General features: G+C 35.8%; 1 long non-coding RNA gene and 1 other non-coding gene across 3 annotated transcripts; both read right to left on the bottom strand.

The window, feature by feature from the left end:
- Positions 1–54932: 54932 nt before the first annotated feature.
- Positions 54933–123259, bottom strand: LOC134738522 (uncharacterized). 2 transcript variants are annotated; one of them, XR_010124258.1, is made up of 5 exons: positions 123169–123259; positions 114863–114890; positions 107465–107575; positions 58411–58534; positions 54933–55287 (listed from the first exon to the last, which is right to left on the bottom strand). It is a non-coding gene; the product is annotated as an uncharacterized LOC134738522 (long non-coding RNA). The 2 variants fall into 2 exon arrangements; XR_010124259.1 differs by lacking the exon at positions 114863–114890 and adding an exon at positions 91694–91772.
- LOC129023360 (U6 spliceosomal RNA) lies at positions 73646–73757 on the bottom strand. The gene has a single exon (XR_008496783.1). It is a non-coding gene; the product is annotated as a U6 spliceosomal RNA (small nuclear RNA).
- Positions 123260–144179: the final 20920 nt, after the last annotated feature.

Raw genomic sequence — 144179 nt, 5'->3', positions numbered from 1 at the left:
TTCTAGATAAATAAAAAGACAGAAATTACAGTATTTCCATAAAATTACACTGGCTGTATCTACCTCTTCTGCTTCCCCTTTCATCTCTTCAACTTCTTCCACCTCTGACACCCCTGAATCAAAACCAACCCCTTCTTTTTCTCCACCTTTTCCTTAACCTACTCAATGTCAAGATGATGAGGATGAAGACCTTTATAATGATCTACTTCCATTTAATGAATAGTAAGTCAATTTTCTCCTCCTTATGATTTTCTTAATAACATGTTCTTTCCTCTACCATACCTTATTTTAAGAATACAGTATATAATACACATAATGTACAAAATGTGTTAATCAACTGTTTATGTTGTCAATAAGGCTTTTGGTCAACAGTAAGCTGCTAGTAGTTTTGAGGGAGTCAAAAGTTATATGCAGCTTTTCTACTTCACATGGAGTTGGCACCTCTAATTCCTGCATTGTCCAAGGCTCAACTGTATGACCATCTGTGGGGTGTGTATGTGCTTGTGCCTTTGTAAGCATTTTCTTTTGTGAGCATGTATAAGTAAAGTACAAGTAAAACTAATAACACTGAATGCCTCCAAGAAGAGAAATGGGTGGATGGAAAACAAGGATGGGAGTAAGATATGTAATAACTTTTAGCCTTTTTAAATATTGTAGGAGATGAGTATGTTAACTACTAAAAAGTGAACATAAGCACAATAAAATATGGAAACGTATTTCAGTGCACCTAACTTTGGAAAATTTTAAAGTTATTTGCTCTGCGATTAAAAGACGCTAAATGTAAATCCCACAACAGCAGGACCATTGCCCTACTTTTTTCTTTATTCACACAGGGAAGCTTGCCTAATGACTAATTGGGAGTTTACCTCAATTAACCACATGTATGGGAGGTCTGACTCTTTATATTATTGTACCACAACCAAGGCACTATCTTTTAATTGTACAGTCAATTTTACGTCTACTTCTAATGCCGATAATATTTACCACACTATGAGTTAGGAATCACTCCAGACTTGGAAATACAAAACCATTCCATGAACCTGACAGTGAAAACATTTTTCTTGCTTTCCACCACTTTCTTTCTTCAATTTTATCCCTTCACTTTTATATGAAGAATCTTTCATTAATGACTTATCCTCAAATGCAAAAGCATGCTGAAGTCACTCGTATTCTAAAAATCACCCTTCCATCTAGACACTCACTCATTAATTTGAAAACTTTTAAAAAGAGAAATCTATACTTGCTATCTATACAATTTCCTTCCTTTTTCTATAAAATCAACTTCACTCTAACACCAACTCTGATATTGTTGCAAAAATTGCTGGTTCTAAAGATCAACTTGTTCTCTTTTAACTCCTCTGCAACTTTTAATGTAGCTTGTCCACTCCTTCTGAAATCTCCTTTCTTTCTTTGGGTCTGCACTCCACGCTGAATTCTCCTTAAGATTCTGCCTAGACTGTCTCAACATTTCGCCTGTTTTTTCTTTCTTCTTGCCTCTTAACTATTCATAGTTCCCAAATTCCATATTTTCACCTTTCCTTTCCTAACTCTACAAATCTCTCTGAGTGAACTTTTCTACCCTATAGATTTTACTAATGTATGCATTAAGGTTACTCATCACCTATAGACTTATATGTTATACAAACTCCCGGAGCGTTCTAGTGAAAATTCTCTCATATGGTACTAACTTATCCAAATGTGCTTTTCTCCTATTTCATTACCATTCAAACTGATTAATCAAATTCTGACTCTTCTACCTCCCAAATGTCTTTTTAAACTATTTTTCCTCTCCTAACTCCCCAGCTGTTGCCTAAGTTCAGAATCTTTTAATCTGTTACCTAAACAGTGACCACATATAAATTGGAATACATAGCTTTTAATCAAATCTAAATGGACTTCCCACTTTGCCATTTCTAGCTTTCCCACTATGCCTTTCATTTTCTCAGCAAATATAGCTTTCATGTACACAATTTCATTTTGTTACTTCATTTCATTAAAACTTTTATTATCTCTTCACAGCAGAAGGCTTAAGTTCAAGTGGCTGAAATATGTATACAAAACCTTCCATAATCTGATTCCAGATTATCCTACTTATATTTTTTGCTATTTCTTTTTAAGATCCTTCTTCTCACTGATGTTTTAGATATTTACCCAATATGCCACTTCCATTCCAGACTTCATGGCTTTGCACCAAAGAGCTTTTCCTCCAGCCACGTACTTCTCCATTTTTTCCTGATCAATGAAATATCACTCAAACTACCAAACTGAGCCCAATTACCATACCCTTTAAAGGCTATTTCTGACTTCTATAAGAATTGTTACGCTTATCTTTATTGTACATAATTTATTAGAATATCTATATATTTATAAAAATTAGATTATTTATTGCATTATAAAATTATTTCTGATCCATGTTGTTTACTTCTCATACTGCAAAACAAATTCTTCCAGGAATCTGGTCTGTATTTCAGTTATCTTACAGTCCCAATGGATAGCTTATTGCTAGACCCATAAATACCCTCTATGATGTTTAGTTAATGAAAAAATTAAAAGATTTAATAATATTAGAAAAATGCTTTATATTTTCTCAATAATTTTATGTATTATTTCAATTGATTTAATTAATAACTTTGTGAAACTTTATCTCCATTTTACAAATGGGAATATCAAGGCATGCAAATGTTCAATTGTTTCATATTGTTCATACCAGTAGGCTAGGTTATGCAAATCAACACTCATGCTGAAAAATAAAATCTAAAAATAATGAATGAAAATTTTAATAAAACACTTCTAATTTTATAAAGGATGACAAAACAGGAAACAATTGTTAGAGGCCAAGTAAAAGGAAAAATAAAACAGAGAGGTAACAAACTTGTCAGTGATCTACCCTTAAGAGAAATTAGCACCTTTATGTTGACAGTCTTTGAAGCTTTAATTATAAAAAAAAAAAGAAACAACTCAAATCAGGTGGATCAAGGGGCAAGTTCTCACAGCAGACCATGCCCATAAAAATGAGATACCAAGTGGCTGCTCTCACAGGATCAGAGTAAGTCAGAAGAAAAAAAGCCCGTGTGAAATTACTGTCTGGTGTTAATCTCCTGCATATATTGCCTGATTCTAATCCAGTAGAGATCATCCAGGGAATTTCAGTCTTTGAACTTGTTTTAAGGTAATCTTGTTAAATCATGGGCCTGTTGCCCAAACTAGAAAAACGCAGTTCTCTCTTAAATAATATATATCCAATATAGTTCTGAAATAAATAATTTGTACTTGCAGTTATATTTGTATTAGTAGTTATATATAGCTATTAAAGTATAATATCCAGCACATAGTCAAAGATAGCTATAAGGAAAAGAAAATTGAGGTACAAGATTAAGACCTAACAAAATTGGCTGGACACAGTGGCTCATGCCTGTAATCCCAGCACTTTGGGAGGCTGAGGTGGGTGGATCACCTGAGGTCAGGAGTTTGAGACCAGCCTGACCAACATGGAGAAACCTCATCTCTACTAAAAATACAAAATTAACCAGGTGTAGTGGTGCATGGCTGCAATGCCAGCTACTTAGGAGGCTGAGGGAGTAGAAGCACTTGAACTGGGGAAGCAGAGGTTGCAATTAGCCGAGGTTGCGCCATTGAACTCCAGCCAGGGAAACAAGAGCGAAAACTCCATCTAAACAAAACAACAACAACGAAAATAAACAAAATCAACAAACTGTAGAAATAGACCTGTAAGTGTTTTATTATTGACTAGAGACATGAAAACAACTGTCTTTGCTGTGTTTAAAGGAACAAGACAAGAGATAGTCTTGAAGGTAGTAGCACTATTGAAAAATGAAATAAAAATTTTTGGAATTAAAAAAATAATAAATAAAATTAAAAGCTTGCTGAATGTTTCAAGCATGAATATATGGTACACTAGATTTGCTTCCCCAGGGGGAGACAGAGAGAGAGAGAGGAAGAAAGAAAAAAAATTGAGGAAAGAAAAGAAAGAGACAATATATTTTTATGGGCTAAATTGTTGTGTCCTCTTAAAATTTAAATTCCTAACACACAATGTAATAATATTAGGAGGTGGGGCCTTTGGGAGGTATATAGATCATGAGAGTGTAGCGCTCCTGAATGGAACTAATGCCCTTATCAAAAGAACTTCAGAGACCTCTCTTGCTCTTTTTCTGCAAGTTAAGGATACAAAGAAAGGACAGCAATCCGCAACCTGGAAAAGGGCCCTCACCAGAACTTGACCATACTGGCACACATTCTAGCCTCCAGAACTGTAAGAAATAAAATTCTGTAGTTTCTAAGCCATTCAATCTACAGTACTTCGTTATAGTAGCCGGAACTAAGACAGTATTTGCCACACTGGTTTCGGAAATTAGGCAAGAGCAACACAAATTTTCAGTTGCTGACAGAAAGAAAACAACTGAAGTGAACCCTAAAATTTCCCTGGTTTACTGACTTGAGTAATTTTCAGACACTAGGGAGAAGAACGTAAGTTCTGCACTGAAGAATCACCGAATTAAGGAGTCACAGATCACAGCTCAAAGAAACAGAAGAAAGCTTGAATTTGCAAGGCAGAGTAAAGAAGAAAAAATTATTCTGTAAAGTGATTCCAGAAATTAGCATCTTTGACCGAACAGCTTAATTGAATGTCTTTGGCTGAGGATCTCTCATAAGCCTTTAATAAAGGTGTTAAATGAGGCTGCAGTCATTTTAAGGTTCTCCTTGGGGAGGATATACCTCCAAGATCACTCATATAGCTGTTAGTAGGCTTCAGGTTCTCCCTAGATGTTGCTTGGATATGTCAGTTCTGCACCGTGTAGACCTCTCCAAAGAAAAGCTCTCAAAATTGAAGTATGCTTTCTCTACAGTGAGGGTCGAGAGAGAGAGAGAGAGAGAGAGAGAGACAGGAGGGACAGAGATGGACACAGGCATAGATACACACAAACACACACACACACACACACACACACACACACACACAGATGTCATGGTACTGTTGCAAACTAATCTTGGATATGATATCCTGTGATTTTTATTATATTATATTCCCCAGAGCCAGTCAACACTTAAGAAGAGAAGATCACACACAGGCAGTCTTCTATATAAGGAAGTGGGGATCATTGGGAGTCTTTTTATAAGCTGTGTACCATGAGATGTCCCCTGGTTTCTCAATGATTCATTCCCTCCCACATGTAAATATATTCTGCCTTTCCCAAGTTCCCCAAAGTATCATCTATTATAGCATCAGCTCAGTGCCTGGACTCTCATCATCTAAATCAAATTCATGTGTAAATGAAACTCATTTAGTGTAGTTCTTTAAGTACAGCTCCCCACATATGTTCCTTATAATCTTTAGACCTATGAAATTAAAGAGATGAGTTAAGTGTTACCCACACATCTAACTTTCAGTGGCGGGACAGGCATATGAAAACCACTGTAGAGATTTCTATTTAAAAGGAGGAAAAATGACAGCCACAAAGAATCACGTGGATTATACTTAAATCTACAGAAAACATTCCTAGAAAAGGAAAATGATAGAATATTTGCTTCATCCTAAGTTTTTAAATTTTGTAAAATTTTCAACATAGGAAAAATTTCATTATTTTTCCTCACTATGCCTAACACATACTTTCCAGAAACTCTTTCAAGTCATTCAAAACTACCATGTTTATTTATTGTTTTAGCGTAATTTGAGAACAAATTAATTATTATTAGAAGATATTCAAGAGATAATATTTAAATCCGTAAGTACTGACATAAATAAATAATGTTCTAAATCAATTTCTACCTAAGGCTGTAGGCATACCACAAAGTGATGGCATCCACGGCCGTATGGATTGGCTGCTGAGAAGACACCACTGCAGCGGGGGAGGCACAACCTGGGCTGTGCACTCTGCAGAGCCCGCAGGAGCTGGAAGCAGGTGGGAACCCCACCCCCTTCCAAGTTGGTGGGGAGGAAGCCTCGCCCTTCTGGGCACAGTTGCAGCTGTGAACCAAGGCATCTCTGTACTTTCCGGGTCTGGGGGAGTGTCCCCCACCACCACCCCTGCAGGCTCAGAAGTGCCTGCTCCCCTGCCTGGACTCTCCCAACTCCTGGTGCCTGCTCCAATTTCAGAGCAAAGTTGAGGCCGAGCCTGAGTGCTGTCCCAACCCAGCCGGATGTGCATGCGCTCAGGCTGGTGCTGACATGTCAGCCCCTTGTCACCTTGGTGCCCTCTGGACTTTGGGCACTGATGAGCATGGAAGGGGAGGTTGAGGGGAGTTGAGGCCAGCTTGGTACAGGCCTGCAGGTGCCCCTTGGCATGAACAGCCTGGGAACCCTGGATGACATGATGGATGGTGGCAGGAGGCAGACAGGCTTCTGGGTGGAAAGGGGTGGGTCCCCAGTGAAGCCCCCTCTTCAAGCCATGGACGTCCTGAATCCCACCTTCAAGCCATAAACGGCCGGAAGCTTGGGCACAGTCTGTCAGGTCTGGGTGGAGTCCGAAACTTCCGGTGCTTTTTCTGGAACTGCCTCATGGCTGCCCGTGGACCAATCAGAATGCACTTCTTCCGTTATGAAGCCTATAAAAACTCTGGACTCACCCAGACTCACAGACAGACGTGGGGATGACCAGCTGTGGGAAGGAGTTACCCAATTCAGGTCTCCTGGACGGCTCAGGATGACCTGCCTGTGGAAAGTAGCTACCCACTTAGGTCTCCTCTCCACTAAGAGCCAGACGCTCGTTGTGACGACCTGCCTGTGGAAAGGAGCTACCAGCTTTAGGTCTCCTGAGAGCTGTTCTGTCATTCAATGAAGCTCCTCTCTGCCTTGCTCACCCTCCAGTTGTTCACGTACCTCATTCTTCCTGCGTGCAAGACAAGAACTTGGGACCTGCCAAATGGCGGGACTGAAAGAGCTGTGACACAAACAGGGCTGAAACCCCATCCCCGCTTGCCACGTTGCCGGCGACAAGAAGGAGGGAAGAGCTGCAGCCCTTCAGGAAGCCGAGACCTAGGGTCTCCCTGAGCTAGGGCTGTGACACTCTTTTTGGGGCTCTGCAGTTCCTGGCATCTCCAAGCTTCTGGGTAGCACCATGTTTCTCTCCTCCAGACGTAGGTGTCCACAATGGAATTTACCTGCTGTACATCTGGTCCAGCTACAGCCTCGCATGGAGCCGGCACATGAGCCAGCACCTGTGCTGGTGCCTAGAGCTGCCTGCCCCGCCGCAGTAGCCACTGGCTATGCGCAGTGGCCGGACCCCATGTTCACTCGCCTACATACCCCTTGCCACTCCGCACCTGTCTCGCCCTTGGCAGGTGTGGGGTCCAGCATGGTAGTGCGAGCCGAGTGCAGCCTGCCGGGCGTGTAGGTGGAACAGGCCCAGAAGGCCTGAGCAAAACCCGCTCGCCACAGAGGTTTCTGGCTGGCAAAGTAACACCCCAAGGATCCTGTGACAAAAACATTTCCTTAAAATTGTTAGACCTCTCAAATGACATGATATAATTTAGCATTTAATAGAATATATCTTTTGTTGTATTGTCATTGTTTCTTGATATATTTTATCTCCTCTCAAATTTTATGTTTTTGATAATAGAGTACATATTTTTGCTACTTCTCCCGCCCGTGAAACTCTGACAAAGTCTGTATGACTCAGTAATGAAAAAATATTAGGCACTCAACAACCATTTCCTATGTTATTAATTGAGGCTGTTTATAATCAATTTGTAATGTGGTGAAAATGGCCCAGAAGGTTAAAAAAATGTTGAAAAACTTGGTGAGGGAGGTCAAAGCTCTGAGTGAAAGCAGAGGGAGTTTATCCTGGAACCTGATGAAAAGACCAGGAAAGAGAATGGAGTGTTTGCTGTCTCTGGGCCAAGCCTTAGCAGCCAGCTCTATTGGAAAGCCTGAATCAGCAGCCTCATGGACCTAAATTAAACATTTTGCTAATATATAATTCTCTTCATTTTATCTAATTTTACTCGGGTATTAAGTAAATCAGATGTGGGCAAACCTTTTGCCAAATTAGTGAGTAGCTTTTGAATAACAAGAAAAATGATCATTTGCAATATTCATTGAATCTTGTTAACATGAATTATAGTGAATGAAGACCTGCAGCAAGATTTATTAAAAATTCAAACTTTTAACAATTGCGGCAAGGATTTGGCTATTGATACAGGAGAAGCCATACAAAAAGAACACTTTCAACTTTGCAAATTAACTTGGTTAATCACTTCACAAGGGAGCAGAAAAAAGATCCAAATGTTTTCTTCCACTTAATAAAAGATTTGCAAAATAATTGAGCTAGTACCATGGAGCATTTTTTTTTCTTTTTTGGCATATGGAATTTCCACTTAAAAACCTAGCAATTTAGAAATACTCACAATTTGAAAGTTATTGATTTTTTTCAAAAATTGGTGAGGGAACCAAGATTATCATTATTGCTTTGAATGTTTGAGAATTATTAAGCAAAGGCATGCATATATATGTACACATATATATACACACACATACATATATTTATATATTTCTAAGGTCAAAAAGTCAATTTTAGCCTTGTAGGTATGTGGGTATGTGGTCACTGTGGGCATTACAGGTTATTGTATTTCATATTGTGCTCAATTGCATTTGCAGCTTCCCAGTCTGGTAAACAAGTAATTCTCCCAACACTGTTCGCAGTGAGTTGAAGCAGCTGCTCTTGCCTATTCAGCATCTCTTTTAATTTGTAAGCAGTTCTATAAATCTTTCTTGGCTTCTAGGGACATAAAGACTCCTATGATGAAGTGGCCTGCATGGTGGCTTAACAAGCTGAAGGCTAGCTTTTTCTTTCCATGCATCCTAGGGACTACTGTTTTATTCCTGGCAAAGTAGATCAGATTTTGAATTCTAGCCAGGGTAATTAGCACACTTTAGAATCTCAATACACGAAGCAGAATGGTCAGCATTAGCAAAGATGTCTTGAGAGTGTTTTCTGAGTGGTAGAAAAAAGGAATGTCCAGCTGCCGCAAGTCTTTGGGACTCTAATGAAAGTGACCCGCTACATGCATTTGCACCTTAGGAAGGGTTGTGTATATCAACACACTAAACTGTGAGGCAGTGTCTTCATTACCTGTTTTCAAATGCATTCTAAAAAATAGAAACAAAGCAAGTGATAGGGGTGTCCCTAATATTCCCTAGAAAGCAAATTCTCACTGAGAAAGTTACACTCCCTAGAACAGAAATACTACAAAAAAATAAGTTTAAACTTCTAATAAAAGCAATTTTCCTGGAAATCAATCAGTTTAACATATTATGAAAATGCAAAATTGCAAACTATCCTAAAATAGGTTTAGTGGTGGAGCTAATATGGCTGGATTTTTGACATATTCATTATCAGTTTGTCATAAAGGTGGCAGTGTCTAGGTTTTTTGCAGCAGTATTTTGGAAGCTTGACAGTGGTGATGAAATATGTTGGAATTTTTCAGGGAACTTCAAGACCTGTAACTGATATTCCAAGCTTTAAGTTTCATGTTAGAAGAAATTCTCTCGGAAGTAAAATCAAATATTTCACTGGATGCACCATGCCTTTTTCTTAGCCACTCAGGAGGCTGAGCAGAAGAAATGATTTGAGCCCAGGACTTTGAGGCTATAGTACACCATGACTGTGCAAACCAAGTGAACAGCCACTTCTCACTCTAGGCTGGGCAACATAGCAAGACCCTGTCTCTTAAAACAAAATCACATGCTGTCCTCTACCAAGGTGTCCTCTGAGACAGATAAATTCAAGTTGTATATGTGATACTTTTTATTTTAATAGACTTGCTTTTTTAGAGCCATTTTGGGTTCACAGCAAAATTGAACAGAAAGTACATAAACATCCCATATATTCCCTATTCCCACATGTAGGTAACCTTCCCAGCACCAACATCTTGCACCAGAGTGATACATTTGTACAATTGATGAACCTACATTGACACATCATTATCATCCAAAGTCCATAGTTTATGGTGGGATTCGCACTTGATGTTGTGCAGTGTATGGGCTTTGATAAGTGTATAACAAGTACCTACATTATGGTGTCATGCAAAGTAGCTTCACTGCCCTCGAAATCCTCTGTGCTCTTTTTGTTCATCCCTCCCTTCCCCCAACCACTGGCATCCCCTGATCATTTTACTCTCTCTAGATTTTTTATTTTCAAGAATGTCATATATTTGGAATCATAGAGCATGCTGCCTTTTCAGATTTGCTTCTTTCACTTAGTTATATGCATATGAGTTTCATGGCTTTTCATGGATTCATAGTATTTTTTTAGCACTGAAGAATATTACATAATATGAAACAACACTTTCATATTGATTTTATTAAATATGGCAATATGTAACATAATATACCACATATTATGCATATTATACATGTTTAAGTGTGAACACTGTATCTATGTAGGTATCTGTGTATGTATATGTGTGTATGTATGTGTGTTTGTGTGTGTGCCATGACTTTAAGTCATAACATTCTTATTTGGATAATTAGCCACACAAAATAAGACAGAAGATTAATTTTTTTGTCCCGTCAATAAAAAGTACCTGGCTAAGTGCACATTTAAGAGAGAGAAACCTGTAATTCTATGGTATATCTGGCAATAGGTAACATACAGTGGAAGTGTCTAACAAAGCAATCTCATGATGGCTGTCTGTCATTAGTTATAAATCATTTTCTGTACACACTGTCATTTTGCATAGCTTATTCTCTTTCAAGAAAGTGCTTGATAGATGCTCCAAATTATTATTTTGGGTGGAGAAACAGAACAAATCCTCTTGGTATATTTTTGGTTATTACTATCAATTTCTCATTAACCTCTTGGCTAAGTAGTGGGAGTTACTGATCCATGTAGTCAAGATGAGAAAAATGTCAGTCTATCAAATTAAAAATATACATAAAAAATTAATTTGCAATGAAGGCCAGAGAAAGTCACACATTTTTAAATTCTTCAGACTCCTTGAAATTGTGTTTCCTTCCCATTTTGCGTTTTCATAAGCAGACAGAAGACTAAAATCACACATTAAGTTTAAGGCAAAATAATTATTTGGCAATTCTTTTAAGTATGACTCTAAATGAAAATTAAACCCTTATTATGAGACCATACAGGAATTGTTGAAGGATAAAGGTAATAAACTCAAGGACTGGTTTATTTCTCTAGCTTAAATTCCACTGACTGCTTTTCATTAAAATAGACAGGGATGGTGCATTTCTGTGTGCATGTGTGTGCATGCACACATAGACACACACAGACACACACACCTAAATATATCTCTATCTTACATCATTGATCACCATACAATTTACATATTGTAAAATCACTGATTCTTTGGTCCTTAACTTACTGATCACCAATGTACTTATTGTTTGCTTTTAATTTTTTTATTCTTCAGAAGTATTATATATCTGCTAAAAAAGTTAGACAACACTAACAAGAAAAATAAAAATAAAATGTCAATAAACTTAAAAGATATTCACTATTAAAAGGCTGGTGAATTTACAGAAGTAACATACAGTTGTGGTTTACGGTCATAGAAATCCAAATTTAAAACCTGGCTCAACAACTTATAAACTCTATGACTTATGGTCAATTTATTTACCAAGCTAAGGCTCACTTTCATTATCTGAATAATAAAATGACAACTAGCATTGTTTTCTGTGAAGACAAAAATAAGAAAACATAGCTATTGCTATTATCATTAGCTTTTGCTATTATTATTTGTTATAGATGTAACAAATGTATTTGTACCTATATATTTCCTTTATTGAAAATATCATATGTTTATTTACAGATATTGGACATTTGTCATTTTTAATTAACTGTATAGTTTGAAAAGTTTTCATGCCAAATGAAAAGATTTAGTGCTACATTTTAAATGATTTTTTAAATAAGTGTTCATTGAATAAGTATTCTACTATTTAGTTAGCCAGTGTATTATTTGGGACATTTAAGTTACTTCTAGTATTCATTTTGTTAAGTGATACTCTCAGAAACATACAGCCAAACTTTTTAAAAATTTTAATTATCTCCATGGAATTATTATATTTTGAAAAAGCGATTTCTATAAGCTTGATAGATACTTCAGAATACCATCTAGAAACATCATACCCATTTATACCAACACTCCAGCTGTGTATGAAAATGCCCAATGATTCTGTCATAGCTGTAAGGATGATTAAGATATTTAAAAGCTGATCTAGCTACGTGGTAATATGGGTGCATATAAAAAGCTTCTCCAATTTCTCAAGAAAGTCAGTGTCATTTGATAATCTAGAATTTACAAATATGAGTTTAATATAATCTTTTAATTGTGTGCATGTTAAAGGTTTCTGATTTTCAGTTTTAATTTATGTTGCATTCTATTTAATATCCTATATATTTTGTTTGCTTTGTTCTGTTTCTTGTGGCTTTCCTTTTATTTCAATACCTTGTATATTGGTGATTCTCTAAATGTTAAAATATTAATTTTTATTTGTATAAAAATTATTTTTAAACATTTTTATTAGTGATTCTCTAAATGTTAAAATATTAATTATTGTTTTATGCTTCTTTTCAGAAACACTACTTGCTGCTGCTAGGTCAGAAACAGAAAATTGGTAAGATTATATGCCCAAACCAAATTCACTTCTGAGTGGAATTGGTTCTTAGCCTCCATTTTCATAAGAAGACTGTATTTGATTTGATTTTGTCAAGTCCACAGTGGAGGCTCAGCAGGTTAGGTCAGGATGCTGGGCTGATTACAGTCAGATGTATCGTGTCATACGTTTATTCTTTGGATACATCAGAAGAAAGAGAATGTGCATGAATATTTGAATTATAGCTAGAAAAATAACAAGGCATTTTATGGGCTATATATTTATTAGAACAACATGTATGTGGGAGAAAATGTGATAGTAATTTCACTACTACTGACAAATGCTGAAAGTGACAAATATGGTAAAGGAAAAGAAGAAGTAAATCAATGACTGGGAATAAAAATAGCATATTTGTAGGCATTTAGAGACCCTTATGAACTCATGTACATTGCCACTGTTGTTTTAATAGCCTTTTTAAAATAGAATATATCATTATTCGGTCAACATACACCTGGGATGTTTTACACATCATTTCTTCTTTGAATATTATCTTATCTTTACTCTAGATATCTAATCTCTTCCTGTTTTCTCATAGATTAGTATGGTCTAAATGTTTGTATGCTCCAAAAATTCATATTTTGAAATCCTAATCTCCAATATAATGATTTCAGGGGATAGGGCCTTTGGGGTGTAATTATGTCGTGAGAGAGGAGGCCTCATGAATAGGATGAATGCCTTTATTAAAGGGACCCCAGTGAGATGCCTTGCCCCTTCCACCATGTGAGAACACAGCAAGTAGGCACCATCTATGAGAAAGCTGTTCCTCACCCAATGTACTAGTGTCTTGTTCTTGGACTTCCCAGCCTCCAAAACTATGAGAAATACATTTATGATCTTTATAAGTTACCCAGTTTACGGTATTTGATTATAGCAGACTAAGATATAGATTTCACACTGAAATACACATTCTCTCTCTTTAATCTTAAATTTTCCATTCTCTAATCTCTCTTCTGTAATCATTCAAACATAATGTACAGATTTCTACCATCTAAAAAAATAGGAGGCTGGAAGAGGTGGCTCACGCCTATAATCCCAGCACTTTGGGAGGTCAAGGCAGGAGGATCACTTGAGCCCACAAATTTGAGACCAGCCTGGACAATATAGGAATACCTCATCTCTGCAAAAAATTAAAAAATAGCCAGGCATAATGTCACATGCCTGTAGTCCCAGTTACTCTGGAGGCAGAGGCAGGAGTATGGCTTGAGCCCAAGAATTTGAGTCTGCAGGAAGCCATAATCATGCCACTGCACTCTAGACTGGGTACAGCAAGAACTTGTCCAAAAAACAAAACAAAACAAAGCAAAAACAAAACAAAGAAAAGAAACAACCATATCTAAAAAGTTTCACTAAATTCCTGATGATATGCATTATCATTAACATTTTGTCAACGAGGACTACAAGACTCAGAGATGGTAAATGCACAAAGTCACAAGTGGCATCACTGCCATTGAAACCCTAGGCATGCAGAGACCATGTTCTTTCTAGTATGTAACATGGCACATTGTCTATCTTAAACGCAGTACTGTCCTACTGATCATATAAAGCATAATATAAGAGGCCAAGGAGCTTGTTTTTCTAAGATAGTCCTGAAATTTGCCAAATATATTTATCTTTTCTTAAAGGGACTGTGTCAATATGGCACTACCTGGTTCCATGAGCCATATTTTTCTGTAGTTCAAGTACATTTCTTAACTAACTCCCCTTGTGAAAGATTAGTGGAGAATTGAGCCAGCTGCAAATACATTGTGCTTGATTTTTGTGAATTAGCATGAAGACTAAAATTCCTAGAAAATTGATGGTTGGTAGAATTTACATAATTTTGGTCATATTAAGAACTTCCAGTTATTGAAATATAATTTGCCCCTCTCTGCTATAATATCATGCTTTTTTTGTGAAATGAAGATAACAGCTGAGGCCTAATTTATTTAAATTCTATTATACAGTCAGTGAGCAATATGATAAGTATCTCTTCCATAAAAAAGATCTTTTGAACATGAGTCATTTATGCTAATGTAACTTATTAATGTATTCACTTTTTATAGACCACTCAAAATTTCTTCACATATTTTTTTCATAAGAAATTAACTGTAGATTTTTTAGTCATTTGGATACATGCATTATTTCATTTTAGGCTCTAGTATATTCCTGTACACATAACATACAGACACTTCCAATTATGCATTCCTGACTTTGTGAAATCTCATCAAAATTCACTTTTGTACCTGCGATATTATCAACATCAAGAGGCTATAAATTATCTATATACACCTTCATTCTTACTATTTTTCCTCCAATTTTGGTGGAAACATTGTTTCTTCTGCATAAACAAAATACTTCCACCAGTATTCTGCATCTCAACCCTTCCTCTATCTCAGGGACTTGGATCCATCAATTATTCTCTCTGACAACTGAATCCTTAAACTCTGTCTATTTTTGTTTTCTCTTCAATATTCAACCTATTTCCTCATTTGAAGTAATAAACACACCAAGTCTACTCTTATAGAAAATTTCAATTATACAATACAGTATTATTAACTGCAGTCCCCATGCCGTACATTAGATCTCCGGAACTCATTCATTCAGCATAACTGAAACTATGTGCCCTTTGACCAACAGCTCCCCATGCTCCCATGCCCTAGTTTCTGGACGCCACCATTTTACTCTCTGTTTCTGAGTTCAGCATTTTTAGATTTCACATAAAACTTACATCATGCAGTGTTTGTCTTTGTCTGGCTTATTTCACTTAATATATAATTTTTAATTTATCAGCCATACTTCAGTAAAGTGCAAATAATTTAAAAATGAAGTAACAAACACAGAAAAATCTCTATGTCCACTTCATATCTCTTTCTAGATATTACCCTATCTCTAGGCTTTTTTGCCATTGTCAGTTTTCCTATTTCCTTCTATATACCTCCCCTATCTTTTTCTATGCATAATGGTCTAACTTCTTAAAATGCCATGCACAATTTACAATCTCTTCCTCTATTTTTTATATTTTCTGTCTACTTCTACTACCCGTCTTCCACCTATAACACTCCATTGAAAATATGATCCATAGATTCACAAATGACAATTTAGTTACTAAATATTTCATATTGCTTAATTGCTTTATTAATAAAAATGTCTCTTTTTCTTTCCTTTGTTCCACATTTTCTTCATTTCCCATTTCTGTTGCTTTCCTTTTGTGTCCTCTATTGGCTCCCTTAACTTCTGCCTGCTTTTTCATTCACACTTCCCAAAGTCCTGTCCTTGGCCCTCTTCCTACTCCTCAGAGTCCCACTGAGGAAATTCTATGTGTTCCATAGTTTCAACTACCACCTATGGGCTGTTAGCTACCAAATGGATTTCCAGGCCAAATATTCCTTCTGAATTGCAGACCCATAGACTTATCCCAATATTTCTATTGGACATCTTGATATACACATATATGATGTTAGATTTTTCTTCTCCCCTCCCCTCCCCTCCCCTCCCCTCTCCTCTCCTCTCCTCTCCTCTCCTTTCTTTTCTTTTTTGAGACAGTCTCACTCTGTTGCCCAGGCTGGAGTGCAGTGGTGCGATCTTGGTTCACTGCAACTTCTGCCTCCAGGGTTCAAGAGATTCTTCTGCCTCAGCCTCCAGAGTAGCTGGAATTACAGGCGCATGCCATCAAGTCAGGTTAATTTTTGTATTTTTTAGTAGAGATGAGGTTTCACCATGTTGGTCAGGCTGGTTTGAACTCCTGACCTCAGGTGATCCACTCACCTCTGTTTCGCAAAGTACTGGGATTACAGGTGTGAGCCACCGCACTTGGCCCAAATGTTTTATATACACATACATATATATATATATAAAACTCCTATGTATCTCCCACCAGATCTTTCTATTCTTTCTATGTTTCTATCTCTATAAATAAAATTAAAACCCATCCAGTAGCATAAACATGAATTTATAAATCATCCTTGCCACTTCTTTTTCCCTTACCAGTTTGACCACGAAATTTTCTTAGATCGAATTCCTTAGTTTCACCTGAATCTGGCTCTTATTTCCATTCCCACTGTTAATTTCTTAAAGATTACATAATTTTATTTATTTTCTTATTTTATTTTTTGGCACCGAAAGACTCCTAAATAGCATCTGTTTTTCTAAATTTTGTACCACATCCTCTCCCCTCAATCCATTATTTATATTGTTTTCAATATGATATTTTTTCGAAGTAATGTTAGTGAATCATGTCAGTCTTCTACTTAAAATCTTTTAATACAATCCCCACCCCCAATCCCTTGGACAGCTAGCATTTAGGAAATAGTTTACCTTTCTCAATGTGACTTTTTAATGATACACTTCAGCTTATTTCTGACCTGAATTCTCATCTCATCTCCCTCATAACATGTTTTCAAGCCATTTTAAGGACTTGCATTTTCTCCATGTACATTTTGCTCTCTTATCACCGTGCCTTTGCAAATATTACCCTCTCTGCTTTTATCAGCATCCTAAACTAAATTTTACCTGGCTAAATATATGTGTTCTTAGGAGAAGTCACTCAGGTATTATATCTTCTGATAAGTATTGTGTGAACCTCAAGTGTAGCTTTAGTTCTTCTCCTCCACACCTGCTACCATTATTTCATTATTCAATATTATTGGATATGCCTCTAATATGTATATTAGTAAGTACAATAATACTTAGTAATAACATATTTTCCTATCTGTTTCCTCCATAAGAATGGAAGTTACTTGAAGTAGAAACCAGTCTTATTTATGTCTTAGCTATGCTTCTTGTCACAGTTAATACTGTTAATAATAATAAACAGCAATGACAAAACTGATATTTATAAAATTTTACTTGCAAAGCTGACTTTATTTACATACACTAATCCATTTTATCCTCACAACAACATTATAAGATAGATATTATTGTTATTCCAGTTAGGAGATAAGAAAACTGAGGTCAGAGACGTGAAGTAATGGATACACAGCTCAAAAATGTCAGAGCTTGTATTTCAAAAAAGGTAATAAGGTATCTATGATATGCTTTTAACTACTATACTCTACTAGTTCTCTAAATACAGAATGACATTCTTAATAACAGAAGTGTGGTATAAGTGACCAACACAGGGAATGCATTAGATTTGGAAGTAAATTATAAACTGGCTTTAGGACATATTGATATTAAAAGAAATAGTAATGATGCTGCTAAAAGACAACTACCACTTTGGACAAGTTACTTAATCTCTACAAGTCTTAGTTTTATCATCTGTACATTGAGAATAATGATGGTACCAATTACGTTGGGTTGTCACAAACATTTACATAATGAATTAAAGTGCTTAGACAGACATAAAATTGTGCCTTTAATAAATTTTAACTCCTTCATTATATCTTTACTGTCACTACTTGTATTAGACAATATCCAGAGAATTACCAAAAGCTATTTCTAACATTCTAGATTTGCTAATTCTAACCTTAATGCTACCTGACTGTCTGACACAAAGGCAAGCAAGCTTAACAAAATTTTATTATTAACTGGACACAATTTATAAAGAAAAAGTCTTCAAAAGATTCTAATATCTCAATTAAATTCATGAATACCCTATTTGGGGTGCCTTTTGTTGCCATGTCAATTTTTTTAGTACAAACAACAGCAGATTTTGCATAACTTTGGTTAAAAAATAAATAAATTAGAAGGATAATCAATTACTTCATAGAATGGAGTTCCAAATGACTAAGTCTCATGTAGGACAAATAACATGAAAAGTTTATAAGCAATTGTTTGAGAAGTAAAACTAGTGTGAGGCTAAAGAAAGCCCCTATAAATGTTTCTTTAGAAAGACCTGGATTTGTTAGCCTTTTTCTCTGGCCTCTCAGCTTCCTTGGATTTTGGGTATGTTTGCATAGACCTGCCCACAGTGAATACAAGTAAAATCCTGTTTACCAGAGAAATTAGACATTCCCTTGCTTTCATGTTGTTATCCCTGAAGATACCTGTATATTTTCCCAATTGTTGGCACTTTGCTAAAAGGAGAAGAGGCTTTAACTTAGAATTTATGTGGATTCATAGTCAATGTTTAGTATCTGGCAGAATGGAGCACATTTGGTGAAATAATTTGGGGTAGGTAGTTTCTGGATAGATTACTCTGAATAGACCAAGACCTGAATATTATTATTTCCCATGTAAAAATTGCCACTGTTGGTGATAGTCTTATATACAGAGGATGACTTACTGTTACTTTCAGTTGTGGTTCTTCCTCTAAGGGCCTAGTGCTTGACTAATGCATATATCATCAAAATGGTCATGGGGCAGGAATATAGACTATGGTAGGCTTAAAAAAATGACACGTTACTCCACACAGATGACCTGAGTTATCTTTCCGAATTCTTAATTTGCTAAGAATATTCCCCAAATTAGCATTATAGCTCAAATTAGCCACTATAGAATATTCTAGCAAACTGATTACATGGGATCCTTTGCATCATAGGTGAGGGGCAGTAATTTGTTCTAAATGAAATAGACATTTATTCTGCATCTAGATTTGCTTTTCTCTTCCTCATGTTGTTTATGAATGCTACCATCTATGGGCATATCAAAGGCTTTATATGATGAACTCCTCAAGATCATCTTAGTACAAGGAATGTGCTACAAAGTAAAATAAATAATCAATGATTTTATTGCCTGTAGAAGTCCTCTTCCTGACTCAGGTTGTGAACAAGTTAAAAAGCATGTAAGCTAAAACAACACTTAATTACCATTAGAGGTCGAATTGAAGATATAACTTTAGGTTGACTAAACAAATGAGCTTGCTAATACTGGATTCTACTCAGTCCAGGACACAGAGAATTAGAGCAGGTGGAATGATCTGTCCACATATGATATAAGGCATGGAAGAGCAAAAGAGAACTGTGATTTCTATAGGTACGTTGACTCTCCAGAAACACAGACAGATTTTGGCTGCACATAGATGGATATTACTCAAAATTTACAAAACTTCTCAGATATATTTCACTCCCAAAGGCAGTGAAGAGAATCCTAGAGTTGATTAATTGATGACCTTTCATAGGAAGAAACATCAGAAGTGCAGGAGAATATTTTTTACTACCATTTGTTACTAATATATGAAACTTCGCCTTCCATATCAAACCTATGTTGACCAAAATTTAATAGACTGTTCCAATTACTGTAGGGAGAAGAAGTTATTCAGAGGGCTAGTGTGGAGCAGGGAGAAAAGTAATCTAGAGATGGGGTGATGATGGCTTTGAGAAAGCTAGTGTAAGCAGACAGAGAGAGGAAAAAAATGGTTCCATTTGGGATATATTTTAGAAATAGGATCAACAGAACTCGGTGATGTGGAAGAAAGATACCAAGAAAGACTTCTAATGTACTAGTACTAGGAGGATGAAAGTGACTTTTATTAATAAAGTCTCAGGAGAGCACATTTGTGGTAGAATATTAAGAATTTGCCTTTGGTCATTATAATTTTAAGATATCTAAGACAACTTCAAGAAGACTCACATTCTGAAGCTCAGAAAAGAAATCATATGAGGGGTCACAGTTCATGGAAATGTGCATTATGGAAAAAGTATGAATGAAGTTCCAATTTTTTTTGCATCACGATTAACTTGTAATAACTTGTCATAACATGTCTGAATAAGATCTAGTTTGAGGCGCTCGAAAGCATAAGATATCAGTTTTCAAGGAGCCCCTACTAGAGCAACATGAATTCTGCTAAAATTGAAGCAAGACAAACATGAAATTTGTAGTGAAGCTTGGGTAGAAGAATGGTGAAATCACTGAGGCTTTATGAAAAGTTTATGCAGAAAATGCCTTAAAGCAACCTGAAACAATACAAGTGGATAGCTCATTTTAAGAAAGGACTAGACAATATTGAAGATGAAGCCCACAGCAGCAGGCCATCCACATCAATGTACAAGGAAAAAATTCATCTTTTTCATGACCTCACTGAAGACGAATGATGATTAATAGCACAAACAATAACCAACACCATAGACATCTCAGTTTGTTCAGCTTACACTGTTCTGGCTGAAAAAATAAAGTCAGGCAAACTTTCCACTTAATGGGTACCAAAATCATTACACCTACATCAGCTGCAGACAAGAGCAGGGCTTTCAATGGAAATTTTAAACAAGGGGGATCAAGATCCTGAACCATTTCTCCAAAAATTTGTAACAGAAGATGAAACACGGATTTGCCAGGACAATCCTGAAGACAAAGCACAGTCAAAGCAATGGCTATCAAGAGGTGGAAGTGGTCCAGTCAAAGCAAAAGCAAAGGTCATGTCAACAGTTTATTGGGGGATGCTCATGGCATTTTGCTTTTTGTGTTTCTGGAGGACCAAAGAAGGATAACATATACTTATTGTGAGACTGTTTTGAGAAACTTAACTAACACTCCAAAAGAAAAGTGCCTGGAAAAGCTTTAGCAGAGAGTCCTTCTTTACCACAACAATGCTCATGTTCATTTCTCTCATCAAACAAGGACAATTTTGTTAATATTTTGATAGAAAATCACCAGGCATCCACCTTACTGTCCTGGTTTGGCCCCCACTGACTTCTTTTTGTTTCCTAATCTTAAAAAATCTTTAAAGAGCACTCAATTTTCTTCGTTCAATAATATGAAAAGATTGCATTGACATGGTTAAATTCTCAGGAACCTTGGGTTTTTAAGGATGAACCGAATGGCTTGTATCATCACTTAGCAGTCTTAAGCCTGATGGAGCTTATGTTGAGAAAGTTTATATTATTTATTTACATTTTTTAATTCTATTTGCCAAGAACTTCTTGAAGTCTCCTCATACATTTGGGAGATCTGAGGATTGATATGGTTCTTAAATCTTGGAAATAGAATGGCTCCTTAAGGCAGAACATCCTGAGTGAGAACAGAATTCGTCCTGGCACTGGTTCATGAGAACTGCTTCATTTATAATTTATGTTCTTGACGTAATATTTATTTATTTCAGTTTTATATTTATTTTGTGAGTTTTGTTTTTCTATTTTTGTTTTTGAGACAAGGTCTCACTCTATCACTAGGCTGGAGTGCAGTGTTGTGATCATGGCTCACTGCAGCCTCGAACTCCTGGGCTCAAGCAATCCTCTCAGTTCGGCCTCAGGAACAGCTGGGACCACAGGCAGGTGCCAGCAAGCCCAGCTAATTTTTAATTTTTTTTGTAGAGACAGGGTCCCACTAAGTTTCCAAGGTTAGCCTTCAACTCTTGAGCTCAAGTGATCCTCCCACTTCAGCCTCCCAAATTGCTGGGATTATAGGTGTGAGCCACTGTACTTGGCCTGTTTCATTTTAATATCAATTTATTTGAAACAAAAAAAAATAAAAGCTCTTATTTGAAAAATGTCAAAAATTTATTTGGCCAATAAATATATTAGACTAAAACCCTTCAAGTCATCCTCTGGCCCTTTCCTTTCTATCACACACCATATTCAATCCATCATTCAATTCTGCCAAGTCTCCTGTCATCCTCATTTCAATGGCTTCACTGTTACCCTTGTCCAAATTACTATGACCTTTTCTCCAAGTAGAAATCAGAGAGAGTCTTTTAGAATAGAAGTAAAATCAAGTTACTCTTTTACTCAAAGTTCTCGAATGATCGCATCACACTTAGATAAAATCTAGATTCTTTTGGAAGCCTGAAAATTGGTGCTGCCGTTTCTGATTATGGCTCTAATTTCACCGCCTGTGACTTTCTTCATGGCTTGCCGCATTTCAGGCACACTGGCCTTACGAGTATTTCTCTAAATCTGTTACTGCCTCTAGGCATTTATACTTGCAGTTACTTCTGTCCCTAAAGCTCATCCCTCACATATGCCCAAAGCTTACTCTTCATTCCTGTTTCTGCTCAAATAACAACTTCTTAGAGACCTTTTCCATCCACCCTATCTATAACAGTGCTTGTTCTTCTCTCTCTACTATGTATACACTTACCAGGTTTTTATGTTTTCTATATTTCTTATTAACTAGTTCCATATTTACATGTTTATTTATCACTTCTTTCTCTCTTAGGAATATAAGCTTTGTGACATTAGGATTCTATTTTGATCACTCTTACTTTCAGTGCTAGTATGTGTCTAACACACAGTGAACATTCAAATATTTGTGCAGAAAAAACTATACATATGTAAATGAATATATAGACTTTAATATTAAAGTCACTTATCTACTCAGTTAATAATTATTCATCATTTACCTACAGTGTTTTCAAAATGAGTTATAAAACAGAAGATTTCCAACTTTCTTAAATCCAATGTGCGAAAAACATCTCAAAACATTCTTATTGACAAATAATCTAGTGATTGCACTAAATACTTCTCTCTAGTATTTCAGATGCTTGTCAAATCAACCTAGACAGATTTATTTTTAATTGTTAAGAGATGAACTTCTGGGAATATGTTTTCTATTCATCACAGATGTGTCTACATGTAGTTAAACTTACAATATTTACTATCTGTATTGGCCTGCACTTTCCTTTTGCACTAACAAGAATTTCTCCTTAACAGGGTTTTGCTCCATTGGATAATTCAGATGTTCATTAAAATACAGTGAGATTTAGCTGAATCCATTGAATACTACTTATGTTTTAATGAGCATTAATGAGCTTTGTGATTGTCCTGTGGAGCAAAACTCATATCTCATTAGGTGGATTCCCAAAATGCCTAAAGGTGAGCAGACACAGCTTTAGATATACAAGGTAATTTCATACTTAATTAGTTCCTTACTTGCCACACCACAGACACACATTCAGAACTATGGTTTGAAATGGCAAACTTGTTGTTTGCTGTGACAAGTCAATGGAATGGTAGAATTCATAGAGAGCCTTTGTAAGTATTTTAAGGCCATTCTCTATTATGTTAATAAATTGGCATGTTATGATTCAATTCACAGAAAATAGACTATAAGGACAAAAAGTTAAATGATTCCAAACTTGAGTTGACATTGTCTGGTATTTTATACAGAATATGGCATTGTGAAATACTTACATTTATATGTTCAGATGTGGGTGGCAGGGAATTTACATATAGTACTTTTCCTTCTAATAAAAACTCTGAAAGTTGGATCTGTTATTTTCACATTATGAATAAGAAAACCAATATATGAAGTGTTTAAGTTACTTGCTGTATTAGCTTGCTAGGGCTGCAAAAAAATACCACAGACTGTGTCTCATAAACAACAGAAATTTATTTTCTCAGTTCTAGAGGCTGGACGTCCAAAATCAAGGTGACAGTAGGTTTGATTGCTTTTGAGGTCCCTCTTCTTAGACTGCAGGTGGCTGCCTTTTCTCTATGTCCTCCTATGACCTTCTCTCAATGAGTGAACATCCCTGGTATATCCTCTTCTTCTTCTTCTTTTACGATAAGCTGTTGCTCTGTCTCCCAGGCTAGAGTGCAGTGGCATGATTCATGGCTCACTGTAGCCCTTACCTCCCGGGCTCAAACAATCCTCCCACCTCAGCTTCCCAAGTAGCTGGGACTACAGGCACATGCCACTATGCCTGGCTAATTTATTATTTTTGTAGAGATTAAGTCTCTCCATGTTGTCTAGCCTGGTCTCAAACTCCTGGGCTCAAGAAATCTTCCTCCCTCAGTCTCCTAAACTGTTGGGATTACAGGCATTAGCCACAACCCCTGGCTTCTTCTTAGAAAGACACAAGTCCTATCGGATTAGGGTTCTATTCTGTGACCTCATTTACATTAAGTAACTCTTTGAAGGCCCTATCTCCAAATACAGTTACCCTCTGTAAGACTAGCAGCTATGGCTTCAACATACAAATTTTGAGGGAATGCAATTCAGTCTCTAATACTTTTCAAAATTGTACTGGTAGTACATGGCAGATTTTGATTTGAACTCATCTGTCTCTGACTTCAAGGTCCAGGTTTCATTCTATATATTCTGTAGCATAAAATTGCATAGGATTTAGAGTAATGGATGTTATGCCGTAAAAGACTGATATTGATATGTTTGAGGTATCAAAAAGTAGTTCATTGTGTCATTACCACAAATAAAAAACAATTTTGCTTTATCTAATGGTTTTTAAGTTTTCATTTACTTTGAATTTTTTCTTGTGTGTTACATTTTTAAAAACCTCAAACCAGAGCATACTGATAAATCCAAGTTGTTATACATAGATTATTTTTACTAAAGAAGATTAATCTTTAGTAATTATTGAAGATCATTGTTTTAGATTGGGTTATGTAATATGACTCCCAACACACATTTTCAAAGCTGATACTCTAGTTGCTATCATCTCTTGGAACAAATAAGAAGTAGAAAGTAGGAGTAACATTCTTTTTATTTCAATGTTTAATGTAGCATGGCTGATAATATGGCAAACAGATTTCTGTAGAAATGTGCTACTCTCTTGGGATAGGCTAATGGTGCATCTGATCTGATAAAGTAGAAAGATAGCCTCTTGCACTTTGACCTGTAGATTCTGGCTGCATAGAGCCTGGATGTCATATTGTTGCACACACATGTGCTCTCACCTACTCACCAAATTAATAGTGAACATCAGTGAAATTTTTGGCAGAATTCAGAGAGTTATGAGTTTGAATAACAACTTTCCAATCAAATATGAGGTTATGCCTATGGAGTTTCTCTGAAAATTGAAAATGCATTTTACGTTTTACTATGGCATAATAATTAAGATGGACGTTTGGACTCAGACAGCTGTGAGTTTGAATACCTGTTCTGATGCTTACCACATTGTTTCCAGCACAGCTACATAGCCTCCCTAAGCACTAGTCAAATCATATGAATAATGAGGAAAATATCTATTTGCCTAATAGGATATGACAATTAAATCATGACTGGGTGTCGTGGCTCATGCCTGTAATCCCATCACTTTGTGAGACCGACGTGGGCAGATCAGGAGGTCAAGAGATCAAGACCATCCTGGCCAACATGGTGAAACCCTGTCTCTACTAAAAATACAAAAATTAGCTGGGCATGGTGGTGGGTGCCTATAGTCCCAGTTACTTGGGAGGCTGAGGCAGGAGAATCGCTTGAACCCGGGAGGCGGAGGTTGCAGTGAGCTGAGATGGCGCCACTGCACTCCAGCCTGAGCGATGGAGTGAGACACCATCTCAAAAAAAAAAAAAAAAAAAAAACATATAGTGTTTTTATGTCACCCAATGTGGTATAAACATATTAAATTCCTGGCTTACTCAATGGTAAAGTAACTTAGCCTTTGTGACTATTTACAATTTAATTGTGTAGTGATTTATTTAAAGCTTGTCTTTCCTTTTGATGTGAGTTCCACAGAATTGTAGAATATGTTGTATTTTTAAATCTTTGTATAGCTAATTCTTGATACATTGATATACAGAAGCCCCAATACATATCTATTGAACAAATGAATAAATTAATAAATTTAGTTTTATGATTTTAATGTTATGTTCAGTTATCTTTGTAAAATTCCAAATCAAATGACTTAGAAAAGAAACAAAAAGAAACTGGATGCATATTGAATACTGTAATCAGTATCACAGCATTCATTATATAAGCTAAAAATTTTGCTTCTCTTTAGGGCAGTCCTTATTCATTGCTGTATTCCCAGTTGCATCTGCCATAGAGTAGGTGACATAAAACTTTGTTGAAGTAATCCATTGGAACTGATTATGCATTTTTTGTACCAAACAAAAAAGATATTATTTCGAAAACTGATAAGCTAAAACATATAATATTTTGTTCAATTTATAAGTTCTTTTTGTACATGTTGATAGCTACATCTTTGTTATTTTTATAGGGAATATCTCAGATACAGCTTGGCTGAAGCAACAGAGAAAAAAATTCCTCTGAAGTAGAGAGAGAGAAAAGAGAGGTATTTTGTCAGTTGGTAACGTATATATGGTGTTTTGTTGTGTCATTTTCAAAGTTTCTGAATTCTGAGAACTTAGAAACCTATTTACAATAACCTGTTTTTCATCTTCAAGTGGATTTGTAAAAATGATGTAACAAAAAAAAACAGTCCAGTTTGTTATATTCCTCAATCATTACCAATATTTTATGCCCCCAAAGAAAATGGGAAAATGTCTTTTTCCATTACTAGATGTATATCCAGTGCTCACCATGACTAGGGAAAAAGAGAACGGGTTATATATGTATATGTATTTGGTGAATTGAAACAGATTATTCTGATGTATGAAAATATCATTATTGTGTAAATATAAAATATTCCTATAATGGCAAAATTCCTGGGACAAATTTAGTCATTTTCCTGTACATAGATTTTAATAGAAATTATATATTTATAAAAACAGATAAATTCCTCAGTAAGTTTAATTCAACTTTATAATATTAGATGTTAAATTACAGAACACACGAAAAAGCTTTTTCTATGAAATTAGATAATGTTAAGATGACTTGGGAATATTGTCATTTCAGAGTTTCTTTATACTTGATAGATTTCCTCAAATACAAAAGTAATATTTCTTTGCCACAAGTTACCCTTTCCCTTCAGAAAAAAATAGAAAACAAATATGTATCTACTTACTTCATATACATATATACTTACGTGCTACAAAAATGTCACTTACATGTACATACATCTCTATGTTGTAGGACTTTCTCAGTTCACCTAAGGATGGGGTCCTTGTCACATGGCCATGAAAGATTAGGCTCACAGGCACTTTGAAGGGTGAGAAAAATGGAATTTATTGGGGGAAAAGAAAAAAAAGGGAAACAGGAACTCTCAGCAAAGCAAGAGTCCTGCTAGCTGGTTCTCACACCTCATAGCTTGAATCCCAGATACTACACTGGATCAGGAGAGGCCAGGCTCTCCCTCCCCAACCCTCTCCCCACAAAGGATGCAAACTTTCATGGCTCCACCCCATTCTCCAAGTACACAGTCTGGTTGGACATTCTCCAGTGACCCCCTTATACTTGGCTGTCTCATCTACATGTAAACTTTGTAATTAAACCTCTATAATTTACTCGAGATTATAATGTTTTCACCTCTGCACTGTGAGTACTATAAGACTAGAGATTACTACACTAATTATTCTTGTTCTTAAATAGTAAGATAATTATTGAAGCAATATTCTATTCAAAATGAAAATTGGATCCACCCCCAGCACACTTAAATTAGGTGTCTTTTTCTTTCATTTTGCAAAATGTTCTCCTTTTATCCTTTTCAAATGCATATAATAAAATTAGAAATAGAAGCTCCATTAACAGGAGAGTCCATGCTAGGTAAGAATGTCATCAATGTGGTTACTCTGCCTATGCTCCAATTCTAAAGGTATTCCTGTACAAACAGTAGTTCTATTAGATACTGATTCTGCTGGTTTCACCTGGCCAAACACACACAAATTAGGGGAGGACAATAAAAATAGCATCAGTTAAGTTGAAAGTCATTAACACTTATTCAAAATATTGGATGAATTAAACCACAAAGGCAATTAATGTTTTGGTGAAAAAAAAATGTTTTTTTAAAAATTTAAGAGATTATTTTTCTGTACTAGAAGACAAGTCACACAATCTCAGGCTGAAATGAATACTACCTACTTAGGTCCCCATTGTATGCTGAATGCATTTCAATAAAACACCTTTAACATTTTATTTCAACTCATTTTGCTTATGTCTCCATCTGTCCTTGAGGATAGCATTACATATTACTTTTTTGGTATCACTAGTTTCAGAAAAATCGTGGCACACAGAACCCATTCAACAAGTTTGTTGCATTAATAAATTAATCTGTGTTTTAAATGTAAGTTACTTGTTTCTGTCCCACACAAGTTAGCACATGATTATATGAGGCTTTTTAATTAATCAACATAATCAATACTGCCACCCAAAAAAACGAATCCCAAAATCTCGGTGGGGATTCTCAGTGAAGAATCCTACACTCATGCATACACATATGTATTATATGCTTAAGCTACCGTCTCATTGTATTGAACACCCCTGTGCCGCGTCTTTCAGTAAAGCCATTTAAGGTATTTGGTCCCAAGGGAAGAGAGAGACAAAGAAGAGCCACAGGGGCTCCTAAACTGCCTTTAATTACTTCAGTTCATGTTTCACTGGGAAGTACCAATCATAGAATGTCAATCTCACTTCAAGGGAGGTTAGGAATTATAGAGCACTGAAGTAATATTTAGTGACCACACATTTTCTCTGGCACAGTCTTTTTCTATAATGGTTTCAGAAATGTCTTTGCAGAGAGATTACAAGCATCAAGGGCAAAATACAGCACCTCATTTTATATATTTCCTAGTGTAAGAGAATAGTAAGAGATATGTGGTAGGTACTCAACTTGCTGATATTTTGAAATTTATTTTTTGGAAAGTGTTATTCGTTTTCCAAACTGTAGTGGTCACTAGATAAATATCTACTTGTGTTTATCTTTCCTGAAGAAAATAAGCTGGGATATTAGAAGTTTCAAAATGGTTGATATTATAACAACTATAGTGTTTCTTGAGGAGAAGGAAGGGGTTGTTAAGATGTGGTTAAGATGTGTGCATCATAATCATCTGAAGTGATTTTCCGAATGTAAGTGCTAGGGTTCTGAAAGTAATTCGTTTGAGGTGTGCCACAGGAGAATCTTTTCCTGAAGAAAAATTCTAACTATTGCTCAAACAACTTTTGTCTAAGAATAACTAGTAAGCGTAGTACATTTTGCAGAATTAAACTGCTTCGTAGTTTGGGAATTGCATTGACAGAACTACCAAGCTTTTGGAACACAGAAAATCATGGAAAGAAATACAACTCTCATCAACTTATTTATGTGAAAGGCTATTTTTGATATATTTTTTATGCTTTAGGTGAATTATAATTTTGCTGTCTCTATTTGGATATTTAACAATGAAACAACTGTATTACTGTGTTCACTCTTTCATGACATTTCTGAGAAGCAACACTGATTTATTTTCCACATAATATTTAGGATTATGTGCCAGAGAATATGAGCTGAGCTAATTCCTGGACATAGAGCTTTAACATGTACCCCAGACTCTTTTGGTTAGTTATGAACATATTAAGTTGCAATGAATGTGATGAAGGAAATAATGAATGCCACCTTTAGATCTCGCTGACAAACCAACCAACCAGCAAACACACCCAGGCTTCTTGAATCATGGATTTGGAGAGATTCTCACCAAGAATGCTTGCATTGTTCTAGTATGTGAATAAGAAGATAACTTTTATGGTCTCATGTCCTTAAGACTTTGAATTATTTTGCTATCATTAATATTAGTTATTATCTTAACTTATTATTTTCATATTATTTAGGTGATTATTACTAAATCTTATTAGTTTCAAACCATATCACTTAAAATCATATGTCTATCCCTTCAAATAGCTTTCTCAGAGGCTTTCTGGAATTAAATTTTATTAGGTTTCCATTTCTAAATTTTTCTTGGGAACATTCTAGTAACTGAGTGCGTGTTACCAAAATGACATTATATTTTTAGTTGCAAATGTTATCTCAGTTTATATTTCTGGGGAACACATATATATTTATCCCCACACAATACACACGCACACACATACACACACAAACACACATGTACACACATGCACACTTGCACAAAACTGATTCTGTTGTTCATCACATAATTAATTATAAAATGAATCAAAGATACTGTACTGCTTGTGCATGAGTCAATATGTAAGCACTTATATCAAACAGCAATTCTTACACTTTTAAATGGAACATACATGTCAAATAAAATCCACATAAATCTTATGTTCCTAATGGTTGTGGCATAACTGAGATAGACTGTGGGTTATGCACATTTCTATAGCTGTAATTCCATCCATTTGCCTTCCTTTCAAGAAAGCATATAAGTCAGCTGACAGACCAATGGCCTCTGAAATGTTCTAATCCAATAAGTCACTTATTTTTACATTTTTAAGTATATTACTCAAAAGTTTAGTTATCTTAATAACTAATGATTAATAATCAATTACGTACAGTACTTTTTGTAATGAGTCTCATAAGAGGCCTGTTGCTGACTGAGCCCTGGTTCCAGTCATGGTTCTTCCCTCTACTAGCAAATATGGCCTATAGACTTCAGTTTTCTCAAATACAAAATAATAATTTCAGAGATAATCTACATAATTTACTTTTTGTAACGTCTGCCTCATAGTAACCATTTAGAAAGCATTAGCTGTTGTAACAGTCAGGGATCAGTAGCAGGTAATAAAAAGCAATAGAAATCTTTTAAGCAGGAGCATATTTAATACAAGAGATTAGGTGCTTACAAAATTTCATGAAGGATTGGGAGAGCATGCTCAAATCTTGCAGAGCCACAACTCAAACTAATACATCAAGGATGCTACTCACACTATGCAGCCAGGAAGGTGTGGAGTCAGGAAGCCACTACTGCATCAGATGAGTCACAAGATCAAAGGACAGTTACAGCAATTGAAGGACCTGAAGACATTACTACCCTTCAGCTGTTATGAAATGAATCACTGGACATTCCAGAAAAACTCCAGGTCTCTACCAATCTTCTTTCAAACAGCACAAGCCAAAGTAACGAGGAGCCACCCCATCTAACTCCTCATTTCCAAATCTTATACAAGTGTTTTCCAAGTCACTCTTGGTTTCCATATCTTTCTTTACTAGAGAAGTCACTATTTCTTATCCTGAGATAAAGCAAAGGAAATTAGGTTTGCAAAAAGACCAAATATATAGCAAAAGAGGACACAAGGTTAACCTAATAGAGACATCAGCCTGACAGGCACTCACATTTGAGAGGAAACTGAATTTGCATTTAGATTCCTAGATGTAAGGGTTTGAGAAATTTAGTGATTTGTTTTCCATCATTAGTAACCCAACAATGTTTGTTGGAACACATGAGTGTGGAATTACAGCTATTGTAGTTACCATTAGTGTAGACATTGGTGCTCCATGCTGTTTTCTGAAGGCTGTATCACCCGCATCATGTGCAGTATTCTCATTAATAAACCACAGCCATGCCATGTAAGCCTGCTAGCTCTTTGAGGATACAAGCATACCAAACATACAGTATTTGCCCTTAAAGGATATATAATGATGTGATTTATAAAACAGATCTAAACAAAGATCTGAAACAAATTTTACCAAATTTTAAGCTAAATGTTTGCTTAAAAGACCATTATGCCTAACAATGGGCATCTTTTCAAAGAAAACTTGCTTAGATATTAGCCCGATTCCTCCAATAGCTCTGGTTACCTTAAGTAGGATTTTACTGCTTAACATTGGGCAGTTGCTTTTAATGTCTGATGAGAGATAAATTTGAAGTTTATTGCTTGTGATTACAACTTTTTTTATTGTAAATGTTTTAATAGAAACACACCATCTTTCACTTTCTCAGACAGCAATAATAACATTAATAACTGTCAGTATTAAATGCAGCAACGGCCATTAATGAATGCCATAGGGACAGAAGGCTTGTGAATAATACTTTTAAAACCCTCCTATATTTAATTTTTTTCCAAGTCACTCTTGGTTTCCATATCTTTCTTACTAGAGAAGTCACTATTTCTTATCCTGAGATAAAGCAAAGGAAATTAGGTTTGCAAAATGACCAAATATATAGCAAAAGAGGACACCAGGTTAACCTAATAGAGACATAAGCCTGACAGGCACTCACATTTGAGAGGATTTCTCTGCTCTAGGTCAATGTGCACAAATATCATTAAACAGAATGGGAATTAGCTATTGCATTGAAGAAAGAGTAGCTTTATTTCTAGGTGGATTATTTTTCTATATAGAAAAACACATTTCTTTGTTTGATAGACATCACTATTACCACTATGATATAATCACAGTCATATCTGTGCACACAACAGAAAGATTATGTCCCTGCATTGCAGAATGAATTTGTGAATTTTTTCATGATAAACAAGGGCCTAGATATGCAGTATCTCTCTAACAATAGAACCAATGATTTTTGCAAACACAGTGATGTTGATAAGCATAAAGGCCAGAGAGTAGAGAGCATAAGAAGGTAGTTGCTATTTCCTTCATTTTGTTGTTGTTGTTGAAAATATTCAACTGGCGCTAGAGGTAAAAGTGTAAATAACATTAGTTTATCATGGTCTCTTTAGGACTGACAAGTAAATTTGTATTAATAGAGCAATGTACATTAATTAAATTTTGTTTAAAGGCATAGAGATAAATAATAATACATTTGACTAGGGGATATAAGACCTATGACAGAAGACATTGTAATAACTTTCAAATACAAATATTAAATATCCTCAGGAGATAATGTAATCATCCTTCTAATGGAAAGACAAAGAAAACTTCATGAATGGGAACTAGAAGACAGGTATCTGAAGGCCAAACAGAGAATTCTGAATAACGATAGTAGACTGAACTAGTAATTCATCTCTGCTACATCCCAAACACCTATTAAAATGAGGATTTTTTTAAAGAAATAAATTAAACATACACTATCAGAAAAAAATAGGAAAAGAGACCATGGCAACAAAATTTTGTATGTTGGAAAGCAGATGGGTGGTTATAAATCACTTAGCCAAACCAAGAACACTCCATCTTAAGCTAGCAGAGCGGAAAGTTGAGAGGCAAGCCTGATTTATACTGGAGATGCCCTAAAAGATGAAAAATCTATCTGCACAAGATACTTTTGAAAAGAGGATAAACATGGAGCTAAAATCAGAAGAAATGGTAGGAAGTCAGAGAATCACTTAGGACCTAAAATCTCTTGATCTCTTCAGAGATAAAGATGACAAATATCTGAGGAAACCATCCACTTCAAAAAATCCTAATAAATGAGAAAAGGAATATCATCAGATGCACCAGACAGTCAAATGTGGACAATGGTTTTTGAATAAGCATAATACACATGCAAAGAGTCAAGGAAAGTTATTAAAGAAAAGTAATAAAAGAGATCAATTATACAATTTAAGTATGAAAACATACAAGTTTACATTTAAAAAATGAAAATATTTTGGAAAAATAACATAATGAATTCATGAATTTTAAGATCAATTTGAGTAATTCTCCAAGAAGAAAGCAGGGAGGAATAAAGAAGTAAGTAAATAATTTTAAAAGTTAAAAGATATGAAAGGTAAAAAGCACCATCAGGTGTCTCAATGAAGGGAAAATGTTAAAATGTAAAGAATTAATTCTTTAAAGAAATAATAGAGACAGATTTATCAGAATGAAAAGAAGATGAAATACATCAGACTGAAAGGACACCCAGAAAACTATTTAAAAAACAGAAAAAATTCTTAGAGTTTTTAGAGAAAAAGAGGATATCACTTACAAAATAATTAGTATTTAACTAACAGCAGATGCGTCAAGAGCAATATTTAGATACAAGAAACAAAGGAGTAGACTTTTTAACATATTGAAGAAAAATAACTGAGTCTAGCTTTTGTAACTAGCAAAAACCACCAAAACAGCAGTCCCATAATATTCTTGGCTTAAAATACCTCAGAAACTTAGCCACACAGAAATCCCACAATAAAGCTTTTGAAAACTGTACTCTGCCAGGCACGGTCTTCACTCCTGTAATCCTAGCACTTTGAGAGGCCAAAGTGTGAGGACTGCTTGAGCCCAAAGTTCAAGATCAGCCTGGGCAACATAGTGAGACCTCATCTCTGCAAAAATATCAAAAATTAGCTGGGTATGGTGGTGCATGCCTGTAGAATCCCAGCTACTCGGGAGGCTGAGGCACAACAATCACTTGAGCCTGGGAAGGCAAGGTTGCAATGAGCCATGATTGCACCACTGCATTCAGCCTGGCCAACAGACTGAGACCTTGTCTCAATAAAATTAAAAACAATAATAATAATAATAATAATAATAGAAAATTACTTAAAAAATACAAAAGATGTGTAAGATACATGTGAGTTAAATATAATAAAATATCTTAAAAAATTTGTTATTGTCTGCAAAAAGAGTCACATTCTGTATAATATTTGAAGAGATTAATTCTGAGCCAAATATGATGACCAGTGACCTCTGACACAACCCCAGGAGGTCCTAAAAATATGTTGCCAAGGTGTTTGGGCTACAGCTTGGTTTTATACATTTTAGAAGACATAAGATGTCAATCAGTACCCATAAGGTGTACATTGGTTCCATCCAGAAAGTGGGACAACTGGAAGCAAGGGGGCAGGGTGTTCCAGGTCATAGGTGGATTCAAAGATTTTCTAATTAGCAATTGGTTGAAAGAGTTATTATTTGAAGACATAGAGTCAATAGAAGAGAATATCTGAGTTAAGATTGGGGATTGTGGAGACCCAGGTTCTTATTATGCAGATGAAGCCTCCAGAAAGCAGGCTTCAGAGACAATAGATTGTAAATGTTTCTTATCAGACATAAAAAAGGTGCCAGACTCTTATTAATTCTCTCCTGGCTCAGGGAAAACGCCTGGAAAGGGAAGGGGATTCTATACAGAATGTAGGTTTTACCCATAAGAGACAGCTTTACAAGGCTACTTCAAAATATGTCAAAAATATATTTTGGGATAAAATAATTCCATTTTATTCAGGGCCTGCTATATGTCATGTGATGCTATGCTAGAGTCAGGTTGGAATTTGGTGTCTTATTGCTACAAAGAGTCTGTTTCTTGGTCTTCTCTGTTTTAATGTTAATGTTAATACTGGTCAGTTGTGCATGAATTTCAATGGGAGGAGGGTATAATGAGGCATTTCTGACCTTTCCTTCCTATCATGGCCTGAACTAGATTTCAGGTTAACTTTGGAAAGCCCTAGGCTAAAAGGAGTGGTCCATTCAGTTGGTTAGGGGGCTTAGAATTTTCTTTTTGGTCTACATTGTCTAAAGCAAAAAAACAAGCAAACAGGCCTTTCATTTTAGAAAAACAAAACATTTACAAAAGGGAAAAATTAATGTATGTACTACACATGATAGCCCCGAATTAAAATTCCACCCCATATCAATGTGATGGGAGTTGGGCAGAGGAAAATCAATCTGGACAGAAGGTGTTAAGGTGAAGAAATAGATAGTAACTAAAATGTATACATATATAACATATATTTGACATTTTGTTTCAGTCTATCTGATTGAAAATGGCAAACTGACTGAAATAGAAATTTAAATTAAAAGTTGATTATTAAGAATTCACAAAAAGAAATGATGTAAAGAATTTCAAATGGTTAAACTTTCAAAATATGTATTTTAAAAAAATTTGTAGCATCTGTTTCTGAAGTTAACTCTGTAAATCTGTCTTAAGACTTTTAGAGACATACTGTTTTACGTACGTGTGTGCGTGTGTGTATGCAAAATGATCTGAGTGATCTCAGTGAAACTGAAGAAGAAAATATGGATGGAAAAGACAATTGAGGGCCTATGGGCAAAACTGAGGCAGTACAGGGAAAAGATTCAGTTCTGGTAGATAAGAGACATGGCGATTGAGATCCTAGTGGTCTTCACATGTCTGGGCATATTTCCTCCCCTACCTTCTTGCCTCCCTTAACAAGTTGACCCAATTCATGTAGCAGAAAGCTGCCCCTGCCAACATAGCTGACCAAGATGAATTCCCAACCATAAAAGGAAAACTCGAACTATTAATCTTCTTAAGTTACTTCTTCCAAGATTGCTGAAGTGGGAATGTGGCATTCCTGATTAAAAACCTGACTAGATCTAGCTAGGTAAAGACAAGACGGACTCCAGTGCTAACTTTTCACTGAGTTTTTCCCTCATTATAATTTCATTATAATTCTAGAAATCACACACCCAGGGGTGGAGATTTAGCATGCTAATGAAACACACAGGCTTGAAGAAACATGTTATCAAACTAAGTAGGTGCTAAAAGTTCCCCACCTCTACGTGTCTACATGTCACACCATTTCTCACCTCAGCTCCCTTAAAATGACAAGAGCCAAGCCCTCGAGAGAGCTACTCCCTTGCTTTTCTCGAGCTGCAAGCCTATTAAACCTTGCCTAAGAAAAATTTCCATTTGGCCTGGTGTTAATTTCTATTTACCCAAGAGCCAAGAACTCTGAGTCTAAGCTGCAGCAACAAAACCAATTATAGAAATAAATATAAATGGATATTTTAATGTTAGATACATATACAACCACAATAAATACACACACTTGTACACATATGCATTATTTATGATCAAGCACAATGTAAACTTGTAAGTAAAGCCAAATATTTTAACTTTTCCTTTGCCTCTGATGATATTCAGTGAAATAGGGAAAATTATAAAGGTAGTACAATTAATATCAATTTGGAAATATAAGAAACAATCTTCTTAAGCAAATTCAGGTAGAACATGTTTCAAGGCTGGTTGTTAGTTTATGTGTATGTGTAAATATGCATTTGTGTGTAAGAACATGTGTGTATAGTTTTGCCCTCTATAAATATTAAAGTTCAGCATTCAAACCTCTGCTTTGGAGTTGTACATTGCTCTTTGTAATAAATTAATTCGGTAAAGGGGCCTTAGCATGTGTTTAAAAACATTTTTAGGAAAAGCTAAAAACAAATACATAGTTTGAAAGAAAACATTTCCACTGTGCTTTTCAACTAGTCTACAACAGAATAGTTGAAAACAGCTTCTCACGACTTGCCTGGCTTCAATAAGAGCTTTCCCAGAATTCTCCTTTGTGTTTGAAAAAATAATGAATCAATCAATTAAAAACACCTCAAATGCAATCTATGAAATATACTTCTCTATTCTGCAATCAGCAACACTGATCAATAATTGAGCTCTCTTTTCTTTTGGGCTTCATCAAAAACTATTTTTTCCATGAGAAAGAAAGTGAAGGAATAAAAAGAAATCCAAAATTACAGTGGAAAATATGTAACCTTTTTACAGCAGGAGGGAGGTGAACTGTGCAAACACGTTATTTAAAATGACTAAGAGCTGGCTTTCATCTGCACCCCTTGAACGATGGGATGATTATTTACAAAGCAGTTTTGCCTCTGGCGTGGACCTCTTTGGATGGCTGCTAAGGAAACCTGAGTAGGCTGTGACAGGCCCTTTATTAACAGCAAAATGATAATTTTCAAACAAGTGGTCAATTCTGGAACAAAGGACAAGCATAGCATTTACTGATAATGCAATGCCCAGACCCTGGCCAGCATTATAAGGATAAGATCACAGGATGCATTTTATTTGCATATTATTTCATTAGCATTTACATTGTCTAAGCAAATAGAGGCTACGTATGGAGCCCAGAAGAAGTCACCACCCCTGCATGAAAGGTTTTTGACCTAATCTAGCGAAACTCAGGAACCAGTAAAAAGAGGAATACAAACACACACATCTTGTCTAAATTCCAATGGTGCAATTAACTTCTGCCTACTTAAAATTGTTCATGCCACTCTCACTTGAGAAGTTATTTTTCCAGCTCCCTTCCTGAATGCTGTTGTGCTGTGGAGCTGCTGTCATATTCAACCCCACAGGTGCTTGCATATCAGTGGCGGGTGAGCAATCTGTAGATAAAACCAGAAAGACATTTGAAGATCTTCTGTGTGAAAGGTGTAATATACATATGAAGCATTGTTCATCTCCTTTGGGGTGGGAGGCTCAGTTAACATTGACATGTAATACTAATCGGTAAAACAGCCTGGTAAACTCACTGTATTATCAGGACTTGATTTTGCTTTAAGAGGAAATTTCAAAGTGTATCTCTGATTGTTCAAATACCATATAATACCAATACTTAGGACCTCAAATGTACCTTTGCTTGAGAATATCAAGATGCCACAGGAACTTTGTGCTTTCCTTTGCAGATTTTACGTGTAGACAGTAATTGAGGTGACACAACCAGTGAATAGGGAATTACTTTAAACTTCTTCTGCTGAGGTAAAAAAAAATCTCTGGTACAGCAGCTCCTTACAGTAAACACATGAAAATACTTCTTATAGTTATTAGCAAATTAAATAACAATAGAAGTCTCTTAAAGTGTAACAACTGGATTTTTAAAAATTTTTGATACATTATATTTGTACATATTTATGAAGTATAGATGAAATATTGTAACATGCATAGAATGTGTAATGATCAAGTCAGAGTATTTAGAATATCCACCGTCTGAGTATTTATGATTTATTATTTCTACATATTGATTACATTTTAAGTCCTCTCTTGTAGCTATTTTGAAAAATACTATACATTTTTAACTATAATCACCATACTCTGCTATTCCTTCTATCTAACTCTATGTTTGTACCTATCTAACAATCTCTCTTTATCTTTAATCCCTGTATGCTGTTCCTGGTTTCTGGTATCTATGATTCCACTCCCTACCTTCAATGTGCTCAACTTTTCTGGCTCCCACATGTGAGTGAGAAAATGTGACGTTTATCTTTCTGTGCCTGGCTTATTTCACTTAGCATTATGACCTCCAGTTCTACCTATGTTGCTTCAGACGACATTATTTTCTTTTATTTTACTTTTTTGAGATGGAATCTCACTCTGTCACCAGGCTGGAGTGCAGTGGCTTGATCTCGGCTCAGTGCAACCTCCGCCTCCCGGATTCAAGCAATTCCCCTGCCTCAGCCTCCTGAGTAGCTGGGACTACAGGTGCATACCACCATGCCCAGCTAATCTTTTTTTGTATTTTAGTAGAGATGAGGTTTCACCATGTTGGCCAGGATGATTTCGATCTCCTGACCTTGTGATCTGCCAGCCTCAGCCTCCCAAAGTGCTGGGATTAGAGGTGTGAGCCGCCGTGCCCAGCCAATTTTATTCTGTTTTATAGCTGGATAGTATTTCATTGTGTGTGTGTATATATATATATATATATACACCAGTTTCTTAATTCATTCACCTGTTGATAGACACTGAAGTTGATTCCATATCTTTGCTATTGTGAATAGTGCTACAATAAACATGGGAGTACATGCAGCCCTTTGATATAGTTTTTATGTTGGTGTTGAAATTTTGGATTTGGGTGAATCCTTGAATGTAGCCAGACAGAGAAGTTGAATCAGCCTATTGCTACATTGTAATGACAGAGCTGACTCTGTTAGGGATAGTGATTTACCATTTATCCAATCTATAACTTATCACAAGTGTGCAGAAATATATTAAACATACCAAAGCTTCAGTTTATTCTCTGAGTATTTCAGAATGGTTGTTGTCGTAATTAAATGAGATTAACTTATTAAATATATATATAGCATATGAAATGTATAATAGATGACATATAGTAACATTGATTATAAGTTTTGAAATTAATTAGTAATGAGTTATAATTTCTATTTATTTCCTTATATTGTTAGATGCACAGATGGTATGACTATATACATAAAGTATTTTTAAAGATATGAGAAAATAATTAGAAACCACATAAAGAGGGAAATGATGACATCAGAAACTCAGGACTCACAGTTAAATTTGATTTTCAATTTTTTAAGCAGCAAAGGCAAACAAATGGAAACATGGAAAAAAATATAGAAACAAGAGAAGTTTAAACAGTTTTTCTTGTCTGATAAACATGTGAGATTATTAGTAGAATCAAACACTGGTTTAATAAAATCTAATATATTTATCAACTTTAATGCAACTGTGCTCTCTAGTACCTAGCAAGCAATTTTGATTTTAGGAGTTGGACTTTGTGCAAAGTTTCATTTGCACAAAGCACTGTCCAATGGAAATATAATGTGAGGCACATATGTCATTTAAAATTTTCCAATACATACATTAAGAAAGGTTAAAATAAAAAAGTAAATTTAATTTTATGATACATTTTATTTGACCTGATATATTCAAAATATTGGTATTTTTGTGTATAATCAATTAAAAGATTATTAATACAATATTGTAGTTTATTTTCTATAATAAATCTTTAAAATTTGTTGTGCATTTTACACTTACAGCACATCTGCATTTGTATTAGGCGCATTTTAAATTCTTAATAATATTGTGATAGTATGGCATGCTAGATAGCATGGCTCAACATTAACTCCACGTGGACATAAATAATTGACTTTGAAACGTGAGCACAGATATAGATGAACTGGCATGACAATGTTACAGACATTAATAAACACACACTCTCATGATGACATGATCATTGACTACTATATTAAACTTGCATTAATTTTTTATTTATTCTTACATTTGACTAATATTTGTTACCTATTATATTTCTGAATATGCAGTGAAAATGCTTAACTTTTCCACAGTAGACAGTTTCTAGGAAAACCATTAGCCCAAAGAGTGTAGGAAGTCTTTTAGTCTCTGAGGAAATAACATGAAGCAAAATTAAATTTCTGCTTATCAAGCTTAAATTTTAGTAGGGGCAGACAGATAATAAAAAGTAAACATATTTATCGTCAGCTGGTGATATTTGCTGTGAAGAAAAATAAACAGAGTAACAGTGAGGAGGTGGAATTCTGGAGTGATATTTTAGACAAGAGTGGTCAGAAGGCTATTCTATTAAAGACAGAAGATAGAGAAATGGCCCCTTGATGAGGTGAAATAAAGCAAAAACCTGAATCAAGGGAGGCTATGAACCAAGAGGATTCCAGAGAGAAAGAATTCTGGAGAGACAGAGTGCCAAGAGACTTTCAGAAGAGAACGTAAAATATGGAGATTAACAGATACAAGCAACAATGTGAAAGCCAGTATGAATGGAGAGTAGCTAGTGAGGTGGATCTTGTTGGGATATGATGCCAGGTAAGAAGTTCGGATGTTGTTTCTGAGACAGCTGGGAAACCAATGGAGGGACATGAGCAGAGAAAGGATGTGATGCTTTCTATAATAGTTACTGAAAGTATATTTATCTGTGCTGTTGTGTGGCAAAGAGATAGTAGCAGGAGATGAGCAGAAGCAGGGAGAGCCCAGATGACGTGCTGGATAGCCTTGGCCCAGGATGTTAAAGGCAGCATATGATCTTAATGAAAATCAAAATCACCTATTAAATACATAATGCCAATAGTTTTGTTTTACTTTCAATTAAAACCATTGTTGGATAAACCGTTCTATCCATAGGGCAAGTCTATTCCTATCATGCAAATTTAGTTTTCTATGTGGTATTATGTACAAATTTCCAAATTGAAATTCAATAAATTGTTCTTTCACAACGTTCTTTCAGTGTTCTTTGTCACAGTGCATTGTGCCAACCTGAGAAGAAAACAATTCGCATGCCTCCTGTCTCCTTTCTTGTTCCCTGTCCAGAGGCTTGTGGTGTAGTCAGGAAGGTACAGTTACCAGCACAAATTTGTAGGGAAAAAGTCAGACGCTGGTAAAGTGTTTTCAGGATGGGCAAATCAAATTAAAATGAAGAAACAAACAATGACATGATTAAATTAAACAGAGAGATTCATTAATTCATGCATCCATTCATTCTATAACTATTGATTTTGTCAGAGACTGTGTGTTTTAGCAATTCAAAGATGACTAAGGTTATAGATCTTGAGAATGGTTCATGGACTAAGATTCAAGAGTTGTTTCCCTGTTGTGTAAAGTCATAGAGATGGATAGGCTGATTGGAATATTTACTCAGGAGAGTATCAAGTAGTATAGCTTTGAAAAAGATTCTGAAAGGTGGCTGCAGAGAACAACAACAAGTCAAATCCAGAGGAGCAGTATCAAATACCAGACCCAAAGGGCAAGATGGAACACAAAGTCAGAAGCTCTGCCAATCAGGAACTGATTTAAAGCAAAACATGAGGTAGTTCAAGGTAAGCAGCTTAGTTAATGCAAAGACCATGTGCCTGAGTTTCAGAGAAAATAATGTTGTGTGGATCAGGGGCAGGCCTTAAGGTTTAAAGGAGCTGATACCACCAGAGAGATTTGTGCCTTTGGTATTTAAGCTGGAATTGACAATGTGGAAAGACACTGATAGAAGGATTTGAGTAGAAAGGGATTTCTTCCAGAAATAAAATTTGAACAGTGGTATGCAGGTTGGAAACTGCAGGGTATTACCAGGGAACAGTACATATTCAGCAAGGGTGTAACATGTCAAGAATCTGTGGAAAGAGAAGTGAAGTGGAACTGAGCCAAAACCATATTATGGAGGGTTTTGAATGTCAGTATTTATATTTATTCCATGGGTCTTGGTGAACAATCGAAGGTTTCATTAAAAGCATGAGTTACATATACAAATTTTTATTTAGGAATATGTTTTAGTGTTCAAAATATAAGACATATTGTTACCAGTAACAAATCTGTATGAGTCAGCAGCAACCTCAATTTTTACCTCCTCAGAAGAAAGAATTCAACTAAGGGACATAAGGCAGAAGGAGAGACCGAGGCAAGTTTTAAAGCAGGAGTGAAAGTTTATGACATGGTTTGGCTGTGTCGCCACCCAAATTTCATCTTGAATTGTAATTCCCATAATCCCCATGTGTCATGAGAGGGACCCATGGAAAGTAATTGAATCACGGGGGTGGTTACCCCCATGCTGCTGTTCTCATGACAGTGAATGAGTTCTCATGAGATTGGATGGTTTCATAAGAGGCTTTTCCGCCTTTTGCTCTCAACTTCTCCTTTCTGCCACCATGTGAAGAAGGGAGTGTTTGCTTTCCCTTCTGTCATAATTACATTTCCTGAAGTCTCCCCTGTTCCCCTTGCTGAACTGTGAGTCAATTAAAACTTTTTCCTTTATAAATTACCCTGTCTCCGGTATTCAGGTATATCTTTTTTTTTTTTTTTTTTTTTTTTTGAGACAGAGTCTCACTCTGTCACTCAGGCTGGAGCACAGTGGCATGATCTCAGCTCACTGCAAGCTCCGCCTCCTGGGTTCACGCCATTCTCCTGCCTCAGCCTCCTGAGTAGCTGGGACTACACGCACCCACCACCATGCCCGGCTGATTTTTTTGTATTTTTAGTAGAGGCAGGGTTTCACCGTGTTAGCCAGGATGGTCTCAATCTCCTAACCTCATGATCCACCCGCCCCGGCCTCCCAAAGTGCTGGGATTACGGGCGTGTGCCACGGTGCCTGGCCTCAGGTATATCCTTATTAGCAGCATAAGAACAGAATAATACAGTCAATAATATGGTTTGGATTTGTATCCCCATGCAAATCTCATGTCAAATTGCAATCCCCAGTGTTGGAGGATTGGCCAGCTAGTAGGTGATTGGATTATGGGGGCACATTTCCCCTTGGCTGTTTTTGTGATGGTGAATGAGTTCTCATGAGACCTGCTTGTTTAACAGTGTGTGGCACCTTCCCCTTCACTTTCTTCCTCCTGCTCTAGCCACGTAAGTCATACCTGCTTCCTCTTCTGCCATAATTGCAATGTTTCTGAGGTCTCCCAAAAACCATGCACCTGTAGAACCATGAGCCAATTAAACCATTTTCTTTAGAAATTACCCAGTCTCAGGTAGTTCTTTATAGCAATGCAAACATGGACTACTATGGTTTATTAAAAAACTTTGGAGAAAGAAAAGGAAATAAAGTACTCTTGCAGGAAGGCCAAGCAGATGACTTGTGAAAGCAAGTTCATGATTTGAACTTTGATGTAGGGTTTTATATGTTAGCATAATTTTGGAGTCTTGTGTCTGTCCCTGATTTTTCCCTTGGGGAGTTATACACATGTTGTATTAGTCCATTTTCATGCTACTGATAAAGTCATACTCAAGATTGGGCAATTTACAGAAGAAAAATGTTTAATTGGACTTACAGTTCCATGTGGCTGGGGATGCCTCACAATCGTGGTGGAAGGCAAGGAAGAGCAAGTCACATCTTACATGGATGGCAGCAGGCAAAGAGAGAGAGAACTTGTGCAGAGAACTCCTCTTTTTAAAACCATCAGATCTTGTGAGACTTATTCACTATCATGAGAACAGCATGGGAAAGACTTGCCACCCTGATTCATTTACCTTCCACCAGCTCCCTCACACAACAGGTGGGAATTCAAGATGAGATTTGGGAGGGGGACACAGCCAAATTATATCATTACACCAGTGGCCCCTGCCAAATCTCACGACCTTGTCCTCACATTTTGAAGCCAATCATGCCTTCCCAACAATCCTCCAAAGTCTTAACTCATTTCAGCATTAATTCAGAAGTTCAGAGTGCAAAGTCTCATCCAAAACAAGGCAAGTCCCTTCTACCTATGAGCCTGTAAAATAAAAAGCAGATTAGTTACTTTCTAGATACAGTGGGGGTACAGGAATTGGGTAAATGCAGCCATTCAAAATTGGAGAAATGGGCCAAAACAAAGAGGCTACAGGCCCCATGCAAGTCCAAACTCCAGCAAGGCAGTCAAATCTTAAAGCTCCAAAATGATCTCCTTTGATTCCCTGCCTCACATCTAGGTCATAGGTGGGTTCCCATGTCTTGGGCAGCTCAGTCCCTGTGGCTTTGCATGGTACAGCCTCCCTCCCCACTGCTTTCATGGGCAGGCATTGAGTGTCTCTGGGTTTTCCAGGCATATGCTGCAAGCTGTTGGTGAATCTACCATTCTGGGGTCTGGAGTATGATGGCCCTCTTCTCATAGTTCCATTAGGTGGCACCCCAACAGGGACTCTCTGTGGGTCCTCCGACCCTACATTTCTTTTCTGCACTGCCCTAGCAGAGGTTCTCCATGAGGGCCCAGCCCCTTCAGCAAACTTCTTCTTGGACATCCAGGCATTTCCATGCATCTTTTGAAATCTAGGCAGAGGTTCCCAAACCTCAATTCTTGACTCCTGTGCACTAGCAGGCTCAGCACCATGTGGAAGCTGCCAAGGCTTTGGGCTTGCCCCATCTCAAACCACAGCCTGAGCTCTATGTTGGTCCCTTTCAGCCAAGGCTAGAGTGGCTGGGACACAAGGCACCAAGTCCCTAGGCTGCACAACATAGGAGACCCCTGTGCCTGTCTCATGAAACCATTTTTCCCTTCTAGGCCTCATTTTGGAGCTTTAAGATTTGACTGCCCTGATGGATTTTGGACTTGCATGGAGCCTGTAGCCCCTTTGTTTTGGCCAATTTCTCCTATTTGGAATGGGTTTATTTACCCAATTCCTGTATTCCTATTGTATCTAGGAAGTAACTAGTTTGCTTTTGATTTTACTGGCTCATAGGCAGAAGGGACTTGCCATGTCTCAGATGAGACTTTGGACTGTGGACTTTTGAGTTAATGCTGAAATAATACTGGAGGACTGTTGGGAAGGAATGATTGGCTTTGAAATGTGAGGACATGAAATTTGGTAGGGGACAGTGTTGGAATGATATGGTTTGGCTGTGTTCTCACTCAAATCTCATCTTGAATTGTAGCTCCCACAATTCCCATGTGTTGTGGGAAGGAATGATTCTTTCCCATGCTGTTCTCATGATAGTTAATAAGTCTCACAAGATCTGGTGGTTTTATGAAGAGGAGTTCCTTTGCACAAGCTCTCTTTTTTTGCCTGATGCTATCCATGTAAGATGTGGCTTGCTCCTCCTTGACTTCTGCATGATTGTGAGGCATCCCCAAACATTTGGAACTATAAAGTCTATTAACACTCTTTCTTTTGTAAGTTGCCCGGTCTTTGGTATGTCTTTATCAGAAGCATGAAAAGGAACTAATACAGTCATATACCAGTTAAACACTGCCATTTTGCCTCTTAATGTGCATGCTTGATAAGACCTAACTCCTGAGGTCTTATCAGGAAGCTACTAATCACCAGTTTCACATTTATACTATCTATTAGAAGACTGCCTTTCCTTGGTGACACCTGTGACCAATTATTATTTTGAGAAACAGTGTAACAACCAACTGACCATCACTTAATGGTTGTCTGACATTCTTGACTGGGGATGGGGAAATACTTTTCCTGCTCTAACCAGCTACCTACTGTAATATTTCCCCACTCAAGAGTCCAATACCACAATATTTGGGGGAAAGTGAATGAAAGTCAGCTTTCTGCAATTGCTTCCTGCTGATAGAGAAGTGGTGGTGGTGGTTCTGTGGGTCTCGGCCTCTTGCTAGCTGTCAGGGAAGAATTGGCTCCATGACTTGGTGAAAGTGGTGTCCAGCCAGGTCCAAGGAAGACCATGGCAAGATCTTGCCTTTCTCATGTCCCACTGTTGGGCAGTCTGAGGGTCCCCTGTAGAAAGCTGATTCTTAATATTTAGAGGACAGTATTCCTCAGTGAGGATCAATTGGAGCTTGATGGCTTGAAGACTAGAGGAGACAAATCAGGTTATCAGATTTAGAAGAATGTCAAAACAAAATAGGAGTGGGGCAAGCTTTAAAAAATCCCAAGGCTGCTGACATGCTCACATAGCTGGTGGTTACAGTAATGCCTGCTAAGACTTGGGCTTATGGTGTTCCTAGCCAAATTCAATATGTGCCCAGAATTAGAATTTTGATCCAGATTTTTACATTATCCATCCCTTTGTGTTTTACTGAGCTGCAGCCGGGATTACTTATTGGTTCACAGGAATAAACAGGGATAGTCTAAATTGCAGACAAAAACTCAAAGCCACTGATGAGACTAGAATCTAATGACAGGTATACCATAGTTCTTGAAACATATTTTTATCTCTCTATTCCTGATTTTTGTTAAAAACAAATCATTATAGGACTGATTTGTTTGCAAAATAAACTTTAGTCTTATTATATTTGGCCTTATTATTGCATAAACCACAGCAAGAATAATTATTTGTCAAATAGGCTCCTTTTTAAATTGGCTTTGATGGAACTTTGTTCCATAAAGAATCTCAGATAAGACTTTTTTTAAGCCTTGAGCCTGTGCATGAGTTTGTGCCATCAAATATCTGTATGCATTGGGTAAATTTCTCTCCTCTTGAGGTTCCAAAATAACTTGGGGCTCCTGGGCCTGTCAGAAAGTAACATTCTTTACTTACCACAGTAAGGAACCTTGTACAGGATATGTGTGGATAAGGTATGAGGCCAGTTTGCAAAAGGCTTTTATTGGCTCTATAAGCCAAACTGGGTTCCTTCAAGGAAAGCTTGCCATTCCAGTCAAAACCTTGTTAAAATAACCAGTTTCCCCAATCATTTCTTGTTGCAAAACAAAACAGATTCTTATTGTACTTATGCAAATAATTGTATTGCCATAATTTAAGAATACTCACATATAGTTTCCAAATTTGGGGGAAATCCAATAGAGAAAAATATGCTACAAATTTTGTTTATATATAGAAGTATACTTTACACAATTTTTATAAGTTTTAAAATCACTTCCACACCTTTTCAACACGCATCAACACCTTCAAGATCATATTTGAAGGGAGGGAAGTCCAAGCCTATTGTGACAGTTAGCTGAAAAACAGGCTTCTCATCTACTACTACTTTCATCTTTAAAGAACATGGGAAATGGGAATCTAAGAAAAAAGATAATCAATTTGTTGCTAAAAGGCTCTGAGCAAGAGTTACTATAAGGACCTGGAGAAAAGGACATAGGGCAACCCAAGCCTGCAGGTGCTAAAAAGTAAAGTTTTCTCAGCTTTTCATAACAAAGGATTAATGACATTCTAAATAAAAAGTCATAAAAGGATGATTTTCATCTTCAATTAGTGCAGTCCAGGCAGTTAACTCCTGTTCTGCTTGATATTCATGAACATTTTAGCTCTCCATGAAAGTCCTGAAAGATTTTTTTCTCTATTCTAATGTCAGAATCTCCAAAGTTATCAGAAACCTGCATTTAAGAGCACCTGTTAGATCCTATAGCGGATTAAAAAACCACCTTCTAAAACAATTTTTTAACCCTCTAAACTGGGCAAAAAAAATCCACATTCTCATGCCTTCTTATAGCTTTTTACTGAAAGCACATCATTCTAGTTTCCTTACATGGCTTGCATGTAAAACTATTGTTCCAGTAGTCCCACGTACATGTTATACTGTTAACTCTTAGCAACTATTATTTTGGTGAAAAGCCTGGTAAGTAAGTTATTTTAATTATGTACTACGTGTGGAGCCAAGACAACAGACAAAAGTGCAGATAAGATCTTACATATTCCAGCATAGCTAGAAGGCATGGATAACTCTGTATGTCTCCAGGCTTTACCTAGCTTTAAAGCAGGGAAGTTTTACAGTTAAAATCATAATAACAGTTTATGAAGCATTTAGTAGGCTTAATAACATTTAAAATTGTATAACATTTCTTTTATAAATTCCCTTGCATGAGTTGTTTTTTACAACTTACACAGAGCAATTATGACATGCTTGGACTTTCTGACTTGTCCTAAACATCTTTCTTTTTAAACAATGAGTCATTTTACTTTAGGACAAGAATTTATCATACAAGATTCTTTTCTTATACAAAAATCTTTTTCTTTATAACTTTCTGTCCCAGAAATACCTATACTTTACAACCTTTGAATTAGTCAAAAGTAATTTTCCTTGTTTACAAGTTATGGATTATACAACATATTGCTCTGTGACTCCTGTGAAAGAGGAGCAGATAGAGATGGTGTAGAAATACTGTACAAATTGTCTACATACTATAGAAATTATCCCTTCTTAAGAGGTTGCTCTGTTAAATTTTTGCTAAAGCTTCTCTGAGTAAGTGTGGGCTATTTCTAAACCCCTGAGGCAGAAGTGTCAAGGTTCAACTTATTGGTTAAAGATTTAGGTAGCTTTTCCAGGAGAAATAGAGCTATTCAAGAAAAAGATGAATTTAGAGGTTGGGTAAATATTAAGCAAGCACCCATCTTGGAAAAGTATATTTTTGCACCAAGAAGGTGTGAATCTTTTCTTTTAGAGGGAGGAGGTGCCATTTTTCCCTATTATCCAACAGGATTTGTAGGAGAGTTGCTCAGAGAAGAAGATAAGCATAGAGTAGGCAGCTCCTGAACCCCAAAGGGAAATTTATAATTTTATTTGACACCTCCAAAGTTTCCCTTGTCCTGTTGATTATGATATCTGATTTGGAAGCCAGCCAGAACAGAGAGCCCCTTCAACTCAAGAATAATAGACGTTGAGATTTTGTCCTGGGGGTTCTTTGGCACTCAGGGCAGTCTTGTTTCCAGTGGCCTAGCTTGTGGCAGAGGGGGTGAGCCATCCAGGATTTTTCCCATTTACACCATTGGGGCAGTTTGCCTTCTAGTGGCCTGACTTCCCACACCAATGGCAGTTACCTGAGAGGGTATTCTCATGGCAACCTGAAGAGGGGGTTGGAGGGTTTATAAAACAGCCAATAATTGAGCCTGCCTCTTGTCCCTGCATTTCTCCTTTTATTACCTCTGTGCTCTGTCCTCCTTATTTTACTCTCAGTTATAAAACAACAACAACAACAACAACAACAAAAAAACCAAAAGACTAATATGAGGACCTCCTGTACACTCCTATACAGGGGCACTGGGTTCCAAGGCTAACTTATGTAATTTACTCTCAGTTTAGTTTTATGTCAAACAGCTTTACAAAGGAAAGCTAGTTTGTGTGTGTGTGTGTGTGTGTGTTTAAGGTTTGGAAGATTCAAACTTTTTGGTTTTGAGGGGATGCATCCAAGTGGCATGTCCTGTGGCATGAAGACTTGGTTTTGCATATGCAAAGAGAGGACAGAGGAGAAAAAATAAAAAGAAAAAAGAAGGCATCACCTCTTACTTTTCTATTATCCTGAATAGGGCATTCCCCATTTGTCCTTAGGGTTCTGGAATTAACCAGTCTTATCATGTACGCTTAACCTTGGTCTCATCTTGTCACAATTACCCACTTGGGATAAGAGGAGATAACATAGTGAACAGTGAGCCCCTGTTCATCCTTAGGATGCTGGAATGAACCAGTCTTAGCGTATACCCTTAACCTTGCATTCATCTCTATTGTAATGGTAATATGTTACTCTAAGATCAGCCATCTTCTCTGTCCTATGTATCTCTTGCACCTGCAGGCTCGGGTTGGCCTATGTCCTTTTCTCCAGGTCCTTATAGTGACTCTTGCTCAGAGCATTTTAGCAACAAATTGATTAGCTTCTTTCTTAGATTCCCATTTCCCATGTTCTTTAAAGATGAAAAGTAGTAGCAGATGAGAAGCCTGTTTTTCAGCTAACTGTCACAATAGGCTTGGACTTCCCTCCCTTCAAATATGACCTTGAAGGTGTTGATGCATGTTGAGAGGGTGTGGAAGTGATTAGAGAAATTCAGGCTGCAGGAGGAAGTGGGAGGAAGCTAGAGGAATACTCATGTAAAGGCTTCATATGCTCACAAAAACAGCAGCCCTGGGATTTAAGTGAGCATTCCTTTGCACTCTTGACATAGAGTAGTAACCTCTAGAGGATGTGGGGATAAAAAATTGCAAATGGCAAAGAGAATTTCCCCTCCTCCAAATGTGGTATTAACTCAAAAAAAAAAGTAAGCAGGTGAGGTCCATAAAGAGCCACAGGATGAGGCATTATGCAGGCAGAAAAACAGCTTCAAAAGCCTACGAAAATCTTAACCCTAGAGCATGATAAGGAAAAAAAAAAGTGTAGGTAAGTCATAAGAAGCTGGCAAAGTCAGGATTCCAGTTAGTGTCTGTCCTGGAAATGTGTCAGCAGATAGGGGGAGTGTTAGAGGTATCCAAGCTTGTAAGGTAAAAGCAAGTATAAATCTCAGAGGGTATCATCAAGACAGCCCATGTCTTTGCAGCCAAGCAAATGCAGCAAAAGCCTGAATAACAGGTAGTGTATGTTTAAGAAGTATAAGTTTAAGAAGTCATGTGGAATGCAAAGTGCAGCCAGAGAAGAGGCAGACTTACCCCTGAGGCAGACAATTTGGCAAGTATGCAAGGCCATTTCAGAACACATACAGAAAAAGCAGAATAATAGGCAGTGCAAGTTCTTGGGAAGGAGCTGATTTTAGTTGAAAAAGCAGAAGAAACCCCAGACATTGCAGGGTGTTAGGCTTTAGTCCTACCACTCTCATGAGTCTCCTGTCAGGAGGGCCATTAAGTACCTCAGTTCTACTAGGTGCAGATCCCAAGGTCCTTCCCACCCCTCATGAGCCACCTGTCAGGGTGAGCTGAAAGATCAGCCTGGGTGAGCAGAGCCACTTTTGGCCAAGAAGAATCTTTCTGAGAGTCGGTTAGTAAGCAGGAGAGTGAAAGGTGAGAAGAAAACCGCATAAAGGGGTTTAATGCCTCTGGAACAAAGAAGGTGAGATGTGGACATGTCTTACCACTTAGGGAACATATCAGAGGACCAAAGTGTGTTAGCAGTGGAACATATATGAGTCATGCAGCACCGAAGTATGTTACTGCTGGTGAATCCATATGGGGCTACAAGCAACCTCAGTTCTTGCCTCCTCAGAAGAAAGAATTTGGCTAAGGGGCATAAGGCAGGAGAGACCAAGGCAAGTTTCAGAGCAGAAGTGAAAGTTTATTACAAAGCTTTAGTGCCGAAATTAAAGAAAAATAAAGTACACTTGGAAGAGGGCCAAACAGGTGACTTAAGAGATCAAGTGCATGGTATGATCTTTAACTGAAGATTTTAGAAGTTGGCATACTTCTGAGCCTTCTGTCCCTTCTTCCCTGATTCTTCTCTTGGGGTGAGCTGTCCACATGCACAGAGGCCTGCGAGCACCTGGGAGGGGAGCATGCAAGCATGCACAGTGTGTTTACTGGAGTTGTACGCAGGCTTACTTGAGGCATTCTTCCCTTAGCAGTTGAATATCCCTAGAAGGCCATATACCAGTCTGCCATTTTGCCTTTTTAATGTTCGTGCTTGGCCCTACTTGCCTAATTCCTGAAGTCTTATTGGGAAGCTGCTGATGACCAGTTTCAGTTTTATTCTATCTATTGAGAGATTGCCTTTCCCTGGTGCTGGCTGTGACTGATTATTATTTTGAGAAACAATGTAACAACCACCTGATCATCACCTGATGGTCAGTTGACATTTCTGTTTGGGGGCTGGGGATCCCTTTCCTGCTCCACCCACTGTAACAATATCAGATGAAAAATGTAGAAAGAATGAGATCTTATGAATGTCCAAGAATGAGTAATTAAGTAGATCCAGGGTAGAGTGTGAGAAACGGCAAAATGATAAAAGGAAAAAAAAAAAAAAAAGAGGCAAAGTCAGTATTGGCTAACAAAGGTAGAGCAGTGCAATTGTGTAATTTTCACCTGGTTATGATTTCTAGACTTTGCCTGATTTGTATAAGCTAAATGAAAGAGTTCCTATGTGGTGACAATTTTAGACCTTCAGGGAATGTAACTTATGTCAACAAAAGAGTCACACTCTGTAAAATATTTGAAGAGATTTATTCTGAGATAAATGTAAGATCCATGACCCATGATATAGCCCCAGGAGACCCTGAGAGCATGTGCCCAAGGTAGTTGGGTTACATTTTTGTTTTAAATATTTTAGGGGGAGAGAAGTTACAGGCAGAGACATAAATGAATATATGTAAGATATACATTGGTTCATCCCATAAAGTCAGGACATCTCAAAGTAGTGATGTGGGGGACTTCCACCTTATAGATGGATTTATAGATTTCCTGAATTATAATTGGTTGAAAGGGTTAAACTCCACCTGAAGGAGTGAAGTTACCAGAAAGAAATATTTGTTGTTAAGGTAAGGGGGCTTGTGGAAGCCAAGGGTCTTGTTGTGTAGATGAAGCCTCCAGGTAGCAGGTAGCAGAGAGAATAAATGATAAATGTCTCTTATCAGACTCTAAAAGGTGCTAGACTCTTAATTAAATCTCTCCTGGACAAGGAAAAGACCAGGAAAACGAATCTGATTTTTCTACAGAATGTAGATTTTCCCTACAAGAGACAGCTTTGTGAGGCCATATCAAAATATGTCATAAAATATATCTTGGGGTAAAATACTTCATTTTCTTTCAGGGCTTGGTCTCTGTCATATGATGTTATACTAGAGGCAGGTTGGAATTTGATATCTTATTGCTACAAAGAGCTTGTTTTGTCTAAGATATCTGTTTTAATGTTAATGCTGGTTAGTTGTGTCTGAATTCCAAAGAGAGGAGAGTTTAATGAGACTTGTCTGACCCTCTCTTCTTATCATGGATTTAACTGGTTTTTTTCATGTTTAACTTGTAATTTAACTGTTTTTTTCAAATTGAACTTACTATACCTGCTCCTGTTCTACCCATCCATTTCTTCTGGTTTATTTTCATTCCTTGGCCTGAACCATGTTACATTCATTGATTTACTTTAGAATTATTGGTTGAGCATCCACTATTGCCAGACACTGTATTGTATACTTGAATATAGCTTTGAACACTATTCTTGGACCCTCTTGACAAAATTTAGTTGAACACACAGACAATAACTAATAAATACATGCAAACTTGAAAAAAGTTATGAGAGAAATAAAATGCTCTGTGAAGAAATAGTACTGTTAGTTTAGGACATGGATTCCTAATTTAGGTAGATTTGGTAGGGAAACTGTATCTCTTGTCCATTCCCTCACTTTTCCACTCTTTCTAAATATCCTCCCTGATCAGGAGACTGGTATAAGGAAAGGCACATAAAGAACACAAGTAAAGAAGAATAAAAAAGTTGGGAGAAACCAAGTTGGTCAAAGATGCTTGAAGTTGAGTAAGATAATAATACAGATGTAACCATTGACTGTGGTCACCTAGAGGTCATTAGGAGGTAAATCATTAATGTAAAACCCTAAATACATAAAACTACCTTAGTCTATATCTGCACACTCTTTATGGTTTTAACTATTGCAATGGATGGAATGTTTATCATTCTTTTAAAAACTAATCTTGATAGAATCAAGTTTCTTCTTTTATCATCTCTTTTCTATTCAAGCGTGATCTTTAGCAAACAATTATGTTCCACTATCTTCCATCTTTAAAATTAAGTACACAGGTAAACAAAGCTATGATTCCAGTCTGGTATGGTGGCATAATATTATTTTGTGTTTTGTATCCCCCCAGATAAATTAGCAAAATTGTGCTTGTTTTCTTAGGGAACCATGGGGGTAGGCCATCAACAGAGAATGAGGATTTGGTGAAGCTTTGGAAATTTTAAGAATGAGAAGGTAGAAAATAGAGTGGGATGGCAAAGATTTTATGGGGTAATAATATGATGGCTGGCAGAAAGATGATTACCTTGGGAAGTGCTCAAATTTTCTCTTTTACTGAAATTCATGATACTCATGAAAGAAGGAAACAGAACTTTTCCCCTTTCCAGTATCTTTGCAAAGATATTGAAGACATGTGTGTGAGTGTGTGTGTTTTCATGAGCTCTATTTTTCTCAGCAATCTGAGAAGTTAAGGTTTCCCTCTTTTTTTTCAAAATCAAAAGAGAGAACAATAAAATTTACCCATCAGATTTAGCTAGTAATTAAAATAGAGTTGCCTACAAAAGTATGGTAAATTGGAGGCACAATTCCAAAGAAAATTCAGGTAGCCCCAATTATATGCATAATAAGGAGGCATACTATTAAGTTATAATTAAAATTCACTATATGTATAAATTGGTTAAATAAATAAATATGTGAAAAGATTTCACCTTTACCCTATGTTCAGAATGAAGAACAGGCCTCATTGCTTCAATATGAAATAACCATTAATGATCAGGATTTAGACCATAAATTTTATTTTAAAAAATTTTACTGTTATCATCATATTGTTTTATTTTCTGGGTTCTTTCTTTCATTTGGCAAGTGAAATGTAGATAATCTGGATTCTTCAGTAATGTAGTGTTGAACTTGATCCCAGTTGGCATCTTAAAATACTGATAACATCAGACAGAAGGTAAGTACAAGAAGTGGGATTTTTAAACTTGTTATTAAAATAAGATTATACTGCCTGTCTTTCAAATGACTTATTTACCAACTCTGTACCCTTCTCCAACAACTTTGGGTACCAAAAAACTGACTGCTCCTTTGACCTTCCTTGATTTCTGTCTTTGTCTTTGTTCAGCCAATGAAAGGTGTTAGTATGAAATCTGAAAGTGGAAGTAGACAGTGGTCAAAAGAATGGGTTGGCTTTATTGAGCTTGCTGCATTCTTCTTCAGAACCTTTCCACATACAGCTATTTTCTCCAGGTTTTGGTGATCACTCCCTCCAGTGGCTTTAAAGGCTTAGAATAATAGCTTCCTATTTTTACTAGGTCTAGAGCACTGCATTATACCTTACTAAACCCTGTATGTACTTTATAAATAACTCCACTATCAAAATCTCTTCAAATGACAAGATTGAGCATGATATATGTTTCATTCTAAGATCCTGACTGATAGAAAAGGTTCTCATGAGACAACAGACATTTGACCTTGGAGGAAATTAGATATAATAAAATGATATTACAGTTATTAGAACTTTGTGTCAGGCTTAGAATGGTGCATGTATGGTGTGACTCTTAAGATTCAGTGAGAAATTCTCTTGGTGACCTCAAGATAATAGGAGACCACAGCTTCTTGAGGAGATGGAGCCTAGAGGTCTACTAAATTATTTTCAGAAATTAAAAGTAAAGTCAATCCTAGGTCTGTGGTGGGAAAATTGAACAATAAGTCTTGAGCATCTTGTAATACCAGAAAATAAGAAAGTGTTCAAGAAACAAAAAGATGAGGGCATGTCAAAGGGACACAAAGCTCCAACCTGAGAGAGCTCCCATAAGTACATGGTAGAACAATTTAGCAACAGAATACACAAATAACATAGTATTGAATTATAATCCAAAGTAAAAAATTAATATTCATGAATTCATATTAATATAAATGAAAGATTAAATCAATAAGAGAGTAGAAAGAAATCTTTGGAGAAAAATCCCACATAATATAGACAGATACTCTTTTTTTTTCCCAGGAAGTAGAGCTTAGTTGCCCTTCCTTCTCTTCAAAGTGGGCTACATTTCAGTGTATCTATGCTCTTTAGCTATACAGTTTGATTCTTCACTGAGAACAATGTGATGGATTTTCCAAAGACTGAAAGCTTGGTGCCCCTGATAAACTCATAGTTTCATATGATTTTGATTTATACAAATGCTACTTAATATACTGGTGGTAGCAAAAAACAAATTGACCCAAATGAAGCTTGAAACACACCTACACTCAAAAACACCCTCTACCCAACTTTTTTTTTCCCAAGGGGTTGAGGGGATAGCAAGCTGTAGTTTTCTGTGTTCCATTGATTTCTATAGACAAAGAAAAATGTACCTAATAGTTTATCTGCAAAGATGTATTGATTATGATTTCGTCCTCTGACTTCAGGAGGGTAACAGGAATATATCTTTCTGGACATGGAAATGAGAAAACGTTCCTTCTGCTACTCTCTGGTTGGTTCAAACTCAAATCGTGATCTGACTGAAGAGAGTGATTCCTAAGAAAACCATAGAGGCACAATTTTCCCTTTTGCTCTCAAAGAACTATAGAGATTAGTTATTACAAACATTGTTCAAATGAAAAGAGTAATAAATCAACACAAATTTATTGGATATCTGCCTTTTCAAGAAAATTTGCTAGAAACCATTTGATATAGGTGGGGGAATATTACATGTTTCTAGTGTTGCACTACATATTTTTGAAAGAAGAAAGTTCAAAAGATTTTATGAAAAGCAGGGTTCTTTTTGAAATACATGTAGAAATAGCTAAATCGATTGAGAAGAGCTGTTAAGTATGAACATACAGCATGATCATAAACAGCTATTTTGGTGGACTAAACAATGCAAAAGCAGCCATCTTGTATTCCCTGGCTGTTAGGGCAGGCACGCACAGACTAACATAGAAAGAATCGCTGTTACTAATAGGAACTTCAAGGGGCTTATTTCTAAAGAAAATTGATTTTAGAAGAAAACATGTCAAATTCTTTTAATTTGAGAAACTTAATACTCTAGCAAACCCAGGCAGAGCAATCAAGAGAAAATATGATCTGAGAATGCTGATATGACTTCAAAACTCAGGTTTGCATTCACATAAAGAAGATTAAACAAATTTCTGATGAAACAAATCTTCGTTTGAGTCATAAGGTTGAATGCAAGATAGCAAAATGTTGGAAAGGTTAAAACTCCAGAAAAAGTTTCATAAAATTGTTAAATTACTAGTAATCCTTACCTAAGATTATTTATTTATTTATTAGTTGTTTTATTTAATTAAAAATAAATGAAAATAAACATGCTTTAGCATTTTGGATTTAGCTGAAGCTCCATATATCCTGGTGGACACAAATTCTTTGAATAAGTAGCCACAGTTATTCCAAATGTCAGCAACATTTATAAGGAAGCAAGAAAGCTAAGTAAAATAACCTTAGCTAAAACCTACAGTTCAAACACAAAGGAGTTTATCAACAGAGAAAGAGAATTGAATTTATCATTAGTCTTCAAAAATGTTGCAATTTTTACAAGTGTCTTTTTCTTTGTATATGTGTCTCTATCCCTCTAATATTGTAAAACTACCCTTTCATATGGAAAAATCCTGATTATTCTTTAAAACTGTGCTCATGTATATCGATTCTCTAATGGTTTTCTAAAGTACCTTTGCCTCCGCTGGTATAGATTTTCAACATTTATTCATTTGACATCTATCTATTTCCACCTAGAAAGTGTAGTTACTTTTTTATTATATATTTTGTTTACCCAGATTTGAATTTTTTTTCCCTTGGGGGCAGAGGGAGGAATCCCAATCTTCTATACCAAAAGTCTTGTCCTAGCTAATAAGACTGTAATTTAAAATCTGTAATTTCAAGTAACTGGTTGGATGTAGCAATGCCACAAGAAGTGATGTTTTAAGTAGCATATAATTTAATGACTAAGGCCAGGCATGGTGGGTTATGCCTGTAATACCAAGGCTTTGGGAGGCCAGACAAGAGGATTGCTTGAGGCCAGGAGTTCAAGATCAGCCTGGGCAACATAAGTAGACCCCCATCTCAAAAAAAAAAAAAAAAAAGCCAGGTGTGGTTGCATGGGCCTGTAGTCCCAGCTGCTTGGGAGGCTGAGGCAGTACAATTGCTTCAGCCCAGGAGGTTGAGGCTGCAGTGTGCTATAATTAGACCCCTGAACTCCAGCCTGGGTGACAGAGCGAGATCCTGTCTCCAAAAATAAATAAATAATAATGTAATAATTTAATATATTTAGTACCTCAATAATCTACTGATAAGTTGGCCTGTATCAGTGGCTGTTTGTGTCCTTAGCTGCTTAGCTGCATGGACGGAACATTTATTTTACAGAAAGCAGATATTTTTCTCCAGAGGAAAGAGAAATGCTTGGGAGACAAAAGCAATAAAAGGAGGTGATTAATGGTAGAGGCTGGAATTTAGATAGATGGGATGGAATTCTAGCTTTACTACTTACTAGTTGTGTGAATTTGGATAATTTGCTGATAAAATTGACAATGAATTTACCTTTTGAGACTACTGAATTCTCTTTAAATAAAATCTCATCAAGTTAATATATACATGATAATCCTAACTTATAGCAAAGTATTGAAGAAAATGACAACCCTTTCCTGTAATATTTGGGAGACACTGATAGATATATTATATCACAAAACATCCTAAAAATCCTGTTGGAATATGACTACTCTTTTGTCAAAACTTCCACCCTTCATGGTTACTCACACTTTGATGGGCATTCTCACACCTCTCTCAGTTTCCCTCAATGGATCTCTTTTTCAAAGGATTGAAACACTATTCTTTCCAACCCTCTGCATTCCCTCTTTCCCACTCATCTGTGTTTCTCTGATCTCATGTATAACAACTTATCTTTCTTTTGGCTTCCCAAATTCTCTTCCTCAGACTTCACCTCAGCACTCAGCAGAGCAAAGCTGAGTCAAGCACCTTATGAGATATGTTAAAGAAGCAAGGAAACCATCTTCCTTAGAAAGCAGAAGAGGGCAACATAAATGTTTACCTATTTTGTGTCCTGTTACATTTAATCTCTTTTAGTGTAATTTACCTCATCTATAATGATAATAGTAGGACAATAAACACCTCCTAAGAATGTGTTCAGTGTTTTAAATGTGATAATGCATATAAGGCACTTTATAATTATTACACAAAAGAAATCAATACATTAGCTATATAATATTTTGGTCAATGGCTTTCATTGATTTAGTGGACATTTTGTATTCATTACAGCATGTATTTACCTGTCCTACTAAGATTGCCCCACTAACAAATCCCTTTAAACTTGTGGAAGTCATCTTCATCCTTTGTCTATACCTTACTTCCACATCTCCAGGTTCTTGTTTTTTTTTATTTGATTTTATTGAAGGGCACCTGGAAATAGAGCCCAAATGATTTTCTATGCCATAATTTTTCAAATAAAATAATCAAATTCTCAGAAAAATTCAAAACACTTATGCCTCCCTCCTATAATCTGAATTTTCTTACAATCAAAAATAACTCTTTCAACACAAAGTAAAAACCTCAAACACAAATATCTTCTTTTGGAAAGTACATGAGATTTGAACCTTCATCATGATGTTTGTTAGCTATGAATTTTTAGGGGACTTATTTAACCTCTTCCTCCATTTGGTTAATACAATGAATCACATTTTTAAAAAATCTTGGGATGTCCCAAACTCGTGCATATGTCAATTGGACATCTAGAGAAATGCTTCCATTTATAGATTGCTAGCAAGCTTCAAGTACAAAACTTATTCCAGTGTATTGACCTAGATTGCATATCCAAGGCAACCTAATTTCTATGCATTTCTTTCAGTCGAATAAAAATGGTTAACTCACTATATTTCTGTAGATTCAGTGACTATAGTTTCAGATCTTTTGATAGGGTGAACTAAGATTAAAGTGCACTGAAATATGTAGAAAAGCCCAGAATTAACAATACCTTCTCCACATTGCACATGTGCCAATATAAATAGGTAACATATAAGAATAGTTCTATATTTCTCTTTCTATTTCAGAAGACAGATTTACTCCAATTTCATGGCTTGTATAGCTTGATGATTCTGCTTGATAGATGATATATTTGATTATATTGCAAATACAGTTTCTCTACATTGATCACCTGAAATGAAATATCATTTCCTTCTAAATGAAAGAACCTAAATGTATCTTCTATTCTAACTGCTAGAATTCTTTAAGAAGGCATGAAATCTGTTATCCAGGTGCTCCAAAGGAACGGCTCAATGTGAAAATACTTCGTATCTCAATATTTTATTATTTAAGCAATATTGTATGATTGTATCTCTAAAAATATAATTTGCAATGCTGATTTCATTTTTTATTTTGGTTGAGATGTATATTGACTTTAATCAAATAAACTGTACTCTACAATTGAGAAATTGTACTATCTAACAAAACAAATGTTGCTTGATTAACTCTTTTAGAGTTAGAATTTTTTTCTATTCATTCAAGTACTTGCTACAGATAATAGTAAAGTTTTACATATTAAATGGAAACCCATAATGTTTAGATAGATATATTTGTTTCAAATAAACCAAAAGCAAATGAAACCAAAAGAAAATGAAATATTGTTCACTCTGTCTTTCTGTATTATTGGTACACATTATAAGTTAGTTATCTTTTAATTGGAAAAGATACATCTAAGAAACATGAAAAATGATCTGAGTCTAAGCTTATTTTTATTGATTAAATCTTGGTTACATTGCTCAGACATACAAACCTTATGCATATTTTCTTAGAACTTTTCAAAATTAGCTTGAATAGTTTCTGAAAATGTTAAGGAGAAAATTTTGTCTCTTTTCACTTGTGATTGACTTGATCAATGTATTCTCCCAACATTAATCATTTATTTATATGTCTTCAACCAATAATATTCTCTATCTCTAAAACTTTAACTCTCTGAAGAGTGACCACTCATAATTCAACACATTGAACTGTGTATTGCAAAATCTTTTCTTCATCAAACAAGCAAAGTGCTCAAGAACCCAAATAATAGACTAGCATATGAAAACTTATTAGCAAGTATCTTCTGCCACTGGTCAGATGTGTGACCAGAATTGTTCTAATCAACTATGGACTTTCAGCCAACAACTTAAGAAAGGAATGTAGTACAGGAAGTATCCATGTTATAGGTTCATTTCTCAAATCAGGAGGAAAACTGTAGATTCTGGGCTTGCAATTGGAGAAAGCCTGCTTTCCAAGAAAAAGAAAAAAGCAGAATTGTAGATTCTGCTTCTGATTTGAGATCTGGGGTAGTACCTATAGAAGTGGTGAAATAAGTGGGTTTGCAATTAAACTTAATTAGTTTTACCCTTGATTCTGCCACTTACTGGCTATTTGATCTTGAACAAGTTGTTTAAACTTCCTAAGCATTAATTTTCTTCATCTGTAAAACTGATAAATAATGATGCCTACATATAAGGTTGCTATGTGGGTTGAGTAAGATAATGCAACTAAATCATCCAGTATAATGCACATACAAAAGCTCAGAAGTAATGCAATTAAGGTGTTTAGTATTAATATGTAAAGCATTTAGTGTTAACAGGAAAAATATTTAGTGTGATGCAGATCATAAATTGAAAAGCTAATAGAATCAAGTAGCTATTATTTAGGTATTATTATGTTTTTGTTTACTTAAACGTATATATGCTTTTCTTGGCTCACTGCAACCTCTGCCTCCCGGGTTCAAGCAATTCTCCAGCCTCAGCCTCACAAGCAGCTAGGATTATAGGCGTGTGCCACCACACCTGGCTAATTTTTTGTATTCTTAGTGGAGATGGGGTTTCAACATGTTGACCAGGCTGGTCTTGAACTCCTGACTTCAGGTGATTTTCCTGCCTTGGCCTCCCAAAGTGTAGGGATTACAGGCATGAGCCACTGGTGCCTGGCCATGCTTTTCTCAATTAATCTTTTTCTTCTAGGTATTTGTTGCAGGTTGGATTCTGTGAAAGTCGACTCTGAGAAAGAGATTAAAATGCTAGGAGTTTATTAGGAAGTGCAGTCAGAGTCAGCACCTGTAGAAGAAAGAGATAGAGATAGGACTCGGAGGTGAGAGAAGCTCTTGCAGGCGTCAGTCTCAACAAGGTTTCAACCAATTATATGGGAGCTCTGGAGCTATTAATAGATGGTCCTTCAGTGGCCTTTCGTTGTTCGGAGGAGCCCGGGTGTCCATACTTTCATATCAACCACGCATTGGATGTAGGCTTCTTCAGGAAGGAGGTATGACCTTGAGCAATGCAGGGCTCTTCAACTAAGGGCAATTTTCTGAGATTTCCTGAAACATATAGTTGAGCATTATCTTCCAGGAGCACTCCTCGCAGATGGGAGCACAAGTTCTTCTGTCCTGCAGGGGAATCTAAGCAGCCAAATACAACAATTACAATTACATACTTCCTCTTAAGTTATCTTTTCTGGAGTCTGTTCAGAAGCTAAATTTGCTTTTTTGTTTTATATTTAGTAACTATCAATGGCTGTTCTTTTGAAGTCAATTAATAAAAGGAAAGTTTGCTAGTAGGAGATGTCACAGAATTCATGAAAGCCTTTTGACAATTTGCTATGCCTCTTGTAGGTACTGAGATTGGATATAGTGATATGCACTATATCCAACAGTGGGTATTTCCTTCATTCATTCCTTCCTTCCTTCCTTCCTTCCTTCCTTCCTTCCTTCCTCTCTCTTTTTCTTTCTTTCTTTCTTTCTCTTTCTTTCTTTTTCTTTCTTTCTTTCTTTCTTTCTTTCCTTCTTTCTTTTTTCTTTCATCTTTCTTTCTCTTTCTTCTTTCTCATATTAGACATCTAAAGCCTTTGGTATTGACAGATAAGCAAAACTCAACTAAAATGGAACTTCTAAAGTAAATAGTAAACTTGGGGGTAAGTAAATAATTAATTTTTAAAAAGGAACTATCATTATTTAGCCCAGAGAAGAAACTTTTTGTAGGGTTGGAGGACATAGATGTGCCATCCTCCTTATGTGCAGAAAGGATAAGTTGTTTGATTTTTGTTTAATAACAGGTGGAACTTTAGTAAGAATAAGTTAGGTGGTGTGTGCCTACAGCAAAATAATGGAACAAACCAGAAACCCAACTGTTCGATTCGAATGTATTTGGTTACAGTGTTTTGGTAACATAAAGAGAAAAAGGGAATTTATTAGAAAGATACTTGTTTAAAACCTATCACCATAATCCAAAAAGGAGTTGGAAAATCAATCACACAGCATCTTTCAGGGTTTCTATAGAAGTTTAACTTTCACTCAAGAGAAAAGCCATTAATGCAATTTGGCTATGACTCAACATAATATTTCTTACTCTCAAATCTGCATTCATCGGGAGAAATTGCAACTGACTCAGATTCAGTAAGGTGTCTATTTCTAGATTAAATAAGGGTAGCAGGTGGGCAGGATCATGTTAAGCTCATGGAGAAGCTTTCTTGTGGGCAATGGAAGGTTCTATCTTAGCGATCAATTCTTCTGTTTACTACTACTTGGCAAATAGGGACACTATTTTACTTAGTGTATGTAGGCAAATATCAAGGGTGTGTGTATGTGTGTGTTGTAAAATGGAAGTAACTAAAAGGAAAACATTTATGATATATGTTATTATAAAATAAGATAAATTCCCATGCATTTGGGATGATTTAAACATGTTTCTTTATAAAATCAACAAAATTAGCTGATTTATAGGATTTGCTTCAATATACTGGGCTTGCAATTGGAGAAGGCCTGCTTTCCAAGCCAAAAATTGTGTGAGTTTATATTTATTTATACATACGTGTGTGCATGTATTTCTATACAATTTTTTAAATATCAGAATAACATTGCTTATCACCTATTCAAGATACAATAAGCCTTAGTATTTTTCATTAATTTCCTTGGGAAAGTATCCATATCCTTCATTATTTTGCTGCATACTATATTGGTCAAGTAGCTGTGCTATGTTAGTTGAGAATTAATATGGACTTATATTAGAAAAAGAATACCTAAAAATTTGGCAGCTGGCTGACTACCAGTCAATGAGAACCTATCTAAAATATAAATATATTTTTAAAGTAGCTGTTGAACTTTTTGACCTATAACAAATGTCTGACTATAACCTCTAGCTCAAAAATAAATTCACAGATTTTAGTAGGCTTTTGAGCTATAGAAAAATTATATGACAGAATTTTTTTAATTAGTGTGTCAATTAGACATTGATTAGAACACTGTAGCACCCGTGCAAGTTTTATTATCACCATTCAGGCTTAGCAAGCTTGTATGCTCCTTACATTTTGCAGCAGGTCTCTTTGGTTTAATATTTGGAATTAATTTCTGAAATAGCTTAGACAGGCTGAGCATTCAGGCTGTCGTTTTTCTAAATCTGATAGGATGGAATAATAAGTAGCTGAAATATTCCAGAGCTATATTACAGGCTTCAGTGATCACAAGGGTCTATGATTCATTCTCAAAGCAAAGTTTCTTTTCTAATATGTCTGATGTATTGGTTTTTATTGGCAATTTTCATATCTGAGTTGGTGACCCTGCCATTTGTCTTTATTGTTATTATTCTCTCTTTGTGGCAATGATAAGAAAACTGGTTCAGGCCCTCTGGTTGTTTATGTCTGCAGTCAGTTATTCTTGAGGCTGCTCTCCTCTGCTGGGTTCCTTTCTTGCCAATCTTTTTTTTTTCTTTCTTTCATATGGATACCTGATTTCTGAGCAGATGCTCTTTTTAATCACACCTCATGTTGATTTTAAATACTTATTTATCAAATCTTTCCAGTCAGTAAATTAGGAATCGGTTTCTGTGTTACATTCATGGCACTCACTAAATTGTGATCTCATGATTAACATACTTGTCTCCTTTAAAGGATTGTTAGCCAAGAATTGTGCTTTTGTCATCTCTAGAACCAGAGTCTAAGCACAGAACTGAACACACTCTAAACACTCAGGAGCTATTGACTGAAGGAGTAAACAATAACAGAACATCAGTGCAGCACTGGAAACTTAATGGGTGGGAGGTAAATAAATTAAAGGAAGCCAAGAATGAATTGGTACTTATATATTGTTGGTTTGGAAAAATCCATAGAAAAGATAACTATTGTTTTGGGTTATTGAAGTTGCGTACTTATTATCTGTATTCTTAAATGGATGTTCCATTGTGAACACATAGAACAATTAGAGTCAGCAAAGGGCAGCCTTCCTTTCTTTTTAGTACTTCAAGAATGTCTATCCACATGCATGTTCGAGCTAGCATTTCCCATGGTTCTTTCTATTCTTCTAACTCTGTACTCAACTCTATACCTTATTCAAGCCTATATCCTTCTTTTAGTGATTATTTTAATATCTTTTTTCAGCTTCCTGAATTTGCTTCTCATTCTACTCCCACCCTATTCTAGCTTATCTTACATTTCCTTCCCATTCTTTTGGTTTCAGTAAATGTGCAACTCATTTGTAAATTTGGGGAGATATCTCTGAAGACGGTATATAATTAAATTATGCTATTATAGCTTGGAGCCTAGATTCCTGTGAAATAAACTCAGTATGTGGATCTTTTCCAGAACCCCAGTATATATGATCTGTGTTAATTAACTGTGTTCAGCCTCCAATATTTCGTGCCAATCCTATAAAATCTAAGTTTTCAGGGCTACAGGAGGGATCAAAAAAGATGATGAATATATAACCATATTTTCAGTCAAATCTCATCCGTTTACATATACATTTTGTAACAACTAATGAAAAAGATCTTACATGACTTCCTAGACAGAGATGAATACTTATGAGGATGAGTGCTAAAGTCAGAGTGCCTGCGAGCATCTCTCAGCTATAAGCTCTTACTTATCTCTAAGTAAGGTGTTTAAGTTCTCTATATCGCAGTTGCTTCATAGAATTATGGGGATCAAATATGTAAACACATGTGAATTTCTTTGCTACTACACAGCAAGTACTCGATTAAATGTGAGCATTTACCATTACTATTTTTCTTTTTATTATTACAAAATATTATTGATATATTCATTTTCTATTCTCTTTGTGCTTAAGCAAATTTTGTAGTCAACTGTAATCACAATTGCAAGATATACTTCTATCTCCAAAAGAAAAATCCTAAGCTACAACCTAACAATTGTGCTCTCATATTCTTGGATGAATATTAATGTTTTTAAAATGAGAGGTCTTCAAAAGCAATCAGAGATATCCAGTGATTAATGGAGGTTGCCTTCTTTTCCAAACTGCTTTGAAAATTCACCTGTTGAAACCTGTTTTTCTGTTCTGTGGCCATAATCAGAACTTTTAGCAGCTCTAAAATACTCTGTTTTACTTTATCTCTACTCTCTACTAATATAGCTCAATCCTATACCATCATAACTGACAGCTCCACAACAGTGGTAGAGCCCATTCATTCCAAGGAGGACTCAGATGCCAGTGATCTTCATCCTCTCTTCCACTTTTGAGGATGAAAGCTGGAGTCTATTGAGTCTGCTTTCTAGATATGAGTAGACTGAAGGAAGATATCCTGGCACTGGTGAATTTTATTTCTTTATTTTCATCTTCTTCTCAGCACCCATCCATTCTTTCCCATGCTGTATCAGCTTTGATTAGGGTGATAGTAGTTTCACTTCTGTCACAATAGGCAGGCTCCCTGTTGTTTAAATCAATAAGGGCTATCCCATCTCTCTTTCCACAATATTTCACGTAGCTCAAGTCTTGACCAGTCATAACATGACACTCCCCTGAACACAGGGACCTGTTCACAGGGTTTCAATTAGTAGGAAAGTCAGATATTTATTTGATGTCCTCTGTGCTGCTGGATGGGAATGTACCATGTTGCCCAACTGCTGGCAGCCACGTTAGGACTTACAGAGAAGCCAGATGTAGAGTGAAGCCAGATTTTTGTATGGCACACAGAGAGTCTGAAAGAAATTGAGTCCTTGATGACATTACTGAACCATTGGACCTTCAAGTTACATGAGCCAATGATTCCCCTTTATTGTTTAAGCCACTTGGAATAGAAGTGTACTTTATAATCCAAGCAATCAAACTGATGTGCTTTCATTGAGTGATTTGTGAATAAACTCTTCACTCAAGATCACAGCACAGTCACTGTCCTTTAAATTAAAAAACTAAATAACCGTGGAATCCCCCCTGTGGAAAATATCCTCATACCTGAGAATGTAGAAGCTATTTTACTAAAGTAAAAGCTAACTGGCTCAATTTAGCTTAGGCAGCTGGCCAATGATTGTACAGAATATTCCTTGATTGAGATCCAGAGATGTCCAGAGGCAGGCCCAAACTGCTCTGAGATTAGAGAGGCATAGTACATCAAGACAACCTTGTGGTATACAACCAGTCAGGTAAGTTTCCTCCAAACACAAAGGCTTTGCAACTCCACTGCATTCACAGGACTCAAGTTTGTTTCAGAATCCTAAATCTGGTTCCCAAGGACTTTTTGTGTCACATGAAAGCCAGACATAGTAAAATATCTGTGCTCAAGGCCCTCTGCTGGCTTCCTATTACGCTCAAAGAAAGCAATAGATTCTTGCAAGTGATGGAAATGTTACCCAATCTGATCTTCACTTATATCTGTAAATTAATTTCCTAGCACTCTCTCCTTCATTTAGGTCTAGTCTCAATGGCCACCTCACTTTCCTACCAACATGCCATATGTATTACTGCCACATACCTTTTTGTACTGGCTACTCCTCTGTCTTAGAAGGCCTTTCCTGCCAATATCTGCATGGCTGATTCTCTTAACTTTCTTCTAAGAAGATTTTCACAGAGAAACTTTCATTGCATGATTTTTCAAAAATATCAAATGCTTCTTTTACCATGTTCTTTGCTCCCCCACCATACCTACACAACCTTCCTTATCCATGCTTCTGATTTATTTTCTTCTTAGTCTTTAGTACCTAACATAGAAGTTTTAAAATTAATTATCTTGTTTACCATCTGTTTCCCCATTAAAGTGTGATTTTCATATGCACAAAGGAATAATTGGTATTGGAGTTACCCTATCTTACTCACAATTATAAAACTGAAGAATATATTTATGAGCAATGAGCTTCAGGCATTGGATACGGGGCAGCACAGGATTGTGAAACAAGGAAAACATAGAAAGGAAGTGTGTAGTATTTTCCTCACTTTTTTTTTTTTTCTGCAAGGCCTTTTCCTGAACAGTCCGGGAGGTAGGAGCCCTCAAATGAGTAGAGGAGTTAGGGAATGCTGAGGTAGCTGAGAGTGCAGGGCACAGTCCTAGAGAGAAGAGAGCCATGTATAACAGAAAAGCCAGAAAAATAAAAAGAAAGTATGAATCATTATGTACAATGGCACAACTATAAGAATTGATGGCTGAATTTTTTAACAGATACAGTAAAAATCAGAAGACAAGAAAACCTCATCATTAAACGGCAAAAAAAAAAAAATTAAAAGTCAGCCAAAAATTCTGTATCCCATGAAGATGTCCTATAGAATATGTTTTCAGCACCATGGAATTAATTAAAAATCAAGTAATTAAGATATCTAGAAAATCCCCAAATATTTGGAAATTTAAAAAAATACTTTTTTTTTTTTTTACAAATTTTATTTATGTTTGGGGTACATGTGAAGGTTTGTTATATAGTAAACTCATGTCACGGGGGTTTCTTGTACAGAGATTATTTGATCACCCAGGTATTAAGCCTAGTATACAATAGTTATTTTTTTCTGCTCCCCTTCCTCCTCGCAAGTAGATCCCAGTGTCTGTTATTTCCTTCTTTGTGTTGACGAGTTATCATCCTTTAGCACCCACTTATAAGAGAGAACATGTGGTATTTGGTTTTCAGTTTCTGTATTAGTTTGCTAAGCATAATAGCCTCCAGCTCCATCCATGTTTCCATGAAAGACATGATCTTTTTTTTTTAATGGCTGCATAGCATTTCATAGTGAATATGTACCACATTTTCTTCATTCACTCTACCATTGATAGGGATTTACATTGATTCCATGTCTTGCTATTGTTACTGATGCTGCAGTGAACATTCGTGTGTGTGTGTGTCTTTATGTTAGAATTATTTATATTCTTCTGAGTATATACCCAGTAATGGGATTGCTGAGTCAAATGGTGGTTCTGCTTTTAGGTCTTTAAGGAATAATCATACAGCTTTCTACAATGGTTGAACTAATTTACACTCTCACTAACAGTGAGAGTGAAAATGTTCTATTTTCTCCACAATCTTTAAGGTATCTGTTATTTTTTCAATTTTTTAGTAATAGCCATTCCGAGTGGTGTGAGATGGTATATCATTGTGGTTTTGATTTGCATTTCTCTAATCATCAGTGATATTGAGCTTTTTTTCCATATGCTTGTTGGCTGCATGTATGTCTTCTTTTGAGAAGTGTCTGTTCATGTACTTTGCCCACTTTTTAATGGGATTGTTTGTTTTTCTCTTGTAGATTTGTTTTGGTTCCTTATGGATGTTGGATATTAGACCTTTGTTAGGTATTTGCAAAAATTTTATCCCATTCTGTAGGTTTTCTGTTTATTCTGTTGATAGTTCCTTTTACTGTGCAGAAGCTCTAATTAGAAGTTTAATTAGATCTCTTTTGTCAATTTTTTGCTTTTGTTGTGATTCCTTTTGGTATTTTTTGTCATAAAATCTTTGCCCATTGCTATGTCCAGGAAGGTATTACCTTGGCTGTCTTTCAGGATTTTATAGTTTTGGGTTTTACATTTGAGTCTTTACTCCATCTTGACTTGATTTTTGTATATGGTGTAAGGAACAGGTCCAGCTTCAATCTTCAGCATATGGCTAGCCAATTATCCCAACAACATTTATTGAATTGGAAGTCTTCTCCCCATTGCTTGTTTTTGTCAGCTCCATCAAAGATCAGATGGTCATAGATACATGGTCTTATTTCTGCACCCTCCATTCTGTTCCATTGGTCTAGGTGTCTGTTTTTGTACCAGTACTATGCTGTATTGGTTACTGTATCTCTGTAGTATAGTGTGAAGTCAAGTAGCATGATGCCTCCTGCTTTGTTCTTTTTGATTAGGATTGCTTTGGCTATTCCGGCTCTTTTTTGATCCCATTGTGAATTTTAAAATAGTTTATTTTATTTTTTATTATTTTATTTTATTTAGTTCTGTGAAGAATACCATCGGTAGTTTGATAGAGTCACACTGAATCTGTAAATTGCTTTAGTCAATATGGCCATTTTAATCATATTGATTCTATCCATGAGCATGGAATGTTTTTCCATTTGCTTGTGTCTTCCCTAATTTCTTTGAGCGGTATTTTGTAATTCTCACTGTAGGGATCTTTCACCTCCCTGGTTAACTGTGTTCTATTTTATTCCTTTTGTGGCAACTGTAATGGGATTGTGTTACTGATTTGGCTTTCAGCTTGGCTGTTGTTGGTGTATACAAATGCTAATGATTTTCATACACTGATTTTTGTATCCTGAAACTTTGATGAAGACTTTTATCAGCTGAAGGAACTTTTGAGGTTAAGACTATGGGGTTTTCTAGATATAGAATCAGGTCTGCAAACAGAGATAGTTTGACTTCCTCCCTTTCTATGTGGATGCCCTTTATTTTTTTTATTGCCTGATTGCTCTGGCTAGGACTTCCAATATTATGTTGAATAGGAGTGGGAGAGAGGGCATCCTTGTCTTGTGCCAGTTTTCAAGGTGAATGTGTTCAGCTTTTGCCCATTCAGTATGATGTTTGCTGTGGGTTTGTCATAGATGGATCTTATTATTCTGAGGTATGGTCCTTCAATACCTAGTTTATTGAGAGTTTTTAACATGAATGGGTTTTAAATTTGATCAGAAGTCTTTTCTGCATTTATTGAGAGAATCGTGTGGTTTTTGTCTTTAGTTTTGTTTATGTGATGAATCACATTTATTGATTTGTATATTTTTAATCAACCTTGCATCCTGGAGATGAAGCCTACTTAATAGTGGTAGATTAATTTTTTATGTGTTGCTGGATTCACTTATCAAGTAGTTTGTTGAAGATTTTTGAATCCATGTTCTTCAAGGATACTGGTGTGAAATTGTCTTTTCTTCTTCTCTCTCTGTCAGGTTTTGGTATCAGGATGATGCTGGCCTTGTGAAATGAACTGGGGAGGAATCTCTCCTCAATTTTTTGGAATAGTGTCTGTAGGAATGGTACCAGCTCTTCTTTGTACATCTGGTAGAATTTGCCTGTGAAGCTATCAAGTCCTGGGCTTGTTTTGGTTGGTATGTTATTACTTATTCAATTTCAAAGCTCATTGTTGGTCTGTTCAGGGAATCGGTTCCCTCCTGGTTCAGTCTTGGGACGGTATATATGTCCAGGAATTTATCAATCTTTTATAGGTTTTCAAGTTTGTGTACATAGAGGTAGGTGTTCATAGTAGTTTCTGATGGTTGTCCGTATTTCTGGGAGTTCAATGGTAACATCCCCTGCATCATTTCTAACTGTGTTTATTTGGATTTTCTCTCTATTCTTCATCATTCATCTGTTTAGCAGCCTATTTTATTTTTTTTTCAAAAAAAAAACAACTCCTATATTTGTTGATCTTTTAAATGGTTTTTTACTGTCTCAGTTTACTTCAGTTCAGCTCTGATTTGGGTTATTTTTTGTCTTCTGTTAGCTTTGGGCTTGATTTGTTCTTCTCTAATTCTTTCTGTTGTGATGTTAGGTTGTTAATGTGAGATCTTTCTAACTTTGTGAAGCAGGTATTTAATGCTATGAATTTTCCTTCTAACACTGCCTTAGCTCTGTGTCACAGAGATTCTAACATGCTATATCTTTGTTCTCATTAGTTGCAAAAAACCTCTTGATTTCTTCTCTAACTTCATTATTTACCCAAAAGTCATTCAAGAGTATGTTGTTTAATTTCCATGTAATTGCATGGTTTTGAGCAATGTTCTTAGTTTTGACTTATATTTTTATTGTACTGTGGTTTGAGAGTGTGTTTGGTATGATTTCAGGTTTTTTTTGCATTTGCTGAGGATAGTTTTATGTCCAATTATGTGACCAATTTTAGAGCATGTGCCATGTGGCAATGAGAAGAATGTATAGTCTGTTGGTTTGCAGTAGAAAGTTCTGTAGAGGTCTGCCAGATCCATTTGGTCCAATGTTGACTTCAGTTCCTGAATATCTTTATTTTCTGCCCCTATTATCTGTTTAATACTGTCAGTGGAGTGTTGGAGTCTTGCACTATTATTGTATGACAGTCTGTGTCTCTTTGCAGGTTATCTAAGAACTTGTTTTATGAATCTGGGTGCTCCTGTGTTGGGTGCATACATATTTAGGATAATTAGGTCTTCTTATTGAATTGAACCTTTTACCATTATGTAATGCCCTTCTTTGTCTTTTTTTTTTTTTAATGTTTATTGGTTTAACATCTGTTTTGTCTGACATTAAGATTGCAATCCGTGTGTTTTTCTGTTTCCCATTTGCTTGGTAGATTTTCCTCCATCCTTTTATTTTGAGCCTCTGGGTGTCATTACATGTGAGATGGGTCCCTTGAAGATATGATAACAAAAGGTCTTGATTTTTCATCCAGCTTGCCATTCTACACCTTTTAAGTTATGCTGGCTTGTTTGCACGGTTGCATTGTAGTGTCACTGGTATGTATGCTTTTGTATTAGTGTGCTTTTGTAAAGTGTGCTTTTGTATTAGCTGGTAGTGATCTTTCTATATTTACTTCTTCTTTCAAGATCTCTTGTAAGGCAGGTCTGGTCATAACAAACTCTCTCAACATTTGCTGATCTGAAAAGAATCTTATTTCCCCTTTGCATAGAAATCTTAGTTTGGCTGGATATGAAATTCTTTGTTGAAGATTTTTTTCTTTAAGAATGTTGAATATAGGTCCTCAATATTTTCTGGCTTCCTGGGTTTCGCCTGAGAGGTCCACTATTAGCCTGATGGGTTTCCTCTTGTAGGTGGCCTACCCTTTCTATCTGCCTTTCACTTTCTTTCTTTCATTTTGACTTTGGAATATCTGATGATTATGTGTCTTACAAAGAATCTTCTTGTGTAGAATCTTGTAAGCGTTCTCTGTTATTTCTGGAATTTGACTGTTGGCTTCTCTAGCAAGGTTTGATAAATTTTCATGGACAATATCCTATATCCTGGATTTCCTATATTGATAACTGATATCTTAGACAAAACATTGAAATATGTTCTCTAAGTTGTTTGCTTTCTTCCCCTCCTTTTCAGCAATGCCAATGATTCACATAGATTTGGCCTCTTTACATAATCCCATATTTTTCAGAGGTTTTATTCATTCCTTATTATTAGTTTCCTTTACTTTTGTCTGACTGTCTTATTTCAGACTGCCATTATTCATGTTCTGAGATTATCTCCTTTGCTTGGTCTATTCTGCTGTTAATACTTGTGATTACACTGTGAAATTCTTGCATTGTGTTATTCAGCTCTGTCAAATCTATTAGGTTCTTTTTTTTTTATACAGGCTATTTCATCCTTAAGCTCCTATATCATTTTATTGTGAAAAATTTGAAATGTTTCATGAATTTGTATGCCATCATTTCACAGGGGTCATGCTAATGCTCTCTGTATCAGTGCAGTTTTAGTATATGTGTTGCCCAAGTGGGCAGTAAACAACATACTTCTAAATAACTCCTGGGTCAAATAAGAATTCACAAGGGAAATTAGAAAACATTTCTAAAAATGGCAAAACAAAGTATCAAAATTTGTGTGATGTATCTAAAGCAGTGTTTAAAAAGAAATTCGTAAGTTCAAATCTATATAATTAAAAAATAAAGAGGTCAAAAATTAGTAATCTACAATTCCATTTGAGAAGCTAAGAAAAAAAGGGGAAATTAAATACAAATTAAGCAGAAGAATGCATACATTAATGATAAGATCAGAAATCAACAAAGTAGAAAAAATAGACGTAACAAAGCCTACAGTTGATTATGTAAAAAAATTAATAATGCTGACCAATCTTATCATCAGCAAGATTAAGACAAAAAAGAGGAAACACAAACTACCAATAACTAGAATAAAAAATAGAATATCACTAAAGTTCCTATGGATATAAAAAATGATAAAGAAATATAAATAACTCAATGCCAATAGGTTTGAAAATTATACAAAGGCAATTCTTTGGAAAATACAAATTAGTGAAACTGACAAAAAAACTACATGTGTAACCTATTAAAAAGGAATTAAATGTTATTAAAATATTTTCCCAGAGAAGACTAGAGAGCCTACTGATTTTGAGGATGCATTCTACTAAGCATTTTAAGATGCAAGAATATCAATTGAATAAAAACTTCCAGATAATGGAGAAGCTAAGAGTTTTCTTCTGATTTTAAAAAGCTGAGATAATCATGATGCCAAAAGATCTCTGAAATCAAATTAAAGGCTAATAGCCCAAATGGAAAGATGTATAAATCTTATCACAAAATATTGACAAGTTGTAACCAGCAAAAAGTAAATATGTATACATCATGACTCTGTGGGTTGATTCCTACTCAAATCATGAATGCAATTCATCACATTAAAAATAGGAACAAAATCAACTTTTCTTGTAAACTTTTCAATTTATGCAAAATAATCATTTAACACAATTCAGTACATAGAATAGGAATACTCAGCAAAGTAGACAAAATGGGCATCTCTAATAAGACGCATCTGAGAAAAACCTCGAGCTAGCACCATACTTAAATGGTCAAACATTAGACACTTTAAGGAATAAAAAGTTCATCCATGATATTTTTTTCTGATTTTTTTATATCTTTATGTATAAAATTTCTATAAATAGAATTCACATATTTTAAGTGCAGGATTTAATTATTTCTGGTAAATGAATGGAATGATATGAGAACCATCACAATCAAGTTTTATTACACCTCTATCACCTCAAAGAAATTTCTCATGCTCCTTTGCATTACATCTGTGCCCCAATCCCCCAATCCCCATTAACTGCTAACTTTCTTTTACTGTTTCCCTTTTTTCTAGGATTTCATATAATCATACAGTTTGTACTCTTGTGTATGGCTTCATTCACTTGGTGTACTATTTTTGAGATTCATTCATGGTGGATGCTATTTGTATCAGTAGTTGATTTCTTATTATTGCTGAATAGCGTTCCAATGTATAGGTATACTACATTTTCTTTACTCATTAACCAGATGAAAGATATTTGAATGGTTTACAGTTTATAGCTATGGTAGATAATACTTTTAAGACATTCAAATACACATCTGTGTTTGACATCTGTTTTAATTTTTCTTAGCAGATAACTAAAATGGGAGGTGCTTGGTCAGTGGTATACCTTTTTAAGAAGTTATAAATCACTTTTAAAGTGCCTGTACCATTTTGCATTCCCACCAGCCAATATACGAAGAATCTAGTTTCTCTACATATTCATGGTATTGTCAGTTTTCTTCATTTTTAGTTATTTCAGGGAATGTGTAATAAAATCTCATTGTGGTTATAGCTGGCATTTTCCTAATGATTGATGATGTAGACCATCTTTTTATGTGTGTTGGTCATTCATATATCTTCTTTTGGGAAGTGTTTCTTTAAATATTTGACCACTATTTATTGAGCCATTTTTCTTATTGTTTAAGTTGTAAGCACTCTTTCTTTATACTGGATGCAATATATTGTTAGATGTATGCTTTGCAAATATTTTAAAACACTCTGTGGCTGCTTTTTCATTATCTTGTATCTTTTTGTAAGTGACACTTTTTTATTTCTTCTAAAATCTCATTTTTAAGTTGTTTTTATGATTTTTGCAAAAAAGAAATATATTAAATTATTTTAAAATGTATGTAAAATAAAAAGGAATTTAAAGAGTTTAAATATACATTTTAGAATAATTGTGTTAATTTCCACAGAACAATGCCAGGAATTTTACTGGAATTGTGTCAAATCTCTACATCACTTTGGGAAATTTGACATTTTATCTATATTGAGTCTTCAAATTCATGATCATGGTGTATTGCTCCATTTATTTAAGTCTTCTGCAATTGATCTCAGCTATATTTTATGATTTTTAGTGTGTAGGTCTTGAATATATTTTCTTAAACTTATTATTATTTCCATTTTTTCTGAAGCTATTTTCAATAAAATCAATTTAATTTTCTAATTTAATTTTCAGATTAATGATAGAAATAAAACTGATTTTTATATTGATCTTGTTAAAATCATGTATTAATTTCCATAGCTACATGCATGATTATGTTCTACATCCTTTACTCAAATATGAGTGAATATATTTTTTTATCTGTTCTTATTACACTGTCTAGAATGTCCAATATTGTTAAGTGGAATTGGTGTAAGCAGACAACTTTGCTTTTTCAGAAGGGAAGACAGTAGAGGGCATCAGTCTTACCATTAAGTAAAATGACAGCTTAGGTTTTTAATATGTCCTTTGTCAGGATGAAGAGGGTGATTTCTATTGTTTTTAAGAGTTTCCATGCTAAATACATGAATTTGTCAAACGTTTTATGTCTATTGATATTATCTAATATTTAATTTATTCAGTTAACATAGTGTATTATATTGCTTTTAAGATTTTAAACCAAGCTTGCATATACTTGGTAATACTTTAATTCTTGATGAGTTAGATTTACTGACATTTTGTTAAAGATTTTCACATCTTTGAGAGTCTGTGATATTGTTTCATAGTTATTTTGTTATTTTTTGCTTGTTCTATTGTTGTATGATGTCTTTTTCTGCCTTTGGTGACAAAGTGGTACTGACCTAACAAAATTAGTCAGAAAGTAATCTTTTCTCCTCTATTTTGTAAAAAAGGTGTCCAGGTTTGACATTAGTACTTTCATCATAGTTTTATAAAATTCAACAATGAAGTCACCAGGCCTAGACTTTTCTTTCAGGGAAGGTTTTTAATTAGTAATGAAATATTTTACTTGATATACAGACATTTACATTTTCCTGTTGTTTTTTGAATCAGTTTGGTAAAATAATTCAATGCCCACTAAGGTAATTACAATTGTTTTAAACATAAAAGAATTATATATATAATATATGTATGAGTATAGGCATATATACCTATATGTACACCTATATATGTATACCTATACCTATATATATACACATATGTGTACCTATATATATATATATATACACCTATATTCATATAGGTATATACGAATAATAATACATAATGTTTTAAAAATTGTACCCCCATATTTGCCATTTCCAGTACTTTTAGTTTCTTCCTCTATATATGAATTACCATCTAATGTAATCTTTTTCACACTGAAGTTCATTTAGTTTTTTTATTAAGTAGAATTATACTACCAATGAATTATATCAGTATTTTTTTGATTTGAAGTGTCTTTATTCCACCACTACTTGTAAAAAAAGAGTTCTGCTAAACATGGGATTTTTACTGACAGCTTTTATGTTTTTGTTTGTTTCCTCACTTTTTAGCAACCTGAATAAGTCATTGCAAGGTTTTCTGGCTTCTGTCATTTCTGATAAGAAGTTAACTGTTAATCATATCATTGTTTCCTGCAATTGAGGTTTAATTTTTCTTTTCCTTTGACCAAGCTTTTCATTTTTATGTTAGTACGTCTAGCTCTGTGGTTTTTTTTTCCTTCTTTTTCTTTTGGGTGTGTTTATCATATTTCAGATTGGATAAGTTTCTTGGGATCAGTATGGTTTTTGGTTTGCATTTTTAATTCAACTTCTTTTCAAATGATTTTCTGCCTTCTGCCCACCCCATCTTTTTCTGGAAAGCTATAAAATGTGTGCTAAAATATCTGATATTTTCCCACACATCTATGACTTAATTTTAAGTCAATTATTTTTCTTTTTATAATTTGAAATGAATATCTACTGATCTATTTTAATCAATTACTGATTTATTTTGCCTTATCAATTCTGCTTTTGAGTCATTTAGTGAAATTTTCATTTCAATTATTGTATATTATCTCAGAATTTAAAAAAATGTTGATACACAATGAGTACATGTATTTATGAGTTACATGTGTTATATTGATGCATGTATACAACATGTAATGATCAAATCAGGGTAATTGAGATATTCAGTGCCTCAAACATTTGTTATTTCTTTGTGATGTGAACATTTCAATTCTTCTAGCTATTTTGAAATATACAATAAATTATTCTTAGCTATAGTCATTCTACGCTGCTACTGAACACTAAAATTTATTACCTCTATCTAATTCTGTTTTTTTACTCATTAACCAACCTCTTTTCATCCCTCTCCTCCCTGAAACTTTCCCAGACTCTGGTAATCATCATTATATTCTCTACTTCGATGAAATCAACTCTTTAGCTCCTACATATCAATGATAACATGTGAAATTTGTCATTTTATTCCTGGCTTATTTCATTTAACATGATGACCCCCAGTTCCATCCATGTTGCTGCAAATGACAGAATTTCATTCTTTTTTTGTGATTGAATTATATTCCATATATAATACATTCTCTTTATTCATTTTTCTGTTAATGGGCACTTACTTTAATTTCATCTCTTCGTTATTGTGAAAAGTATTACTATAAACATCAAAATGCAGATATCTCTTTAACATACTGATTTTTTATTTGTATATATATAAATACACTTGAGATACATATATTTGTGTGTGTATATACACACACACACATTTGTGTATATATATACACACACACATTTGTGTATATATATACACACACACACATTTGTGTATATATATATACACACACACACATTTGTGTATATATATATACACACACACACATTTGTGTATATATATATACACACACACACATTTGTGTGTATATATATACACACACACACATTTGTGTGTATATATATACACACACACATTTGTGTGTATATATATACACACACACATTTGTGTGTATATATATATACACACACACACATTTGTGTATATATACACACACATTTGAGATACATACATATATATGGCAATGTGAGTTCTGGTTCACATGGCAGGTATATTTTTAATTTTTTAATAAAAACTCCACACTTTTTTCTAGAGTGGCTGTACTAATTTTCATTTCCACCAACTGTGTACCTGAGTTTTCCTTTCTTCATATCCCCATAAGCATCTGTTATTTTTTGTCTTTTTGATAATAGCCATTTTACTACCTCGTTTGATATCTTTATTATCCTTTGATATCTCATTGTGATTTTGATTTGTTGATTTTATAGTTTTGTAGTATAGATTGGCATTTTGCTGATGGTTAATTATGTTAAGCATTTTTTCAAGTGCCTATTAGCCATTTGCGTGTCTTCTTTTGATAAATGTCTATTCAGATATTCTGTCCATTTTTTAAAACAGATTATGTGGGATTTTTTTTCTATTGAGTTGTTTGATTTTTTAAAATAACATTTTGGTCATTAATCTATTGTCAGATAAATCTTTTCTTTCATTCTGCAGGCTGTATCTTTATTCTATTGACTGTTTCTTTGCTGTTCAGAATATTTTTGGCATGATGAAATTCAGAGGTTTCTGATGAAGTTCAGAAATATTTTGGCATGATGAAATTCTGTCTATTGTTTGATTTTTATTGCCTTACTGAAAATATCCTTGTGTAAATCGACGTCCTGAACCATTTCCAATTTTCTTATACTACTTCCAATATTTCCATTATTCCATTCCATTTCCAATATTTCTTCTACATTTCCAATGTTTTATTCTACTATTTTTGTAATTCCAGGTCTTACATTTAAGGCTTACATAAGTTTTGATGTGATTTTTGTATATGGCAAGAGATAGGAGTCGTTTCATTCCTCTACATGTGGATATCCAGCTTTTTTAGCGCAATTTGTTGAAGAGGCTATTCTTTCCCCACTGTATGTTCTTGGCACTGTTGTCAAACATTAGTTGGTTGTAAGTGTGTGAATTTATTTCTGTGTTCTATATTCAGTTCAATTGGGTTATGTGTTTGTTTTTTTGCAAGTATCATGCTGCTTTGGTTACTATAGTTTGTAGTATACCTTGACATCAGATAGTGTGATGCCTCCAGTTTTGTTATTTTTGCTGAAAATTCCTAGGCTATTCAGGGTTCTCTGTGACTTCATATAAATTTTAGTATTGCTTTCCTATTTCTGTGAAGATTGTCATTGGTATTTTCATAGGTATTGCATTCGATCTGTAGACCACTTTGGGTAGTATGAAAGTTATTAACAATATTAATTCTTCCAAACCATGAACATAGGATATCTCTCCTTTTTTTGTGTTCTTTTCATTTTTTATCAGTATTTAATAGTTTTATTGTATAGATTTTCACTTCTTTTATTACATTTATTCCTAGGTAGTTTATTTAGTTATTTTTGCAGCTATTTGTAAATTGAATTTCTTCCTTGATTTTTTTTCAGATTAATCGCTGTTGGTGTATACAAATGTTACTGATTTTGTAAATTGATTTTATAATCTGAACGTTTACTTTTTAAAAATTATTATTATTATTATTATTATTATTTTAAGACAGAGTCCAGTCCCAGGCTGGAGTGCAATAGTGCAATCTCCGCTCCGTGATCTCTGACTCCCGGGTTCAAGCGAATCTCCTGCCTCAGCCTCCTGAGTAGCTGGGACTACGGGCGCACCACCACGCCCGGCTAATTTTTGTATTTTTAGTAGAGACAGGGTTTCACCCCATTTGTTCAGGCTGCTCTGGAACTCCTGACCTCTTGATCCGCCGGCCTCAGCCTCCCAGAATGCTGGGATTACAGGCATGAGCCATTGCTCCCAGCCTAAAAATTATTTCTACCAGACTTTGGTGGGATCTTTAGGTTTTTCTAAATATAAGATTAAGTCATAAATATCCCAATGAGTCTGAAAGAATGGATGAATTCTAGCAAGGAGAACTGGCAAGGAGCTACCTGCTCTCGCTACAGGCCTCTGGAATTCAGGAAGGAGGAGACCCCTGTGCCACCAGGGACGTAGAGTTGGAAGGGAATACTATTTAGAGGAATGGAAGGAGCCCAGCGGGTTTGGAGCCAGAGCCTCTGTAGTGGAGCACAGCCAGGGATGGCGATTCCTCTGGGCCCCCCTGGCTCCCTTAAGAAACTTTAGCTCTAGAGGAGCTATTGCAACTGAACTCTGGAGGGCAGTCTTGCCCATCAGAAGGGGCCAGTCTGACCTGAGGACTCCTTGGTCTGCTGGCCTCTCCGGTGGCCCCAGCCTGGTTGCCTGCTTGCAGAGCAGCCTCAGGTGCCCTGGGGGCCTGCATCATAGCTTCTGTGCCAGGGGACCATGCCTGACAGGCAGAGAGCTTCAGCAAGCGGCCCTCACAACCATGCACCAGCCCACCCACTTCCTCCCTACACAGCAGCTTCCCCCGGCCCACAGCAGCTATCATACAGCTTTGCCGGGGCATGTGCACAGGAGTGGGTTTTGCCTTCTTTGCCCTGCCAGCGCACGTGTGTGAGCACTCTGCCTCGCCACTGCTGCAGTGGGAGTGTAGTCGACCTCCCCGCCCCAGCACCACACGATCACACTCAGAGCTTTGGCAGGCACAGAGCCAGCCAGCCCTGTTCCGTTCCTGCCAGTGCCCCTCCCAGCCATGGGAGTGAAATTATGCACAGAGAACAGCGGACCCTCCCTCTGCCCTGAGTGACCACCCCTGCCTGTGGCACACAGAAAAAGCACACAGACCTGCACCCTTCAGTGGCCCGCCTGATGCCAAAACCATCACCAGCATGACCATGCACGCAGTTCTCAGGAGGGGCACCCACCCCCCATCTCCCCTAAAGCCACATTTCTTCTGCTGTGGTGAGTGCCTCCGTGGAGACAGGGCCCCCCGGCCCCCACTAGCACCCTGCCACAGCCAAGGAGCATGCACCCTGCCATGCGCAATGGCTGCTGCTGGCACATGCAAATGAGGAGGAGTCCCGCTGTCACCACACTATAAATGCTTTGGCTGAGACCACCCATTGGAGTGTAGTGACCTAGTTCAGGAGCACATCAGCGCCCGTAGCACCGTGGATTCCTAACCTTGAGAAACCAGAGAACAAAGTCCAGGCACAATACAAGTCCCAGAGTTAGACCACGCAGTTCAGGAGATAGAAATTGAGCGCCGGCCACATGGAATCTTCCAGAAACAAAGCCATTTGACTAAATCCACCTTATACCACAATCAAACCTGTGAGGTCATCAAATAGGGTTTATATATATATATATATAAATAAAATATATGTATATATATAATAAAATATATATATATGTTATATATGTATAACATGCAAAGGTCAGCAACTGTAAAGATGGAAGGAACATAAGCCCACAAAGATGAGAAAGAATAACCACAAGAACCTTGACAACTCAAAAAGCCAGAATGCCTTCCTTCCTGCCAAAAACTGCACCACCTCTCCAGCAAGGGCTCTGAACCAGGCTGAGATGGCTGAAATGACAGAAATAGAATTCAGAATATGGTTAGGAACAAAGATCACTGAGATGCAAGAGTATGTTGAAAGCCAATCCAAGGGCGCTAAAATCACAATAAAACAATGCAGGAGCTGACAGACAAAGTAGCCAGCATAGAAAGTAATGCAACCAACAAGATAGAACTGAAAAACAAGCTACAAGAATTTCATAATACAATCACAAGTATTAACAGCAGAATACACCACATGAAGGAAAGAATCTCAGAGCTTGAAGACTGGCTTACTGCAATAAGACCATCAGACAAGAATACAGAAAAAAGTAATGAAAATGAATGAACAAAACCTCTGATAAATGTGGGATTATGTAGAGAGCAAATCTATGACTCACTGATGTACCTGAAAGAGATAGGGAGAGTGTAAGCAACTTGGAAAACGTATTTTAGAATATCATTCTTGAGAACTTCCCCAACCTAGCTAGAGAGGCCAATATTCAAATTCAGGAAATTCAGAGAACACCAGTAAGACACTACACAAGAAGATCAACCCCAAGACACATACATCAAATTCTTCAATGTTGAAATGAAAGAAAAAATGTTAAAGGCAACTAGAAAGAAAGGTCAGGTCACCTACGAAGGGAAGCCCACCTGGCTAACAGCAAATCCCTCAGCAGAAACCCTACAAGCCAGAAAAGATTGGGGCCAGTATTCAACATTCTTATTAAAAAGAAATTACAACCCAGAATTTCATATCTGGATGAACTAAGCTTCATAAATGAAGGAGAAATAAAGTACATTTTAGATAAGCAAATGCTGAGGGAATTCATCACCTCCAGATATGTCTTACAAGAGCTCCTGAGACTTAATTCTAAGACCTCAAACTATGAAACTACCACCAGAAAACATTGTAAAAATATTCATGATACTGGTCTGTGCAAATATTTTTTGGGTAATACTGCACAAGCACAGGCAACAAAAGCAAACATGGACAAATGGGATCACATCTAGTTAAGATACTTTTGCACAACAAAGGATACAATCAACAAAGTGGAGAGACAACCCACAAAATGGGAGAAAATATTTGCAAACTACAACTACCCCTCTGACAATGGGTTAATAACAAGAATATGTATAAGAAGCTCAAACAACTCTATTGGAAAAAAAAAACCTAATAGTCTGATCAAAACATTGTCGAAAGGTTTACATAGATATTTCTCAAAAGAAGACATACAAAAGCCAAACAGGCATATGAAAAGGTGCTCAACATCATGGATAATGAGAGAAATGCAAATCAAAACTACAATGAGTTATCCTCTCACCCTAGTTAAAATGATTTTATCCAAAAGACAGGCAATAACAAATGCTGGTGAGGGTGTGGAGAAAAGATAACTCTTCTACACTGTTAATGGGAATATAAATTAGTACAACCGCTATGGAGAACAGTTTGGAGGTTCCTCAAAAAATTAAAACTTAAGCTATCATATGATCTACCAATCCCACTACTGGGTATATACCCCAAATAATTTTATAAAATCAATTTATCAAAGAGATGTATACACTCCTATGTATGTTGCAGCACTGTTAACAATAGAGAAGATTTAGAAACAACCTAAATGTCCATTGACAGCTGAATGACTAAAGGAAATGTGGTTCATATACACAATGGAGTACTATTCAGTGATTAAAAAAAAGAATGAGATCCAGTCATTAGCAACAACATGGATGGAACTGGAGATCATTATGTTAAGTGAAATAAACCAGACACAAAAAGACAAACATTGAATGATCCCAATATTTGTGAGATCTAAAAATAAAATCTATTAAACTTATGATCATAGAGAGTAGAAGGATGGTTATAAGAGGCTGGGAAGGGTAATGGTTTGTTGGGAGGGACAAAGGGATAGTTACTGGGTGCAAAAAAATAGAAAGAATGGATAAGACCTACTATTTCATAGCACAATAGGGTGATTATACTCAAGAATAACATAATTGTATATTAATCCCAGCAATTTGGGAGGCCAAGGTGGGTGGATCACCTGAGGTCACGAGTTTGAAACCAGGCTGGCCAACATGGTGAAACCTCATCTCTACTAAAAATACAAAAATTAGCCGGGCATGGTGGCAGGCACCTGTAATCTCAGCTACTCAGGAGGCTGAGGCACGAGAATCACTTAAACCCAGGAGGCAGAGGTTGCAGTGAGCTGAGATTGCGCCACTGAACTCCAGCCTGGGTGACACAGCGAGACTCCATCTCAAAAAAAAAAAAAAAAAAAAGTAGAACTATCTCAACTTAACAACCTAACATCACAAATCTAGCAGAAGACAAGAAATAATCAAAATCAGAGCTGAACTGAAGGAGATTGGAAAACAAAATACCATTCAAAAAATCAATGGATCCAGGAGTTAGTTTTTTGAAAAAATTAATGAAATAGACTACTAACTAGACTAATAAAGAATAAAAGAAAATAAACACAATTAGAAACAACAAAGGATACTACCACTGACCTCACAGAAATATAAATAACTATCAGGGAATATTATGAACACTTCTATGCACATAAACTGGAAATTCTAGAAAAATGAATAAATTCCTGGACACATACACCCTCTCAAGACTGAGCCAGGAAGAAATGGATTCCTTAAACCAATAACAAGCTTCAAAATGGAATCAGTTATAAATGGCCAACCAACCAAAAAAGCTGAGAACAATCTCCATCTATATCCATGTTGCTGCAAGGGACATGATTTTTGTTTTTTATTGTTGTTGTTGTTTGTTTGTTTGTTTTAATGGCTGCCTAGTATTTTATGGTGTATATGCAACTCATTTTCTTTACCCAATCTACTGTTGATGGGCACCTTGGTTTATCTCATGTCTTTGCTATTGTGAAGAGTACTGCAATGAACACAAATGTCATGTGTGTGTCTGTTTGATAGAATGAATTATTTTTGGGGGGTATATACCCAGTAGTGACATTTTTTGATCAAATATTAGTTCTGTTTTAAATTCTTTGAGAAATCGCCAAACCGTTTTCCACAATGGCTGAAGTAGTTTGTGATTTCACATTTCTTGACTTAAAGTCTATTTTAGCTGATATAAGTATAGCCACTCCTGCTCTTTTTCCCTTTCCATTTGCGTTGAATAGCTTTTGCCATACCTACATTTTTTGGCTTTGCATGTCTTTATAGATGAGGTGATATTCTTGAAGACAGCAACTGTTTGGTCTTATTTTTTTAATCCTTTCAGCCACTCTATAACTTTTAATTGGTTAATACCATCCACTTCTATTCAAGGTTCTTATTGATAAGAGTTTACTATTGCCATCTTGTAATTTGTTTTCTGTGGGAATTTTTTGGTAGATTCTTAATTCACTTTTTTCTCTATTATTATCCTCCTTTGTGGTTAAGGTTAAGTGATTTTCTCTAGTAATATGTTTGATTCCATGCTATTTATGTTTACTTTATCTATTATAGGATTTTTTTGTGGTTACCATGTGGCTTACAAAGAGTATCTTATAACAGGTTATTTGAAACTATCAACAACTTTGATCTCAAAGAAAAGTATCGAAAGCAAATCCTACACTTTTAATACTACAGCCCTATATTTTGACTTTTGTTGCTTCATTTTACTTTTTTTGTGTTGCCTATCTCTTAAGAAATTATTGTAGTTATGTTGTTTTCAATGGTTTTGCTTTTGGTCTTTACAGTTTGATATGTGTTTTACTTACCAAAATTACAGTATTAGAATATTATGAATGTCTCTGCTTTCTTATTTTACTAGTGAGTTTTATACCTTCAGATTTTTTGTGTGTTACCTGGTAGCATCCATTATTTTTAGATTGAAGAAGTCCCTTTAAATTATTGTATGAGATATCTAGTTTGGTCAATTCCTTCAGCTTTTGTTTATCTGGAAAAGTATCTGTCCTTCATGTTTAAATAACAGCTTTGCTGGGCTACAGTATTCTTGGTAAGCAGGTTTTTATTTCCTTCAGTAGTTTGAATACAGCATCTTACTCTCCTCTGGTCTGCAAGTCTTCTGCTAAGTAATCTGTTGAAAGCCGTACAATGACTCCGTTTCTTGTGTTAGTTTCTTTTCTCCTGCTGCACAGAATTTTTTTTTAATGTTTGGATTTGCTAATTTGATTATGACATAACTTGGGTAATTCTTCTTTGTGTTGAAAGTAATTGGTGATTTCTGGGATCCCTATGTGTGGGTGATTTTGTCTCCCTCTTCTTTTTCTAGATTTAAAATATGTTTGTTATTTCCTTAAATATGCTTTTCAAGCTTTTTCTATTTTAATCTTCTTAAGGAATTCCAATTACATGGAAATTAGTTTACTTGATGGTGTCCCATAAATTTTGTATGCCTTTTTCATTGTTTTTAATTCTTTTTTTCTCTGATTAGATAATTTTATATGTTTTGTCTATAAGCTTGCTAATTAATTCCTGTTTGATCAAGTCTTTCTAATGAGGTTTTTATTTAAGCTCTTGTATTACTTATTTCTAAGATTTTCTTTGGGATTTGTTTTTAATTTATTTCTCTGTTGAATTTCTCACTTTCATCCTGAATTGACTTTAAAATTTTATTTACTTTTTCATCCATTTTTTAAAAATGATTTTCTGATCTTTCAGAGGATGATTCTGATTTCACTGTTAGAAATTTCACAGATCTTCAGTTCTTCTGAGTTCATTATTGGAGCTCTTGGTGGTGTTTCTTGTTTCTTTTGGTGTTGTCATATTTCCCTGACTTTTCACAATTCTTGCATTTTTACATTGATGACAGCCCATTTGTAGAGACAGCCATCTCTTTCAGTTTTTGCAAGTGTTCTTTGGTGATGTTAGACGTTTACTTTCTAGTATCAGAGCATAAATGCTGGCCTTTACTGTTTTCCATTCTGGAAAAACTTATAGTGATCACCAGAACTAAATCACTGCACTGGAGCTGAATCATTGTCTTGTCATCATATCTTTGTCCAGGGAAGACTTAAAGTGAGCACCAGAGCTTAATTACTGTCCTGAACTATATTGCTTCCCTGCCATTGTTTCCCAGTCTGGAGAAGCGTTAAGCAGGCACCAGAACTTAATTCCACAATTTTGTTTCCAAACCAAGGGAAGGCTCCACCAGAGCTTCTGAGATTTGTGAAAAATCTAGCTAGGAGTTTGGGCCTCCATTTAAATTGTGTCCCCTGAAGTGCCTTGATATCAGCTAGTATTTTCAACATGGTTTCCCTGCTGATTGAAGTGTTGAGTAACCACCAAGATCTGCATACCGGTCACTGTGATCAGCATCCTTCTCTTTGTCCCCAATTCATCCCAGGTAGTCTAGACCTCCTTGCATTCTCAGTGGCTCCTGTGGGATGGTATGGGAGTGACCTTACCATGAAGATTCCTAAACAAGCAGGGAGATGGAACATCTACTCCAATTTCCTCCTCTCACCTTGGCAACCATAAGTCTAAGAATATTATCTGTGAGTGGCATTATGCCAGGTTACAGGAGGGGTTGGCACAGACTGAAATGATTATTTTTTTACTGGTTGTAACTTCTCTCAATTAGACTTCCCTTTAAAGTTCTGGTGTATTTAGGCTGGTATTCTTTTTTTTGAATCGTTTCTAGTTGTATTTTTTTAAGGTTAGTAATACTGGGTGACTCTTCTATTTGGCCATCTTACTGACATCACATTTATATCCACAACTTCTGTTTGAGATTCCTAACTTGATTATTTTTTGTATATTTACTGTTAGTTCTTTGAAGTATTAATAAAAGCTGCTTCAAAGTATTTTTCTCCTAACTCTAAGTTGGAATCAACTTCGATTGACTTTTTTAAACCCTTGCATTTGTATCAATTTTTTTATTGTCTAGTAATTTCTTGGTAAATTTACTAGTCATTAAACATTGTATGAGCATTGTAGATAATACATTGTAGCAACTCTTGATTTTGTTTTGTTCTTCAGAAGTTTGTTTATTTTTTGCTTTAGAAGGGAATCAGCTTGTCTCAACTCAAACTGTGAACATTATCTCCGTCATGGGATGCATAGTTTAGTGTGGTTCTCTGGAAATATCTCTTGTTCTCAATTTATCAGTAAGTCAATGCTTTGTTTGAGTGGAGATTATAGTTAGATACTAGAATCCAGTAAAGCTTATTCTTTACTGCATGACTTGTGGTTAGGTTGAGGGAAACGTCTAAAGTTGTTAAAAATTCAAAAATATCACTAGTGTTTTAATTTTTTCAGGCTCTCTAGGATCTTCTGGTGGCATATATATTTCAGCAGAGAGAAATGTGTGGGGAGTTTCTTAACTCAGCCTATCTGTGCCTTTTTTTCTTCCAAAATTGTCCCTTTAAATTTCTAGCTGTTCTTCTCCTCTCTGAACTAAGTCCCCTATCTCTACCACTAAAACTATAGGTCTTTGTCGCCTATTTTCTAAGGGGTGAGAGTGTCCTTGGGCAAGAAGATCACAAACTCACTTTCTGCTCTGATGCAGCAGTGTTCTATGAATAAACAGTTATAAAATTGTTGCCTGCTTGGGTTGATTTTCTAGTGGCTTAAAATTCGTATTTTTATTTTAAAAATTTTATCCCATCTTACATATGGTGAGATTAATGCCAACATCTTTTCATGTGGCCATAACCAATGTAATATTTTAATTAAACTACCTCTAAATCTCTGCACATGCCTTTCTCTAATCTTTAGCAAAAAACTTCAGTTTTGCTTTTTAAAAAATATTTTTTCTCTACAAAATTTTTTTAAAAAGCAAAACCATATATGCTTTATATTATCTATCTTTTAAAATAAAGCATATTTATATGTGTTTTATGTCTTTAAGATCTGATATAAATGTTACTTTTTCTGGGAAGCCTTACTGTATTTCCTTAGAAATATTTACTTGGCTCCTCATCTGGATTTTCATAGAAATCCATTTATTGTCTGTTTTAGCAGATTTCATTCCTCATTATAATTACTATTATGGTTACCTATTGTCTGTATTTAACCACTAATAATGTAGATATTCCTTATAGAGGGACATGTGACTTGTACACCATATGCATTTAATATGTGATTGCATAATTTATGGTTACATGCAACTAATTCCTGGCATCTTACAAAGGGCATTTCAGTTGCCATCTTTTCTTTAAAATTAATAACTATATGGTTTTGAGTAAATTATTGAAATGCTTTTTCTGGATAATCTTTCCCTGTGCCCTTTGGATCCATGTATACTCATGTTTACTTCCCATTTCTATTATTAATTGTATAACTTCATGCATGTTACTTATTTTTTGTACTTTACTTTCTTCACCCAAAATGGAAAATTGATACCTCACAGAATTTTTGTAAGAATCATGGAAATATCATATACAGTGTTCACTATATATACCAGGGACATGATTGGTGCTGTTTAATTTGAACTGTTTTCTGCAATTCAGTGCTGACCATGTTTCTATGTCCCAGGCATAGAAAAAGAAAAACATGAAACTCTCAGCAATGTCATGTTGATGCATGGGAAACACAAGAATCCCAAATTATCTGCCAGGTATCTACTATTGCAGAAGTTCTTTAAAGTATATGTATAGTGAACTCATTGCAGAAAAAATACAGACTCTATAGCACACTTCTTGTCCTTATACTGGTTATCTAAGATTGAACATATGTGTTTATGGTTTGTCAGTGACATGCTTAATTACATTATTAACAGACACAATGTCACTGGTAATTTTCTCCAAGATTCCTCAAAGCTCAAAAGCATTTGAAAGAGATTTTAGTATTTCTGTTCCTACTCTGGAAAAATAACCTATAATTTAACATTGTAAACCAATTGTGCATCTCAAAGATCACTATTATTGCCTTGTTTTCTGATAGTTTCCTCCTCCCATGAGCTCGTGTGGGAGGGAAAAGAAGTAGTGGACCTGAAATCCCCCAAATGTGACAATGTGGCCAGTAATGTGCCAGTATGTGACCAGTAACGTGCCATCATATTTGCTTTAACCCTCACAATAAATCTGAAAGACAAATATTATTGACCATTTTATAGCAGGGAAAGTGGTACAGAGAAGTTAGCCCTGTTGCTTAAAGTCACGCAGCTTTGAAGAGCAGAATTAGGGTTCAGAGTCAAGCCTTTTAAATCTGAAGTTTGTGACTCTTTCTTCTAAAACACCACTTAAATGAAGGACTTTGAACAAATGATGCCATATTGTAGTAGACCTAGCAATAACACTTTGATTCATGCTGTGCCAAATGACTATCTTTGCGATATATAAAACAACATGACATGACTGTGACATAGTCATTTAAAAATATTTGTAAAGCCACCACAAAAATGCCTTTTATAATTTCAATTGTGAATAATGCCAAGGATGTTAACTCTTGAAATGTTAACTTGTGTGTATACTCATGCTGTGTGCATATTAATATAAGCTTATTTTATATACATAGATCTAATACTTTTCAAATGCCATTGTTTTCACTAGATTGAACTGTCATCTGCTTTAATAACATGAAATTCTTATTTCATCGCAGTATCACAAACAGCTACACTATGTTTTTTTGACAAGCTGTATTTTTACTTTATGCTTTATTCTTGAAGCTTCAAAAATTGATACCAGTTCTTTTCAAGACAATGTTTTCAACACAGTGGGGTAAAAATATTTTTTCTTCTTATATTATCGAGTAAAATTCTAGGTGATAGAGTTCAAATATAAACTTTGTCTCCACTCATAACTCAGAAGCTTGTGGAATGCCTTGATAGTTTGGCAAACATGTTGTAAACAGTCATACTATGTATTCACAAATGCATTCATATTTTAAATGTGTATTTTCTTGTTTGTGTTTCTGGTTTTTAAATATTGTTATTCTTGATTCAAGTATCTGATAAAAACTTGTAATTTTTTTAAGTGTATGATAATGTTTTTAACTCTATGTCTTTTCACATAAAAAAGGCATAGAAATTTTTCACAGAGTGAAAAGACAGAAAGTTAAAACACATCATCTATGCCTCTAGAACTTAAGTAGAGCCTACATTAATTAAAAATGGATACTTACAAAAATGTACATTTTTTCATTAACGTACTAAATACATAACTAACAACTAAATATATAAAAATGTGAGATCATCTATATATTTGCATGTTCATACATATGTATATATCATGTATATATGTATAATATGATACCTTATATATATATAATAGTTATGAATACTCACATTTATCAAGCAATTATTACATGACAGATACAAATCCAGATTTTGTGTGGTAAGAAGTTTAAATAACTTAGAAAAACTTCTGTAGGTAAAAATAAACTACAAAATGAGAAATACAAAATTAAGTATGAATATGAATATTTACTTGGAATAAGAAAATAAATCATTTCCAGTTACATAATTTCAAAAATCTAACAAATCTAAAACATGGACAATTACAGAAAAGTAATAAACTTTATTACAATAGCTCTAAAATCTACTTTTTTTGGTTTTATGTTCTTTGATTATTTCTTCATATGACAATTATTTTGTCATTTTTTTTCTCAAAGGGAGAAGAGAAAGGTAATTCCATCTTTCCGTTAGGATGACTGGTTTTATTTAATGATAGTTTAGAAAAGATTCTCTCAGCCTAATAATTCATCTTTGGTAATGCCATGTAGTTTTTTGGATTGTTGTCAATTTTGGAAAAACTTTCACAAAATTTCTTTCATATATTATTGTAAGATTTCAGAGTATTTTAGGTATTTTTGTGCAGTTACTCATCTTCAATATTCTTTGAATTAATAATACCTATTAAATAATTTGTCATTTCTGTTTCCTTACTGCAGTGGCTTACATCAGTATTTTGTGTTGAATTCATTAAAAAAAAAACAATTTTTTCCGCTGTGAAAAAATCTTCATTAATTAATTGGACTCTTAAATTAGTCAAGCCTATATATTATTTGTAATAAATCTTTTGCTTAATGAATTGCTGACTTTGGAATGACCTGAAAATTATTTTAATTCACTTCTCATTGCTACATTAATTTCTACTGAATTTATATAACAACACATGCAAACATTGTTTTATTTTATATTTCACTTATAATTGTATATCTTGCTTTATCAAATATTTCTGACAGAAGAAAGAAATCTATTTTCACTTGGCGTTTAGGAAAAGTAAATTTTTGGCTTACCATTTTGCATGTTATTAAAAGAACTGCTTATTGGTTTGCTTTTGGGTTCCTTTGTTTTTTCTCCACTATCCACATACTTCTCTTGCCATGGGCCAGAGGACACTTTCTCATATTATGACTCAACCTCTGGCCTGTCTTCTAGAGGTTAAAATTCTGGGCTAGTTTGCAGAGTGAGCAGTAGCAAGAATTTTTCTTGAAGCCATTTCTATACTTTCATGGCTTACATATCTACCATGAATTCCATGACTAACTATATGTAACCATAAAGCAAATGACTTCCATTCACAAGAGTATATCCCATGAAATCCAGACAAATTATTGTCCTAACACAAATTCCCCTTAGCAAAATTTCCCATATAGTAGATATCACTCCAATGGTATCATAGAAAAGGGAAAGTATAGTTAATGAGAAGAATAAGTGAAAAAAGTGATAGGTCTTCATTAACTCTAAATAACCCACTTATTTATTTTCAAAATTTTGCAAAAATCCTAACACTTTGCCAGGACCTCTCTAGGGCACTTGAAATATATATTATTTTCATGATAAAGTTACCCTATTTATAGTTCACATAGAGTATTTTCATATATTCCACATAGAATTTATTCTACGTATTCCACATAGAGTGTTTTGTCTAATCCTCATACACATTTTTTGAGGATAAACTGCTTTAGAAATAAACAAGCATATTGAGAAAGAGAGAGAGAAACTGAGTGACTTTCAAAATTATAGCTAGAACCCTGGCAATTTGATTCTGAAGTCTATTGTCTTGTCTCTGCCAGGCATTTTTAATTGCATAGGGAAAAGTGACTTCAGAGCATGTCAGTGGTTATGATTTGTTTTGCATCTGATCAAGTTAACCATTGATTGTGTTAAGCTTCGTTTAGATTTAGATTCTCTTCACTCACACAGAACTGAAGTGTGTAACAGCCTCAACTTGCCTTAACCTAGGTAATCCTTTTATCCATAACAAGCATGAGGACTAGAAAAAATGCAGATACGAAGCTAATTGAAAGAAGAGCAGATTCAATGTTAAGATGCATTTTGCTATATACCCATGAAAATAAATAAATTACAGCCACATTCATCTACATAGATAAACATAATGAAGATGTTTACCATTAAGAGGAAGTTGTTGAAGTTTGTAAAAACTATGATTCCATTTATATAAACTTCAAAATATAGGCTCTGTATGTGTGTGTGTGTGTGTGTGTGTGAATAGAGCATGGAAATGAAAATGATAATCCCAAAATTCAGGATAGTGGTTGTAAGGTTGGTGGGGAAAGGAGAATAGAATCACAGAAATGAACAAAGGAAACTTCAAAGATATTGGTGCTGTTTATTTTATTGTTATTTCATAAGGCTTAGAGACATGTTTTAAATATCTTAGTTGTTAAATATTTAATTGAAACAATCAACATTTCAATGGGATTTGAAATAATTAGGTGGGTAGTGGGACAGTTTTGGGCTGAGAAATACCAAGCAAAAGAAATTAGGCAGAGGTAGCATAATTGGGTGAAATTGGGAGCTTGACAAAAAGTTTTCAGGCTTGGAGATTCTTATTCTGAGGATATCTTCATGAAAAAGCACATCTAAATGTAGGTCAGAATTTGAGAGAATGGACTCATTGAAATGCCCAAGTGAGGCAGAAACATCAATGTCCATTGCTCAAGTTGAGTCATATATCCCCAATAAAAACATATTAGTTTGTTTTCAAGCTGCTGATACAGATATACCCGAAACTGGGAACAAAAAGAGGTTTAATTGGACTTACAGTTCCACATGGCTGGGGAGGCCTCAGAATCATGGCAGGAGGCGAAAGGCACTTCTTACATGGCAGTGGTAAGAGAAAAAAAATGAGGAAGAAGCAAAAGCGGAAACCCCTGATAAACCCATCAGATCTTGTGAAACCCATTCACTCTCAAGAGAACAGCACCTGAAAACTGGCCCCCATGATTCAGCTACCTCCCCATGGGTCCCTCCCACAACACATGGGAATTCTGGAAGACACTATTAAAGTTGAGATTTGGGTGGGGACACAGCTAAACCAGATCAGATAATAAAATAAGAATAGTTCTACAATTACCACTGTGCTAGTGGCAAGTAATTGGGGGCAATTTAGGGAACTAATGAGCAGACATTGCATTATTTGGCAGCATTTCATTTGCTATCGGAAGATATATCTAAAATGTTTACTATACAACCGAAATAATGCCAGGTCCTGTACTAAGATATTGAGGAAACAGCCACATAGATCCTGTGATTTTTCAGGGGCATAAATTGTGTTGCCTTTCAGAAAACATGCTCCTTAGGAGATGAAAAATAAGGCAATAGCCTAGTTACTGAATTACTGGCACAAATAACAATATCTGGTTTGATAAATTTGTGTTAGGAGCTAGAGATCCCAATTACAAGGGGAGTTATTGCTACAAACTCAAAAATTGAGGACCTAGAATTTAAGCTAGAATGCTAGTCATTGGTGATCTGGTGTAAAAAGATTAGAGAAGGAACAACAGCAATATGATAATTGAAGAAGGAAAGCTTCAATATTGAGTTTGTAAACAAAAGGCTAAGATTATTTTTAGGATTAAAACAAAGTAGAACAGGTTGTCATGAAAGACAGGGAGGATTTAAGTTCTTTTCATTGCTGAGATTAGTTACATATACGTATGCATTTAGGTGTGTGTGTGTGTGTTTGTGTGTATATTAATTAGTGTAGGGATGGGGGATTAAAATAATGTTGCAACAATGCATTGAAACTAAGTTGGTTTAAAGAAATGTAAAACTGAATTATTCATAAAACAATGAAATAATGCCCACAGTGTCAGTAGATACACACACCTCTTCCAGCCCATAGATTTTTTTCCTTGTAACTGTTAAAATAGGCACCCTTTTTGTTTATGTTTGGTGATATATGTTCATCTTTTTTTTTTTTTAATTTTTGTTTTTTTAAGTATTTATTGATCATTCTTAGGTGTTTTTCCTAGAGGGGGATGTGGCAGGGTCATAGGATAATAGTGGAGAGAAGGTCAGCAGGTAAACACATGAACAAAGGTCTCTGGTTTTCCTAGGCAGAGGTCCCTGGGGCCTTCCGCAGTGTTTGTGCCCCTGGGTACTTGAGATTAGGGAGTGGTGATGACTCTTAACGAGCATGCTGCCTCCAAGCATCTGTTTAACAACGCACATCTTGCACCGCCCTTAATCCATTTAACCCTGAGTTGACACAGCACGTTTCAGAGAGCAGGGGGCTGCGGGCAAGGCCATAGATCAACAGCATCCCAAGGCAGAAGAATTCCTCCTCCCAGACAGGGCCGCCGGGCAGAGGCGCTCCTCACTCCCCAGACGGGCGGCCGGGCAGAGGCGCTCCTCACCTCCCAGACGGTGCGGCCGGGCAGAGGCGCTCACTTCCTAGACGGGGCGGCCAGGCAGAGGCGCTCCTCACCTCCCAGAGGAAGGGCGGCTGGGCAGAGGTGTTCCTCACATCCCAGACGATGGGAGGCCGGGCAGGGGCGCTCCTCACCTCCCTGACGGGGGCGGCTGGGCAGAGGTGCTCCTCACTTCCCAGATGGGGCGGCCAGGCAGAGGTGCTCCTCACTTCCTCACTTCCCAGACGGGGCGGCCGGGCAGAGGCGCTCCTCACTTCCTCCCAGACGGGGTGGCGGCCGGGCAGAGGCGTTCCTCACTTTCTCCCAGGCGGGGTGGCAGCCGGGCAGAGGTGCTCCTCACCTCCCAGATGGGGTGGCCGGCCAGAGGCGCTCCTAAGTTCCCAGACGGGGCGGCCAGGCAGAGGCGCTCCTCACTTCCTCCCAGACGGGGTGGCGTCCGGGCAGAGGCGCTCCTCACGTCCCAGACGGGGCGGCAGGGCAGAGGCGCTCCTCACCTCCCAGACGGGGCGGCCGGGTAGAGGGGCTCCACACTTCCTCCCAGACGGGGTGGCGGCCGAGCAGAGGCGCTCCTCACCTCCCAGACGGGGCGGCCAGGCAGAGGCGCTCCTCACTTCCCCGACGGGGTGGCTGGGCCTAGGCGCTCCTCACATCCCAGACGATGGGCGGCCAGGCAGAGGCGCTCCTCACTTCCTAGACGGGGTGGCGGCCGGGCAGAGGCTGTAATCTTAGCACTTTGGGAGGCCAAGGCAGGCGACTGGGAGGTGGAGGTTGTAGCGAGCCGAGATCATGCCACTGCACTCCAGCCTGTGCAACATTGAGCATTGAGTAAGCGAGACTCCGTCTGCAATCCCAGCACCTCGGGAGGCCGAGGCGGGCAGATCACTCGAGGATATATGTTCACCTTTTTACATAGCCCATGAAGCAATTATAGTAATGTATCATAGTTTCCAGTATATAGTATGCTAATACTTCATTTGCACTTTTTTTTTGTCCACTCTTCACCTCTCTCTACCTTGCTCTATGGCCAGGGAGGCTGATATGAATGGACTGCATCAGTGAGCATTTTTGCTTCTGGCTTGTGGTTGTGTTTCTAATAAAAGCCATCAACAGGAGATCAAAAGACAGAAAGATAGTACAAACAGGGCATTTAGTTTTTAGTTCCCTCCAGCTGGGCCATTTTGGTCTTTACCAAAGCCACAGCTCCTGTCAAGCTACATTATCCAGAAACTACAACTGTGATCACTGGGTGACAGTCATTTCTCCTTCCTCTTTCCCCTTCAGGCCTAGAGGAGGCAAGATCTCTTTTGCTGCAAGCCCCAGAGCGCTTCACCAATTGTTGGTCATCTGTAATTTTGCCCACACTTTTTATCAGTTTCTTTACTAAACTCTCCTAAATTACCCATTTGAGGGTGACACCTCTTTTCAGAAAACAATCTGATATACAAAATATACAAATGTTAATATTTGCATGTAAGTTTTCCTTTCAAATTAAATGAGATAACAGTCCTGCTTTACTGACCATGGTTAAACCACCTGAGATAGCTGAGATAATTATTTGGCTCTGGGGTTGATTTCAACAGGAATGAAGTATAGAATGGGGGGTAAAAACATGGACCCCAGAGCCCCTAACTGACACATCAAAAGCACAGGCAAAATTTTACTATTTTTATTTGTATTTCACTCAATAAAAAGTGAAATGTTTTTAATGACTATAATTATCCAGGGATAAAATAGCGTCCTTTTGAGATAATGCATACATTTTGTTGGAAATGTTCAAGCAGAGGCCCAATCAACATCATCAAGTCTTTCTGAGAACTATTGTCATACTTGGTAGAATTTGAACTTCATTTGTTCTCAGGTCTCTTCTTGCTCTCTTTTGATTATTTTAAGATACTATTTGCCTGTCTTTCTAGAACAGGTTACTAAAATGTTAGGAAATGACTGTAATAATCCTAATCATGGCATGATATAAATTGAGCCTTTTGAGAATAAAAATCCCATTCTCAGGGAAGACATTTGCAAAATTTGGAGATAGTGTACTACCTATTTTTAGTACCATTTTTATTTTTTCAAAACAAAAAAGTAAATTATAGCACACTTTATTGAAAGATAAAGGCCACAAGGTAGAAGATACTCTAAACTTTGCAGGTATTATGGGAGAAGAGAGAAAAGAAACTGATATTTTTGTTACACTATTACAAAGTCAGAAACTTCATATATCATTTTAATGTATTTATCAGATTAATAGTAATTTAATATAATTTGGATTTTAATTATATGTAGTTCTTCTTCTCTTTAAAATATGAACTTACTTGGTCTTTTATCAATTCTTTTAAAATTTATATGCCAAATCCAAGAAACATAGAATACAACATATGTTTTGAACAAGTATATTTCTAACTTAATGATTTAGGAAGGAAACGTGACTTCTCCTGCTGTCAAAACCAGCATTCTTCTTCTAGGTTTATGCAGTGAACCTATGCAATAATCCAATATCACCTAAATCACTTGGGCATGCTGCCATCAAGTTGAAAATCATATTTTACACAATGGTGCTTTCCTTCAAAAAATGAGAAAACAATAAATTTGCCTTACATTATGGGGAGAGTCTTAAGAAATACTATCAATGAAAGAAGTCAGGGCCTGTTGTAGTTGCAGTTATAAAACTCATCAGCATCTTAACCATTCCAAGTGTCGAAAATCAAAAGCAGGTAGACAGCTTTCCTTTCAGAGACAGGATGAACTTTCTCACTGTGTGGTTCCCTTTGCTCTAATTAAATGCATCTCTGATATCTCTGGAATTGCAACCTTTTTGAATTAAAGTGTCTCTGTTCATTATTTAACTCTGAGTCCCTGAAAAGACAGTCTCATGTGGTATGTTCTCTGTAGGTACTAATTTATGATTGGCATTCTGATGGAGAGCTGTCAGATGGTCTTCTTTCTCCCCTCCTCTTCTACATTGATTTATTGGTAGGAGGAAGCTGCAATTGCAGTGGCAACTTTTTCCATTTAGACTTCACAGATACAGTGCACACCACTTCCAATGATTAAACAGAATGCAACTGACAGGTTTTCATTACTGAATCATAGAGAGGAGACGACACATTTTTTAATGGCATTGGCTTTTCCTTTCTTGGATATTTAGGTCACAAGTGAGTACAATTTTGGCAGCTCCATTCTTATCCCGATTTGGACATATAAAAATCTTCTAATTTGGCACCCTAAGTGCCAAATATTGAATGGCAGCTTTAGTTTCAGAGTGATGGATGATCCAAATGAGAGGCCCATTATAAATCATGTGCATTCTGAGAGATATGGAAGGAAAGCTTCAAGTACTTGCTCAAACTCTACCTGATACCTGCTGGAATAAATATTGTCCTTAATGACTTTTTACAGAAGAAAATAGGTCAGACATATTTTAACACACAGATAAGCAGGGCAGGATTGACAATAGATCTTATGTCAACCCAACCCCTATTCTTCAGTCTATTTTTGTTTCTGCTTAAGTGCTTTTAGCCACTGGCAGAGCTAACAAATGTTTTGACCTAAGATGGAGAAATGCAGAATTTAGTAGTACATGTCTATGGCAATTCAATTGATTTGACTCAATTCAGGTTAATGGAATATGATCTAAGATCGTGAGAACTGAATTCAATGAAAGTGATCTCTGGGTTTCTGTTGATGGCTTGAGTGTTATTGCTTAGCAAACCTATGCAAGGAGATTTTATATATCTAACTTAAAGGGGCTATTCTTGAAAAATAAGTGGTTATCTTTGACTAGTTGTAGCTTCCAAATGATTTTCTTAGACAGTTAATTTTCTAGATTGATTCCAGGCAAGTAGGCCTTTTTATTTTTATATCAGGATAGGAATAGTAAAAGACCACTGACAAAATTTTTAATGCAAAAATTTCAGAAATTATATTCATCAATACATTAAACTCAACCTCCCGAAGCATCTGCTATGGGCAAATTCTCTGCTATGTACTGAAACGAAAGATAACAATTTGAACTGGATAGACAGTTTCTTTACTCAAGGAGAAAATTAATAATGTAGTATTAAAAAGAATAAGCTCCATAATAAATGTATAACCCACAAACTATATTATCTTGCAAGAGAAAAAAGTGGTTTTCACATATCCACAAACCAATTCTCCCAAACTCACCCCTTTCTGTGAGGATCAGAGAAAATTTCACAAAGAAAACAGCCTTGACCTAAGCCCAAAGATATAAGAACATGTAGGTTCACAGAAGTAATTTTAATTTATGTGAAGGTAACCAGGTTGCAGTGATTAACTGGAATACTTTAATAGTAATGTGCATGAATATGGGTTTTTATAAGAAAAATTTCCCCACATCAGTCCATCCAGAGATGTACATAAATATTGCAGCTATTTCCTTCAAAGAGCTTAGTCATATAAGAAGATAGTAAACACAGTTTTGTACTCTTTAGAATATCTTAAGCCAAATAACATAATTAGATTTAGTTGCAGTGGTATTTATAATTTCAAGCCTAGTTTTCAAAAAGATAAGTGAACGTCTGAACAATATTTTCAGTGAAAAATGGGATTTGGGTTCATGTTTTTAGGTCACATATAATTACAACAAAAACAAAATCTATTACTTAAAATTAATACATCTGTTTATATTTGGTTCATAAAAGGTGAATTATTTAGAGACATACTAGGATTCTGTCTGGGAGGGAATGAAGCCACAGACAATCACCAGCACGGCTTAGCTGTAAGGCATTTTTGGTCTATCGCCCAGTTAAGCTATTGCAGCCTAGAGATACTATGGACAAAGAAGTTTAACTAAGAACCAACTTGATGGTTAGGAAGAGGTCTTTACACAAATGTCCCTGTGCCTATTTTCATGTTAGCTTTGTTAGACTGAACACTTGTACAATACTGAGAACAGAACTAACCAGAGATGCTTAGCACCAGTCAGTTCACATGCAAATAGGCACTGACCCAATAAGTTTAAATGCAGAGATGATCCCTTAGCAGACAATCACATTGTATCACTCTGGAGAGCTAGGATTTAATAAATTAGTCCTATGTCAATCCTACTACTGAAAAGACTGTTTAGACTTGAAGCTGGCATTCACCTCAAATTGAGAGTAAGGAGAGCTTAAAGAAGTTGCCCAAACTCTACTCCAAGATGGGGCTGGAGGACTAGGATGAAGATATTAAGGAACAGAACAGAATGAGGTCTAATACTTGGCTCTTAATGTAAAAAAAAAAACAAAACTAGATCTAAATTAAAGTCAAATGCTAAATAATTTGTGTAAAGGAGAATTAGCTTAGATATCATTTGTTTTGGAACTGCTTCCAAGACTTCCAAGACTTCCCTTCCAAAACTCTTCAAATATGGATAAAAGGATAAGTTTTGGAAAGGCAATATTAGACCCAGATATATGTAGGCAGAATAACTTCAAAGAAGATTTACTGGGTTCCATGCCAAAGTTAGACGACAGAAAGATAGGTCATGGGACATTCAAGAGCCCCAGTGTGAGGATAAGTTTACATCATAACAGAGGAGGCTGAGAAGCATCAGTTAGAAGAGGTCTGTCAGCAGTGAACTCACCAATACAGAGTAACTATCCTCAAAGACCAGATTAATGCCAGACACCCTATCCATCACCATGAGCCTTCATTGGCCCAAATGCCACATCCTGACTAAACAATATGGACAGGAGAGAAATCCTGAATGGGATTGTTTTTAACTGAAATGCCCAATAAATAATGCAAATGACTGAGTTCTCCCAGAAGTTAGTATTTGACATATAAATTAAGGTTTATTAAAAAAAGTTTTATGTTTTGCATACCTTAGTTAGCATGGAATGCATATCTCCTTTCCTGTCCTTTTGCTGGGATTCCTGACCCACATAGACTCAAAGAGAAAATGCCATTACCCAGCAGCACTTCTGCCAATCAGATAAACCCAAGTTTCTGTATTTTGATTAAAGATAACTGAATCTATAAACAAACACCCACTGGAGGAATTAAATATTTATTTATATTCACTTATATGAATTAAACACGTATTCACATCCACTTATATTCCCATGAATATCAGGTACTACAGTTAGCATCATTTTTGTTTCAAGGGTTGATGTTACTTTTTGTCTATTTTAGAAATTATTTTCAAGGTATTTGTTTTGCAATGACATCTTTTTTCATTTCTAATTAATTCAATAATATGACTCAGCTCAACCTATGTAAGAATCTCCTATGTGCAAGTTGCCCGATAGCATTTAATATGTGCCAGAACTTATGCAAGGCACTAAAGATCCAAAGATAAAAGCTTTCCTCCTTAAGGGGCTTGCATTCTAAAATGTGCTTCTTTCCTAATAGAAGTGCTATAAATTACAGGAGAGTCAATGGATAGAGAGATGGGAAGAGGGAGTGATTATAAAGGCCTCTTTATTATGGAACAACAGGCAAAGGTTTACTAGGTCTTGTCTTTTCTCTGCTTCCACCAATCAAGTAACTGGCATTCTTCCCTGGGTCTGTTGCATTTTGAATGTTTTCTGTGCTCTCAAAACAAGTCAGCTTGAGACATCTTGAATGCCCTAGTAACTTACAAATGATGTGAGTGTAATACACATATAAGGTAGCTAAACATTAACCAATTTATTATAAGTTAACAAATTAACTGTTGTTGAAAGAGTTTTTGAATTTTTAATAAAAAATCCCTGAATTATGATTCTGGCTTGACTCCTCATAAACCAAATGTGATGGGTAGATATCTAAAGATGGCACCTGCTAGATTCCCATCCCTTAGTTATTAAGTCAGACACTCATCTAAGCACTACTGTAAAGAAATTTTGCTGAGGTTACTAAAGTACCAATAGAACTGAACCTTAAGATACAAAGATTTACTTTGTAGGCCTGACCCAATCAAGTGAGCCCATTAAAAGCAAAGAGTTTTATCTGGCTGGTGGCAACAGAGGAAATCAGAGATATTTGAAGCACGAGAGGCATTCAGCCATGTAATTGTTAACTTCAAAAATGGAGGAGTCTGTATGCCAATAAAGGTAGCAGCTCTAGGAGTTGAGAGCTGCCCTGAGCTGACAGCTAGCAAGAAAACAAAGACCTCAGGCGACAACTGCAAAGAACTGAATTCTGTAAACAATTTGAATAAGCTTAGAAGTGGATTCTCTATCAGAGCCTTACAGTTAAGACACATTCCAGCAAATACCTCGATATCAGAAGCAGATTATCCACCCATATCATACCAGGCTCTGACCTACACAACTTAGAGTTAATAAATAGATGTTGTCTTATGCCAATAAGTTTGTGGTAATTTGTTATGCAACAGTAGAAAACTAATACATCAAGCAACTTTATTCAATTAAATTAGAAGTTCTGGAAGTCAGTTTCATCCTCCACCAATTACCAATGGAAGTAATCATAATACATGTAGGCTTTTTCTGTTACTTGAATAAGTTGAAGGAAAATGCTTCCTGGATAGTAAAATCTAATGCAAAGGTTATTGTCATTATTAATAGAACATCAACAGGGTATATATTATTGTATTTAGAATCCAGTTTTGGATAAGGCTGCTGCTAATTTTCCCACTGCATAGTCCTATATCCCATTCTGTCCTTGTTCTGGGGTCTTTAATGCAATCCTGTAAAATTCCCATATGTCCCCTGTAGCCTTCCAATTAGAGTTTCTATTTCTTTAAGTGCATAACAAGTACGTATGTTAAATATTTTAATATACTTCTGCTTCCTTTAAAAAATTGCATCGTGTTTTTCTCCATCTATATTTCTATTCATGTAGTTAACTACACAATCTTGGTAACAGACACCTTTAACAGACCGATTCAGCTTATGCAGCCATAAATAAATCAATTTACCCATGAGAATTCCCATATTTATGCAATGAAATGGGGCCAGTTCCCCTTATATCTCCACATAGAAACCGGCTATGCTCACAGCTGACTTTGTAGAGCTTTCCCCCATGATTGGACATTCAAACTCTTCAAGAGTTTTGGGATAAGAGAGGGATGTTGATTATCTGTTATAGGAAATACTATACTTGAATGTAATTTGAATATTGGGTATCTTGCCTTTGTATAAAAAGTCCAACATTTGGTAACCTTAGAAATGTTATTATTCTGACATTATTATGTAAATATTATATTACACTTTTTCCTCACAAAACAGCATATGAGTTGTATTATTGTAAATATTTACTCAGTCTTAGTATAAAATTGGAAAATTGGGAAGTTGTAGACATATGAATACAACTATGTTCATATTGAGCCAAAAGTGTTGATCTTGCTTCTTGAAATGAAATGAAATTATTCTCTATGAGGATCCCATTCAGGATAGCTAATTGACTTTACTCATGTTTAACAAATGTTTTTATTAGTATCTGTTATTTCTTTCTTTTTTTTAAATTTTATTTTATTATTATTATACTTTAAGTTTTATGGTACATGTGCACAATGTGCAGGTTAGTTACATATATATACATGTGCCATGCTGCTGTGCTGCACCCATTAACTTGCCATTTAACATTAGGTATATCTCCTAAAGCTATCCCTCCCTCCTCCCCCCACCACACAACAGTCCCCAGAGTGTGATGTTCCCCTTCCTGTGTCCAGGTGTTCTCATTGCTCAATTCCCACCTATGAGTGAGAATATGCAGTGTTTGGTTTTGTGTTCTTGCGATAGTTTACTGAGAATGATGATTTCCAATTTCACCCATGTCCCTACAAAGGGCATGAACTCATCATTTTTTATGGCTGCATAGTATTCCATGGTGTATATGTGCCACATTTTCTTAATCCAGTCTATCATTGTTGGACATTTGGGTTGGTTCCAAGTCTTTGCTATTGTGAATAGTGCCACAATAAACATACGTGTGCATGTGTCTTTATAGCAGCATGATTTATAGTCCTTTGGGTATATACCCAGTAATGGGATGGCTGGATCAAATGGTATTTCTACTTCTAGATCCCTGAGGAATCGCCACACCGACTTCCACAATGGTTGAACTAGTTTACAGTCCCACCAACAGTGTAAAAGTGTTCCTATTTCTCCACATCCTCTCCAGCACCTATTGTTTCCTGACTTTTTAATGATTGCCATTCTAACTGGTGTGAGATGGTATCTCATTGTGGTTTTGATTTGCATTTCTCTGATGGCCAGTGATGGTGAGCATTTCCAACAGGCTAACTTCCCTTAATCCAAAAAAAATTTTGAAATCATGTTTCTGAATTTATATCCCAAATATGAATAATATATCCATTTCTAAATTATGCACCAGAAATATCCTCTAGAGAATGAGAAAAAATGTTGGACCTTTTGAAATTCTCTGCTTAAATACAGCTTGCATCTGTAACATTAAATTGTTTCTAAGTGAGAACAAAAATATCTGAGTGCTTTTAGAATGTTAAATCTTAGGCAAAATATTCATATCTACTCCCAAAAGTATCTCTATATTTTCAGAAGCTTTGTCTGAGGAGATGGAGACCTACTTTCAAAAACTCTGTGACCTATTGGACTGTTAGTTCTTTCAACGATTGTAAAGTTATACCACAAAGAAGCAGAAACATATCAAGAATGCATAGACAGCTGCCTTGCACTATTTGCCAATTACTGTGTCTGAGATTGCAGTCTGGCCTTCATGTACAGCTTTGCTGTGCTTGATATTATCTTTGATAGTGTGACAGTTTTGAAAAAGTTGGCTTAATAGTCAATTAAATTTCCAACTGTGAAAACTCATTGATTTGACTAACTTATACCATCGAGCTTATTCCCTGATTTATTTCAGTTTCTCATTGATTGACAATCATTAATTCCATATATTATTAAATTCCCTCTGGCTGCAGACTCAGTTTTCAAATTTGGAGGAGCCTAACTAACCCACAAAACCTAGGACTCAGGATTCTATCAGTTGACATTTAATGGTAGTACATGATTATGATGTGAAAAATGTGAAAAAAAGAGTAAGTAGTAGAAACAGTCCTCTTTTAACATTTAGGTAGTTCAGTGGAGAAAAGGATATAGCAACCATTTCCTCAACATTATAACACAGTATGTCTTTTGTGTGGCTGAAACTATGTAGTGATTGGTACTTTTTAGGATTATTTTACTAGTTGCTTCTATCTTGTGTTTTTTTTTTTTTGTTGCTGTTTATACAGATGAAGCAAATTACATGCAAATATATTCAAAATATCAATTGCTGGTGACCCTGAAATTATGAAAGGCAATGCTACATTTGATTTTTAAAATATTTCAGCTGCACTGACTGCTGGGGATGAATGCAGGAGAAATATTAGCTCGAAATTTCTCCAATTACTGTCCATATTTCCAATTATTTAAAATGTAAATGGTAGATTAATTACATCTATTATAAGAGAGAAGAAGGGTGTCTGTTATCTCTTTGTGTTGCCCCTTCATAGCTGAGTGGCTGCTTACATTTTATTTTGAATGAGGGAAGCTCTTACCACACCACAGAATATTTCTCATGATAAAGGAAAATCACATATAATAAGAAATCAAGAAGCACTCCCTTTGACCATGGCTGATGCCATGTAGAATATATCAACCCTAGATGATTTCATAGATTGCATGTTCATTTCACCTGTTTGCTAAAAGTTCATTTTCTGTCAGGTAAAGTACAAATTCTCTTTATGACATTAAAGCTCTATTCACAAGGTAATCCAACCTATCATAGTTCTTTTTCCAGGATCTTATCAGCCAGTAACTCCCTTCTCTGACCCATCATTTTCTTGCTATCCACCAAATGCCTCATTTACTCTGCACTCCTTCCCCCATGCCTTTGTTGATGGTGTTCTTTTTATCTGTAGAATCTTTTCTACCTGTTATTCCCTGTTTCTTCATGTAATGAACTTAAACCACTATTTCAAGATCAATTTAAATGCCACTACTTATCTGAAGCCTTATTTAATTTCTCAAGGCAGAATTTCTTCGGTGACCACATCTTTTCTGCAGACATCTATCATGATAGTGATTTTGCATTATATACAGTTTCCCATTTTTTTGTCTGGTTCATTAGATTAGAGTATCCTTTAGGCCAAAGACTATGTTTTATTTTTCTTTTGTACTTATCAATCTTGGTTAGTGTTCAAATAAATCCATTCTAACAACAAGACAGGAGACCCATAGGTACAATTGCATGAATATGATAGGAGTTTATTTGTCTCTCAAAAACATTGTTCAGCTGGCCAGGAGGCTGTCCTCTGTAAAGTCATTAAAGGACTCAGGACTTTCCCACTTGATTTTCTCAGGGAATGGTGGCCCCATCTTCATTACTGTCTGCAGAATGGAAAAAGAGGCAGTGTTGGGAAAATAGTTTTAGTTTTAAAGGGATGACCAAGAAGTTGTACACAATTTGGACACAATATTTATGCTTATATACGTTGGTTTAAATTCAATCTCAGGGCAGTACTTACCTAAGTACCTAGCTGCAAAACAGTCTAGGAAATGTCTCTATCTTGGTGGTCAGATGCCAAACACAATTTTAATGGTGGCAGGAGCAGGGAAAGGGGTGATGTATTTCACGCCTTAAAAAGAAAATAAGAATAACGGATACAGGGAAATGATTAACAGTTTCTCCCATTCTACATATATAGAGAATTTGGAACAGTTCTGGGGGGCTAATGAACAGTATTGAATGAGGGAATCAATGAAATTTGTATAGAAATTGGCATAAAAAGGAAATCATATTTTCCAGATATTTAGAGAGCTGTTAACACATGAGCAGACTGCAGTTCCATTGCTTAGGGTTTTCAATATTTTAGCTGAACACAATTATTATTATGATCCATTACACTGGGACTCATTTTTATTACCAAAACTTTATTGGTGCACAATAAGATCTCTCAAAACCAACAGGGTTAGTAAAACTAATTGTATATTGTGTGAGTAACCTGGTTTTAAAATTATATAACATTTCATAGCTTGTAGGCATTTTGTGTTTAGCTTTGAATGCCATTGTAACTAACTTCAGTGGAAACTTAGGAACTGAGAATTTCATAGACAAATTGAAGTTGAGAAACACTGCAAAAATTTAGAGATTTCTGAACACTAAATAATAAGCAAATAATTTAGTTTCTTCTGTTAATAAAACAGCAGTTTTATAATATTAATTATGCATTAATTGTACATATTAGTTATAATTACCTAAGCATTTATAAACCTACTCTATTTTATAATAGCAATAGCAAGATTTTTATCATGATTTGATAATCCTTTAAAATGTTTCACTTTTCTGTTTTAATAGGGCTGAATGGGTAAGTAAATATGTTTAATTAATAACATTTTTCCTGAAATGATTTTTTAATTAAATAAGAAAACACAAATTTACCTATGATTTAGAATATCTGTAAACACTAGATGGAACTCTATTACTAATGCCAATACTAATACTCATGTATAACATATGTGCATGTGTGCATGGGTGTGTGTGCACAAACACACACAGGAAGGAAGCTATTCTATAGATTTTTTTTTTTTTTTTGACGGCGTCTTGCTCTGCCCCCCAGCTGGAATGCAGTGGCACAATCTCGGTTCACTGCAACCTCTGTCTCCCGGATTCAAGCGATTCTCTGGCCTCAGCCTCCTGAGTAGCTGGGACTACAGGCACATGCCACCACACCCGGCTATTTTTTTTTTTTTTTGGATTTTTAGTAGAGACTGGATTTCACCATGTTGGCCAGGATGGTCTCGATCTCTTGACCTTGTGATCCACCTGCCTCGGCCTCCCAAAGTGCTGGGATTACAGGCATGAGCCACCATGCTCAGTCTCTACAGATATTTTTAAAGTCAAAATGCAAATACAGAATCTTGGTATTAAGCAGCATTGTCATCTAAGCACCATTTCTTGTTATGATTACATTAACAACTATCTAAAGCTATTTTTTCTAACCACTCCCACCTGCTTCAACTTCATGATTGCTTATGTGTCACAACACAAGAATATACAAGTAAGAAAAAGTAACTTTTCTTCAAATCCCTGATTTTGTTGTTCAAATGACCTGTGTACTTTTAAGACAGAGCAAGGGAACTTAAGATGATCTAAAACACCACAGTACATTTGACCCTTGAACAACACAGGTTTGGGCTACATGGATCCACTTATGTGTGGATTTTTTTTTTTCCAGTAAATATTTTGGAAACTTGTTTTGGAGATTTGTAACAATTTTTAAAAATTTTCAGATGAACTGTGTAGCCTAGAAATATTGAAAAAAAATAGTTACATCATGAATGCATAGAATGTTTATATACTAGTCTGTAATGTTATTTACCATGACTAAATATACATAAATCTATTATAGTTAAAATTTATAAAAACTTATGCACACAAACACTTACAGACCATACATGGTGTTATTTCAATCCAAAGAAATGTAAAGATGCACTGTTAAATCTAACCGCATAAAATTAGCTTTAATACATGCTTTAGTATTGTACTAAATTTGTAGCCACCTTCTATTGCTATTGTGGTGAGTTCAAGTGTTGAATCTGGTTAAAACATTTTGTGAAGGTAATTCTCTTCATGTTCATAGTTCCTCTCTTTAGTAAAATGCATATCACAGTAAAAGTGATCTCTCAAGTTTCTTACATATTTTTTATTGTGTTTAGTGCAATATGGTAAACTGCCAATGACAGGATGAGACCCATATGAAGTGCCACTCGTGATGCTGGATGTACCCCCAAGAAACAGAGAAAAATCATGACATTACAAGAAAAAATTCAATTCTTTGATATGTACCATAGAGTGAGGTCTGCAGCTGAGGTTTTTCACCATTTCAGGTTAAAAAATACCAAGCCTAAAGACCATTTTTTTTAAAAAAGAAAATTTGTCAAATCATCATTGTAGCTTATGCCAGCAGGCATGATAACCTTGCACTTTTTGCAATATGCCTTTCATCTCATAGTGGAAAATACAGCTTTCACATGAGTGCAAAATTGCTATAAGGCATACCTAACAATGCTAATAGATTTGAGAAAAAGCAAAGTCATTATATGACAACTGAAAGCAAAACAAAGATGAAAGATCTAATGCTGGAGAATTTAATGGCAGTAAAGGATGGTTTGATAATTTTAGAAAGAGGTTAGGTTAAAAATTTTGAAGAATGCAGAAGAGGCTTCTGCAGGCCAAAAGTATGAAAGCAATTTCTCACATACCATAAAGAAAATCATTAAGGAGAAAGAATATCTGTGTAAAAAGGTTTTTAATGAAGACAAATGTGCCCTATTCTGGAAAAACATGCTGCGAAGGATATTTATTGGTAAGAAATCGAAGAAAGCACCAGAATTTTAGGCAGGAAGAGATAGGCTAACTCTACTGTTTTGTGCAAATGAAATTGGGTTTATAATCAGGATTGGTCTTATCTATAAAGCCGCAAAACTTGGAGCTTTGTAGGGAAAAGACAAACACCCGCTGCCAGTTTTTTAGTTGTGCAACGGGAGATCTGGACAATGAAAATTATTTTTCTGGGTTGATTTAAATGATGCTTTGTCCCTTAAGTCAAGAAGACGCTTGTTAGTAAGGGACCAGCTTTTAAAGTCCTTTTGTTATTGGACAATGACCCTGGTAACCCAGAATCTCATGAGTTCAAAGTGGTCTACTTGCCCCAAAACACAATGTCTCTAAATTGGCCTCCAGATCAGGGTCTTGAGACCTGATCATAAAGACCTTTAAGCGTTATTACACACGACCTTAATTGAAAGAATTGTCAATGTTATGGAAGAGAACCCCAATGGAGAGAGTACCATGAAAGTTTGGCGGAATTACACCATGGATGTCATTGATGTTAAAAAAAATGCTGTGAAAGGCATTAAGCTCCAAATAATAAATTCCTGCCAGAGAAAATTGTGTCCAGAAGTTGTGCATAACTTCACAAGATTTATGATAAAGCCAATAAGGAAAATCATGAAAGAGATGGTGAATATGCCAAAAACGGGGGCAAGTGAAGTGTTTTGAGATATGGATTTTGAAAAATTCAAGACCTAACAGATACCACAGCAGAACAATTAACAAAAGATGATTTGATGGAGATGAGTCCTTCTGAACCAGTGTCAGATGATGAAGAAAGAGCTGTAGAAGAACTAATGCTGGAAAACAGATTGATATTAGATAATTTGCCAGAAGGATTCTGATAACTCAAAATTACTCTTGATTTTTTTTATTATAATGTGGACTCTTTTATGATGTGGGCACTGAAAGTAAAGCAAATGATGGAATTAAGGATAATTCAGACATATTTCAGAGGAAAATTACACCAAATTTGTCTGCCTCTCCTTTCACTCTCTCCATCTTTTCCGCCTTTGTCACCCGAGGGAGCAAGAACAATCCCTCCACTTCCTCCTCCTCTTCAGTTTACTCATGTTAAGACGATGAGGATGTATATGTATTTTCTCTCCTTTATGATTTTCTTAATAATATTTTCTTTTCTCTAGCTTACTTTATTGTAAGTATACAGGGTATAATACATACGACATACTAAATAGTCTTTAATCAGTCATACATGGTATCGGTAAGGTTTCTGGTTAATAGTAGGCTATTAGTAGCTACATTTTTTGAAAATGAAAAGTTATAAGTGGACTTTTTACTGCAAGCGGGGTTGGCACTCTTAACCCTTGCATTGCTCAGGAGTCAACTATGCATTCAAAGTAAATATTTTGATTTATATGCAAAGAAGTCAATTAAATAGGCAAAATACTTATATATTTTGTCACCCAAGATATAGTTTAAAACCAACCAGTGAACTCCAATATTAAACAACAAAAAATTCCAGAATGAAAAGTTAATGCCCCGAGTTCCTTCACCTTTACCCCATGGCATAGTAGTTAACATTAAAATGTTTTTAGCATAACATAAAAAATTATTTGAATGATCCTGAAAAAAATTTCTTTTCTCTGATATTTTCCTTTGTTATTTCTTCTAGGTGTGTCTCATCTACCTTATCAAGTCGAAGAACAGTGGGACGATTTTGGTTGTAGATTGTACTCTGTATTAACTATCCAAATAAATAAGACATTTCCTTGGGTGGTCATCCTACATCCAGTTTTCTCTTTTTGTGTTTGTGTTTGTCAGAGTTCTCCAGAGTGACAGAACCAACATAAAGGATAAATTATAGATAGATAGATAGATAGATAGATAGATAGATAGATAGATAGATAGATGAGATGAGATGGGACTTATTAGGTGAATTGGCTCACATGGTTATGGAGGCTGAGAAGGCCCCTGATAGGCTGTCAGCAAGCAGAAGAACCTGGAACCCAGCAGCATGGCTGATCAAGCCTGAGAGTTTCAGGATCAGCTGAAACAAATTTGCCTTTCTCCTGACTTTTTGTTCTCTCCATGCCCTCTTATATTAAGAGTGGAATTTGCCCATTCAGTCCACCAACTCACACACCAATCTTCTGCTGAAACATCCTCACAAACATATCCAGAAATAATGCTTTACAAACTCTCTAGGTATCACTTAATTTAGTCAAGTTCAGATAAGAATAAACTGCATGAGAAGGAGTAGTTCTAAAAAAATGATTATTACTTAAAGTATAATAAAAAAAAGAAAAAAAGGGAAAATATGAGCTAACTTAGAATGCATCAAGTTTTGACAGATTTTGGGTGTGTATGAAATTTTTTTAACAAAGTTTTATAATAGCATAACATGACATTTTTCAATTCTTGTTTGACAATATGATTATAAAGAAAAACGTTCTTAAAAAAATGAGTGTTAATAGTTCTGGTAAACAAAGCAATAACAAAAACAAACTATAAGATCAAGGAAAGAATGAAAATCACTATTATAGTATATTTAGAAAAATGTAAAAATAAAGTCATTCCATAAAATCATAGAAAATGTAGAACATCAATGGCTTTATTATTAAGAAAAAAAACAAAAAATAGTAACTCATCCTTCAAATTTAAAAAAGGCAGAAAAAGACGTTCAACACTGCTACCCTTTAGGAAAATGCAAATTAAAACCACAGTAAGATACTGCTGTACACCTATAAGAATGGCTAAAATGAAAAACACTGATGACACCAAATGCTGGGCAAGGAAGCAGAAAAACTGGATCACTCATACATTGCTGATGTGAATGTAAAACGGTACAACCACTTTGAAAAAACAGTTCAGCACTTTCTTTAGAACTAAACATACAACTAGCCTACAACCCAGCAATTACACTCCCAGATAATTACCTAGAGTTATGCAAACTTATTTTCACATGAAAACCTGTGCACAAATGTTTATATAACTGTTTTAATCATGATAGCCAAAATCTGGCAACGACCCAGATGTCCTTCACCAAGTGGGTGTCTAAACAAATCATGGTACACCCATGTCAAGAAATACTACTTGGTGATTAAAAAAAGAATAAACTTATAAACACAACAACCTGACTGAATTTCCAGGATAGTATCTTGAGTTAAAACAACAACAACAACAACAACAAAAAAAGCCAATCTCCAAAGATTATATACTGTATGGTTCCATTTATGTAATATTCTTGAACTGACAAAATTACAAAATGGAAGATTAGTGGTTGTCATGGGTTTACGGTTATGAAGTTGTGGGGGAGTAGAGGCAGCTATATAAGAACACAGTGAAGCTTCCTTGTGGGGAGGAAACGTACCTTGACTATATCACCGTCAATATCCTGGTTGTGATATTGTCCTACAAATTTGAAAGATGTTACCACTAGAAGAAAACTGGGTAAAGGGCATGGAATATCTCTTTGCATTATTTCTTACAACTGCATGTGAACCAACAGTTAACTAAATATTTAAAAAATTCAATTAAAATAAAGAAAAATCAAAACCCAACTGATCTAAGGAAAGCAACATTCACCAAATATGAGGGTAGTGACAGATTTGAAAACAAAAAAAAGCAAGAATTAATCTGGGTTCTGTTTTATACACACATACACACACACACACACACACACACACGCACACACACAGAGATATAACAAAGCCCTATGCATCAAATTGAAAATAAAAAATATAGAATAAAAACAAAGTATAAAAATAGCGGCTATAATTGCTCACTCTGAGTTGGTGAGACAAGTCAGTTGTTAACTCTGGGTTCCCACCATCTCCCATCAGGAGAGGCCGCATTCAAAATTAACTTCCTTTTACATCAGGGGCTGCTATATCACAGAATCTAGAAGAATGCCTGATATATGATACATTTATGTGTTAATGGGCCTACAAACTAATCTATTGAATGTGTATTCTTTGGTTGGAAGGTACTAAGATACACACTTTACTTACACACTTTCATATAATTTTCTCAACAACTACATTAATATGTTGATGTTTTTAACATCAACCTTACTTTCCTATTAGAAGAAACTAAGAGTGAAAAAGATTAATGAATGTCATGAATGCCCAGGGTCAAAAGGCTAGTATATGATTTGTAGCCAAGATAATCTGACTGCTAAATCTACTTCCTTTAAAATATCTTATTTATATGGAATACCTTCACACAACTTTCAACTTAGATGGGCATGAAAGAGATAGAAAGAGGGAGAACATCTGCTTTTATATGTTTGTAGAGATTTAGGAAAGCTTTTGATATAAATTTAACAATATGTCAATTTTACTATAATTAATTCTGTTTTTAATATTATATGCATGTCAATCATATCCTCCTGTATGCAAAATCACTATTATTAATTTGTGGAGATATTTCAAGAGCGTTGAAGGTAGAGAGAGGTATGAGGTATTGTTATTATTCCAATATTTATTATTTGGAATGTTCTTCATATTTTGAAGATAAGTTCCAGTCATTAATTATGCCCTGTCATGTTGCCTTGGTTACAATTACTCACAGTAACTGAAGCTGTCGGATGTTGCAGGCTGAAAATGAAGAGTATTGGGTCAGATTACCACTGAGTTACATAGAACGAAAATCTAGTCATCTTCCTATTTAAAGCTTTCTAAATTCTCCTAAAATATCTTATTAGAAACACATTGCATAAGTAAAATATATATTTGAGTAATTTCTTTATTAAAAATTTCACTTCAAGGCCGGGCGCGGTGGCTCACGCCTGTAATCCCAGCACTCTGGGAGGCCGAGACGGGCGGATCACGAGTTCAGGAGATGGAGACCATCCTGGCTAACACGGTGAAACCCCGTCTCTACTAAAAATACACACACAAAAAAAATTGGCCGGGTTTGGTGGCGGGCACCTGTGGTCCCAGCTACAAGGGAGGCTGAGGCAGGAGAATGGCGTGAACCCACGAGGCGGAGCTTGTAATGAGCCGAGATCACGCCACTGCACTCCAGCCTGGGCAACAGCGCAAGACTGCGTCTCAAAAAAAAAAAATAAATAAAAATAAAAAATAAAAATTTCACTTCAGAACGGTGCCACTTATTCTACACTAGGGTATCTTGCCTTTTATAAATTCAGCCTCTTATTTAAATACTTTACACCGTACATGCATTTAAAATGGACTTCAATTAGTGTGTTATTGCTTAGTAAGTAAGTATTCAGAAAACAGAGTATAAGAGGCAAATACGCCACATCATTCCACCATAAGTAACCTGGATATGCAATGCTAGCAAATTATACCCAGCTTGGAGAATAAGTTTTGTTTTGTGCTTTCTCCCTCAAGCATGTGGGCTACAAACCATTTTAAAATCCCTAATGACTACTGAAAAATAATGCATGTATGCCCAGAGGAAATGTAATTAAAGAGAAAAACCTATGAAAACGCTGTTCATTTTTATATATGTTGAGAAACTTTAACTTTTATTATTTTTTTTCCTCTTAAGTCCTGTTATCCAAAGAAATGCAAAACAGTTGGTTTACAAGTGTTAGATCAGTTTCCAATCACCAGCATTATAAGGAGCATTATAAAACAATGTTCTATCCCCATTGCTTTCATGAAACTATTTTATTTTATAGCTAGAATACTTTTGTGTTTGTGCCACTGCTCACCTTTCATTTAGTAATAATAGTACTGGCATGACCTACCTCATAAATTTATTACAAAAATGAAATAATCTTGAAAACTATATTACACAAAATTTTAATTGTTTCTCAGCAGGAATTGATAGTACAAATACAGTATAAGAAAATCATTTGAAAACATGCTTCAGAAAATTTTAGATATCAGGATAGAAAGATTTAATATCGTAAGAGCTCAGTCAAGGGTGCTGGATAAAAATCGTGGAAAATATATTTGAATTGAAGATCCTATTATGTGGATACCCAGTTGTACAGCCATACGCAAATGCAGGTGCATAATTTTCACATCTTATTTTATTGGTGAGGCTCTGGGTGATTGAATAGGGAACTGACTTGTAGCAAAATGCTGACCAGGCTTTATTTTATTCTGAGTCTGATCAGTGGTTTGTGAAAAGATTCTTGTCTAAAGTCTATCCAACATGTTTCTTGTGAACCCTAACCAAAAATATACATTCACTGATAAAAAAAAGTCCACTTCTTCAAAGTCAAGTGTTATGGTAAAATTATTGAAAAATGCCAGCAAATGGACTGTGGGAGATTATGGTACAATATGTACATCCTTAGATTTGTGGATGGAAGTGAGTTATTGACTGTCTTTAACTCATGTAGAGGCTCTGACAATGGAAACTACTTTTGAAATTTTGCCAAGGGTAGTAAGGTTTCAGCACTTCGCATCTGGGTATGCCATTAGAGTTGCTGCCTCAATCATGCACACTACATGCTGTAGTATTCTGTCTTAGTCTGTTTTCTGTTACTATAAAAGAATACCACAGATTGGATAACTTATAAATAAACTTACCTGGCTCATGGTTTGGGAGACTGGGAAGTCCAAGAACATGGCACCAGCACCTGGTGAAAGTCTTCTTGCAACATAGCATGGCAAAAGGGTATCACGTAGTAAGAAGAAAAAGTGTGTTTGTCACCTTAGGTCTCTTCTTTTTATAAAGCCCCAAGTTGCATCATGAGTGTCCCATCCCAATGACTTTATCTAATTCTAATTACCTCTCAAATGCTGAAATTCCAATCAACATATTAATTTAGAGATTAAGTTTCCAACACATAGTTTGGGGGACACATTCAAACCATAGCATTCCACCCTTGGCCCCCAAAATTCATCTCCTTTTCATGTGCAAAATACATTAATCCATCCCAACAACCCCAGTCTTAACTCAATCCAGCACCAACTCAAAAGCCCAAAGTCCAGAGTTTCATCTAAATCAGATATGGGTGTGCTTAAGGCATGATTAATCCTGAGGCAAACTTTCTTCAGCTATGAACCTGTGAAATCAAAACAAGTTACGTACTTTACAAAATACAATGATGGGGCAGGCATAGGATAGACATTTCCATTTCAAAAGAGGGAAGGAGGCTAGAAGAAAGGGGTAACTGATCCCAAGTAAGTTCAAAATCCAACAAGGAGCACAAATTAAGTTGAAAAACTAAAGAATAATCTTTTGCTCGTGTGCCACCTCTCAGATACATGGAGGTGAAAGTTGTGTTCCCAAGGCTTTGGGCAGCCTGACACATGGCTTTACCCAGCTCAACCCACACTTCAGTTCTCCTAGTCTGGCACTGCACACTGGTGGCTGTGCAGTTCTGGGGTCCCAACAGTGATCTACTAGGCGTAGCCTGGTGGGCACTCTCTGTGGCAGCTCTGACCCCACATTTCTTTTTTGTTTACATTTTTTATTTCAATAGCTTTGGGGGTATAAGTGGATTTTTTGACATGGATGAATTATATAGTGTTGAATTTTGAGATTTTAATGCACACGTCACCCAAGTAGTGTACATTATACCTAATGTGTGATTTTTTACCTTGAGCCTCCCTGCCACCCTCCCTATTCTGAGTCTTTAATGTCCATTATATCACTATGCATGCCTTTGCATATACATAACTTAGTTCCCACTTATAAGTGAGAACATATGGTTTTTGGTTTACCACTCCTGTGTTACTTGACTTAGAATAATGGTCTCCAGCTCCATCCAAGTTTCTGCAAAAGACATCATTTCATTCTTTTTAATGGGTGAGTCATAGTCCATGGTGTGTGTGTATATATATATTACATTTTTTTTATCAACTTTAGTTGATGGGCACACAGGTTGGTTCCACATTGTTGTAGTTGTGAATTGTGCTGCTATAAACATATGTGCACCAGTGTCTTACTGATATAACAACTTATTTTATTTTGGGTAGATACCCAGTAGTGGGATTGCTAGATCGAATGGTAGATTTACTTATAGTTCTTTAAGGACTCTCCATACTGTTTTCCATAGGGGTAGTACTAATTCACATTCCTACCAGTAGTGAATAAGCGTTCCTTTTACTCCACATCCACACCCATGCCTATTGTTTGCTGGCTTTTTAATAACGGCCATTCTTGCAGAAGTAAGGTGATCTCATTGTGGTTTTAACTTGCATTTCACTGATAATTAGTGATGTGGAGCATTTTTTCATATGCTTCTTGGCCATTTTTTTGTACCTCTTCTTTTGAGAAATGTTTATTTTTGTCCTTCGCTCACTTTTTGATGGGATTATTTGTTTTTTTCCTGCTGATTTGTTTGAGTTCCTTGTATATTCTGGATAGTGGTTCTTTGTGGGCTTTGTAATTTGGAAAAATATTTTCTCCCATTCTGTGGGTTGTCGTCTATTTACTCTGCTGATTTTATTTCTTTTACTGTGCAGAAGCTTTTTAGTTTAATTAGGTCCCATTTATTTATTTTTGTTTTTGTTGCATTTGCTTTTGGTGACCCCACATTTCTTCTCAGCATTGCCTAGCAGGGACTCTGTGGTGGCTCTATGTCTGCAACAAATCTCTACTTTGTCCCCCAGGCTGTTTGCAACACCCTTTGAAATCTAGGTGTTGAAATCTAGGCCATGACCCCTCTTGCATTCTGCATACCTGCAGAATGATCACCAGATAGATGTTGCCAACTTTTATGATTGTACTTTCCAGAGTGAAGACTGGAGCCACACTTGGGGCTGCTTCAGCCACAGCTGTGGTAGCTGAGGAGCACTACACTGAAATGCAAGGAGCAGAGAACCAAGGAAGTGCTGGGCAGAGACCCATTTTCCAAAACCATTATGCCTTTTAGAGTTCCGGACTTGTGATGAAAAGGCTGTTTTAAAGATCTCTGAAATGACTTCAGGGTCTTTCTCCTACTGTCTTGATTCTTTTTGTCAGTACTAATCTTCTTAGAAAACTGTCACTGGATCATATTCTTGGTTTCTTCTGACGAAAAATGTTTTCTTTCTCTACCACATGGCCAGGCTGTGAATCTTGCAAATTTTCATGCTCTATTTTGTTTCTCATCTTACTATAAGTCTTTAAAAGTGGCCATGCAGTAGTCTGAATGCTTTGCTGCTTAGACATTTCCTTCTGCCATATAACCTGGTTTATTGCCCTGAGATTCTGCATTCTATAAAGCCCTTGGGCATGAGCACATGTCAGCCATGTTCTTTGAGACACAACCACATAAGTAATTTCAAAGAAGTTGCAGAATTCCCTCAGTCTTCTCATTGAGCCCTAACCAGAATTGCCCATAATGCTTAGTCTGTGGAAATACAGTCATTTTCTAGTCTGTTCCTCCAAATTGCTCCAGCCTTTACCCATTATCCAGTTTCAAAGCCACTTCCACATTTTCAGGTTATTTGTTATAGCAACAACTCCACCTCTCTATAGCAATTTTCTTAGTCTATTTTCTATTGTGATAGCAGAATACCACAGAGTAGATAATTTATGAAGAAAATAAGTTTATTTAGTTCACAGTTCTGTGGGCTGGGATTCCCAAGAGCACAGTGCCAGCAACTGGTGAGGACCTCCTCACTACATCATAACATAGCAGAGGGCATCGCATGGTGAGAGGGTAAGAACATGCCTGTCCACTCAGGTCTCTCTTTCTCTTCTTATGAAGCCCCACTCTAATGATCTTATCGAATCCTAATTACTCCCTGAAGACCCTACCTCCAATCAACATATCAATTTGGAGATTAAGTGTTCAGCACATGAAATTTGGGAGACATATTCAAATCATAGCACAGTTCTTTGTGCTTATCTTGACTCAATTTTAAACTAAAGGATTTTCTGGAATCAGGACCAAAATAGTCTCAACCACCTATCATTGTAATGTAATCAGAGATTATACCACAAGCTTTTCTGATTCCACCCATTCTTCTTCCTATTTTCCAAACAGTCTCCTTTTCATGCCACAAAAGACCCTTACCAACTGATCTGGGAAACTCAGCCCCCACTGGATCCAAATATTCAGTAGGAAAGGATATAATGACCTTGGGGCTAGTTTTGAAGTGCTTCTTTCCAAGACTTAAATAAGTTTTAGACTCTCCAGGAAATAGCTACTCCCTTGCTCATCTCTCCATGTGGTGGTGGGAAGAAACAGTTTTTGTTATATTTGTTTTGTATTCCGTACTGTATCATCTATTTTTTTTTTTTTTTTTTTTTGACAGAGTTTCACTCTTGTTGCCCGTGCTGAAGTGTAATGGCTCGATCTTGGCTCACTGCAACCTCCGCCTCCCGGGTTCAAGTGAGTCTACTGCCTCAGCCCACTGAGTAGCTGGGATTACAGGCATCTGCCACCACGCCCAGCTAATTTTTTGTATTTTTAGTAAAGACGGCTTTCACCATCTTGGCCAGGCTGGTGTTGAATTCCTGATCTCAAGTAATCTGCCCACTTCAGCCTCCCAAAATGCTGGGATTACAGGCGTGAGCCACCGCACCCGGGCATTTTCTATTTTTTATAACATTTCTACAAGAGAGGTATTTCCTATTCCTTATGTCACATAAGTAAAATGAAACTCAGAGAAATTTAATTATTTGCGTCAAATTGCACAACCAAGACTTGACTACAGATGTTATAATGTCAAATCAATGAGAATTTTTATGGCATACATGTATTTTTTTATTCTAAGAATGATAACTGAAAATAATGAAAGCAAAAACTGCCTATAAGATAACAAGAAAATTTTTATTTCAAATTATATTTAAACTATGTCTAACACTCTTACTGAACGCTGTAGATTTGATGAAGTATTTTATAATATTGTACTATCAGTTTTTCATATTATTCTCCCCGAGTGAAACCTGTTTCATATCATTGTCCCCCTTGAAACACTATATGTGACTTAGAAAGACCTTTTGAAAAAAAATCTTTATTCCTAAACTTTGTTAAAAAAAAAAACACTTTGTTTCCTTCCTTTCTCATCCAAAGAACATTTAAAATAAATTAATTTTCTTTAATTTGCTTCAAAGAACAAAGGCTCTTTATTATAAGATCAGATTAACTTTCATTGAATCTCTGTTTCTAAACAGGTATACAGAGATTAAAAAAAAATAGAGATAAAACAAACAAGTCCTAAAATTTCTGTCTAGTAGGGTGACTGTTCTCTGTAGTAATAGATTTTTTCCTATTCTTGTCAATAGAATTGGAGAAAAAAAAGTAAATCTAGAGCATTTCATTTGAGTACTAATAGGTACCAAAAGAAAATGGTAACTGACTTCCCTTTATAGTGCCACTCTAAAAGCTGTCACTTTGGTAAATTTCAGGAAAAAGGAAAGAGAAAAGAAAGAAAACTTTCTCATCCAAGAAACAAGCATGTTCATCCTAAACTAACTTCATCTTTCTTATTAACCAAATAATTTTAGAAATGTTGTAAAGAAGAAAGAGGCAGGACTTCTGGCTATGGACAAATGAGGAGATTGGCAAATTTTCCCTTCCAAAAAGCAATGATAAAATGGAATAAAGTTAATGAAAGTTAATGAAAAGAGCATAAAAGTTTTTATGCTCTTTTAATTGACCAAAGGCGATTTTTGAGAAGCTCTTCTGCTTTAGAACTGCTTCACTTTGGGTAGTGACAGTGCGAATTTGTAGTGTTCATGCCTGTGGCTACTCCTCACAGTTCTATTTGGAGTGATAAAGAATTCTCCTAGAAAATGACATTGTTGATTAAATAGACCATCTCCGTGGTTTGGAAGCAGGGAGGAATAGTGGTTCTACTTGCTTGAGGTTGTGGTCATTGTTGAGGCATAGACATGCTTGTTTCAGACACGCAAGGTGGAAACTATACAGGGCCCAAGCTCTCCATATACTCTTACTCAACTGTGTGCAGTCATGAAGGATACTTGAAAAGAACTAGTGGAAAGTAAAAGAGATATCAGATTGGAAAAAATACCCTGATGTTTGAATGTATATTTCTAAATACAAATAGATATACCAAAAGCCTTACTGGCTCAAGGCTCTTGAGCACAATTTCTCTCAAATCATTAGCTTGCCACCTAATTATACAGACACAGAAGTGACTGCTAGAAAATTTGGCTTACATTTAAGCAAGAATTAAAAACAGAACAAAACATGGTCAGACAAACAAAAACTTAACATGGACATTAGGGAGTACAAACCATGGAGCAGACAGATTTCATAGATTTAGCTGAGGTAAATCTGAACCCTAAAACAAACAAACAAAAAATACAACCAACAAACAAACAATCCTAGCAAATTTATAAAAAGGTAAAAATAAAACATCAATTTATAAGGAGAAAAATAGAATTCAGAGTTGCTATGATATGCTGTCTATAAAAAATGGAGACATCCAAAGATACAGGACAGTTAAGGAGGGAGAAACAGTCAGTAGATATTGGTTTTATCAAATAAAGACTTCAGAAAAGCTATGAAAAATAAGTTTAAAAATAGAAGAAAATCATGCCTGAAGAGTTAATAGTGTAATAACAGTGAATCAACAAACACAAAACAAAATAAGGACAGATAAATTATTTGAAGAGGACCAAATGGAAATTATGGAGTTTAAAAAAATGCAATTGAAATTTAGAAAATTCAGAAGAGCTCAGCAGCAGATTTGAGGTGGCAGAATAATTAGTGAGTTTGAAGGTAGATCAATACAAACTATTCAACTGAAGAAAAAACACAGAAGATAAATAAATTAAAGAAAAATGAGCAAAGCCTTAGAAATCAGTAAAACACTGTAAAGTATATCAATATATCTATAAAGAAAATCTCAAAGGAAGAGAAAGAGACAAAAATTTTGAAAAAATAATAGCTGACCAATTTCCAAATTGATGAAGACATTTCTGTATACTTTTGAATATAAAAAAGAAACCCTAAATCCTTGGTAGAATAAATACACAGAAACATACCTAAATGTATCAACCTGTTCAAAACAAAACATCAGGTCTTGAAAGCACCAAGAATAAAACAGCCCATTACTTATACGTCGGATTACCATCTGAAACAATGGAGAACACAAAACAGTGTAATGACATATTCAAAGTTCTAAAAGCAAAACAAACCCCCTTTGAAAACAAGGAATTCTCTCTCTAGCAAAACTCTTCTTTAAAAATGAAGGCAAGGTAAGGATACTTAGAAATAAACAAAGGCTAAGATAGTTTGTTCATAGCAGACCTTCCTTTGAATACTAAAATCCATAAGACTAAAAAGAATTGATATCAGATAGTAATTTGAACCCACAGAAATAAATAAAAAAAAATCAGAAGTGTTAAATATGTAGATTAACAAAAGGCAATACATATGTATTTGTTTATTTCTTCTCTTCTTTAAAATATATGACTGATTAAAGCAATAATTACAATACTATATTATGTGGTGAATAATTAAAGAATGTAAAACCAGAGCAAGGTGAAGAGAGGAAATAATAGAGATTAGAGCAGATATCCGTGAAATTAAGAAAATACAATATATAAAGTTAATGAAACAAAAAAATTGTTCTTGGAATATGTCAGCAAAACTCACAAACCTTAGCTAGACTGACTAAGAAGAAAAGAGTGAAAACACAAATTACCAAAAGGAGAAATAAAACTAGAGACATCACTACCAACCCTACACAACTGAAAAGGATATAGGTGGATATAGTTAACAACTTTATGACAATAAATTGGACAACCTAGATAAAATAGACACATTCCTATGAAGGTACCAACTACCAAAATGACTCAACACAAAGCACAAAATCTGTTAGACCCATAAAATAAGTAACAAAATTAAATTTGTAATTAGAAATAGTCCCCTCCAAATAAGCTCAGGTTCAGGTAGTTTCATGGGTAAATTTTATAAAATATTTAAATAATAAACAATACACAACTGGCAAAAGTTTTGAAGAGGGGGACTACTTTCCAACTTATTCTAGGAGGTCAGTATTATTCTGAGACCAAATCTAGACAAAAGACATGACAGAAAATGGAACTAAAGATAAGTATGCATCATAAAAAATACACAAAAATTCTTAACAAGGACCAGGGTGGCACCTCACAACAGTAATTGCAGCACTTTTAAGACAGAGGTGAGAAGATAGCTTGAGGCTGAGAGTTTGAGACAAGCCTAGCCAACATAGAAAGATCCTATTCTACAAAAACATTAAAAAAAAAAATCAGGCAAGGTGGTGTGTGCCTGTGGTCCCAAATACTTGAGAGGCTGAGTTGGGAGATTTGCTTAAGCCCAGGATGTTGTCTGCAGTTATCTACGATGGCACCACTGCACTCCAGCCTCTGTGAGAATGTGAAGCCCTGTCTAAAAAAAAAATACAAACATTAAAAATAAAGAAAAGAAAAATTCTTAATATATCAGCAAAATATCAATTAATTGTTAAAAAGATTGTACACTATAACACTGTGATATTTCTCAGGGATGGACGTTTAATTAACATCTGAAAACTAATTAATGACTTCATCATATTAACATAATAAATCATGTTTGGTAAATGTTTTTCTATAATAAGCCAAATAGTAAATATTTTAGACTTTGCAGTCCATGTGACAGTTGTTAGAAATTATTCAGCTATGCTGAGTAAGTAAATGGGCTCGTCTGTGTTCCGGTAAATATTTGTTTACAAAAGTATTTACTCACAGGTGGAAGGCAGAACTTGGGACATGATTTGTGTTCGCCAATCCTAAGAGAAAGAAGAAAGGAAAACAACATAATCATCTCAAAAGAAAAAAATTATCAAAATCCATTATCTTGTCATGGTAAAAACTCACAAGAATTTAGGAAGATGAGTGGGGCCCAGTGGCTCAATGTATAACATGTCTGACTACGGATCAGAAGATTCCAGAAGTTAGGAAGAGAAGGGAATGCCATCAACCAGCTAAAACACGAAAAACCCATAGTTAACATAATGGTAAATGGCGAAAGACTGACTGCTTTCCCCTTAAGATCAGGAACAGGACAGTAATGCCCACCCTCACTACCTTTATTCATCAAGGCACTGGTAGTTCTTGCCAGTAAAATAATGTATCCCCTAACCCTTATCCACCTCAAAAACCAAAAAGCTATCCATATTGGGAGGTAAAACTATCTTTATTCACAATCATATAAACTAACATAAAACTTAGTATGCAAGTTAAATTTAAAGTTAAACTTTAAATCACAAGATAGAAAATATTTGAAAAGTTAAAGTGTCTATATCACAAAAAAAGAAAGAAGTAGTATCAGAACAACGTGTCCAAATGGTGACTACTTTTTTGCTCCTTTTATCCATGATTGCAGAGGAAGCAAGGGTGTCCTGACAATGAAGCATAAATAGTACAGCCTAGTCAGAAACAACGTAGCTGTAGCTGCTGGGTCAAGTGAACTCCAAAGCTGAAACAGTGTTTTGAAAATATTAGAAGTTCATTCTGTTGATCCTCAAATAAGCAATTACTCAAAATTGAAAGTGAATGCAAAGCTTTGCTCACTGGTGTGGAGTAATCATTTCTCCTTTGCCCCCTAATTTCTCTCTTCCCTCTAGTCCAAAGTTAGCCCTTGAAAAAAGATCAAGGGTTTTGCCAAAATCCCTGTTTCCCCAATAGGGCTGACAGCCATACACATCTCTCTGAATAAGCTGGGGAATTTGGGGGAGGTGAGACACTCAAACATTTATGGCTCTGTTTGATGTAGCCACACACATCCCCATCTTGTGGAGCAGAGGTACCTGAATTCAACTGATAGGATTTGGACAAATTTCTCAATACAGGAAGAAAGCAAATATGATGTCAGTACAGCCAACTTTCAGCCAACTTAATGTACTATTGTTGTGACTTCCACTGCTAAATGCACATTTGGCTTTGGCTTACATACTTTTACGTATGTAAAGGAATGCTCAAAATCCCAGAGGGGATTATCCTGATCTGGAAAGGTTGCATGGAGAATAGTACTAATAATATCAGCACATCACATCCCAAATTAGCTTTGAGATATAGGACTCTGTGATGGATGATTTTGCTTACTGGAACCTATGACAAAGTGAGGCAAATCTGGAAGCACTCATTAATTTAATACTGCTTAAACATGGCTGCAAGGTATACACCAACACTAAAGTACCTATTAGTGTTCTACTGAGGTAGAACTGAAGTAGAAGTAGTAGTTCTACTTCTACTGAAGTAGAACTGAAGGAGAACACTAATAAAGCAGTAATTACAATACTGTATTATATGGCTAATAATTAAAGAAAGCAGAATCCCTAACTTACAGGGGTTTTATGAGTCTGTGACCTGATGTTCTCCATTTAGGGTGGGCCAACTGTAATTCAATGACTAACAAGATGAGACAGGACAAAAATACTTCTCATGTCAAATGGAAGTTCAGGAATAAACAGGCCTCCAGTAGCATGACAGCATTACGTGAAAAAGTAATTGTTAGGTCTTTGTGGAACAATGTTAAACCATTCTGCCATCTGAAGCAACAATGCCAGTTCAGTAAAACCACCAATTCACAGAAGTCTCCTTAAATGTTTGGAGCTGGTTTACTGATGCATTATCTAAGCTGAAAACTGATTACGTGTACTAAGTTACTGTAGCTGTAACTCAGCACTTGCTGTTCAGAACTGAAAAGGTATGTGGTAACTTCACTCAGTGGGTAGAACTCAAGTAATTTTTAATAACTCTGGCTGGTGCTTCCCTTGATGGAGTTTGTTTGTTTTACTTATTCCTGGGATATTTCTTGCAACCTGTTTTGTTTTAAATTTAGAAAACTACAAACTAGCAGATTAAAAACAGGTAAAACTATCTGAATGACTTAGGCACTTGCTCATGGTAAGTGTCCATTCCCTGATGAGACTAACTGAAATCAAGCTGCTGATGGAGACTGCAACATCTAGAATGACCATTGTTGCCTGGATCCATCATCATACAGAACATGGAAATATCTTCACAATTATAGACTAGGGAAATAGTAAAAGATTCTGTTTCTGATACAGGGGCAACCATTGCATATCAGATTTGTGAGTCTTGCCAAAATTGGCTGAGTCCACCTCACTTAGTATTCCAGGTCCATACACCTTTGTAAGGAGGTTTGGTCACTGAATGTGTATGCCTCCATAAAAAGATCATTTTCTCTTGGCTGATCCATGGGTTATGATAAAATAAAAAAGAGTGGTAAATGGACCTATTTTAAAAATTCAGGATTCTGTCCTGACCATTCCTGGGTATGGTGGTTCATTCTTTCTTCTAATGGCAAATCCAGGTTTGCCTGATGGATGCAGTTTTAGTGTGGCAGCCCATCCAAGATGTGTCCTAGGAGAGATAAGCTTAATTCTGACATAGCCTTCTGAGTTTTTAGTTGGGTTGACATAGTCCTTCACCATAAGGCTAATAATCACTTAGTTGAGTACACTGCTCACCAAAGTTACCCACATGGAGCAAAGTCAGGCATATAATATATTTCTGTAATTTTATAAAATTTTTTTCCTCTTGTATGTGATCAATCCAAATGTAAATTTTGAGTGTAAGGAAGGGCTGATTGAAAAATATGGTATAGTCATAGCTATTATAAAGAGCTGTGCCTAGATTTTGGTAATGGAGGAGAAATAACAACTTAGGAACTTGAGGAGGGAATATCTCAGATCCTGGAAGCTGTTGGGGTTGGGGGAAGAGACATTTATAATCTTTGCCTTTCAAAACTTCTCTATGAACCTTCCTTATGAAATAAAACACTCTGTGTAGCTCTCCAAAACTATTGAAAGCACCTTAAATGTAGCTAGGTTTGTGGTCAAGAAAGGGTTAACTTAGAAGGCCAGGGTGGCTCAAAACCTTACACATTCCAAAGAAAGCCCTGTGTCCAAGAGGATCCTTTGGCAGGATCCTGAGCGATAACTGCTAAGCCCTTGGAATATTCTGCTTGATAGAAATGCTTTTGTATGCCCTAATCAGTTGAGGTTGTCCTAACATTTGTGATTTACAGTGAAGGACTCTTTCTTCTCTGGAGGGGATGAGTATCTGAGGTTAGTTGCACAGCACTGCATGCCTGTGTGACTGATCTCCAATAATATTCCTTTACTGCAAGGCATGGGTTGGCAACACTTCCAACATTAGACAATGTTGCTGGAAGAATTAAGATCATCCTCATGAAACTCTACTGGGAGGGGACATCTGAAAACTTAGCCCTGTTTCCTTTGTACCTTGCTCCATGAGCCTTTTCCCATTGCTGATTTTGACTAGTATCTTTTCACGGTAATAAAATAATAACATTGAGTATAACAAGTTTCTTTTCTTTTCTTTTAGTTCTATGAGTTGTTATAGTGAATCATTGAGCCCAGGGGTGGTCTTGAGGTCCTCTGATATAGTGTACCATCCCCTGATAGATGCCTTTTACCATGCTCTAATTGCCATTCCCCTGAACATTACTGAAGAGTCAACAGAAAAGATTAGGCGGTGGTCCCAGTTCTTGTACCTTCAGGCAAAACATGCCACAGCTCCTACAGATGTCTTCTTCTCCTACTCCTATAGCTAGTAATTTCAGGGGGCAGAGGAATTACTTGGCTTGTGATATGGACAAACAGGACAGATTGTACAGACTGACCTAAGACACTTCATACAAACAAGAACTTAATTATTTGAAGGAACTATGATGCCTAAGGACAACCAGCTAGCCAAATGCATCCCCAGACTGATGTAAGTCACACCTGGAGGGACCTCAAAATTTATTTTATTTTATTATTATTATACTTTAAGTTTTAGGGTACATGTGCACAATGTGCAGGTTAGTTACATATGTATACATGTGCAATGCTGCTGTGCTGCACCCATTAACTTGTCATTTAGCATTAGGTATAGCTCCTAAAGATATCCCTCCCCCATCCCCGCACCACACAACAGTCCCCGGAGTGTGATATTCCCCTTCCTGTGTCCATGTGTTCTCATTGTTCAATTCCCATCTATGAGTGAGAATATGTGGTGTTTGGTTTTTTGTTCTTGCAATAGTTTACTGAGAATGATGATTTCCAATTTCATCCATGTCCCTACAAAGGACATGAACTCATCATTTTTATGGCTGCGTAGTATTCCATGGTGTATATGTGCCACATTTTCTTAATCCAGTCTATCATTGTTGGACATTTGGGTTGGTTCCAAGTCTTTGCTATTGTGAATAGTGCCGCAATAAACATACGCATGCATGTGTCTTTATAGCAGCATGATTTATAGTCCTTTGGGTATATACCCAGTAATGGGATGGGTGGGTCAAATGGTATTTCTAGTTCTAGATCCCTGAGGAATCGCCACACTGACATCCACAATGGTTGAACTAGTTTACAGTCCCACCAACAGGGTAAAAGTGTTCCTATTTCTCCACATCCTCTCCAGCACTTGTTGTTTCCTGACTTTTTAATGATCGCCATTCTAACTGGTGTGAGATGGTATCTCATTGTGGTTTTGATTTGCATTTCTCTGATAGCCAGTGATGGTGAGCATTTTTTCATGTGTTTTTTGGCTGCATAAATGTCTTCTTTTGAGATGTGTCTGTTCATGTCCTTGGCCCACTTTTTGATGGGGTTGTTTGTTTTTTTCTTGTAAATTTGTTTGAGTTCATTGTAGATTCTGGGTATTAGTCCTTTGTCAGATGAGTAGGTTGCGAAAATTTTCTCCCATTTTGTAGGTTGCCTGTTCACTCTGATGGTAGTTTCTTTTGCTGTGCAGAAGCTCTTGAGTTTAATTAGATCCCATTTGTCAATTTTGGCTTTTGTTGCCACTGCTTTTGGTGTTGCCCATGCCTATGTCCTGAATGGTAATGCCTAGGTTTTCTTCTAGGGTTTTTATGGTTTTCAGTCTAACGTTTAAGTCTTTAATCCATCTTGAATTAATTTTTGTATAAGGTGTAAGGAAGGGATCCAGTTTCAGCTTTCTACATATGGCTAGCCAGTTTTCCCAGCACCATTTATTAAATAGGGAATCCTTTCCCCATTGCTTGTTTTTCTCAGGTTTGTCAAAGATCAGATAGTTGTAGATATGCGGCATTATTTCTGAGGGCTCTGTTCTGTTCCATTGATCTATATCTCTGTTTTGGTACCAGTACCATGCTGTTTTGGTTACTGTAGCCTTGTAGTATAGTTTGAAGTCAGGTAGCATGATGCCTGTGGCTTTGTTCTTTTGGCTTAGGATTGACTTGGTGATGCGGGCTCTTTTTTGGTGCCATATGAACTTTAAAGTAGTTTGCAGATGACATGATTGTATATCTAGAAAACCCCATTGTCTCAGCCCAAAATCTCCTTAAGCTGATAAGCAACTTCAGCAAAGTCTCAGGATACAAAATCAATTACAAAAATCACAAGCATTCTTATACACCAATAACAGACAAACAGAGAGCCAAATCATGAGTGAACTCGCATTCACAATTACTTCAAAGAGAATAAAATACCTGGGAATCCAACTTACAAGGGACGTGAAGGACCTCTTCAAGGAGAACTACAAACCACTGCTCAATGAAATAAAAGAGAATACAAACAAATGGAAGAACATTCCATGCTCATGGGTAGGAAGAATCAATTTTAAACAATACTTTCTTGCCAAAGACACCATGTGTGCTCCTCGGATTATACTTCTTTTGTGGAAGTCAGGCATTTTCTTGCCAAAACACAGGAACTTTCACTATAGGGTGGTCATAAGAGACCTTCAAGGGTTTAAGAACACAACAACAATATATCATGTAATCCTGTATGACTGTGGAGATCTCCCAGAGGCATAATAGACTCAACATTTTTGCAGGCCCTGTGGTCATACACTTTTTTCAAATGAATAAAAAGATGGTACAAAATGTGTTCCTGACTTTCACTGAAGTGAATAATGACACCACTTGAGCCATGGAAATCATTCAGGTCTGACTCTACTCACTGAACAAGGGGTGTTATGGATAATAGGATTGCCCTGGATTTCCTCCTTGTGAGCCAAAGCGGAGTCACACATTCATTAATACATCCTCTTACATGTGAATTAATTCCTTAGACCAAGAGGTAATTTCAATATAGAGAGACAGCCACTTGGCATTTGCAAGTAGACGTTGCTGGATTATGAGATTAGATTAGCGGGCTTATGCTGGGTCCCTAGGCCATGGCTGAGATCAATGCTGCAGATTAACCTCATCTTGCTGATTATAGTCCTATTTGTTTTAAACTTAGTTACTGTATGAGAAAAAATGAACAGTTATGGTCCCAGCTTCTGTTGGTCAGATTAGAGTGGTCAGCAGATTGATATAATCATGGAAAACTTCATCAAAAGTCAAATGAGTGTCAAAACTAAGGATGGATATTATTAAGAGACAATTTTCCATGTTTGTTTTTATCTTTTTGGTGCATCTAGCAAGTTAGGTGCTAATTGCTCTTTGTTAAGGACTATCTTTCCAATGTTGTTTGTAAGTATAACAGCTTTGGAAGACGAAGATAGTGTTGTTTTCCAGTTGAGCGAAAGAAAAACATGCTTGTTGACCGTTATGAAGATTCTGGTTCCCTAAGCCCAGGGCTGCCTGAGAGCATGTGCAGCAGGTATCCATCTGTGCCCATCCATGTCATTCAGGTGGGGTGAGAGGAAGTCAAGAAAATATGCCAGTGTGTATGCCGCCTTTTGTGCAGTGAGTGATACAGGCCTTTGTCTCTCACCTAGGAGTTTTGTGTCTTCTACTAGCATCTGTGAAAATATGACAGACTAATTTGTTAGCTTGTAAGTAAGATAAAATATCAGACCATTCACAGTAACACAGAGTAGGAGTAATTCTGCTTGGGATCATTCAAAATATACCTTCCATGGCTATCATAAAAAATCACGTTTGAACAGCTCCTGGGAAGTTGTTTTGTCAAATTCAAAAGAACATAGGCTTTGGAATCAGAAGGATCAGAAAAGAAAATGCAGGCTCTCTATTTGGAAATTATAATAATATCATAATGTAAATATATTATGATGAATAAATGTAATTGTATTAATAAAAAGCTATTATTTAGCACCTGGCCTAATAAAATAAATTGATGATTTTTTAATATTTCTTAAAGAGTTGGAAACTAAATTGAGAGGCACATAAAGAAAATGAACACAAATAAAAACATAATATAGAATACATGTAAAAGTCACATACTTATTTAAGAAATAAATTGAAAATAAACCAAAAGTAAAAACAGAAAAAAGCTATAATTACATCACATAGAACAAATAATTGTTAATATTTTAATGTATGTTCTTTTTAATATAATTTTTAAAGGAAGGTTTTAGAAAATACAGTGTTTTGCATCCTAAAGTAGAAGCAGCTTGATATTGGTTCTGGTGAATTTATTTTAAAGAAAGAAAATATGTTAATATCACAATCCAGAAAGCTTGGCTGTTGAATTTTTGTTAAATCTACTGGTTAAGAACATAAATGGAACTTTCATAGCGACTTTTCTTTAGGCCAACCATCTGGACACTTGCTGTATTTTGATTAAAAGCAAAAAAACCCATTTGACTAAAACTTATAATACACTTAAATTCCAGGCTTCTATAGAAAGAAAACCAGAGATAAAATAACATGTAAAAACTGTGAAAAAAGTCATTGTTGCATCAAAAAATTCCATTAATTATAGTAATTATCTATGATTGGAACTCTTAAAACATCTGCAGTGAAACAAGTGGCTATGCTTCAACATGCTCATTTCATATTTCAATCACTTAAATATAGCTATTGTTAAGGAATTAGTTGGAAGTCATTAAGAAAGTAACTTGCAAAAAACCAATTCTGCCATATGACAAAGACAAAATTGAAGAACTAATAACAGAAAATGTGCCCAAACATTATGATCTCCATCATTAAATATAAATTAGTATAAAAATGAAGAACATCCAGTTGACAATTAACTTCAATTTTATTTCTTTATTTACATATTAAGATCATTAATTCTATTAGCTAATTAAAGTCTGCAATAATGTAATTGTAATGAATCCTCATTCAGTGAAGACAAAAACTATCTATTTATTCAATGAACATTTTGTCAGGTAACTTCTATATGTCTAGCAATGAGGTTGTCATCATAGGTATGGAGAAAATGTGGTAATACTTCCAATTCTAATGATTTATTTGAATCACTGTAAGTTTGGAATGGCAAATACCTTCAAAACTGAGGGTACATTTTGAAAATATCAAAGGTATATCACATGATTTTTTTTGTGTGTGATACTATAAAATTATAATAAAAAACAACTTACAATATGCAATTTAAAGTATATTATTAAATTGAAAGGATGAACAAATACTATGTGCATCATCTCAATGGATAAAATAAAGAATGTTAAATATATTAAATGAGAAGAGTATTACACACGGGTTGTGGGGCTGTAGGTAAATCTATTATTTGTGCTTTTCCAATTTCTAAAATTGTAGCAATGTACAACTATTTATTTAGTAATCTAAGGTACTTTTTTTTTTTTATTTATTTTTGTTTTTTTGAGACGGGGTCTAGCTCTGTCACCAGCCTGGAGTGCAGTGGTGTGATCTCGGCTCACTGCAACCTCCGCCTCCCTGGTTCAAGCAAATCTCCTGCCTCAGCCTCCTGAGTAGCTGGGACTATAGGCGTGCACCACCACGCCTGGCTAATTTTTGTATTTTTAGTAGAGACGGGGTTTAACTATGGTGGCCAGGATGGTCTCGATGTCTTGACATTGTGATCCGTCTGCCTCAACCTCCCAAAGTGCTGGGATTACAGGCTGAGGTACTTATTTTTAAAAGAACAAAAAGTCTTGTATCCCATTTTCTCATGTTTGTATTATATTGAATAAAGTAATATAATTAATGCTAATATACAAGTATAATCAAAACAGAAAGACTCAAATCAGATGACATGGCTTTTGGTCTGGGTCATCCATTAATGATCTGTTTGATCCTGAGCATAAGGTTTTGGGCCTGTTTTCCTGTAGCTGTATTTTGATTGATTTTGACTCTACCAGCTCTATAATCTTTTTCATCTCTAAGAAAATAATTATTATTGTTAAATTATCTAGGAGTCATAATGCCAGACTACTCCTAAAGCATATCTTTGGGGAAGAATGAAGCAATCTAAATTGGGGAGGTGCCATCTTCTATAAATGAGACAAATGGGTGAAGACCAGGGATACTTCAACTTACTGATAGACTTCCTTCTAAAGATCTGTGTATACATTGAATTGTTCCAAATGTTTACCCATGTAATGTTAAAAATGTTTTCTCTGTATTTCACATTGATTTTCAATTGGATATGGCTCTCAGACTTTTAGCAGTAAGTTTTAGACACTTTATATTTCCATTCAGTTATATTAAATGGTGAATAAATCTGTGAATAAACAATTCAGAATAATGAAACCCTTCACCATTTCAGTGAGGTCTATTAGCAGCGATTTGCTTTGGTAAATAGAAAAATATTAGTAAAATATTTGTCGCAGTAGTTATTTGTTTAATGGCTAATACAAAATGGAGTTTACCGCTTTGATAAGATAAAAATTAGAATTTTTGTCTATAAACCCCTACTTTTGGAAGATATTTAGTATTTTAAATTATTAGGGCTCTGAAGTATGTTTTTCCTGATTGAATAATTCATTTATTCATTGAGGAAATATTTTATTGAAAAGCTACCATGTGCCAAGAACTATTCCAGATGCCAAGGACACCAACAGTGAAAAATAATGCTATCAACACTACACCCACAGAAAATCAGTGCCTTGATAAAGCTTATATTTAAATGATTCATGAAGAAGAAAATATGTGTAAAATGTGCAGCATATTTTTAATTATAATTTCAAAGGAAATACATAGCAGAAAAGAGAAAAAAGGAATTAAGGTACGGTTATGAATAGAGTGGTATCAAAGAAAGACTCACTGAGAAAATGACCTATCTAGGTGGTGGAAGGTACAAATAAAAAGGCTGAAAGTCAGATGTGTCTCCTGCAGGTTCTGACAATAACAAATTGTACTCTATGGCTGTTGAGCAGTGCAAGGAATAAGGGAGAGTAGCAGGTGATGGCGTCAGAAAGGGAACAGGGCAGATTGGGTGATGAGAGATCCGAGAGGTAAGGAAGCATTGAGCCTTAGGAGCAACTGTGAGTCTTAAGGAGACCTTGGTTTTATTCAGTGATATGGGAAACCACAGCAAATTTTGATCAGAAGAGTAATACCAACTAACTCCACTTGGACCGCATGGAAACGAGGAAGGAGAACACTACAGCAACCTGGAAGCCAGTGAAAAACGATGACAACACTATCGAAGATGGTAAAAAATTGGTGAAGAAAAGCTCATTTGGAACTATTGAGGAGGGAAATGTATTTGCAGAGAGAGCACGAAAAATCATGAAACACTCCATGGGTTTTGCCCTGTGCAAGTGGAAGAAAGGGAAGAAGATAAAGAGTAAGTTACAGATTTTTTTTTTCTTTAAACCAACACTTTTAAACACAACTGTAAAATGAATAAAAATAAGTAACTTCTCCTGCCATACCTCATGCATCATGTTGGGACAAGCAGTCAAAGTTCCTGAATCAATAATCATTTTGATTATACTGTTCCAGAGAAACAATGTATAAAAACATATTCCAGCGCAATTTCTATGTAATCTGTTCCTCTTGTCCTATCAAGTGTGACAGTGTATTATTAAGTATTGACAGAAAACATCAATATGGATGATGTTAGACAGTGGGAGAAAAGCATTTTTGTGTGCTAGTTTTGTCTTTATAATAACAGCATTGATCTGTATTTCAGCTAACCCGTTTTCAGCAACTCACAGCTAATTTGCCCATATCTACATTGGTATGAGCAATAATATGGTGAATGTCAGATGGGATCTGCAATTCATAGGAACGGTTCCACAGCCTAATGATTTTTGTCAAATGTGAATTAATTATTAATCTGATTTGTCTTTCTTTGTTCAGAGCTCTGCAAATGTTAGTAAATCAGGGTCTGCTCAAACTTTTAGTAGAATTGAGGGGATAATAAGCAGCTACTTTTTGATTTACTTACTTTCCTCTTGACTGATGAATAAAATATTCCTGTACTTTTATGGCCTTGGGATTACCATTTGCTCGATTTTAAAATTACTTACTCAAAATGAATTGTTTGTTTAGTGATTTTTATATTTTATACTCTTTTTTGTTAGAAACTTTCAGCATTCTTCTTTAAATAATATGAAAGCTTTCATCCTATTCTCAGGTTAACAAATCATGGTAATGCTGAAGAAAAAAGAAGGCTTGGAAATTGAATTAAATCAATTAATAGTTATAAACACACTATTTTTAAAGAGCATCACATTCCTTATCTATGTTATTAAATTTTAAAATATCTACTGACAAAGACTGTCTTCCCTTGATCTAACTTTCTTTAAAAAAATTGTTTTTAGAGACTGAGTCTCGCTCTAATGCCCAGGCTAGAGTGCAGTGGTGCGATCATAGTTCACTGTAACCTCAAACTCCTGGGCTCAAGCAATCTTCTCACCTCAATCTCCTGAGTAACTAGGACTATTGGTGTGTGCCACCATGCCCAGCTAATTTTTAAGCTTTTTGTAGACCGGGATCTCAAACTCAAGTCTTCCTCAAGGGATTCTCCCACCTTGGCCTCCCAAAGTGCTGGGATTAGAGGCATGAGCACAGCCTTTGACCTAACTTTAGCTTCTCTGAACCCTCTGTTGGACTAGGCCTGACCTTGGTCTTTCATTATTGTCCTTGTAGAATTCAGTTTGAGCAAGAATCCTACTTAGTAAGTTAGAAAAAAAAAAAAATTCCCCTTTCTTTGTATCTGACCACCTTCTACACCTGATCAAATTCCTCATCCTCTAGACTCAATATCTTCTCACCCTGGCTTCCCTTCAGCCAGAATTCTGTCCAGTTGGCCTAACAAGAATCTCCCTTACCTCTGATATTTTCTTTTAGTAAATATTCATCCTGTGACCGCCCCCATCCCCCAAACCTGCTCCTTAGCTATAAATTCCCACTTGTTCTTGTTGGAGTTAAAATTGATCCCAATTTGTCTCCTCTATCTAAAGACTCTATTGCAGTGGTCCCCATATCTACTGAGATAAAAGTCCTCTGTATCCACTTTAACAAGTGTCATAAATATTTGTTTTTCTTTAACATTACTTCACAGGCTTATCATGAGCATTTAACAAGATAACATATACAGAATTCCCAGCAGAGGACCTGGCCTTAGTTTCTGCCAACTGTTTTGTCAGTGTGCCTGTTAGGTTGGAATGGGAGGCAGACTGTGTGCCCTTTAAATCAAATCATTTCCCTTCAGAGATGACAGAGAGCATGCTGGCTATTTACACACAGTATGTTCACTATTTTGATCTATTCAGCTAGGGATTTAGCCAAATTACTAACTGAATTGGTGGAAAAATAAGCACATTTTATTAATTTTTGTATGAATTATTACATTAAATCATTATTACACTAGTCACCTGATCCATTCATGGACAGATAAAACCTATAAGGAAAGCTCTACTTTCAAATAATTTGCATTCCCCAGTTAAAAGTTGAGAAATTTTATAACCTTTTGGGTAAGGGTGCTTTTTTTTAATATAATATGAAAGCAGCTCTAAGTCCAGAAGGCTGAGTGGGCCATGTAAAATTTTTTTTAACTGAAGTATGAACTGGGCTTTCAGACGTTGTACAAGACAGCCTGACTTCTCAGTTCATACACATGAGTGTGACAGGCAGAAAATTAGACACCTGGCAGCTACAAGTGTTTTGGTTTTATGTTTTTAGATACATAGCCAAGATTACTTTTGTGACTGCCAAATTACTACCTTAATTTAAAAGCAGAGGAACACATCAGATTTTTACCACCTAGAAAATCATGTTAAATCTTTGCTTGAAAATGTCTTCATTAGCAGAGAGAAAGAAAAAAAAATGTTTCCTACCAGACTTAACTTCCATCCACGGTGTAGAGTTCAGACCTTGAGAAATGTCTGACAACACTGCTGAAAACTATGGTTGAAATGTTGATTTCACTGCTAGAAGCCATTTAGGGCAAAGAATATAACTGAGTGGCTTAGGGGTTGATGCAGTTATTTGCTTATCTAATAGTGATAAGTGCAAGTCAGACTTCTATATTTTTGATATTTTATCTTATTTTCCATTTTACTTACAGGATGTTTTTATGGGGCTTCTCTACTTAACACAATCCTGAGATTTAACACAGGATGAAAAAGAAGGCATAAAATTTAGTAAGGTAGATCAAAACTAAAAGTTACACTTAACTCTGACATCCACTTTGAACAAAACATAGAAAGAACAGTGCATTTAAACTAAATAAAATCCAAGAGGCAAATATGGTACTTACTGTTTTACTGTGAGGTAGTCAGTAATAATTTAATGATAGGATATCTGAATATAAAGAAAAAAAACTGGTGACAAAAGTGTGAGAAATGTATTTTAATGCTTGATAACAACATACATCTCAAAAAGAAAAGGGGTGGCTTAGTGCTGTTTCTGAAAGAAGGTATTTTTTGTCCTTTTTATTGCATTATTCAAGTTTATTTAAGCTAGACAATTGTGACATAAATTTGGTTAAGCAAAGACAAATATGCTTGGACAAGTGATTAGAGCTCTTGTGTGCTTTCTTATTTGTCCATATAGCTGTTCCCTGCCCATCTACTTGCCTACACAGTGTTATGATGTCAGTTCGTTAAGTTGGCTATAATAAAATACCATAGACTAAGTGGCTTACAGACAACAGAAATCCATTTCTAACAGTTCTAGGGGCTGAGAAGTCCAAGATCAAGGCACTGACAGATGTGGTATCTGGTGAGGGATTGTTTCCTAATTCCTAGAAGGCAATCTTTTTGCTGCATCCTCACAGCCTGTGGAAAGGACTGGCAATGCTCTGAGATCTCTTTTATAAGAGCATTAATCCCATTCATGAGGGCTGTACCCTTATGACCTAATTACCTCCCAACAGGCCCTATTTCCTGATACCATTGCCTTGTGAGTCTTGGCAGGAGGGGGAGGTGGCCTTCAGTAAATGGTAATATCTGTTGCTCAGCATTGGCTCTATCTTGGTTAGATTAACAGTGAAGAAGATCAGAAAAAAGAGATGGGGTCCAAACGGCAGCTACTGGCCATTTGTGGCCAAAGACCAATTATCTTAGAAGGCTACTCAAAAATAAGCCCCTTGTCAGGCTCTTGGTGCTTACGTTTTTCAGAATTGGCTATAAATGGTCTCTCTACGGGGGGAAGAACTGAGCCCGGAAATGGGACCAGTTTTTGGAAAATAAGCAAAATGGAGAAGGGAAACTGAGGTGAAGGCTAATAGAAACTTTTTCTGCCAACATGTAGGAAGGAACTATGGAGGACTAATAAGTGAACCAGGAATATTAATGAGGAGATTTAGATTTAGTAAAAAATTAAAAATAAAGCAGAAGGATTATTTCATGAGTCTGCTGCTCCAAAACGTAACAGGAAGAAGGAAGACTATTAGTACCAAATTATGTAAGATAGCCATTACTTCTATAGCAAACATTTTTTTTCTTTTGGTCATCAAAAAATTAAACTAAGAATAAAGATTCTCTCAACATAAAAAAGTCTTTCTTCTAGAATAATTGATATAAAACCAATACATGAAGTATCCAAGGTGATATTGGGTGACCACTAGAATTTGAGGAAAGATCCTAGTATTTCAAATTCTAAATTATCGTTTTATTTTTCTACAGGACTGAAAATTTTCATTTGCTTATGACCTTAAATGTATATGGAACTTTCCTTTTGAAAGCCTTATTTATGGTTTGCATGCTTATTTAAACAATGAGCTTTTTAAAAATCATTAGGTCAATTTATTTTTCTTTCTTTTAATTTTTCTTACATTTCCCCTATTTCCCCTTTACACATGGCTAATCCCTGAAAACTTCTGATATAGTAAAAAGTATCCTAATGGTTTATTTTACTAATCTTTCTTACTTTTGTACAGGATTGTGACCTCTAGAGAGCAGAGGCTGTATCTTTTTCATTTGCATATTCTGAGCGTCTATTACAATGCTTCATATATAGTGTCTCAGTACATATTAATATTTATTGTTCAATAAATGAATCCATGAACTCATTTTATGTGAAACTGTGGAAAGTAGGATAATCTCTCCTACAAGAAATATTGGGAAGTAGATTATTACAGTCATCTCTTTCTGTTTAACAATTTATACAACACTTAGTGGCTGAAAGCAACAACTGCATTTCTGTTGGTCAGGAATTTACACAGAACTCAGCTGGGTGATTCTTATGATCCAGTTAGTGATATTCATCTGATAACTGGGCTGGGCTAAACTGGGCTGCTTCTATCTCCGTGTAGACTCAAGCCCTCTCCAGTGGGCTAGGTGGACTTTTTATAGGATGGTTCAGGGATCCTAGAAACCACGGCAAAGGCTACCAGTCTCTTTGAATTTTAGGTCTAAATCTGTACAGCTTTACTTTAGCCATACTCCATTGATCAAAATAGTCATAAGTCAACCCAGATTCAAGGCAAGGAAAAATAGACTGTATCACAAGGGGTTGAGTATAAAGAATTTGTGACCATTTTCAATCTGCAATATATGAAGGAAAAAAAGAATAAACAAGCTATATATTTAATCTCATTCTCTGTGCCTGCATCAGGTCTATATCCAAAAAATACTTGAATAGAAAAAACACTTTTCAGAAAGGCAACATATTTGTTCATATTTCTTAAGCAATTTTTAGCAGACATTTCCCTGGCCTTGACTACTTTACTTGTTTAAGTTCTTTCAATGTCTAAGTTATTTTGATGTATTCTTTTCACTATCTCTGTCATTTATATTTTTTCATTTTTATTCTGACTGCTATCAGCCCCCAAAACCTGACCAGGTCCTTAGTTGTACATGTACTCTACCAATTCCTTTCTAAATAGGAGCCAGAAAGATGGCAGGCAAGGCTCCTAGAATCCTCCTCCACTGACCCATTGTCCCTTGTCCATGCCACTTCCAGATTTCCTTTCTCTAAACTAATTATTATTTTATCATATTCCTGCTCATAAAACTATCAAATTCAATGCAGGAATTCCTCAGAGATATTGCAGATCTGGATCCACATCACTACTGTAAAATGAATATCACAATAAAATGAGTCATAAATTTTGTGATTTCCTAGTGCATGTAAAAGTTATGTTTACACTATACTGTAGTTTATTGTGTGCAATAGTATGTCTAAAAAACAATGTACATACCTCAATTAAAATGTGCTTTATTGCTAAACATTGTTAACAATCATCTGAGCATTAGTGTCACACTTCTCCCATGAATGAAGACTCTTGTCTGTATAATGTTCCTCAAATGTGCTTTGCATTCTCCTAGATCGCTTCTTTGGCTGATGTCATTCCTATGGTCCAGAGTTCCATCCCTCTGGCTCTATCTATGGTACCACAGTTATCTTTTGGGCTCTTGCTAAAAGGCCACTCTTTTTATGAAATTGTAGCTCTCATGATTAAAAATTACTTCTTCCAAGAATTTCTAATGGCTTTCACTGTATTTTCATTTTTAATTTTTTTTGAGATGGAGACTCGCTCTATCACCCAGGCTGGGGTACAGTGGCGCCATCTCGACTCACTGCAAACTCCGCCTCCCGGGTTCACGCCATTCTCCTGCTTCAGCCTCCTGAGTAGCTGGGAGTACAGGTGCCCGCCACCAGCCCAGCTAATTTTTTGTATTTTTAGCAGAGACAGGGTTTCACCGTGTTAGCCAGGGTGGTCTCGATCTACTGACCTCGTGATCTGCCAACCTTGTGATCTGCCCACCTGGGCCTCCCAAAGTGCTGGGAATACAGGCATGAGCCACCGTGCCCGGGCTTCACTGTACTTTTTAATGCAGTTCTTATATAATAAATCCCTGCTATATTAATATTTACAAAGCAATTGTTCTGTGTAAAAATAATATATTCCTAATGAGTGGAAAGTCTGATTTGCACTTTGCAAAATCTTAATAGATGTTGAAATGAATAAGTGAAATAGTGAATCAAATAATCAATAGTAGAATGTTTTTATAATAATTTCTTAGTAAAAATACATACTATACAGTGGCAAAGTAATTTTTGGAGAAAAGCTGGGAGAAGGTTCAGCAGAGATTCAGACATATGATTAGGAAAATCACTACCTGTGTTCTCTAAACAAGAAGCGAAGAGTTTCTTACTGAAGAAAACTTAATAAAAATACTCCTTAGACATTAAAATTCCCCACGTAAAAAAAATGTTGAATCATATTTGAGTCAAATATGATCAGATGCTGAATGAAATTCAAGTGTATTTGTGGATTTTAAATGGGTTTGCAAAAATGTCCTTATGCATAGTCATCAATATTTTAAAATATAGCTAATTGTAAAAGTCAAGAAAATGAATATGCAGTTTTAGTTTGCTTTGTGAATTTGAATATTTTGAGCATGAGCAATGCTATTTTTGGATTTGCAAAAATAATCGACAATGCACAATTTTTGTTAAAGCTGATGTCCAAAACACTTTGTTTGATTTTACTGAATATTTGTTTTCCAAAATGAGAATTGGCTGAATTTATTAAAGCAATGCAATTTTTGCACTTTGAGAAATAGACCTTTAACTTACTATAAGATATCCCTGAACAAATGATACTAAATGCAACTAGAGAAATAGCCCAAAACATTGACCTGAATTGTGTTGAAGTGTCACAAAAGGTTTAATTTGAATTGATTTTCAGTTCCAGTAACATAATTTAGTAGTTCACCTGTGATTAACTAAAGCATATTATTGATTGCTTTGACTTAAGAAAGTCCTGAATTGGGAGTTTTACATGACTAGAATAGATATGAGCAACCTTGAGATATTATTAAAACTGTTTTAAAGTCTTTAACATTTATAAGAATGTCTTACTTTGCACTAATATAACTCATGTTCAGTCTGTAAATGGTTCAAATGATTTTAGTCCGCTATTTTATGTCTCTTTAGGAAGTCCCCCAGTATCTCAAAGGTCGTATACATAATTATATGGAAATTTCAATGTTTTTTTTCCAGAACTGTGGAAAAATTCAGCAGTCTCTATAAAATGAATATCCATAGGCAGCCTGGTAGCCATATGAAACTTGTCAAAATTTGGTCTACATATAATTTTCTGCACTCCCCTTTAAAAATTTTATGTTTTTCAAAATGTCTTTTTTTTTTTCCTTTGAAGCACTCAAAACTTGCAACTCCACATCTCCTATTTTATCTCTATTCATTAGTTTATAAATGTTCTAATTCAATATCCTATCTAAAATATTGTTGAAGGGTCAGGTTGAAATATATTTAAGGAATAAAAATAAGAATAGTTATGATAATAACAACATTAACACCAATTACAATAACTACCATGTTCAATAGAACATTGTTCAATAGAACATTGACTATCCTTTGGATTAGTCATGATCTTGTTACAAATATTATTTCACTCTGTATTGGTGGTCATCACGTGGGAAGGTAGTGTGTAGTTTTTGTGTTTCGTTGTCTTTTGTTTGCTTGTTTGTTTGTTTGTTGTGGTTGTAGATGGGATCTTGCCATGTTGTTCAGGCTGGCCTTGAATTACTGGACTCAAGTGATCCTCCAACCTCAGCCTCCTGAGTACATATTCCCTGGTCTATAGATGAAGAGATGAAGGTTCAAGAAGACTGAACATCTGGACTAATTAAATGACAACTAAATGGCAGAAATGGTATTTAAGCTCAGGCCTAGCAGATGCAAAGTCATGCACACATGTCAAGCATGTAATATTGTATAGCCTATTAACTCATCAATTTAGTCTTTAGAAGGCTGAATTTCTCATATGTATCAGGAATAACATAAAAGGTTGAGAGGAAAACCATAAAAAGACAACATCCATGCACAAGTTCAATTTATTTCAACAGATTTTTAATTATTTGCCATGTACTAGTAGTTGTGTGAGACACTACTGACACATAAAAAGATAAGTTAAAAAACA

Source organism: Pongo pygmaeus, chromosome 1 (assembly GCF_028885625.2).
Source record: "Pongo pygmaeus isolate AG05252 chromosome 1, NHGRI_mPonPyg2-v2.0_pri, whole genome shotgun sequence".
Lineage (NCBI taxonomy): Eukaryota > Metazoa > Chordata > Mammalia > Primates > Hominidae > Pongo > Pongo pygmaeus.
Note: the sequence above shows the minus strand (reverse complement) of the source record. Positions and strands in the feature narration are given on the sequence as shown.